Source organism: Abrus precatorius, unplaced genomic scaffold (genome assembly GCF_003935025.1).
Source record: "Abrus precatorius isolate BTA unplaced genomic scaffold, Abrus_2018 Scaffold4, whole genome shotgun sequence".
Classification (NCBI taxonomy): Eukaryota; Viridiplantae; Streptophyta; class Magnoliopsida; order Fabales; family Fabaceae; genus Abrus; species Abrus precatorius.
In genome coordinates, this window is record NW_020874384.1 from 2,606,865 (window position 1) to 2,751,043 (window position 144,179).

At 32.0% G+C, this 144,179-nt stretch overlaps 11 protein-coding genes and 2 non-coding genes across 26 annotated transcripts; 5 read left to right on the top strand and 8 right to left on the bottom strand.

Annotated features, from left to right (window-relative positions):
• Positions 1–4,015: 4,015 nt before the first annotated feature.
• Positions 4,016–10,791, top strand: LOC113865724 (coatomer subunit gamma). Of its 3 annotated transcripts, XM_027500450.1 has the most exons (19): positions 4,017–4,053; positions 4,151–4,257; positions 4,616–4,713; positions 4,798–4,848; positions 4,980–5,093; positions 5,207–5,407; positions 5,490–5,591; positions 6,956–7,063; positions 7,140–7,373; positions 7,637–7,887; positions 8,002–8,173; positions 8,259–8,414; positions 8,532–8,582; positions 8,723–8,863; positions 8,941–9,138; positions 9,236–9,367; positions 9,451–9,624; positions 9,822–10,061; positions 10,285–10,791. In XM_027500450.1, the coding sequence occupies exons 2-19, from the start codon at positions 4,212–4,214 to the stop codon at positions 10,477–10,479; spliced, it is 2,664 nt and encodes an 887-aa protein (XP_027356251.1). In that variant the 5' UTR covers positions 4,017–4,053; positions 4,151–4,211; the 3' UTR covers positions 10,480–10,791. The 3 variants fall into 3 exon arrangements, 2 of the variants coding, with proteins under 2 accessions (XP_027356250.1, XP_027356251.1); XM_027500449.1 differs by having other exon boundaries at positions 4,016–4,257; positions 10,285–10,790; XR_003505007.1 differs by having other exon boundaries at positions 4,017–4,257; positions 9,236–9,624; positions 9,747–10,061; positions 10,285–10,790.
• Positions 10,792–11,521: 730 nt separating this feature from the next.
• LOC113864875 (guanine nucleotide-binding protein subunit beta-2-like) lies at positions 11,522–15,181 on the bottom strand. Its single transcript, XM_027499069.1, has 6 exons — positions 14,848–15,181; positions 14,620–14,714; positions 14,028–14,452; positions 12,666–13,023; positions 12,439–12,552; positions 11,522–11,903 (listed from the first exon to the last, which is right to left on the bottom strand). The coding sequence occupies exons 1-6, from the start codon at positions 14,951–14,953 to the stop codon at positions 11,868–11,870; spliced, it is 1,134 nt and encodes a 377-aa protein (XP_027354870.1). The 5' UTR covers positions 14,954–15,181; the 3' UTR covers positions 11,522–11,867.
• Positions 15,182–16,598: 1,417 nt separating this feature from the next.
• On the bottom strand, positions 16,599–16,670 carry TRNAE-UUC. Its single transcript has one exon. It is a non-coding gene; the product is annotated as a tRNA-Glu (tRNA).
• A 1,444-nt stretch (positions 16,671–18,114) lies between these two features.
• On the bottom strand, positions 18,115–21,858 carry LOC113865291 (glucan endo-1,3-beta-glucosidase 7-like). The gene is made up of 5 exons (XM_027499747.1): positions 21,578–21,858; positions 20,504–21,168; positions 18,846–19,178; positions 18,453–18,738; positions 18,115–18,300 (listed from the first exon to the last, which is right to left on the bottom strand). Exons 1-5 carry the CDS (start codon positions 21,645–21,647, stop codon positions 18,263–18,265), a joined length of 1,392 nt encoding a protein of 463 aa, XP_027355548.1. The 5' UTR covers positions 21,648–21,858; the 3' UTR covers positions 18,115–18,262.
• A 5,065-nt stretch (positions 21,859–26,923) lies between these two features.
• On the bottom strand, positions 26,924–31,782 carry LOC113864615 (cyclase-associated protein 1-like). The gene is made up of 10 exons (XM_027498538.1): positions 31,393–31,782; positions 30,043–30,211; positions 29,896–29,960; positions 29,143–29,443; positions 28,919–29,069; positions 28,704–28,813; positions 28,553–28,608; positions 28,392–28,448; positions 28,016–28,159; positions 26,924–27,583 (listed from the first exon to the last, which is right to left on the bottom strand). Exons 1-10 carry the CDS (start codon positions 31,663–31,665, stop codon positions 27,497–27,499), a joined length of 1,413 nt encoding a protein of 470 aa, XP_027354339.1. The 5' UTR covers positions 31,666–31,782; the 3' UTR covers positions 26,924–27,496.
• A 1,400-nt stretch (positions 31,783–33,182) lies between these two features.
• LOC113864616 (probable receptor-like serine/threonine-protein kinase At4g34500) lies at positions 33,183–37,094 on the bottom strand. Its single transcript, XM_027498539.1, has 7 exons — positions 36,289–37,094; positions 34,841–34,945; positions 34,608–34,730; positions 34,200–34,370; positions 33,980–34,109; positions 33,686–33,895; positions 33,183–33,459 (listed from the first exon to the last, which is right to left on the bottom strand). The coding sequence occupies exons 1-7, from the start codon at positions 36,819–36,821 to the stop codon at positions 33,346–33,348; spliced, it is 1,386 nt and encodes a 461-aa protein (XP_027354340.1). The 5' UTR covers positions 36,822–37,094; the 3' UTR covers positions 33,183–33,345.
• Positions 37,095–48,149: 11,055 nt separating this feature from the next.
• Positions 48,150–51,569, top strand: LOC113864614 (BTB/POZ domain-containing protein At1g63850-like). Its single transcript, XM_027498537.1, has 2 exons — positions 48,150–49,600; positions 50,669–51,569. The coding sequence occupies exons 1-2, from the start codon at positions 48,404–48,406 to the stop codon at positions 50,951–50,953; spliced, it is 1,482 nt and encodes a 493-aa protein (XP_027354338.1). The 5' UTR covers positions 48,150–48,403; the 3' UTR covers positions 50,954–51,569.
• A 687-nt stretch (positions 51,570–52,256) lies between these two features.
• LOC113864640 (uncharacterized protein At1g01500-like) lies at positions 52,257–56,183 on the bottom strand. Of its 7 annotated transcripts, XM_027498597.1 has the most exons (4): positions 55,740–56,178; positions 54,149–54,738; positions 53,925–53,977; positions 52,841–53,303 (listed from the first exon to the last, which is right to left on the bottom strand). In XM_027498597.1, exons 2-4 carry the CDS (start codon positions 54,624–54,626, stop codon positions 53,076–53,078), a joined length of 759 nt encoding a protein of 252 aa, XP_027354398.1. In that variant the 5' UTR covers positions 54,627–54,738; positions 55,740–56,178; the 3' UTR covers positions 52,841–53,075. The 7 variants fall into 7 exon arrangements, with proteins under 7 accessions (XP_027354394.1, XP_027354393.1, XP_027354392.1 ...); XM_027498593.1 differs by having other exon boundaries at positions 52,257–53,303; positions 53,925–54,738; positions 55,740–56,183; XM_027498592.1 differs by having other exon boundaries at positions 52,257–53,303; positions 53,925–54,738; positions 55,623–56,178.
• A 2,099-nt stretch (positions 56,184–58,282) lies between these two features.
• On the bottom strand, positions 58,283–63,044 carry LOC113864547. The gene is made up of 3 exons (XM_027498391.1): positions 62,892–63,044; positions 62,693–62,811; positions 58,283–58,598 (listed from the first exon to the last, which is right to left on the bottom strand). The coding sequence occupies exons 1-3, from the start codon at positions 63,029–63,031 to the stop codon at positions 58,579–58,581; spliced, it is 279 nt and encodes a 92-aa protein (XP_027354192.1). The 5' UTR covers positions 63,032–63,044; the 3' UTR covers positions 58,283–58,578.
• On the top strand, positions 62,629–69,523 carry LOC113864546 (phenylalanine--tRNA ligase alpha subunit, cytoplasmic). Of its 3 annotated transcripts, none has more exons than XM_027498388.1 (17): positions 62,629–63,499; positions 63,582–63,674; positions 63,882–63,938; positions 64,525–64,580; positions 64,695–64,787; positions 64,922–65,012; positions 65,610–65,647; positions 65,745–65,783; positions 67,178–67,254; positions 67,346–67,430; positions 67,533–67,629; positions 68,052–68,151; positions 68,231–68,302; positions 68,464–68,530; positions 68,611–68,736; positions 68,918–68,972; positions 69,176–69,523. In XM_027498388.1, exons 1-17 carry the CDS (start codon positions 63,230–63,232, stop codon positions 69,227–69,229), a joined length of 1,470 nt encoding a protein of 489 aa, XP_027354189.1. In that variant the 5' UTR covers positions 62,629–63,229; the 3' UTR covers positions 69,230–69,523. The 3 variants fall into 3 exon arrangements, with proteins under 3 accessions (XP_027354189.1, XP_027354191.1, XP_027354190.1); XM_027498389.1 differs by having other exon boundaries at positions 63,196–63,499; positions 68,055–68,151; positions 69,176–69,259; XM_027498390.1 differs by lacking the exon at positions 65,745–65,783 and having other exon boundaries at positions 62,662–63,499; positions 69,176–69,499.
• Positions 69,524–69,868: 345 nt separating this feature from the next.
• On the bottom strand, positions 69,869–74,316 carry LOC113864768 (transcription termination factor MTERF2, chloroplastic). 4 transcript variants are annotated; one of them, XR_003504916.1, is made up of 7 exons: positions 73,476–74,309; positions 72,887–73,295; positions 72,432–72,647; positions 72,062–72,169; positions 71,349–71,623; positions 70,707–71,247; positions 69,869–70,366 (listed from the first exon to the last, which is right to left on the bottom strand). XR_003504916.1 is itself a non-coding variant. In XM_027498852.1 (6 exons), the coding sequence occupies exons 1-6, from the start codon at positions 74,123–74,125 to the stop codon at positions 71,004–71,006; spliced, it is 1,902 nt and encodes a 633-aa protein (XP_027354653.1). In that variant the 5' UTR covers positions 74,126–74,316; the 3' UTR covers positions 70,561–71,003. The 4 variants fall into 4 exon arrangements, 2 of the variants coding, with proteins under 2 accessions (XP_027354653.1, XP_027354654.1); XR_003504917.1 differs by having other exon boundaries at positions 70,140–70,369; XM_027498852.1 differs by lacking the exon at positions 69,869–70,366 and having other exon boundaries at positions 70,561–71,247; positions 73,476–74,316.
• Positions 74,317–75,737: 1,421 nt separating this feature from the next.
• Positions 75,738–75,809, top strand: TRNAQ-CUG. Its single transcript has one exon. It is a non-coding gene; the product is annotated as a tRNA-Gln (tRNA).
• Positions 75,810–106,665: 30,856 nt separating this feature from the next.
• LOC113864567 (glycine-rich RNA-binding protein 2-like) lies at positions 106,666–108,588 on the top strand. The gene is made up of 2 exons (XM_027498426.1): positions 106,666–106,836; positions 107,114–108,588. The coding sequence occupies exons 1-2, from the start codon at positions 106,723–106,725 to the stop codon at positions 107,486–107,488; spliced, it is 489 nt and encodes a 162-aa protein (XP_027354227.1). The 5' UTR covers positions 106,666–106,722; the 3' UTR covers positions 107,489–108,588.
• Positions 108,589–144,179: the final 35,591 nt, after the last annotated feature.

Here is a 144,179-nt window from a genome sequence, read left to right on the forward strand (position 1 = left end):
CTATCAAAATTGACATCACGTACTAGACGCCTATCATATGCATTCCAAGTCATATTCCTTTCATGTCTAAGATAATCACTTATTATATATGCGCAAATTGACATTAACATCACAATATAATCATTTATTATTTCTACATGAACAATTAAACTTGTGATAATTCGCATCTTCTTTGTATTTTGTAATTGATCCATGAATTGCAAAATTAACAAATAACTCTGACACATAAAAACATAACAAAAATTAGAATTATTCTTTGTCTAATATTTATAACAAACAAAAAATGCAGCAAAGAAGGGTACAAGATATACCATACAAGTTACAAGAAGTGCAATAAAAAACTCAAAGAAATAAAATATACAGAGAAAACAATATCTCTTAATTCATATAACCAAACACCTAAGAAATAAGATACTACTAAAACAAATTACAGAAATTAAGCCTGCAACTAATTCACACAATATCATATATGAACAACCATAGGAAACAAATAATTATAAAAAAATTAAAATAAGGAAAAACAACCCTAGGCAAAAGAAACACAAAAAAAAAAAAAACAAAAGAAAGATTATGGAAAATACACATAAAACTATAAGCAAAAGATAATGATGAGAAAAAAAAAATGACACGAACCACAAACAACAACGTAAACCAAAATGGAAAAAAGAAAGAAAGAAAAGCAATGAAGCAACTATTATGAATTTTGATTATGAACTCAACATTTGATACAAATGAAACAGAATCCAATGAGAGAAGTAAACCATGACTAGATGTATTTTAATTTGATTTCTCACAAGTCACAAATTTTACAGTTAACACGCTCAAGCTAGACGTTGGACATAGGAAGAGGCCTATCACTTGATTTTAACTACAACAGGTGAAACAACAACAAAAAAATAAAGAAGAAGCAGAGCAGGCAAATAATGGCAATTGAGAGAAAGAAATGAACAAAAATAAGAGCACATGTTTATTAAAAAGTAGGAGCAGAGCAACTATGGAGGAGAGAGCATGAGAGAGACCAGTAAAGTAGAGAAGAAAGAGTGTGTAAAAATGATTTGGAATTGGTAAATTGAAATATGATAAATTAGGGCATTTAGATTCTTGGGTAAGTTGAGGATACCCACCTATTGAGGTAGGAAAATAAAAATTTTAATTTTTTCACAATTTAAGTTTTTAGAAAATCTCACATTCCCGAGAATTTTTATTTTTATTTTTTTGTATTTTATACCAAACATGAGTAAGAAAACTTTTTAAGTAATATTCTTGAGAAAGTTAAAAGATTCTGAATACCAAACACCCCTTGAGATTTTCACCCAAGCTGCTATTTTCCTTAAGCCATCATTAGACTAACAAGTAGTGCTTAAGAATAATCCAAGTCCCTTGAAAAAGGCATGCTTATAATCATTTATATTTTCAAATTTAACTAAAAAGAACTTATTATTTAAGTCTTAGATTTTTGAGAAACCATTTCTCTTCCAAATATGACCTAATTTTTTGTTCAAGTAATTGAAGCTTACTAATTTACCTAATAGTTTTACTATTAATATGGACTTCCATGGTGAACACATGCCTCATAATCTTTTAGAGCGATTTTTAGGTAAGGACAAAAACTTTTAAGTTATATTTTTGTTGTAATATCAAACTCCCTAGAATCTGACAAAATATTAAAATCCTCTACAACAAATTTAATAATCTCGTCATTCAAAAAGACCAGATATAAGTCTTTTGAGGTCAAGACTTTATCTTTATAAGACTCAATACCATAATGAGTATGGTTAGAAAGTACTTGGATACCGTGGTTGCCTTGAAAACCTTCTTGACTAGCTCCTTGCATATCCACCTTAGGACTATCAAGATCCACCACCCCCTTCTTCTTGCTCCTAATCATCAGGTCTTCTTCTTTTGAAGAATGTTTCTTTGCCTCCAATCTTTCCATCCTAGGTCCAATAGATCCTTGTCTATTTCTTAGAAAGAAACTATTATTGAGGCGCTGAGTCATTGCGCATGCAAGGGAAACTCTAGTAGAGGCACAATAAACACTTTCTCCTCTCCTCACCAAGCAAAAGTTGAGTGATTTTTAGTTTTTAAAAAATTATACTTCAAAACAATTGTATAAAACTATTTTTAAGAAGAAAATAAAAATAAAACTTATTTGATAGTTCAATTTTTAAAATTATTTTTAAGATAAAAGAAAAAAGAAAACTTGTTTGATAAATTTATTTTTGGAAACAAGTTTTAAAAACTAAAATAGAAAATAAGTTTGGTTTTATTTACTTTTTTTAATTTAGTATTATATATATATATATATATATATATTATTTTTTTACATTTAGTTTTAGTATTTTTTTTAATTTACTTGAATATATTTTGATATTTAAGTAAGAAAAAAAATATAAGATGTGTTGGTAGTTGTTGTGAGTAAGAATCTAATTTCAAATCAAAATCAATAACGTTGAAAAAAAATTAAGATGAGAAAAGAAAAAAATTTGAGTACTTATTAAACTTATACTATAATGTGTGATTCTTTCACATTCTCTTGAGATGATTTATGTGAGGTGTCTTAAGAAACCTAAACCCAACATGTGAGGTGCCATAAGAATCTTAAATCCAACATTATCACCATTTGCTTTTTTTCCTTAATTTACAAAAATGCCATTAATGAAAATAAAATCCTTCTTATTTTTCAAGTTTTAGGGAGATAAATGAAAAAGTAAAAACAAAAACACCCTATGAAATATTCTGGTTTTTAGTTTTAAAATTTGAAAATAAAAAATTATTTTTAAAACTTAAATTAACAACAAGTTTTTATGTTTTTTATTTTTTAAGAACAGAAAACTATATTTAAAAGGAGTGAACAAACATGCCCTAATTATTTCGACACAATTTTATGAAAACTGATTGAAAAGGTAATGTATTTCAAAAGAAAGTTGAAATATTTCAAGTCAAAGAAATCAGATAGAGATATAAAAAATAGAAAAATATCTCAAAAAATAAGTCAAAAGTCTTTTAGGAGCGGTTATTAACAGTTATCAATGGTTGACACCGACAAAAGATCAAGACATGTGAAGAAGATCATAAACAATAAAAATGACAATTACATACATACAAAAAGAAGTTAGGAGGAGCTCATGTGAAAAAAAATAAGCAGTTAGAAAAATTTACTATAAATAACATTATTTTCATAAATTTAGGGTTTATGACTTTTACACAAAAACTATTATACTCAAAATCTTTAAAAGACAAAAGTTCTACACTCTGCTAGACCGGCAACCAGAAAATCAACTAGTTGTGATATTGATCGTGAAAGTTGTATGTTTATGTTCAATAATCTAATTCTAATTGAGTTTGTTTCTACAAATATTTTTCATTTTATCTTTATTATATCTTTATTCTTCTTGTATTTTGTGTATTTTAAATTTATGTTTTTCTACGACATTTGCATGTTAAAAATATACTTAAAAAACTTAAAAGAGATCTAAAATTAAAATTTTAAATTACTCATTTGAATTTATTTGTTTAGCTAATTGTAAAATTTAACAATAAACAAGTTTATAATTTTTTTTTCTATTATTACTCCATTGATATAAATACTAACTAAATGTTGAAGTGACTTTTAAAGGTACACCACTCAATAATTTTTTTAATTAAAATATTGTATAACAAACTTTATGAATATTTATTTAAAAAATAACAAGTTGGATTTATAAAGATAAAACAAATTTAAATACTTATTTATAAAAAGTGGAAAACATTTAATATTATTAATGCTTTGTAATAATTTTTTTGTAAAATATTTTAATTAATTAATTACTTAACTTGAATCTTAAAGATACTTGATATTCATATCCTTTAAAAAATAAAAAATATTTTGTTAAAGATAATAATTTTTTTAATCGTATGTACTTTTAAGACACTCATAAAAAAAAATTATATTACAATGTTTTTAAATGTTTAATCAATAAAAGTGTTAATTAGTTTTAAGGCATAATATGTATAGAGCTGACGGTAACACGGTAATAGACAGCGGTAGTGTCCACCCAACCCAATCTGAGAGTACAACTACAAAGCCCTCTTTTCTCCTCCGTTTCGCATTTTTCTTCTTCTTTTTCTTCGTTTTTAAACTAACTTGAGTGGTGCACTCGCATCGCAGAGGCACCTCAACTCTCGATATTGCATACCTTTCAGATCTCAGAGATTCACCTCCTCCTCCCATGGCTCAGCCACTCGTGAAGAAGGACGATGACCGCGACGACGAAGGTGATTCCTTCTTCACCACTTTTCTGCTCTTCTCTTTCGCAATTCGATCTTCTCTCTCGTTCACCCTTTCTTCCCACTGCTGGATCACTCTCTCTCGCTTCCAGATCCAATTTTAATTTCCATTTCCAATTGCGAATGCGCTAGGCTTCGCATACATCACAATACTTGGATTGGATTTGAACTCCGACTTGCCTCTCCTCTGATCTGATTCCGGTTCCTCTTCGTTTAAGAAACTTGAATTGATCTAGCCATTTAAGTTGGAATTTCAATGCAGATCACTAATTATGTGCAATTGTTGGCTTGTTTGAATAGTTCTCATATTCTTTGATTAATTCGGATTCTTTTGGTTGTTTAACAGCTGAGTATTCTCCCTTTTTGGGGATTGAAAAGGGAGCTGTTCTTCAGGAGGCCAGGGTTTTTAATGACCCGCAACTAGATGCTAGGAGATGTTCGCAGGTTTTTATTTATTTATCTTTTGTTTTCGTTTTGTTATTCCATGGTTGAATTTGACGTTGCACATGTTTGTTATCTTTTTTCCAGGTTATCACAAAACTTTTGTACCTACTGAATCAGGGAGAGACATTTACAAAGGTCAAGAGGTTTCACTTTTGTCATTTTATTTCTTAAGGATTCTTGCTTGTTTTTAAATTGGCTTTGTAGAATTATGTTAGAGTCGTTGTTAATCCTTTATCATTAAATTTGTTCTTGTTGCAATTTCATAGATCGAAGCCACGGAAGTTTTCTTTGCTGTGACTAAGCTTTTCCAGTCTCGAGATCTTGGGTTAAGGAGAATGGTCTACCTGATGATAAAAGAACTCTCCCCCTCTGCAGATGAGGTTACAATTACAAATTCTCATACAATTTATATTACTAATCAGATTCATGTATATGGTATGTATATTACAAACTGAAATTCTTACTGTTGTATCTCTTTTGTCTTTTTCAAAAGGTTATTATTGTCACAAGCTCTCTCATGAAGGACATGAATAGTAAGACTGATATGTATAGGGCAAATGCCATTCGTGTGCTTTGTCGTATCACGGACGGAACTCTCCTTACCCAGATCGAGCGGTATTTAAAACAGGCAATTGTTGATAAGAATCCAGTTGTTGCAAGTGCGGCCCTTGTTAGTGGCATTCATCTACTCCAGGTAATTTTAGAAAATATTTGTGATTCTTCCTATCTCTACATTCCATTTATGTTCCTTGCTTATTTTATGTTCCCCTTATCAGACAAATCCTGAGATTGTAAAAAGGTGGAGCAATGAGGTTCAGGAAGCTGTTCAATCAAGGGCAGCTCTTGTACAATTTCATGCGCTGGCTCTGCTGCATCAGGTATGCTTCATGAATGGTCTGATAATGTAAGGTTTCTATTAAATCAAATTCTGAAAAAGCAAAACTCTGTCATTCTTCTAGATCATTTCTAATTCAGTGCCTCAATATAATTCATCTTTCATTGTGATCTGTAGCAAGAGCACTTTAATGCTTGGTCAATTTTTTGGTTTATCACAATTGAAATTCATTAAATATTCAGTATGAGCTAGTCTTTCATTATTTCCTTTTAAACCTGTTAGATGTAAAAACTCTTCATATGCCTTGACTTAACTACTTAAGCTTTTGTGATAGTTGGCTAGGTTCTTATCATGGTATCAGAATCTTTCTAACCAAATGTTCTGGAGTTTGATCTTTATTACCACCACTTTTCTATAAGTTCAATTCTAGCATAGGATAGATGGAATTGTGCACTGTCCATAATTTGAGCCCAAAAAACTCTTGTGTAAAGGAGTGTGTTAGATATAAAAACCATTCATGTGCCGTCACCTAACATCTTAAGCTTTTGGAATGATTGGTTCATGACAAAACCTTTCCACTGATTCACCAATAAAATAAATTTTTATTTAAGGGATTTGACTTCTGTATAAACTTATTAAGTAGCTGATTTTACCTATACGAAAGAAAGCAGAACTTGAAATACAGCTACAGAAGTTGATATTTGATTTCTTGGTTTCTTGTCCATCTTATGGTATATGCCGTCTTTTGTGACTGAAACTTGTAGTGCACTCCTATTCATACTCTTAGCTTCAACTATAGCAGCAATTTACAAGTGCCTGCATTATATAGCACCATGAAAAGTTGTGAAGAATGAATATCAATTGTTTTGCTGAATTTTGCCAAGGTTGTTTTATGCTTTCAACCTCTTGTGGTAAGTAAGTAGAAATTTGTCTACATTGATTGTATATAATGGTCTTTTGGAGTTACTATTTAAGCATGACAATGATGGAAATTCTACATCACATAATTTTGATTTTGCCATATGAGGATCCTACTTTTATTAGGATAGGAACCTTGGGAGAATTACACCACAAAAGCTAGCTATTGTAGTGGGAGAGACCAAGGCCTTATAAACCCCACATTAAAATCCCATACTTCCAATGTAGGACTCAAGTCCCATACATTGCAATTGGATCTTAACATCCCACCACTGATACCAATTGATAAGAACATTGGGAGAACAACACCACAAAAGCTAGCTATTGTAGTGAGAGAGCCCAAGACCTTATGAACCCCATGTTAGAATCCCATACTTCCAATGTGGGACTCAAGTCATGGATCTTGCAATTGGATCTTAACATATTATCATAGAAAACAAACAGATTTTTAAATGGAGTATTGATGCACAGTGGCTTACAACATTGCAGATACGGCAGAATGATCGACTAGCTGTTAGCAAGCTGGTTACCAGCTTGACCAGGGGAAATGTGCGCTCTCCTTTGGCCCAATGCCTTTTGATTCGTTATACAAGTCAGGTGTGTTTTCCTTTTCTAAAATAGCTGTCCCTGGGATGATAATATTTGCAGTCTTTATATAGTACAATATCTGCAGGTTATTCGTGAGTCAGGAAATAATACACAACCAGGGGAACGCCCCTTCTATGATTATCTTGAGAGTTGCCTTCGTCACAAGTCAGAGATGGTAATTTTTGAAGCTGCCAAGGCAATTACAGAGCTCAATGGTGTAACTACCCGAGAATTAACCCCGGCAATTACTGTTCTTCAGCTCTTCTTAAGTTCTTCTAAGCCAGTCTTGAGATTTGCTGCTGTCCGCACCTTAAATAAGGTTAATGTTCTTTAATTACTTAGATTTCAGTAGAGATACTATTTATATTTTGATAGTATTTGGAAAAGGATGTATGATAATCCTCACTCTTCTGGAGTGCGCATTTTGCTTTTTTGCCTGCTATCATTTTGGGGGTGTTGATAGAAAATCATAAAAAATTTCATGCTCCTAAATATGGTATTGTAGCTTTTGTCATAAGTTATGTGTCAAACTTGATAGTTATTTCTATTAATATTTGTTGAGTGTGGCTTTGAATGTTGCAGGTGGCAATGACACATCCAATGGCAGTCACTAACTGCAACATTGATATGGAAAGTTTAATCTCTGACCAGAACAGAAGCATTGCTACACTTGCTATTACAACTCTTTTGAAGACAGGAAATGAATCAAGTGTGGACCGTCTTATGAAGCAGATTACAAATTTCATGTCTGATATTGCTGATGAGTTCAAAATTGTTGTTGTTGAAGCAATAAGATCATTGTGCTTGAAATTCCCTTTAAAATATAGATCTCTGTGAGTATATGTCATTCTATAGGTTTCATTCCCCCAGATACTACATCTTTCATTTGAATACTTTTCCTAGATAAATTATCTAAACACTGCTTTCTGCCCTGTTATTATTTTCAGGATGAATTTCCTGAGTAACATTCTTAGGGAAGAAGGTGGCTTTGAATACAAGAAAGCAATTGTAGATTCAATTGTGATTCTTATTAGAGATATCCCCGATGCCAAGGAAAGTGGGTTGCTTCATCTTTGTGAGTTCATTGAAGATTGTGAATTCACTTATTTGTCCACACAGGTAGTAATTTTGGTTGTGTTTGTGTCATTTACTGTGTGTGGTTTTGGATCTCTATCTTTGTTGTTAATTTTCCTGTGTACCTTAGATACTGCACTTCCTGGGAGTTGAAGGACCGAAAACATCAGACCCCAGCAAATATATTCGTTATATTTATAACAGAGTGCATCTTGAGAATGCTACCGTTAGGGCAAGTGCTGTGAGCACTCTGGCAAAGTTTGGTGCTGCAGTTGATGCATTAAAGGTGTTACTCGCCTTTGTGTATTAATTATTTTCTCTAGTATATATCTATTAGATTTTTTATTTCTTTGGGTGTGATATTTTCAGTTTATTTAAAACCTCATAATTACTCTTTTTTCAGCCCCGCATATTTGTTCTGCTAAGGCGGTGTGTTTTTGACAGTGATGATGAGGTGAATTTCTCTGTTGTATCTTACAACAGCATCTCTATAATTCCATGGTTTATGTGATAATACAATTTCCAGCTCTGCAGGTGTCTAGACCTGTTGTTGATTTGATTTACATTTGGATGATTTTTATTTCTTGTATGCAGGTTCGTGATAGAGCAACACTTTATCTGAACACACTTGGAGGTGATGGTTCAGTCATTGAGACTGATAAAGATGTGAAGGACTTCCTCTTTGGGTCACTTGATGTTCCACTTGTCAATCTGGAAACTAGTTTGAAAAACTATGTTAGTCCTCTCCATTTTCCTTTCATTTCATTAGTTAAGGTCTTGGGTAATATCTCATGATTTTAATGTGAATGCAGGAGCCTTCAGAAGAGGCTTTTGACATTAATTCAGTGCCCAAGGAGGTCAAGTCTCAGCCTCTTGCAGAGAAGAAAGCCCCTGGCAAAAAACCAACTGGTTTGGGTGCTCCTCCTAGTGGCCCCCCATCTACTGCCGATGCATATGAAAGGCTGCTTCTATCCATTCCTGAGTTTGCAAACTTTGGGAAGCTTTTTAAGGTTATTTTACTCAATCCTTCTTTCACCTTCTATAATTTTATATTTACTCTCTTTATGTCTAATGCAATATGTATTCTGATGTTATATTTCTTACCAGTCCTCTGCACCTGTGGAGCTTACTGAAGCGGAGACAGAATATGCAGTTAATGTTGTTAAACACGTTTTTGATAGGCATGTTGTATTTCAGTACAACTGCACAAACACAATACCAGAACAATTATTGGAAGATGTAATGACTAATATAGATACTTTACAATTTCATACAATAATGCTACTCCATGTCTTCTGTATAATTTTTTCCCTCAATTCCAGGTTATTGTAATTGTGGATGCTTCAGAAGCAGAAGAATTTTCTGAGGTGTTCTCAAAGCCTCTCAGATCTCTTCCTTACGACTCACCTGGGCAGACTTTTGTGGCATTTGAGAAGCCTGAGGGATTGCCAACTGCTGGAAAATTTTCTAACATTCTGAAATTTATTGTTAAAGAGGTACTTGCCCCTTTTTATCCTTGCAGCAAAGTCTTATGTTTTTTTTTGTTGTCCTAGACCCCCAATATATATATTGTGATGTGCATGTTACAAGCATGAAGCTTTTTTTTTTTCTCCAGCAGGGAGTGTATCGAAAATAAAACCTATGATATTTTCTGGAAATCTCATCCCTGCTTCATACATTGGATATTGAACAGGTTGACCCAACCACTGGTGAGGCAGAAGATGATGGTGTTGAAGATGAATACCAGCTGGAGGATTTGGAGGTTGTTGCGGCAGATTACATATTGAAAGTGGGGGTGTCTAATTTCAGGAGTGCGTGGGAAAGCATGGGTCCTGACTATGAACGAGTGGATGAGTATGGTCTAGGTCCAAGGGAGAGCTTGGCTGAAGCTGTAAATACCGTCATCAATCTACTTGGCATGCAGCCTTGTGAGGTAAGCCTCTGATGTCAGTTGCTGCTGTGGTAAATGTCTGCCATTATGAGACGTTTGGCTTGTAACCATGCCACTGAGCAAGATATCTCTAACTTCACACATCTAATATTTTTTCCGATGCAAAGAATGGAGCATCTTTTATCAGGGTTGTTCATTAGTTATTCACTATCTTCTGGGAGGTTGATATATTCTTTTTCATAATTTTATTGTTCACTATTTGCAGGGCACCGAGGTAGTCCCACCCAATTCACGGTCACACACGTGCTTATTGTCAGGTATATTCATAGGAAATGTGAAGGTGCTTGTGCGGTTGTCTTTTGGACTTGATGGCCCAAAGGATGTTGCGATGAAACTGGCCGTCAGATCTGAGGATGAAACTGTCAGCGATACCATTCATGAGATTGTGGCAAGCGGCTAGTTCACTTAAGTCAGGATCTCGGCCTCCCTTTTTGTTAGTGAGATTGGTGTAAGCAGCCACATAGGCGTGTGTAAAGAATTGCGAAACCTTAACGCTTGGGCTTAGTATATGCAATTTATCGGTCACTCATTGCATGCTTGATAGACTAGGAACGATACTGACAAGTATCTCGTTGGGTGTCATGATTATACTTCATTTCTTTGTAGCAACTGTAATGCGAATTTTGGGGATTTGCCATTTGTTATTCTCATTGATTTGGATATTTGTTAAAACATCAATTGTTTAGTGCAAAGGATCCTTCTTTTAGTGCTTGAAATCTACGTTTTTTAGTATCATGATTGAGATGCACTGTGGTTCAGTGATGTAGATGTGCTGCCCGTAAAAGCTGCTTTCACTACAATGACCTTAAAGTCCTTTCCTTTTTTTGACATACTTAAGCGGCGAAAAAAGGACTCAAAAAGTAGTCAGACTATTCAATGCATATTACAATGTATACACTTGAATATATCTCAAGTTGAACCTGAGTAATTATTACACTCAAATAAAATGAAAATAAGATGCATACAGAATACTGGGCACGGCAGAAGCGGGGTTTGAGAAAGCTCTAATGGCCGCATTCAACAATAGCACCCACATAGAATCACCAGACTAGGTAAGGCTCATAATTGAAGTGAGGTTACCCTCGTAGCTCTCTGAATTATGGTTTTACAGAACCAAGAAAGAAAAAACATCTATGGCGGTCACTGACTCAACTTCCATTAAAATGGGTGTTTTAGAGGAACACCATCAACAACTAATTTTATCTTCACTAAAGTCGGCTACCTTATTGTGTTTAAGAGAAAGTTGAGTGATTTTTTTATTCCCTTCTATGTAGCACAAATTATGGTAAAACCCACGGCAAGAAATTCTCATTGAAGTTTTAAGTAACAGCTTGTGTATGGATATTTCGTGTAAAATCCATCATGTTATACCTTTTGTTGAAATGTTAATAAAAATAATTTTATTTTATATAGTTTCGGACACTTTTGAGTCACTTCATTTTTTGCCGTAAAATTTAATAAATGCAAGGTAGTTCTTTTAAGCAGTACAAAATTGTGACAGTTAAAAAGGATTGGTATAGTGTGCTACGCTCAAGAGAGTGGAAAACAAGTCCTTCATTTTGGTTCAAGGTATAGTTACCGAAGCGGTTAGTACAATGGAAAGAGTACTAGATCACACACATGGACAAACAGACATTAGGATAAACATACTCGCTGCACTAGTTGCAAGGCTGAAGAGCTATATAACCTTTGCATTCCATGCTTTTAGTCTCCAATTTGATCATCACTGCTGGATTGTGATCAACCACAACGCCCTGCGAAGTATCGTTTTAGTAGCCCTTAAATGGCTTAAGTAGTCCTCCTATGCCCTCCAAATGCCCATATCTGCAAGAGGAAAGTAGTTAGCACATGAACAAGAGCTATCTCCATTCCACAACCACTTTTACAATTAATATGAAATTAAACGAAGCTCTTCTAAGTGATAGATGATATCCAGAAAATACCGCATCGGATGGTCACCCAAGTGAGGTTTATACCTGCGCCTCACAAAGTATTATATCTATGAACATATTAAAATCTATATAAACTCAGGTCCTTTACATTCATAAACGAATCATGTTTTGAAATACCAACTGCTCGTTAAATTCCGGCAAGCCCTTAAGCATCTGTCAACATGTTGCTTTTTCTTAGGGAAGAATAGGTGGGGGATAATTCCTATATATTTAAATTTTAAACAGTAGAAGAATGGAAGCATATAAATTCAGTTACTCTAATGTTTTTCATCCTCTAATCTAGTGGCTAATAAAACAAGAGTACAACACAAATATCAACCACAAATAGAAGCTAATTTCAAAAGTGGTAACCCAACTGTGTATCATTAACGTAAAAGCTGTTCAACAAGGCCAAAATGCATGCTCACCTTTAAGTTTGTGTCCCAGCTTCCTGTACACAAGGCACTTCCATCAGTTGACAAACCTAAACAGCTGATCCTGTCCTCATGGGAGTCTTGGAGAGATCCTAAATTCAAGACAACCTGCAAAGAAGCAAACACGTGTTCTGTTAAAAAACTAAACTGGTCTCAATTGTAGTGTGACCAGAAAGAAAGCCCCCTAAGGTTGCTGTATATTTCACCAGCGCACCAGGTACCTTTGCCAATAAGGTGTCCCAAACATAGCAATCTCCATTGGTGTATCCAGCAAAAAGAAGTCTTCCTGAAACAGAGAATGCAATGGAAGTCACAGGTGGGATGTCATTGTCACTGTGCTGCTGATAATACACTTGAAGTTGGTGTCCAGTCCTAATGTCAAACAATCTGCAAGTTCCATCATCTGAGCCGGTTCCAAATCTATTTCCATCTGGAAAGAATTTGACTGCATTAACATCTCCCTCATGCCCATGAAATGTCCGCACAGCTCGACTTGCCACACGAGTATCCCACAATCGAGCAGTTGCATCACAAGAACCAGATGCGAACAGTCTTGAGTTGGATCCATTAATGGAGATGCTGAGAAAAGATAAAGCAATATTATATTTCTCAAAAAGGATTTAACACTAACAAATACTCCTTTTAGTTTTTTTTATAAGAAATAAAAGACTAAATCACTGAGACAAAAAAAATATATATATATTTTTCATAAATATAAATTTTATTCTAAAAATATTCATGATATTAAATAGTGTGGTTAATGGCTTGTATATTTAATGACACTAATAAAAAAAGGTATAAAAAGAAATTCCCAATTAAGACATCTTAAATCTACCGTATATTTTTTATAATTAGAACCAAGAAAATACTTTATTTTGTTCCTTATAAAAAGGATCGGAGGGAGTAATATTGAAAAGAAATGTCGCATTTAACCAGTACATTGACACCAACAAGATTTCATAACTCATCAACATGTGTTAAAAAAGAAATTAAACTTATGCAGATGCTTTTCATTTTGAAGCTAAACTGGTCATTATTTTTGGGTCAATTTATTCAACAAATCCAAAGCAACAAGAGTAAGTTATTCTTGCCTCCCTTTTATTTTGCATCTCTTGCACAGCCTGTCAAGAGTTAGGGCAGAAGGGGAGGGAAATTAGTTCGGGATAGTTACAGTAGTTAGTTTGTTCGAGAGGATCAATTACACTACTATGCCTAACAGATTCTATAACTAAGACATTATCATGAGTGTAGGGAAGAAACAAATGACTGGATGCCAAGAACATTCAAATCTGCTGCACTGCCAAATGAATGTGCTCTTTTTCTCAACCGCAAGATTGAAAAGTGGTAGGAATCATATTTGACCATAAAACATTCATGATCTGACAAATCTGCTGGTCTTGCCAGTATTTTGGAGTTAGTTGTTAAGTTTTTTGTGAAGACACAGGAGTGCTCTTTTTGTAGATTTTCATAACAGATGGAAGGTAGACATCAGGCATAGTAAACTCAAAATACAAAGGAGGAGATAATAATTCACCTAAACGACAAATATTGGTTCAAATTGATTCAACAAACAATTGTCATACCTAAGTACATCTGCAGTATGTCCAGACTGAAATTCCCCTCCAAAGACAGATGTTTTAAGGCCAGTGGTAATATCCCATAATACACACGTCTGATCACCAGAACCAGTAATCAAATGAGTGTCTTCATCTGGAACATAATGACAAGAGGAAACATAACCCTTATGTCCACTAAGCATCCGAGAAACAGGTAGATTCCCATCCTTATCAGTAGTTGAATTTAGATTGAAGATAGAACAAACACTATCAAGACCACCGCATGCAACAGAGTGACCAGTTGGTGAGAAAGCACAAGTCATGACCCATGCACAAGGCAGCTTTATGGCATGAATTTTCTGCCTAGTTAGAGCATTCCACACTATTAATCTCCCATCTTGAGATGCACTAACAATCTGATTCCTTTCAGAAGTCCAGTCCAATGAATACACCTGCAAATTTGAAAGGAACATGAAATCAAAATAAAATCTGCAAACCTGATGGTTAGAAGAAATCCACAACAAACTCTGGACACATCACTAAATAGTATATGAAAACATGATGATTCTTGCTATGTCCACTATCAACATTCACAAATGAAAGAAAAGAAAAAGGGTACCTTTCCTGTATGACCCTGCAACGTTCTACAGCAAACCAGATCCGTAGGTCCAAAGCTGAGGGGTGTTCTACCCTGAGACCTTGCGTACCCAGCAACTGAAAAATTCCCATGAAACAACGAGTTCAGTTAGCAAGATCTAAAACCAATTATTAGCACGAGGCTACAAGTTCAACGTACAAATAAATGGTTTCCCAACAAATAAAAAAAATGAAAAGAAAAAAACTTTACTATCTGTATCAAGCAAAGAAAAACGCTTTTGCTTTAAGCGGTCCCTGAGGTCGTTGACAGTGAGGGTGGCAGCGGAGTGACGCTCCTTCAGCTCCGTAACAGACATTTCAGCTCCGTTACGGGGAATTCAATGAAGAAAGGGTGAAGCACATGTTGGGTTTTAGAATGCAAGAAGCGAAATTTAAATGGTAAAAATCATGGGAAAGGCGAATTGTGAGATGCGTTTGGATTCTCTCTTCTCAGAGGAGAAGAAGAGAAAGGGTTGGTTCTGACTTGTGACGCTGCTGTTGATGAATGCAGGGAAAGGAATCGTTTGCTGAATGAATAATAAACAGAACTGCCAAATGTTGTACTCTCGGCCCCACTTTTCTCATCTCTGTCTCTCTTCCCACGTAGGATCCTCAACTCCTCTCTTATGCGCCCACAATTTTTTTAGCATAAATTCTATCAATATTTTTAAAAAGAATGCATTTTTAAAGTAAAATTATTATAGATACAGTAATTTTTTAAAACATTTAAGCTACTTATTAATTATGTATTAAAATTCAAAATATTTAACTAAATGTTTACTTTTTTATGAAATTATACAATTTAAACTTAATTTTTATAAAAAAAATTAGTTAGAAAATAATCTTTATTTTCTAAAAAATTATTATTTTTAATTATTTAGCTGATGTGGTCCATAATATTGTTAAGTATCAAGAATTAGTTAAATCACGTCAGTTAAAGAAATTAAAAATAATAATTTACAAAAAATAAAATTATATCATAATAAAATATTTTATAAAAAGAAATCTAAATTATACAACTTTTGTAGGATTAGATATTTAATTAAATTAATTTAAAAATTATTAATTAAACTAAAACAGTTTTATGCTAAATAGTTCACGTGATGTATAATTACAACCATTAATATTAATGAATTTAGGTCTTCGACTTTAAACATATAATTTCATACATTACACTCTAATATTAAACATACCAATGTTAGTGAAAGATAACCTTTTTTGCACTTCAAAATCATTTTTAATTAAAAAATTATGTCCATGATTTAGTTATTAGGTAACAAGGGGTGCGATTAGTTAATAGTCAGTAACTTCTTATTAACTTATTAGTATTAAATAATGTTTCTATTGATTAATAGGGTAAATGAAAACAGCGCCAAGTTTTTCATTAGATGAAAAATAGAAGGAACAAAATAAGAATATTAAGTTCAACTTAGTTTCAACTTTAGGCCCCGTGTAAGAAAAAAAAGAACAAGAGGTTAGAATGCTACTTCTGTCGTTGACTTGTGTATCCTTTTACACTTTCCTCACCAACCTCCAATTCCATAACACAAATTAGGATAGACATGCAGCCTTGCCACTTCAACATGAGCTTTATAGTTCCAATTCTATAGAATAAACTAAAAAGTGAGAAGTGGATTATTTATAATTGCATTGTCTCATCCGAATGTCAAAAAATTCAACCTACCATTTTGGGGTTGACCTTGTGTGAAATTGCTTAAAAGTGTATATCTTATCATACTTTCCTAATAGGCCACGAAATTATCCCCATTTCTTTATAATTTTCAATATCTACCCACTAATCATCAGAAAAGACAAATCCCATGGTGGACAATGAGCATGCGTATTGAGCACTTTGTTGACAGTAAAACTTTGCATTTAACACGGAAGCTCTAATTTCTCTTCTCTTTATTGAAGCCAAGTAACTCAGACGAATTACAGAATGCAAAAATAAAAAAGCTGCATTTCCGTTGCCGGGAATCGAACCCGGGTCTCCTGGGTGAAAGCCAGACATCCTAACCGCTGGACGACAACAGAAGATAATATTAAGTGATTTTAATTTATATATAAATATTAATATTTTTTTAACTTTTTTTTCTGTTCAATCAAACAATAATGTCTCAAAGCCCAACCAACAAGGGAGGCAGGCCCAGCGGGTACAAAACATGGAACAAGCCCAAGACAAAAAAAACAATGGAGCAGTACAAAAGGAAGGAACGAGATAATCAGACTTTGAATCCTAAATCTTGAGAATTTTCACATCCTTTCAAAAAAAAGGTAGGAAGGGACAAACAAGTATGCTAACTTAGATACAACAAATCTAAATTGAGTATTGAGGTTGAATATACCTTTTTGAGGTGAAGAAGCATATTTATTAGCGAATCAAGCCCTTACGAGTCACCCCCTCGATAAAATGATTTTTTTACACTACATTATGCACAGTATCTGAAATATACAAATTTACGCCGTGCAAAAAACACAAAGATATTGTTAACTATACATTAAAAAAACTCCTATGCAATAATAACTCTTATAATATACTAATTTACCAATTGATAAAAGCTAGAGGCAGAAACACATCAAATCACAGAAACCCCACGTCAACCAAGGCAAATATTTGAGTCCTTGTCATGAGCATGAACATATCTGCATCTACTCATAGAATCAAGAAAAAAACAAAACAGAAATTTGGAACTTTTTAAGATTTTAAAAATTGAAACATGCCTGTTGTTCACAGAGATTGGATCTGAATCCTGAATTCAGCCATTGGATTTAGATAATAATAGCACCTACTACACCAAAAGATTCCCTTTCTGCGTTTCTTTTTTATTTCTGGTTATCATTTTTGTTTTTCTCGTTTGGATAGAGTCATGAGGGCCCAAATTAGCCCACCTTTTATCATAATTAGTGCAGTTATTTCAACCATTAAGAATTAATTGTATGTAATTATATATAATTGTTTTTATTTATTTTTTCTATATACTTGTATCCTAAAAGTATACACAGAGATGCATTTTAAGGTTCTTGTTGATATGTTAAAAATATTAAATTAAATAACCAACCTAGGTAAGAAACAATAGAAAATTATTGTGGTACAAACATTTAATACAGTATACGTAATTTTTTTAGGTCAAATTTTGAATCTTTCAAAAGTATTATTTCGAGGTTCATAGCATTATTTACTATTTAAGTATTTAGTGCTTTACACAAGAAGAAGAAAAAAGAAATGTAAGTGTATATGTATAATAATCATCAGCAAAAGAAAGAACCAAGGTACTACTGGCCTGAAGCTGAAGAGTGGAGAGGGGCTGAAGCAACTTTTTCACACACAACATTATTACAGTTCAACCACATGCTTATGAAACACTCCACCACAATCACATTTGGTAAGATGTTCCCACAGCATTTAATTAAATAAATAGGAGAGTGGGAACATATAAGAATAAAGGGCACAGAATTGTAGATACCATACACAAGTGAACGGGACAGGCATCCATTTACACAATTCATTGAAGCTATATATGATTGGAAGGCCGTAAATTAAATGGACAAAATATTAGAGCCTTATTCGTTAATTTAACTCTAATATAAATAATTTTGAAGTTGACACAAGCTGAAACCTTCCATTTTTAGGGACTCCCAGTGGGATAAACGCAAGCATTGTAACCTACAAAGAGGAGGAAAATCAAGTTAGATAGCCAACAGAATAATACCTTATGAAAGGAACCTACACCATATGTATATATCAATAGTTAGAACATTAAGACAGCTTTCAAAAAAGAAAAAGAAAACAACAAAAGGGGTGTTAATAAAACTTACTTGGATTTTGGGATGTAAGAATTGCTGATTGAGAGAAATCACAGTTCCATGGATTTCTACCAACCTTCTGGTAGTAGAGATTCATGGCAAAAGCGGCATGAGATGTTATTGTGTTAGGTTCATAACAAGCACCTCCTTGTTGAATTGCCCCACAATCTATGCCTTGGCTTCCACATACATAATCTATATTTGCCTGTAATTGAGAATCAGTCACTCCATCTTTAGGAATGCACCATTGCGTCACAGTTTTAGGTCCTGAACTAACTGGAGCTTTGGTTGGTGGAGTCTGTGGACACACAAAGGACACTTAAAATCATTTGAAATTCTCATGAATATTCTAAAATATCAGAAACATGCATATACATGCGCCTTAAAGAACAGCAATTTCTTCACCTTCTGGCTAGAGCTAGACTTGTCTAGGCCAATATCATATGCCAAAGTAAGATCAGTTTTAAACAAACCAAATGCTCTCTCAGATCCTGGTCCAGGTTTCAAATCCTCGTCATAGAGTGCAAATATGTATGTGTCCACAGATTTTCCAGGCATCAAAGGAGTCCCAACTAATGATCTAAGGTGTGCAATGAGGTTCCCATTATAGGCCTTGGCATTTTCAATACTGGGTCCTACTTCATTGCTATCTCCACGAGAGGGCCATCCTGTCTCAGCAACCACAATCTCGATGTCCTGAAAGCCCATAGTGCTCAAAGCAGAGTGCACAGCATCAACCTGCTCAACATTCAACCTCAATGTGGAAGAAAAATCAGGTGGGAAAACTGCACCAATCAACCAAATATAACATCAATGCAAGTGCAAGGGCTTAAAATTTCATCAAGAGTATTAGCATCATTTGCATTAGTTTAACAGCAAAAATTTTTGCACCTAATAAAGTTTTAACTATTAAAAGTTTGGTGTGTGCCCACAGACCCCTCAATATTATTATTTCGGGTCAAGTCTTTTTTTGTTTCATAACATTTCTATGTTGATTATGGATTCAAATTCATTGTCGCATACAAGACGTAAAGTTGCATGATTTTTACATGAGAATTTTAATTAAAGGTTTATCTAAAATTACGTAAAATGACCTATTAACTCGTACAAGTCTTAGAGCACATGCTACTTTTTAAAAGTTAAATAACCTATTGGTTCTCACATTTAGCCCAGTCCATGACATAAAAAGTAATCACTATAATAATGAGAGACAGAAAAATAAATGAGCGAAAACATACAAAATAAAAAAGATGCGCGAGTATGACTTTTCAACCTCTGTACTGTTGTACAGTAAAAAGCGAAGACAAGATTAGCAGCCCGTTAAAGGGCACATACTTTAAAAAGAAAGACTTGCAAGTCCAATCTTAATTTATCATCATAACTAAATAATTACCCTTTATCATCACGTAAAATAGAGTGAGAATTCAAATTATTCTCAAAAAGGAAAAATGTTAAGAACACTATGATCTCTAACAAAAAAAATATTTTAATTCCTAAACATTAAAAAATAACTTTAGTCTTTATTTAATAAGTAAAAGGTTAAAGTATTTCACATTTATAATTTTGAAAAAATATTTAGTGATTTCTTTTAATAAATAAATTGAGTTAGATAAAAAGTTTTTAAAGACTAAATTAAGAATTGAATAATTGTAAATCTTCTTACTCTTTATTTCTATAATTTTTTTAATTATTAAATAAAGAAAATATTTTATATGTTTTATATTTTAAATGTAATAATAATTAAATATCTTTATTCAATATTTATTTTATATAATAGTAAAAAACATTATTTAAAATATTGTTAGGAGGATATAGGTTAGCTGTTAAGTATTTACCCATTAATTTCAAATGTTGCTTAGGTACATATTTCAAAAATTGACAAACTATTTTATTTAGCAACTAGGCAGGGGAAAAGGAATAGAAAAATGAACAGGTGATTAAAGTCTCAGACAGAAGTGAAGATTATTAGACACGTGGCATGCACGTGGAGAACAGATAAAAAATTACGACATAAAAGAAAATTAATTAAAAAAGCGAAAAAGAATTTGGTAACTGTAACTGACCTGAGCATCGAACATGTTGTTGTAAAGCTTCCCGTTACCCTTGTCGACCCGACCCGAATTCGGTTGGAACAAGCAAAATGCTAGTGTTTCGGATCTCGGGTCGCTCTGGTAAGCGAAGAACGGATACGGGTTGATGGTGAAGGGAGATTTGTTATCCCTCTGAAACGCCAGCAACTGTTTAAGGGTGTTTTGGAGAGCTGGGTCGAATAACCCGGAAGATGGAGGATCCGACTGAGTCAACACGGCCATTGAATGCACCGTGGATACCTTGATCTTGCCACCGAGTGAGACCGAGTTGAGGGCATTTTGGACATTTTGAATCGCCGGGAGGAGCTGCGAGATGAGGCTCTGGTCGCCGGAGGTCATGACCTCGTTGCCGACGGTGATCAGAGTGATGTTGCTGGCAGGGTAGTAGGGCAACACGTTCGCGTTCACCCACTGAGTCGCCGAGTTGGGATCGGATGCTAGACTTGGAATGTCACCGTTGGCGGCGCCGATGACTATTCCGATGCCGGAATTCGCCAGGGCCTTGATGATCCCTGGATCAGCGCCGTAAAGTCGGACTTTTCCGATGGCCGTAGACTTGAGGAGCTTCGCCGTGGCCTCCGGCGGCGGAAGGTTGTCGGCAACCTGGCCGTAGTTGACGCCGATGAAGGATTGTGAATCTGCAAGAGTAAGAAGATTGAGAGACGCATGAACCTAAATCAACTATAATATTTTCAAACAATTTAAAAATACAATCAAAATTCAAAATTGAATAAAGGGTAATTCTGTTCTCAGAGAGCGAAAGGAACTCCACGGTTCGCTGTTAAAAAAAATACAACACAACGTTGTTTCTTCGTAGTTTCATATGTTGGGAACCATGAATTCCTTCATCGTTCGATTTGCCGAATGGGAAAGCTACAAAGTTCCACTTTCCCGAGAAGTTTCAGGGAGAAAGTTCCCAGAAAGTAACGTTGCTTTTTTTTTTTTTCTGAACTTTAAAAATCAAAAGAAAATTTTAGAAAAAGAAAGGCCATCCAAAAGGTAACACTAACGTCGTTACAAAAGATAAGGAATAAAAAGAACACACACCTACAAAGCATATTGCAGTGAAGATCAGGAAAAGGGAAAGGAGGAACGAAGAGTTGGGATGTTTGAGCATGGTGGTTTCAAGAGTTGAAGTTTCCACCAACTACTCTCTTGAGTTTAGCAGTTCGAACTATAAAAAAGATGTTCTTATAAAGGGGACTTGAAAGTGAAAGCCAAAGCCAATGGAAAAAGAAAAGAACAGATAAAGAAAGAAGAAGACCACAGCGATGGCGATGAGGATGGAGAAGATCTGGAAGGAGAATTCTAAGTCAAGAAAGAGAGTGTCCGAGAAAAAACGACTTCTACTAGCTGGATGGGTCCTATACTGTTTTTGATTCTTTGAATTGACGAGTGATTGTTGGGTATACGGTACCTACATTATTAAATATTCTTAACGTTAATATTATGTGCTATTCAGTAGTTTTTCTCTCTTTCATCTTTTAAGATGGAGCTAACCAATATTGCTATTAAAGAGGATGCTCCAGGTGGTTCTTCTTCTAACCAATATTGGCATTACGCCTTGAGGTCCATGCAGTGACGGACAGTTGCACCAAAATAGGACAACTTGTATTTCTAACCAATATTATGCTATTAAGTAGTTAAGATAAATTTTTACTACACCTAACATTCTAATTTCTAAAATTTTTAAAATATCTATAATTTTATATTAGTCTTTAAAATAGTTATTTATTAAATATTTTAGTCTCTTACATTATCACAACAAATATTTAAATTTTTATCATTAAAATATTTTATGTATTCTTTTTTTTATTGAAAATTACCATCATTGCTGAGTCATTTACATTCTGTATGGATAACAAAGTCACTTCCATCTTGTGCTTATTTACTCAATTGAATCGAAGCACATGTCAAACTAATGAACACTCACTCATCAATTATGAAGTTATTATATCACTAGCCTTCGCATTCTTATTCTTATCAACTATGGTAGTGAAAGAAATAACATTATTCTTAAGCATAATATTAAATATCCTTGATACAACTCAAATCTACAGCATTTACAAACTCTTACACAGGACCGTTCTTAACTTTTTTGGACCATATGTGAAATAGGAAATTAGGATTCTTTAAAAAAATTATAAAATATAATAAACAAAATAAAAATATATATTAATAATTTTATTAAAATAATACGTTTTTTAAAAGTGGCTATAATTTTTTTTAATAAAATTATAAAAAAAAATTCTTTCATTCAAACAACTCTTATGTTATAATCAACTACAAAAATACAAAAAAAAAATCATATAAAATGGATTTTATATGTATTCTAAGATGCAAAATCATTAATGATAACATTAACATCAATATTTTCTAAAAATTCTTTATCAATTGATAAAATTGCGAAACTATTCAACGGTGCTTATGACATTTATGACTTTAAGTAGGTTTTAATTAACTTTAACTTTAAAAAACATCTTTCAGTTGATTATATAGTCACCAGGACTGTAAAAAAATTTTATAAGTGATTAAAACATTTAAATAATAATCTACAGATTTGACAAACTCAATAATTGTTTAATTTTTTAGAGAAAACTAAAATTCTCCATTAGCTTTAATTCTAAGAATAGTAAAATTTTGGAATTAAACAAAGTTTTAAGTCTACAGAAGTCAAACAGTCAATTACGTTTACAGCAAGTGAGGTACGAGAAATTAAAAAGTCTTTTCTGTTTTTCTATTTTTTCCAATTGCAAATTGTAAGAGTTGAAATTTTTTTCAAGTGAAAGTATAACGCGATTTTTACTTTGGGTCTTCTTTTAAGTTTGAGCCTTAGGCGATCGCACCTCTAAACTACCCTCAGGCCTGACGGGCCTACTCTTACACCATCACATTCTAAAAAAGTTATGTTTTTCTGCAGCATATTATCAACTAGCTTCTCTATAACATTTCAATAGTGACATACCCAACAATCATAACAATCTAAAAAACAAAATTTATTTGCGACATTTAATTAAACACTTAGACTTTATTTAGGAGTTTGAAAAAAGAGGAAAGGAAATGATTCAAAGGGTTCAGGAGAGTGGGAGAAAGGAGAGAAATGAAAGGTAAATTCTTCTCTTGTTTTAATATTTAATATTGAGAGAAAAAAGTAACAAAATAGTTAACATGTAAATTATATTATTACCTTTTTATAATTTTTTATTCATATATTTTTTTCTCAAAAATATAAAAAAATATTTTTCTCTCTAAAAATTAATATTTTTATCTATTTTTAATAATTTTAAAAAAATTCTAACTCTAAAAACTAATATTTTTTAATTTTTTATTTTCTTTCTATTTTAACTTTAGACCATGTTAAATATTTAATTTAATAAATAAAAATATAAATGATAAACTCTACTACAAGAGTCACTAAAATCCTCTAAAATTAGGAAACTCAAAAAATATAAAAATAAAAAAGGTTTAAAAAATTCTTCTAACTAATTCATAAAGAGGGTTTAAAAAATTCTTCTAACTAACTCTTCCCTTTATACTTAATTAACTTTCAAATAAAGGTTAGTGATCACTAACTCCTTTCTTCCCTTTTCATCCTCTCCTCAACATGAAATTTAAACAAAGTCTTAGCAAACATCGTTAATCTCTTCATATTAATTGCACTTATCCGATCAAACTGATATTCACAAAGATATCATGTTTTACATCGTACCTAAACATAAATTTATAAACTGATTTTCTTTCTAATAATAATATTTAATGAAAAAAAAGTAAGTGTAGCAATTAGGAAAAACATAATATACTTTCATACAAATAAAAGTTAATAGGGTATTAGAATAAAAGTTAAGACTGTTTCCATCAAATAATGTAAATGTGATAGTAGTTTTTGATAAAAAAAAATAAAAAATTGATAAATAAAAAATTTTAAAATTAAAAATTAAAATGATTGTCGAAGACAATTTCACGAATTAAATTGTTTACGAGTGACAATCTTACAAATTAAATAAAATAAAAATATATTATATACGTTATTTTTGTCAATCACATATATAACTTAATGTCAATATTTTATCATTATCAAATAACAATGGCCGAGTCTATAAACTAAAATACTTAAAAAAATAAAAATAAAAATAAAAAATTAACATGAAAATTAACATTTACTATTTCAAAAATTTTGAAATGAAAATAAGTGTTTATCTTTTAAATGTGAAAAATGTTTGAGCAGAAATTGTCTGTAACGTGTCAGATGCAGTGGGAGAATAGTATAAATGCGGTGGTGGTCATGCCAAGTGCAAAATTTCACGCCATTTAGTCCAGTGAAAAATTTGATACTTTTTTTTTAAAAAAAAAGCTACATTTATGTTAATATATATATAATTAAATATTTTTAAAAAAATATTATCTAGTGAAAAAAATCATTGAAGAGAATTTGTATCCGAGAAACGAAAAGAAAAAAAAATCCTCGAAAAACTATATATTTGACAGATTTTTTGGTATAATTTGGTATTTTTCAAAATTTTTATTTATCATGTGTCTTTTTGTTTTTTTATCTCTTTCCAGGAAGTGTATATAAAGGTATGCCTAAAAGGAGTGTGATCCCCTTTTACTATCTGAATAAAGATTTTTTTTTCTTCCATACCCTTTAAAAGGTACAATAATAGATGATTTACAATTATGATAATTCTTTGTTGATTTATATTATTCAATTTATACAACATTTTTTATATTATTTTTTATTTTTTATCATATCAATTATTTTATCTCATTTTTTACCTTTTTTCTTTGTTATATAGTATTTATACAAAATATATGTACAATAAAATTTCTCTTTGTAGTTTCGTATACACAAAAATCTGTACAATGAAAATATAAAATATTATGTTTTGTGGTATTAAAAATAATATATACTGAAATATTATGTTTTTGAAAAAATTACGAAAATATAAAATTTTTAAAAATTGTCATTGACAATTTGTTGATGTAGGTACAAAAGTTTATAGATGGAAAAAATAAAAAGTGATAAAGTATAAAAAAAAAATCATCAATGATTTAATAAAAAAATCACAATTCGTAAGTGACGGTTTTTAAAATAATAATAACATATTTTAAAAAATGATAATTTTTTGTGGCGATTTTTTAAATTTTTCTATATTTTTGTAATTTTACTAAAATATACCATATTATATTTAAGTAATTTCTTCTTTTTTTCTCCATAAAAAAGAGGCTAGTTTTCAATCATATTTAAAAATTTAAAATTAATTCTATCCAAAATGCAAATATTGATTTTTTTGCATCAAGGCTTCGGTGTGCTAACTGTTTCAATGCTCCTGGTCCTGGGCATCGGATCCCCACGCTCCTTTGAACCAGATAAAAGGTTCTTACAAGACATCCATTTATTCAAAGCAGAAGATGTAACTGTTGGACCCCAAAAGAATAAAATTAAAACAGAAAATAGAGTCCTGAAATCGGGAAAAAAAATTATGGGCCCCAAGATTCGGAAACAAATAGGTTTTTTTATGTTACACCAACAATTAAAGGTTACCTGATACAAATAAATAACATGAACATGATCGTGGAGAGGAATATATACAATCTTTAAGAAAGTAAATTATTTGTCTATAATAGGATTTTTATGTTTTTTTTTTAAATGAAAACCACATATATTACCCATTGGAAGTAATAATGCTTGAGCTAGGTACGTTCTTATGCTATTTTAATAGAGAATTATTATGCTTGATGATAAACAAAACAATTATTATTATGCGAGATTTCGCTAAAATAAATACTGTGGTTGGACAACAAAAATAGATTCTCAATTATTTCAAAATAACAAGAAATTACTTATTACACTCGAAACAATAAAATTGGAAATTAAGGGAAAACGATAAAATGTGATAAAAATAAACAAAATTGACTCTCTTATTTGATGAATGTGAGCAAAAGATGACAAGAAAACTCTCCTCAGCGGGCAAGTTGCTCGAATCAAAGAGAACAAGGGACGCTGAAGCTACTTTAATCAGTTTGTGCAAATTAACTAAATAGTATGCGTTCACACCAACAGATTATTAGCACAGCGAATAATTGTGCGTCCCGGTTAATGCTACTTTAGATTAAGGGCAATATTAGTAAGACATCAATATGTGTGATGGAGGTATGCAAAAATCCATGTTGTAAATGTTAAAGAGTAATTATTATTAATAAAAAAAAAATGCTCAACTATTGGATATAGGATCAAACGTGTGCTTATTACAAATACATCAAACATAGAATGTTACCCACATGTTATGTTCAGTTCCAATGTTTCATTCTAACGTGTCTAACAAATGCCACTTACAAATAAAAGTTAACACTGTCAAGTACCAACCAATTTAAAGAGCAATGAAAAAGATTGCTAAAATTGAACTATAATTAGAATTGAAGTTTTGTCATCATATATCAAATTTAGATATTGACCAGTACACGGACAAACGCCGAGAGCGTCCATAGCTAGTTTCCTTTTCTCATTAGAAACTGAGGGAACTAATCGATTCAAACAGATGCACAAACATCTTTCATAACGAACAAAGTACACCATTGATCCATCCTCAAAATATGCAAAAACACTCAAACCAAGATATTCTTGATAAAAAAAAAAAAACCAAGATGAAAATTCAGACAAATGTTCGGGTCCTCTGAAAACCAAAAAAAAAAAAAAAGAAAAAAACCAATTGCATAATGCAAATTGGGAGAAAAACACGCTCAAGCAAAAGCAAACTACTAAAAAAGTCGTATGGATGGATGATTCCAATGGTTCAAAAAGCCAAAGGAAAAATCATAAGCATAGGCAGCCGAGCATGAATATGGTAAACCTATATATGATTGTATTTGTAAATGAATTGAAGAAACAACAAATTGAAGCCACTCCCACAGCATTCCAAGCAATAAGATGATGTAAATATAAATAGAAACTCCAAATTGCGAACCAATTTAACCTCCAGAATGAGAAGCTGAAGTTGTTTCAAAACGGCCATCCTTGAAAAAGTGAATGTACTGTTGTGGCAAAGAATGCTCCACCTGAAACAGAAGATGCGGTTAAAATTTGGAATTTATATTACTTGACTTCCCTCACCCACTAATAATATCCAACCAAGATTGATACATCCACTTAACAATTATAGGAAGAGTGAGCCAGTAAGCCACGTGTAATTTCACATGGCTGGCCACTATGCGCCACTATCCTAAGTTGTATTGAAAAACATCAAGAAAAATTACGAAACATACTATAATATTCAATTTTCAATGATTAAGGCAACAAAATAGTCAACAAGGAATTAGGGGTAAAAGATAAAAGGCTCTTCTAAATATGTTGATGAAGAAACAAACTTTGTAATAGCAAGCTATAGGATATAAACACCAGTAAGGCAAACTTTTCAAGTTATATCATATAAACATCAGTAAAACCAAATTTTTCTGCATCAAATATAGAACAAGAACACAAAAACATACCCAATCATCATCAGGCTCAGCACCAGGAACCAATACATTGATCTCACTTGACTTTGCTGTAGATATGGATGCTTCTAAAGAGTCTTTGCTCAGGTATAGCTGGCAGCCAGAAGTGTTGTCTACCGAAATTGTAGGAGCTGCACCCTATTATTATTATTAAAAGAAAGCAAAAGTAAAACCAAATTAGATTTGACGTATCAAAGAAATAATTTAGTATCAAACCCTTATCCTTTGCATCCCGTCAATTAAATTAGTAAGATCAGTACAGCTATCAAAATATTTATCGGGAAGAATAACATGGTATTCAGCCTAACATGCCATAGCATTGGAAGTTGTTATGAAGTGAAGGAAAAAAAGGAGGATGGAATCAAGGTACCTGGCATTGAACCTCAACCCCATTACTGTTTACAATCTCAAAAGCTGCAACAACATCCTACATTTCAAAACAAAAAAATTAATATGCATTTCCCTCAATATGAATTGGTTCCATTATTTAATCCGAGATTATTGAATCTGGAAGTTTTATGTCTCACAAACCTTAAATACAACTCCCATCTTTGTGCATTTATCAATAGTTATATTGTTGACCTTGCCTGCAAATTGTTTAAAAATGATTTATTCACTTGTAGCCTTTTCACCGAGTGATAAGTTGGATAGCAAATAGGAAAAGAAAAGAAATAAGCACTACCTTGAATCTGCAAAACAGAGTTTTTGCATCCATAAATATATACAGATTGCTTTGCATCACAATCTTCTATGACCAAGTCTTTCTTCTCAATTTGATTCTCAACAACCCATCTACAGTGGCAGAGATTGATTAGGTTAGGGAGATGGAATAGTGCCATTATTGACATTACTTTTTATGCATACAGTAATTAAACTCAAACATACATATAAACCTACTTGCGGCCCATTTGAAGTTCAAATTTTGGAGGTCCTGTTTTAGAAGACACATGAGAACTTGCAGCACGACTTTCTTTTTCGCTAGTGCCAACAATTCCAGTTCTATCTGTGCGATTCTTAGTCTTCATATCATCCGTAACCTTTTTCAAACCTATTAGATAAAGTTTATAATTCATAAATGCTGAACATTCAATCAAGAAAATGTAAGAGTGGGAATAGACTACCTGCAGTAACATTCCCTGTACTGATCTGTTGAAAAACAGCAGACATCCCCTCTTTAGGCTTAGAAGATGAAGCCTGAGATAATTCAGAACTAAAAAGAGAAGCAGGTGGAGGAGGAGGGGCAACAGGTGCAACAGGTGCAGGAGCCTTTGATGGAGCAAGTATTTTTCCTGTTGGATTCCAAACAGGGCCTAAAGGGTAAAAGCTCTTGACATAATCCCTCAAACCAGGTAAATACAACTCTTTCAGAGCTTTGGCCCACTCAACATGATTTGGGTCTTTGTTTCTGTACTCTACAAGTACCTGGTTATTACAATAAAAGAAAGGCAAGGTTAGCCATGAAACAGCAGACAATCTGAGAGATAAGAAAGTGCAAGGAAAAATCTAGGAGTCTAGTGCAAGATGTCAGTACACAACATTCCATATTAAAATGTTAGCAACAGTAAATTGTCAATCAAGCATTTAAAATCACAATTACTGAGCCTAAGCACATAAACATTAAGGTTGTTGATTGTCATTCATTTCCTTTCTCATCGAGTAAGATGATGTAACTATGAAGTGGATAGACCTATGCATTTTTAAGTGGAAAAAAAAATAAAAAATTTTCAATACAAGGATACAGTACAAATTGCTAAAATTATTGAGATCCCTTGCAGGGACTCCTTTATATGTTCCTCCTACATGTGAAGGAGAGTGGACCATCATGAAAATTATCCAAGATAAATTAACAAGATTGTGGTATGTATCAAGAATACCTTGTTGCTGTAAAACTCAGCCATTTGCCAACTTTCTTCCACATGAGCAATGGGCATGCTCATACCTTGAAAACACATAAGAAGCATTAAGACACTGAAAGATAAAGATTCATCCTATAAATTATAAAAGAATCATTCATCACCTACCGCAATCCTTCCCTGTATATGCAATCCAGGCTAGAGCTGAGAGACTGTCAGCAGCAGCCTTTAAGTGATTAAAAAAATCAGATCTCCTTCCTTCTGTCAACGAGGTAGCTTTCATGATTACTTCATTCAATGGTTTCAGAAAATCAGCCAACCCGGCACGGTCAGGCTTCTGCACAATGAATGATGATGTGACATATTAATACGGAATTTACAAACACCAGGACATTAGACATATAGTCCAAAAAAATAAAAACTTAAAAGCACGACCAATAATATATGCCATCTTTTCTAACTAATTACAGTCTTCTTATTCTTTTATAGCAATCCATCCTAGTCCTACACCGTAACATTATGTTTTTATGTTTTGAAAAGGGCTGGATGCAGCAGTCCACTTGGGGATATTTCAAAGCCAAACTACATATTTTGCCTAATTTTACACAATTTATTCAACTTCCAAAACTGCATAGCTGACGCTCCCACCTGAGAATGTTTTGTTGCTTTTCTAGTAGTATCAACTCCTGTAGCTGTGTCCAATTAGTTTTACAGAAAATATCCCTAATATCAATTTCATCATGTACGGCCTCAATATTTTACTACATACTCTTTTAACACCTCAACTTGATTTTCTTTTCAAAGTCCAGACAAACCCAAATTTAAAATCCAAATTTTCAAACATTATTTTTTTCACATCAGTTTTTTCATACAATCTAACCCAAATAGGTACACGGTTCATCCATTCATAGTGACACAAATTTAACAGCAAAATCACACAAGCATGAAAGAGGAGAAAAATCATTTCAAAAGAGATGGCAATCTCAATTGCATCAAAACCCATTACATTACTCTAATTTTAATTCCTTCTACTAGAAACTAACATGACCGTTTCTTTATCCCACTTTCATTCATCTGAGCAATTGGTTCTCAACTTGGCTTTTTACAAGTAATGGTACCTCGAATAAAACACGCATGAAACACAAGACCCCCATCCTTTAGTCTGGAAAAACGACAGGTAAAACATGCATCGAATCCACGCAATCCATAACAATAATAAGATATATTTTAAATAAGTATATAAATTTCCCATAAAAAAAAAAAATTAAGACCAAACATGCCACCACATTCTGTTCACTCGGTATCATACTCTATTTCAGCACAATTACGAAAGTATCTAGCATAGACTACACTATCATCATTTTTTTGTAGTGCATCAATATTACCACATACAATACAACAATTTCTTCACAACGTGGCACGTGAAATTCAAATCCGTTTAAATCAACACAAAAATGAAAAACACTAAGATCGAGATTTCCGCGCGACGCAGAAACCGATAACAGAGCAACGATGAACCTGAGTATTCTTGAGCTTAATCAAGAGCTCTTTCTGAACGGCGAAAGCTTCCCGCACAAACTTGGTGACATCCAAGACCTGTCCTCCAATAATCTCTGCAGTACTCGAAACCCTAGCGACATACTGGTCGATCAGATCGCCGAAGGCAACAACGGACGGATCGAGCACCGCATCGGAAGCGTCAGCACCGCTGCCGGCACTGGGGAATCTGGTGGATAGCGCCTCCAAGCGCGACACCGCCGATTCTAACCGCTGTAGAAGCTTCTCATCCATTCCTCAAGCCCAGTTCTCTCTGGTTCGAAGAAATGAAACAGATCTGGTGCCAGTTCAGGTGATGAAGCCGTTAAACCTTTTTTAAAAAAATAATAAAAAATAAAATAGAATAAAATTAAAGGGTGGAAAAAATGGAAAATTTTATTGAATCTCCTTATTGGGAATATATGCCCCCCACGTGTCATTTTCTCTAGCCCAATCTTGGCTCTACGGTAATAGATTGGTTGGGCAACTGGGCTGGTCATACGCAAAGCCACCGCACCTTCTACGAAAATTAAATTATTTTTTCATGGAAAAAATATGTATTACATCACAATAATAATAATAATAATAATAATAATATAATTACTTTTTCTCATTTGTGTATTTTATACACTTTCTCGTTTTGGAAGATGCTTGTACATGATAATAAGAGTCCATTATAAGTTATTATATTATCGCTTGGACTTGGGAGTCTATGTCCACTTCTTGTATATGAGATCTCTCCAGATTGCGCAATTGAGAAGTACGTGCTTACATTTAATTCAGCTTCCATCACAATCAAATTACATGTGTACATGGTCTTTTTGGTGACGTAATGTCTTTCAATCTTTCTCGTAACGTAGTTTTATCATTTACAAACTAGTGCATTTCACAATGGATAATAATTATTAAAGGATAACTCAAGTAGATTAATAACTGGGGTGTAATAATTAGTACGAACCAAGAATGCAATTTTTTCCCTTGCAAGAGCAACTTGCGATGAATCATGCTTGAAGTAGCAGGAACATCGTGCGAGTATAAGAATACCTCTGTTTCGAAGTTTAGGTTCAGTATCAAACGTAGTAGAGCTGTCATTGTTTTCTATTGGGAATAATTTAAAAGATTAATGTTTAAAATTTAAAACTAGTCCCTTGCTTGGTGAAGAATCCTGAAAAAGTATACTTTTTAAATTTTGCTCAAGACATTGTGAGAAGATTGACATCGTAACCAAAGGTTTAAAGGAGGGTAAACTTCAAATCAGTCATTAAGATTTTTATTCCTCTAATAAACTCTTCATCAACTCCTAATTTTGTAAAACTTCATTCACTTTAATCATTTTTCATGCAAAATGACAATAAAATGTTAAATAAAAAGAATTAAAATAAATATTTGTTTATAAATACAATTTTTTAAAAACTTCAAAGATCAACTCGAGGTTTAAATCTGGGAAGAAATAATTTTTCTAGCTGCCATCTAGGAAGAAATAGCTGGGAAGATTCACCTACAGGATCCCCTAAAGATACCAACCATGAAACATGTACCATTTTTTTTCGTGACATTATAGTAGTTGTGAAGACGTGCAATATATCACATTTTCATATTCTGTCAACGGGGTTGAGGGATTGAATGCATTACAAATCGATACTCCTAACCCTCCCAATCAAATAGGAAGTTCCCTGATTACGTATTAGTTATATTGTAGAAATATGTCAACAACAGACAAATAAAATTGATATATAATAAGATACATATTTACAAAGCTCGTCTCTTCTCAGTACCCAACATAATGCAAGACAACAATGGTGTTATAAACCTGAAGAAATAATAACTACACCGTATAAGATATGCACAATGACCCATAACTTGTTCATAACATCATGAAAAATGCAACAACAAATAATTCAATCACAAAAGTTGCATGACCAGTATTACAAACAATTATCTCCATCTTGATTTTTCTACGATTTCCGCATGCTTTGATGGATATGGTACTTTAATAGAAACATCTGCTTGAGAAGGCAAAGGATCTTTGTCTCTAATTGTACGTAGCTCCTATTCAACAAGGTAAAGTGACATTTTAGTGTGTCGAGAGAGAAATACATTAAAAAATATGCAAACATGGATCTAATGCAGAAAGTACAACTAATAACGTTAAAGTAAACATAAATCCATACTTTTCCAACATGAATCCAAGCATGGTATTAGTTTCAAAAGGATAAATTATTTGCGCAACTCTGCTTAACAGGAATGTGTGAGAAACTGGGAAAGAGTGGCTTACAGATCGAAAGGGGAAATCATCAGTCTCAAGCATATGAACAACTTGACCCATCTTTGGTCGCTTGATGACATCCAAGTCTATACAGCGCAGACAAATGAGTAAAACTCGCTTCAGAGATCTCGGAGAGGGTGGAATCTCAATTAAAGGATCAACTAGTTCATCACTGCGACGATTTGCTACCATTGCCTTAAACCAATCAACCAAATTCATCTGAAGCAATCAACAAAAACAAAGGTAAGACTCCATTGCTTTTCATGGAATGCTCTAATGAAAACATGAACAAAACTTAATCACCTCTCCAGGTGGTCTTGAATAATCAATGGGGCTTCTTCCTGTTATTATCTCCATTAGTAGAACTCCAAAGCTATACACATCACTACGCTCATTAAGCATACCCGTGCTTGCATACTCAGGTGCAACATATCTGCATAAAATTATTGGTAAGAAATAAAAAGATAATCACCATTTACAGAAGTTGAAAAATAACTCAGATGCTTGAGAAAAAACAAATTACCCAAATGTTCCCATTACACGTGTGGTCACATGGGTTTTCTCAGACCCCAAGAGCTTAGCAAGTCCAAAATCTGATACTTTGGCATTCCAGTTTTTATCCAAAAGAATGTTACTGGATTTTATATCTCGGTGCACAACTTTGGGTTCTAATCCTTCATGCAAATAGGCTATCCTGTTTCGTAAAATAGAAATATTAGAACACAAACTATAACTAACAACGTTTAAATAAAAACTAAACACACTATTATTGCACATAAACATCTCACTTGACGAGTATTATATACATGTACAAACACAATACATTTAAAGGAAATTGATGTGATCCATTACAGGGCCAGGAAACTCAGTAAGTAAAAGCAAATAACCGACAATTAAAGGAGATAGGAAATTTAATGAACATTAAACGCACCCTTTTGCTGTCCCAATAGCAATTCTCATTCGAATATCCCATGTCAAGGGGCTCGTTGGTCCTACATCACCGTGCAGCCACTGCTCCAAATTTCCATTATTAACATACTCATAAACAAGCATCCTGAATGATCAGTACAAATGCCATTAAAAGAAATCACAGGAATAAAAAAATTTCATCATTTGAAAGACATTAAATCAAAAGAATAAAGGCCGTGTAAACAGAATAATTACCTTCGAGCACCTTCTGCACAATATCCTACCAAACCAACCAAATTCTTATGCCTTACTTTCCCAATGGCTTCAACCTCCACTTTAAACTCCTTCTCAGCTTGACCCCTAGTAATAATGCGCATGAATTTTCAATAAGACGGAAACGTGACAGAAAGGTTTTAAAATAAATAAATAAAACGTATTAAAGATGCTGCAGTGCATTATTTTTGGAAACTTGACATAAATTTGTAAATTAAAGTTGCAACCGCTAAACAAGCCTTTCGCTGTCGCACATTGTTGTTCCAATACTTAATTTATTATGGATATTTCAATTTTCAAATATTTGGGTAGAGACAAATTTAATTTGTAAGAACAATGGTAAAGAAGAAATTGATCAATGAATGGAGTAGTATGAAGTGAACCTTATTTACTTGTAGTTCTCTTCTCTGAATATGCATACAAGGTGGTTAATGTAACTTATATGAACAAAGGATAATTATTTTTCCCTGTTTCTTAAATTAAAGTTTTCTTGGGGGATTAAACTAGTATCTTAATCTTAATTAATTTCCCAAGCACCAAAAACAAACTAGTATCTTATGTAAAGAAAAAAGTTATAACACAGTAATTATGAAAAATATAATCAATAAAGCAAAAAGTAAAAGTAAAGAGAAAAGTAACATACAAACATTACCGAGCCTAAAATAAAGTAAAAAAAAATTATTAAAAAAAACAAAGTAGAAAAGAAGCAAACGATCATTTAGCATAAGTACTTTAGAACGCTAAAGGCTATTTGATTTTAGGAGATGTTTTCTTTTTTCTCTTTTTAAAAATTTATATAAAAAATGTTTTTGTCATGTTTTCGTTATTTCTTGTACAAATTTTAAAAAATAGGAAATAGAATGAAAATAAGTCTCAAATGAAAACAAAAAGGGTTTTGAGAAACCAAACAGGCCCTAAATTACCGGGATCATCATTGTAAAAAACACTCTTAAATAACATTAAAAAATAAACAATTATTTCTCAAAAGTAAAATAATCTGCCACCAAACACACTTTTACTTTTCTTAAGACAGTTCAAAACAAACGCCATGCACATTTCCCCGATTGATTCATTCCATTACTGTCGACAAGAATTAAGAAGTTTCACGAAACAAGGGTGGGGTTGCGAAAACTGCAACCCATTTCATAGACAAGAGAATAAAGAACCAAACAGTCTCTTCAAACCCTGACGCCGTACATACACATAAAGATAAAGAATATATATTTTTTAATAAAAATCTCATCACTATTAATTATTTAAATTAAGCTTAAAATTAAGATTAATAGTAATTTTTTTTCTAAAAATGAACGAATATATCAGCAAAAACAGGAGGGTAACATGCATCAGAGTAAACATTAAGAAGATCTTAACGAGTGAAATTCAGATGTGATAAATTAAAAAGTTTGAAAAAATCATAACATGTGACATACTTGTTGTTGTGAAGATTCTTCACAGCGACGACGGAGCCATCTTGCAGAAGACCTCTGTATACAACCCCATACCCACCTTCTCCAATGACATTCCCTTCTGCAAATCCACGCGTTGCGAGTTCCACTTCCCTAAGGGTATACCAACGACCCCACCCTATGTTGGGATCTTCCACCGACACCTCGCTGCGGTGGCCCCCACCAGACACGTCGCTCTTCCTAGTCCCTTCGATTTCAACCATGATGTCCGCCTCCTTCTTCGGATCAACGTCCACATCATCAATCTCACTCTGCGATGGTTCAGAGGAAGGGGTGAGATCGGAGGCCTTAACCACCATGATCTCCTTGGACACCAGAGGGATGGTGCCGGAGCTGTGTTTGGCCACTAACTTGCGCTTCTTGCAGCTTCGGGTACCGCGGAAGCAGAGGAAGAAGATGAGAAGAAGGATGACCACTACGGTGACAAGTAAAATGGCTACTAAGAGGAGGAGCTTGAAGCTGAGAGATGAGGTTGTGGCGGTGGTGGAGTCTGTCATTGTTGTTGGGGGAGAAGAAAGGTTGTTGAGAGGTAGCGTTTGGTGGGTGAGAAAGATTCTACAATGACATGTTTGAAAAAGGAGAAGGTTTGAAGCATTGAAAAGAAAGGAAAAGAGAGAAAGGAACAGTAACAGAGCGTGGAGAAGAGTGGAAGTGGGGTTTCAACGGATACAAACGAAAGTAAGAGGAGTTCGAGTTCGGTTGTTGTTTTCTGGGTTGGGGGGTGGGGTCGTATTTACGGAAATGCCACTCTCGCTCACTGAGTCTGACTCGGTGCTCCTTGCAGGGAACTGGGAACGATCCGATCCAATTAAAATGATGAAACGAAATTGAAAATATATCGACTGTGCGACGGTGGGGTATGTTGTTGGGTAATTAGGAGGCTTCATTATTACGTGAATTTAAGTATCGTTCATTTCAAATTAATTAATTGCTGTTTCGTGTTAGGAGAGACGCGCTTTATTATCATTCAATTTGACGATAGCAGAAACATGGTCAGCCATATATATATCAATAAACTTCGAATTATCCGACTTTAGTAGTAGTAATAATAGAACTGCACACAGAATATTGTCTTCAGCTTAATGTAAATGAAAATCTTGATGTGTCTTCTTTTAAGGATATTAATTAAAACATTTAAAATTTTGTTCATGTATATTTTTTATAACTTTTAATATATCTTAACATTGTTTATAATAAAAATATCATTTTTAATTCTTTAGTTAATAATTTTTAATTAAATTTATTGTATCTATTTATATAATTCTAGTTTTTTTTTCATTCCAATAAAAGTTCTAATAAGCTTTAGTTGACATATAGAAATTATGTAATAAGATATAATTAATATTTAATATGTTAAAATATCTTTTTTATTTAATATTGAACAAGTTACACGTGTGTTTGTCAGAGATTTGTGTAAATATGAGCAAAATAGCATGCATATAAAATATTATTACTTTAAAAGTTTTATAAACAGTAATTACAACTAAATATGGTATTTTTAATATGTATTTAAATTTAAAGTAACTCATAATAGTACATTTAAAATAATAATTAAACTTAAAATATTAATCAACAAATTATTTAATTTACATCAATTTATATAATATATAAGTTTTTATTTGAAATTTATTATTTTAAAATATACTAATATATTAAAATTATTCTAATTAGTAATAACAACAATAATACACTTCTTTAGTATTTTTTTTAGATATCAAAACCATATAATAATAATTTATTTATTCAGTAATAACTTGGCTCATAAATGTTAGAAATATAACACTTCATATACCTAAAAAATTTGTTATAGTTAATGGATAAAATATTTGATAATTTTATTTAAGTTTATTATTATTATTTTTAATAAATAAATTTATTTATATATAAATATATTTTATAATATTATTTATATTTATATTTATATTTATGTATTTTTTATTGTTAAATATTTAACAAATTGTTTAGGAATTTTTGTCAGCACTCCATTTATTTAACCCACTTAAAAATGAGAATGTGTCTCTTCTACTCTGGTTTCTATTACCTAGCGGTAGTGTTTTATATAATTAAATATAATTGATTATATTCACCATTTTAATCATATATTATCACATTATCAAGCTAATTTAGTTTTCATAATAATAATTATTATAGACAAATTTGTCTTAAATATACAATAGTACAGTAGTTTGTGGTATATAAAATTATTTTAAAATTGCATTTCCTTTTATATGCAGTGAAATACGATAATTAATATTATTTTTTTCAAACCAGCTGATCGCTTAAAAATATGGGTTATTTTCTTACAATCAATGCCATAAAAAATGGTATTTTTTTAATGTTTACTTATTGTTTCATATTTATTAAAAATAAAATATGGATCTTTTAATTTGTGCATCCACTTTTTATTAAAATTTTGAACAAGTGACTTACGAACATTAATTAAGATAAATTTATCAAATTCTATTATATTATTTAAAAATTAAATTAAAATGTTAATTTTTTTTATACAAATGTAATAAACAATAGTTTTGTTATTTAATACTATTTTACTTATTTGTTTTCGTTACGAGTTTCTCAATGGACTTGGGAGCTTCTTGGAAAATTATTTACATGGCATACTGAATTTTGTATACATATACCTACAACTTGTTAAGAATTTTAAAAAAAGAACAAATTAGGTTGAAACGGAGACAACCGTATGGTTGAACTTGAAAAGTCTTAACCAACTACATATTCATATTTTTATTCCGTGTTATTAAAAAATAAAAGTTAAAAATAGACAACTAATAATAATAAAATTTTATAATTTTAATATAATAAATATATAATATTATCATATGCTTAAACTCAAAAAGCCTTTAATATTTTGGAGTATGAATTATAGCTAATGAAGCACTTTCTGGAAGCATAAATGCATAATGATACTATTATGAACCACGTGAACGTGATTATCAAACGAAACCTAACCCACCACCAAACGTTTTTGTTTATGAATGCAATATTCTCTTGCATGACAATTAATTACACCTACCAACATAAATAGCTTCACTTATTCCAGCACGGAAATAAACTCGACTTTTGGATTTGGTGGCCATTTGTTAAGTAATAATTAATATAATATTTTAGTATGGGATTATGGCATTTATACCAATTAGTGGAGCCTGTGGCAATTTTATCCGTTTTAACTGCGGTGGGGGATGCAATTTTAGATTATTTTTTTCATTTTCTCAATATAAGTGTTAAAAAGGGTAATTAATGAATAAATAATTAAATATATTAAATATAGTAATATTATTAAATATTATAATTTTTAATAAAAATATTATATATAAGCAATGTTTTACAAATTTAAAAAATCATATAAATATAAGTTTTTTCATTGTAATACAACAAAGCATCCTTTGTCGATCAGCTAGTTGAAGAATGAATCGAATTTCATTAAAAGCAATTATCAACGATATAAATAACATTTACTTATCCTTTTTTAATCAACATATACTTTTAATAAAAATTAAAATATTAATATAAATATTGTAAGTTTATATTAACGATATGATATATTATACTAATAAATAACTGTGTTAATACACAATGTTAATAAATATTAATTTAAATATAAAAAAATTATAATATCAATCATTTAAAATATATTATAGTTATTATTAATAAATTAATTATTATAAAATTTAAAATTTCTCACTAATATAAATTGTTATCGGATGTATCAATGCATGCTCTCACTGGTTATTTAGTTCTCAATCTTAAGTTTTTTCTTATTTACACTTTCATTAACTATAGATCGATTATCAAATAAATTGATATTTTATTATATTTAAATTTATATTCATATATATGATACTAATTAATATAAAATTTAATGTTTATATTAATAATTTTTTTATTAAACAAATATTCTAATAACAAAAATTATCTCAATATTTTATTTTTATATGTTAAGAACGATAATTTTTTTGTAGTATTTCTTATTTTTCTATGTCTATTTTCTATTAAATAATAATTGATATTCCAGTTATTTTTTTATGTTGATGAACATGAAAGTTGCACAAATGAATTTTTTCGTGTCAAAGTTTACGTGAATTTTAATTTGAGCACTCCTTTTAAAATATTATTCTATACTAAATAATTTAAAATGCATACTAATTCGTTTAAGTTTAACTTTAATTAACTTTGTGTTAACTTACATTTGTTTCAAAACGAAAATGTGATGCATAAGAATTAAAATAAAAAATATTTAAATACCAAGCAATTTCGTTGTACAAATATTAACATTAGATATTATTTTAAAAATATTTTTTGGTTTAAAAAATTGTTTATAAAAATCAAGTAAGAAAATGAGTTTTGTTTATCAAAATAGTATTTAAACTAAAAAATAATTAGAGAAACAGGTGTAAAAGGAATATGAGAGCATCTCTGTACATTACTTACTAAAGTTGCTTAACTATTTATTTTTGAGTGAGTCTATATAACTTTAATACATTACCTATTTTACATATTTTATATAATGTAAGCTCTTTTTTTTCTCTACTGCTGCAATTCTAAAAAATATTCAAATAAATTTAACAAATTATCTTGTATCTTGATATTTTATAGTTATTTTTAAAAAATTAAAATAGTCAAGAATAGTACTGGATGAACCCCTTTTTTTACCCACGGGAACCAGTGGCTTATATAAGTACGGCTTCGTTACTTTGGTTGCCAAATTTGTAGTGCTCACACGGTGATCTATATTTTTAGGAGAATTTTAAACTTTTTTAACTTTTATGTCAATATATCTCTTAATTATTATAATAAACATATTTTTATATTTTAAAATTAGTAAAATATATTTTTATTTAGTATTTATTTTATAAATAATAAACAGTATTATAACAAGTTCATATTTTTATGGTATTAATTAGCATCTCCAATTCAAGGTTCTCTAAGAGAAAAATATATAAGAGAATTAAAATTATTAAATTATAATGCAGTACTTAAAAAAATCAACTCCTCATTGGGTTTTCCGTTCTTTTTTCGTTTATAATGGTGATACACAATCCACTTTGAATTTATAAGCATATTTGGATGAGCGTTCAAAGCATCTAAAATTATGTTTGAATATATAAATGAAAACATGTTCGATAATTTTATATTAAAATTAGTTTTATTTTTAAACTAAAAAAATTAAATAAATGTGATATGTGTTTTAAGTTAAATTAAAAATTCTATATTAACTTTTATTACAAATTTACTTTTAAAAGAAAATTTTCTACACATAAATCACTTAACTTCAAACTTACATTTAATTAAAATTAATTCTAGAAAACTAAGTTATTCAAAATCAATTTCGCACTTGGGCAATCAAACATACACTATGACTTTATGCATTATTAAAGACCCTTATCATTACTCTAATTTTAATGTCCTTTCATAACCGTGGTTGTTATTAATTATGTTCCTCATGCATTAGTTACCCGTGATTCTTACTTATATTTTACTCTTAAAAATGTAGTTAGTTCCAACAAACGTTATGTAAACGTTGGCCTTTTTCAATTTTCATGAACATTAAACTGGGAACAATTGCAATTATATTATCGTTAATCAACTTTGAAGCTTTTTAGACACCTTATAGGAACATGATTTAACTTTTGACTTCGAATATTTTTCAAACTTGGCTCTTGAGTGTGTAATTGGAACGGGGACCGAAATGAGAACAAGATCAGAGATACATATGGAATCATGTGTTGCTTTTATATTTGCAATTGTATATATATGGTTTTCTTTTTCTTGGGCAATTTTTTATTCTCTGTAAAACAGGCAAAAGAAATTCACGAAACAGAGAATTTACAACACATGAACTTAGAGACAATAACTCGATATGCGTTTTAGTGTTTTACGGTTGTTATTACGTTATTACATATGACTGTTTTGATGCCAAATGTTATGGTTTCCAGCTTCATTGCTTCTGTGCATGTTTCTCCGTGTTAGCATTAATTGTTTTCCGATAATGGCGCATGTCGCTTACCATCTGCCAAATTGCCCATAATGTGCTGAAAATGATTATCATTTTGACTATTGAAACTATAATAGTAATTTGAAGAGGAACAAAGCAAAAATAACGGGTCAACAAGTAGAGTGGGTTTCTCATTTTTCTTGTGTACATAATCAATTTTCTTAACAATTAAGTATTAGTTTGGGGAGAGGACAAAAAACAAAACAAAAAACAGTTTTAATGGTTCTTAGATGAGAAGAAACAAGAACAGTTGCAATCCAAACGAGAAAAATTATTAGGTGGTCCAAGCTTCACATTATATCATATGTTAAAATTTTACATTATATATATATAACATACATGTCATAAGGTGAGTGAAGACCACGTGAACGAATAAATTTAATTATTACAGTGCATGCTGTAATAAAAAAATTAATGTTATATCTTTCGATAAAATTTTATTAGTATTTCTAATATTTTATAAAGTAAGTTTAATATCTTAAAAATGTTTAAAATATTATATTTGCTTAAAAAGAAAATAAATAGGAAGATGTTGCAAGAAGATTCAGAAGCATTTGAAAGTAGTATAGAGAAGTTATTAAATAGTTAGGCTTGCCTAATGTAGAACTCATTTGTTAGTGAGTTGTCGGTTGTGTTAGAAATAGTGAAATACAACTATTTTAAGTTATTGAGATTGACGCTGTGGTAAGCAAAATGTATTTGTGAGAGGATACAAGTTCAGAACGTAGATACATAACTTATTTCATCTATGAAACGAGTAGTTTTACATCCAAATAATGTAGGGATATACAAAAAATAAAAATATTAAATGTACTTATTTCTAAAGAAAAGCCTCTTATCAATGTATTGATTACATGAATGAATGGTATCTAAGTTGTCCTTTCACCTTTCATTTTTAGGATAGTTTGCTCTTTTTATTCATCTGTCAATATCACCCTGTTAGGAAAACAATAAATAAGACCCTAAAATTGTTGCTAGCATGATCGTGTTCCTCATTTTTTTAACCCTGAAAGAATCTGTCAACTTAGACTTAGCCATAACATGGAAGGGGCTCGAGAAAATAGGTGAAAATAGGTGTAGGTTTGATTTCTATATTATAATAATATCCATTGAAAGAATGATACCAAATGGAGTAAAAATTAGTTTCGATAAGATTTTACCGCATAAACGTTGTGTTGTTTGTAATCAACTTGTTCCCACTCTTTATATTTTCTGTTTATTATAGTAACAATTTCCATAAACATGGCATCGATTTTTGCCATAGCAAAACTAATGCTTTCTCTAACACGAGAAAATTAAAAAGAAAAAATATTTAAGAAATAAAGACCAAATCTCAATACTTTTTTGGTCGCAATTGGAGCTACGACGGAACGGCGATGACAAGAGTCGTCATCAAAATTTATTAAAAAAATATTGGAAAAAATTTTTAATTAAAAAAAAATCTTCGAAATTAGATTTGGGCTCAAGAGTCGTTTACGTGGAAAGAAGGTATTAGTACCTTATGAAGTCTGTTAAAACGGTTACCTTTTAATTAATTGTGCAAAATTTTACTTTAACTTTAAAAAATATTTATTTCACTTTAAAAGAAACTAATTAATATTTTTTTACTATTTTTAAATTTGTTATTATTATTATTTTTAGATTTATTTCTAATTTTTACAAATTTTTTAAGAGATTTTAATTTCATTTTTTTAAAATAAAGAAACACAATAAAAATTATTTGAATTAAAGGAATGAGTTATTTGTAAAAATATTATTCATTTTTTGTATTAAAGAAATATTATAGTAAAACAAAAACTTATCTTAACACTTTATTTTTTTATTTTCTATTTTCTATTTTCTATTTTTTAAAATAAAATAAAAATTTTATTTTTTAATCTTTATAAAAAAATGTGCTAGAAATTAATCTTCGTTTAAAACAATTTTAAAAATATTTTGAACCTGAAAAAACATTTAAAAAAAAATTGGACTTGACAGGTCAAGTTCCCGCTCTTACGTGTCTTTCATGTGTAACATAGGAATCAAAACTACACATTGTTCTTTTTCAAAAATTGTATTTTGGATAAGTTTTAAAGATTTTCTGTCTTTTTTATTTTTTTAAAAAACTTGATTTTTCTTTATTATTATTTTTAAGTAAATACACTCCTGCACAGGGTTCAAGTTAGCATACGGTTACTCAATAAACTCTTACGATCCAAACAATGTTGAAGGTGGATCCTCTACTTTATCAAAATTACTTGGCCGTTGCGTGGATTTAAAAGACTCTATTTTTTTAATAATAAAAAATTGATGTACCTTTTAATATGAGATTTTTGCACGTAAAAAAGAAACAAACAAGAGACATACAAAACAAATAAACAAATACAAGAGCAAACAAAAATGATAAAGAAATAACTCTTATTCGATTTAGGAATTAAGTTTTTTTTTAAGGTTAGGATATATAAAGAAACTAGGTTTTTAGAATTTATGAAAAGAAAGAATTTTTAAGATTTAGAAAAATTAAATTTTTATAATTTGCAAAATTGTTATGGTTGAAAAAAAATGGTTTGTTTTAGACCTTGCAAAAAATTGAATGATTTTGGGTTAGAAAACAAATATTCTTTTTAGGGTTTGCCAAAAAAAACAAAAAATTAGTTACAAAAAAAATAGTTTATTTTTAGAGTTTGCAAAAAGGTAATACTTAGATTTAGTGAAAAAAAATTAATTTTTATGGATTTAGATTTTTTATTTTTTATTTTTTTGGGTTTGACTGAGTGAGAAGTAATTTACGATTAGAAAAATTATTAGAATTTATAAAAAAAATAAAAAGAATGAAATTTTATTAAATTTTCTCCTTTTATTTATTTATTACACTTGCAAAAATGGTTAAATCATGAAGAAGAAGAGAAGAATGTATATAAAAAAATAAACAAAGAAGGAGAATCTTTAATAAATATAGGAAGGATGAGAAATAAATAAAGAAAGAGGATTTTTATTAGATAAAAAGCGAAAAAAAATTTATTAGACAAAGAGACAATGAGAAACAAACCAAAGAATAAAATGAAGAACACTTATTTGATGAAAGTTTTTCTTTTTCCTCTCATAGTTAAATCTCTCCCTCTTCGATTTGTTCTCTGTAAACGATCTCGAGACATGTTTTAGGATTTTTAGCGCTGCTAGATAGTTTTCTCTGATCTCTTGTCCTTCTTTTACTCTTTGTTTCCTAGGTTCTCTCTAGAATTCTCTCTCAAAGAGGTCTCATAAAAATAAAAAAAATGTCCACCTCCAAAAGTCTCTTCATCTGAAGACCTAAGCTTCCTATTTATAGGCATTTTTTAAAACTCTAAATCTTAATAAAGGCTCTCTTATTTTTCGATGACCAATAATTAATTTTTTTTTTATCTATTTTTCTAAAAATCTACTAACTACTTTAACCATTTCTAAATCTGATTTTACATTTAAAAATTAAAAATTTGAATTTAAATTTTAAATTAATTTTCTTAACCTCTTAAAAAAGAAATTATTATATTTAATTTTTTATTTTAAAATTTATTTTTGACAAGGATCCGGATAAAATTGAGTATTCACATTTTTTAATAATGTGAAACAACATAAAACTTGGAAGAGAGAAAAACATATTACTATGGAACTCACATAAAATGTTTTACTAAAGTATATCACAATTTATTATTTTTATATGTCAAATCTTTTTTTTTCTTTAGTTTTTTTATGTCAATAAGTTAAAAAGGTCATCTAGTTTTCATCAAAATTTTCTGTTTATATTTTTTCTTACCAAACTTATATATTCTTTCTTTTCTTTATATTCTATTTATTTTTATTCTCTTTTTTTAGCAACATTGGTTTGTCAAGTCCATTGGGTTGGGGCAGAGCAATCCATGTTAGAAAGCAAGGGACAAATAGACCCAATATATAAATCTATGAACAAGGTAGGCCCAAAAAAAGGGTACTGGGAAGACAGAAGAAGGAAAATTCATATGAATAGCAGGCCCAAGGAAACTTATCTATATTGCCATTCGCATTTATCATGTCGTTGTGGTGTGATCGGTGGTTACATAAGCTAACAATATTCTTAATAGAAATTACTTTTAAATTTTTAATAAATATCTTCAAAACATTTGATAGGATTTATTTTTGTTAAAAAGTAAAGAGTAGTTGAATCACGGATTAACTTGACCCAAAACTAGAGAGAGAGATAGAAAGCGGATAAGGTTGCTCAACTTGTTTTTATTTCTCTCTCTCTCTCTCTCTCTCTATATATATATATATATATATAACACCACCGTCCAGTTCTGGGTTTTGGATAAGGTTTGGATTAAATAATTGAGCTTCTAGAGACAGAGACAGGTCCATTTCATCTTTGATTAATTGATCTTCATTAATGAATTAATTTCAACCTTATCCGCCATGCTTAAAATTACACTTTTAAAAGATGCATTTCATTGCTGGGGAGAATAATTATTGTGTCTACGTGCATTATCATCCCACACATCAACAAATTAATTATATTTTTTAAATCTGATTTTTATCCATATATATATATTTACAAATTTTTAAATTTTATGTCAACCTTTTATTTAATTTACATAAGTAAAACAATAAATTATAATTTATTAAATATACATTAAATAAAAAACTCTAATTAAATTTTAAATTTATATTAATACAAGAAGATCTTTTATATATATATATATTATATTTGAAAAATGTTTTATTTTTTAATCTAAGAAAAAAATATTATAACAAATAATTAAGATAATAAAGTACATAGTTATTTATATATTTTTTGTAAGTGTATTTCATATCGTTGTAAAATGTAGAGTGATAAATTCTATAATTTAATTTAATCGAGTTTAATATTTTAAATAAAATATTTAAAAGATTTGAGGTGTTTCATTTATTTTTCACTAAGTCGAGTTAATCAAATTAATAAGATATGTTTAACTTAAAAACACTCTTAATGAGTTATTTTAAATTTATTTTTTCAACACAGTTACATAAAACTAAACAATTGGAATTAGAAATATATATATATATATATATATATATATAGTTGTAAATTAGAGAACACTAAACGATTACAGATAAGACAGAAAATTAGAGGGCAATGGAAGTGCCTCCCTCAATTTGGCAACAACCATGGTTGGGAATTGGGAAACTGAGATTTTGAGTTGGATTTTTTTTGCTTTTATGCCTGTACTTTTTCAATTATTCAGTAAAAAGTATTAAATATTTCTTATATTTTAAAATAATAATATATGTACTTTTTATTTAATATTTATTTTATAAAACACTAAGAAGATGATTAAAATATTGTTTAACACGTGGCTAAAACTCCAATGAAAAGTTAATCAATAATAATTTTATCAAACATTATGAATATATTAAATTATGTAATTTTAACAAAGATAACTATATATTATTTTCTATTGTATGTCTTCGAAAATATACTCTAAAAATATCATTAAAAATAATGGAAGAAAAATTGATAAATTTTTATATCTTTTAAGTAGATTTTTAGTGCCAATAAATTATCTTAAATTTTAATTATTTTTATTTAAATGGGATATATTAATTTAATAAAAAAATCTCATAATATCAAATTTTTACCGACAAAACTTAAACTCAGCATGTCATTAACATAAGCCGATTTTTTTCCAATTAATTGAACCAACGGATATTAATACTTATTAAATGTTTGTATATGTGTGTACAATTTTATCATTTAACTATAATTATTTCCATTTCAATTCTAACAGAGCTGTCTGAAAATGCAAAATAATCAATATTTAACGCATTAGAATATTATAATAGAATGAAACTCACAAAAAAGACAAAACCCAAAATCATACACTGAAAACAAAATCAAATTTCAAGAGAAGAAAACAAAAGAGAAGCAAAATTAAACAGGGTCCATGTTAAGAGAGAAGGAAGAAAAACAGTAGTCCAATCCATATTTGACGAAAGAAACCGTTTTTCTCTCCCCCTTCTTCCCCGCGTCATTCTGATCCATTCCATTTCTCCAAAAAAAAAAAATATCTCTCTTTTCCTTTTCCTTTCATTTCAATCCCAATGAATCCCAACGCCGGCGTTCCCAAGAAGCGGCAACGCACCGCTGCTACCCGCCATTATTCCTCCTCCACCATCTCCTCCGTCTCCGACATAACCCTAACCGAACTCTCTCAGAGTCTACACCACCGTCCCTCCACCTCCACCACCACCTTCCCCACCAACGATGCTTTCCATTTCAACGACGCTTCCACCGCCGATGTCGTCCTCCGTCTCTTCATCGACGCCGCTTCTCCGCTCGAAACTTCTACCTCCGTCGACTCCGTTTCCAACTCCGACCTCCACGTCTACCTTCACTCCGACATTCTCCTACGCTCCAAATACTTCTCGGCCTTATTATCCGACCGATGGATCGGCCACGTCCCCACTCATCCGCCTCCACCGGAGCACTCCCCCGACGACCCCGACCTCTTCCGCCTCAACCTCGGCGTTTCCCCCGCTTCCGGTTCGATCCAGTCGCATCTCACCGTTCTGGAGCTTCTCTACACGAACGACTTCGCCACCGCCATCGACAGCGCCTCCACCGCGCTGGATCTGCTGCCAGTGGCGCTGGAATTGCTCTTCGAGGAGTGCGTCCGTTGGTGCGTGGATTTTCTAGAAGCGGTGCCGTGGACGGAGGAGGAAGAGAAGAGAGTGGTGAGTTTGATTCCATTCCTGAGCGAGGAAGAGTCGAAAGAACTCGTGGCTAGGGTTTCGCCGGTAGGAGAAGACTCGTCTGAAGCGATGCTGCAAGGGCTGATTTCGTCGGCGATGAACAATTACCAGAACACGGCGTTCGTTAAGGCTTTTGTAGGGAAGATATTGAGGGATTTATCGTCGAGGGAAACGGCGAAGAGAGTGTTGGAGAAAGCGTTTAAGAGAAGCTTGAAGACGGTGAAGGAATCGTTGGAGGATTATTCGAGTCCTGTGTTCAGAGGGGATCACAATGAAACAGAGGCTATTCAGAGGTTGAATCTGCACAAGGCTTCGACTAATGGGAAGCATCTATTGTGGTTGGTGGAGAGGATGATTGAGTTGAAGGTTGCTGATGTAGCTGTTAAGGAATGGAGTGAGCAAGCTCCTTTCACTGCCGATTTGCAGAGGGCGTTTCGTGATGATGCGTGGAGGAACATTGTGCCTGGTCTTCCTGCTGTTATTCTTCGATGTACTTGTAAGCTCGCTAATGCTGTTAGTACTGGCTCCATTTTGGCTTCTAGACAGGTACCACCCCTTATAGCACTTCACATTGTATCTTCAATTTTCATTTTGTTTTTAGGTGCATTTCTTTTTTTGTTCTCATTGTTTTAGGTGTGTGTGTTTGTCGAACCTTTGGAAGAGTTTGTTGGAGAATTTTATTTGAATTAACTTGTCACAGAAGCTTAAGTAGGTGTTTAGTTGGAAAATGTTGTGTACAGCAAAAATGGGACAACAGAAGTTGTCTGCTTTTATTTTGGAGAGTATTTTTGAGACGTGTCTATATAAAATAGATATAAAGTAAATGAGAAATAGAGATTGTTATATGTGGTGTCAATTATAGTTATAGTTATTTGATGTTTAATGATGAATCTTGAGTTTAGTGATAGCTTACGAGTTGGATTAGAAAGTGGGAATTGGGTTCCTGAGTTGAGGAGAATCTGGGGATTGGGATGTTTTGCAATTTTGGTCTGTCCCAGGTATCAGGAATCGACTCCTGCCATCTTTCTTTTCATTTGGGTAGAAAATGCTGGCTGTATAAAGATTTTCGTGATCGGTAAAAGCCATGTTGTGAAAGCAAGGCACTAAAAGGTGTGCCTGAGGTGCTAAAGGGGTTCAGCAGCTGGTTATGGTTAAGATTTGAGTCATCTGACTTTGCTAATTGCAATTACATTGGGATAAAGATTGTTTGAATTTTAGAAATAACTAGTTGTCGAGTGCTTGGCCTTTTGGATTGGATATTGTAAATTGAGCATTTTAATCTTCATTTTTTTGTTATGAACATTATGCTTGAGCAGATAGCTTATAATGCAAAATAGTAAAATATTAACTGCTTTCTTCTTTTTCCTTTTTATTTGTTATTTTTTAAAAGGTTTTACTTGCAATAAATTTTGATGTTCCCTTTCCATTTGAGATTGATTTTAATGACGAGATTGCATACCTTTTTCCGCTGTATTCTCGATGAATTTTTGAATGATATTTTCTAATTTGATATGCTTTATTATTTAATACCTTTTTCTATTCTATTTGAACTCCTGCACATTCACCAGCCCTTATAATAGTGCATATTCATGCCTAATTTTTTGCTCTGTTCAGGTGAGAAGGAAGCTCGTAGAAGATTGGCTGCCCGTTTTGGTTGTATGCAAAGATAATGTTTCACCAATATCACCCAGCAACAAATCGTTGTACCTGGAGCTGGAAGAAACATTTTTGCGAATCATTTCAACATTGCCCATGTTGGATGCTCAAGAATTGTTGCAGCGGTGCCTCAGCTTTTCAACTCGAAATGTTGAAGATTGTCCTCACCTGGTGAGGGCATTCAACACCTGGTTTCGGCGTGCAGCTCGACCTCTGAAACCAGATTGTCTCCTTGATCAATGAGTTCTGTTCTGTTGCGCCTCGTTGGTTGGCTTATTGTCAAATATTGTGCATATGTTAATACTGTGTTCAGAAAGTTGAAGTTTAACGTTGTACATATAAAATCAAAAGTCGAAACTAACCGTCTTCTAGGACAAACCACAACCCAAATACATATAGACCTTGTCCTGAAGCCGGTGGCTGTGGGCATGGCTAATGGGTTCCTTGTAATGCAAGATTTTAGTTGCTAAGAGATATTTGGCCGTTGCATGTATTTCTTGGGTGAAATGGTGCTCATGAAATTTTATGTCATAATAAAGATAACCAGCCTTGATTTGACCCTTTGCCAACGGAGATTTTTTCCCCCTACACTTCAGTTTTAAAATTTAAAGATGGGGCAACCCATCCAAAAAAATTTCAAAACGAACATTTTTTTTTTATCATCATCACCATCATCCGTACCAGTTGTCAAAATCAGAAGTTATTGTTAATTTGTGCAGTCATTAAGCTTAACCAGAATGTTTTCATCTTTTAAGTTATTGATTCAAATAGAGCATATCTTGTTATACAAAAATATTAAAATAGCGTTTCCATTAGTAATATTCAACCTTCTTTAACTTTATTGCAAAGCAAATAAAAGAAATAATAAAAAAAAGAAATACTTGAATCAATTATTGTATTTTTACTTGGTCCTTGCATTTTCTTTTGGCAGATAGTCCTGCACCTATTTTATAGCTAAGCAAGACAATATACATTATAATGAAAGCCTAAAATTGTTTCATTAAACTATTACATATTGCAGAATTAACGCACTTCAACTAAAATTGTGCATTGGGTGAATTCAGATATGTGAACTCCCCAGTAGAATTGAGAGTTTAGCAACTCTGTTGAAGGTTTTACTTGAAGTCATTCAAGTTTGGCACAATCGGAGTTTATGTCTGGGCTAATTTTTTGGCCTTTGATTATAAACTTGATAGTTAATTTGAGAGTGTAACCAGCATGATTTTAAGCAGCTTATCACGTATAAAGAATTTAAAGGACTTAATTATGAACAATTAAATTATAAAAATGATTTACTAAAAATGAGTTTGATATGGATGGATTGTATATTATTTATAGAAAGATACAAGGTAGGCAAGGAGTTCAGTTGAGTGCAATGGAGGTTACTACTACTGATGCTATATCCAATTTTAAAAGGTGATTGAGATCAAATTCATTTCTTTGTGGCTCTACCGAAACAGTCTTTAAGATCCTTTATGGATTAACACCCTACTGGTCTTCGACCGCTAACTCATTCATGTGTTTCAGCTTCCACTAAAAATTAGTTGACAACAATAGTATTCAATTAGGAGACAAGTCTGAATGTTTGATACGCGTATAACATGCCTTTTTCATGAAGATTGGTCACTGTTTTGCGTCAACATGAAGCAGTGGGCAGAGATTCACTATATGTAAATTGGAAGGAACCCGACCAATTTGGACTAGGACGACGGAAGGTCAATGCCATGAAGCATACCTTGCACAACCAGCCAACTAGGGAGAGGAGGATAGTCAACACCACTTCTACTTACACCATTTAACCAATAAATGAAAACAAAAGACAACTGACTCCAGTAGCTAATTTCTTCCCATAAATTGTCATAAAGGAAAATGTAGAAGTTAACTTTTTTCACCATTTTTTAAGACTAGATAGTCATGCCAACTCTGGCCCAGCTGCTGTCGTGGATCCTGACTTGCTGCTCAGGGCAAGGGAGGTGAGTTGTGAAAAGCCACAGAAACTGGGACAAGTAATTTTGGGACCAGTTTCTCCTTACTTACATTATAGAACGAGTATTATTGGAAAATCCAAACAAAACTAATTCGCCCTTAAGACAAATCATGTTAATACCACCTAAACAAGTGGATCAAATAATTGAAACCTGCCAGCTTTACTTGAGATCATAACTAGTATAGAATGGCACTTAAAATAAACTATATTACATACAGCATGCAAGCCAAAAAATAAACTGCACTCTATTGGAAAAGATATTAAACCTGTTGTCTTTGGATCGAGAGGGAGATGGACAAAATCAAGGTTAGTTGGCTTTATATTAAGAGAGAGATGGACAAAAAGGGGAGAACTTGGAAGTTTCAGTAGAAGCTCCAACTAGAACAGCCGTCTTCTAAAGTGGCGAGTGGTGCCTTGGTAGGTTTTAACAAGCAAGCCAACTCCAATGCCAATTCCAAGACAAACACTAAGTCCAATACCAACACCCACCCTAACACCAGCATTAAACCATGAAAGCTCTCCATCTTCGCCCTCAGCATATGCTGTTCCTGAATATAGGCTGTTGTAATCCTCATCTTCATGTTTGTCACAGAGGTAATCCGAGGCCTGCAGATTTGGCATAGAAATATTAAGGATAGTTTATACTTTGTAGGGAAAAAAGGGGAGCTTCTACAAATCTCAATTGACTTGGTTATCAATTTCCCACATCTTGTCAAAAGAAGTAATTTCAGCACTCAATGGGTACGTGATGATAATTAGCTAAGTGCATGTGCTCAAGTGGGGGACCAAACTTCTTAAATGAAGGACCGGACATGAATGATATCCTTTTCTTGACAGCTATAGTCAAACACAACACAGAAGTGAAGAAGAAATTTATAGACCGAAGTAAAATAAAACCTTAGACACAGACCAAAGGTTATTTTCAGTTGTATCATAGTTATATTTCATTTCCTAGTCTTAGAAGTTTTGACATCCATCCCTAAAGGCACTGGTTAAGAAATTAAACTCTTTGACAAAATTTTCACTTTTGATTCTTTAAGAACATTGGTTAGCATTTTCCATCTGTTAAACCATTTCATGTTTCAAATGACAAAATGCAAGAGCATTGATGCAGTAAAAACAAAGACAACGCAGAAACATGCATAAAGTTCGCTGATGAACTCAACAAATGAAGACAATAGCAGAAGTACACCAAAAACACAATACAACTGAACATGCACTAATTACCTGCAAAACAAGTGCTGAAGAACGGTGTTTCCCATTTTCACTTGCTTCATGCTCTGGAATTGCATCCAATACCCCCTTCCTTGTATGCTTTTTCTGAGAACTAAGCTGCAAGGTCTTTGTTAAGATAATTGGAGTACCTGAGAAGGAGCCTGCAATGTAGACCTCAATTGTTGGGTGAGTTGAGTCTGGTAACAGCAATTGCTTCCCTTTGAAGAAGCTGGTGCCTGGAATTAAGTCTGACTCGCAGTTCATGCACCACTTTTGTCCATTATAACTTGATTCCCGAACAACCCCATTGCTATTACATAATTCTAAGACCCCAGAGAGCATCAGAACATCTTTATCAAACACCTCAAACTTTGCACTACCACTTATCCTTATGCTATCAGTGCTTACAAATGTTACTTCTTCTGATTTTCTATCTACCCTGTCTCTTTTGAGAAGGGTTGACACCCCATCAGAATATATACTAGTACGGACACCATTAACTTCAATAAGAGTATCAGGATCTAAAGGAACATGGTTCAGTGTAAGAAACTCAGGAGTGGAATCATCAAACTCACACTTGCACACTCTTACATAAAATACCCTTATGTCCAGCCAAGGTAATGATCCCTTTAAGGAGGGATGATAAGAGTGCCTTGCAACAGAGTATCCATTATCAGTTGATCCATTTCCATTAGCCTTATGAGAATTCTCCATTGCCAGAGTTTTTAATTCTCCTTTTCACTCAAATTCTTTCATTTCAATTGGACCAAATAACTTGTCCCAACACTAATCCACTGAAAAAACGTTAAACAGGAAGCACAGAAGCCTGCGGCAACGAAGCAAATTCAGTTCAATTAACAGAAGAAAATTTAGACATTTAGAGGACAAGGGCAACCATTTATACCATCACAAGGGGAATGGGATTCAATCTAACATAAAGAAATAATTCCAAGCCAACTAAGAGCTCATCTAGATCCGCGAATGAAAAAAAGTAAAAGAAATAATAAAAGAATAAAAAATTAAAAATTAGCAATTAAATAAAGCTCACTGCAACAATGAAACAAACCTAGTTCTATTCAAACAAGATACAGAACCCAGTAGAGGAAGACAGAGAAGACGACACCAACCCGCATTCAATCAGATAAGATAACCCTATAAGTAAGTGGATTCAGGAAGATAATAGATGGATAGGAAAAAAAGAAGAAGTATAAAGTGAATACTAAAAGAAACAGTTACCGAACCTGAAGAAATAACAGGCAGAAAGAGGATAGGAGGGCTTGTAATTGTAGGATACTAATCTAGAAACTCCTCGAATATATCAAATTTCGGTGGCTAAATCTGCAGAAAGCAGTGTCTCTCTCTATAATCTAATTCATATCCATTTTCTATTGAACAGTCAATTACACTATACCGAAGACAATCCACCAATTTGCCAAAGAAAAAAAAGAAATTTAAGTGTTTAATCATACGCACGCATTGAAACAAACAAGCAGAAATGGATCAAGCAACAGAACTAATCACCACACAATAATCGAAACGCAAATCAATCTCCTGTTGATAGATTTTGACAAAATAGGTGGCAAAACACGACACACAACCAACGTCACAGGAAACGGACAAAAGCATCACTAGCATGAACGACGCATTGATGCAAATACAACACCAAAAACGGAGACGCATTATTTAACGCCCACCCACCACCGCACTCACCACAAATATCTTATGTCTTTTACTTAGCCCCCCTCCGCCCGCCCAAGAAAAAGAAAACCCCGAATTTGATTGTTATGTGGTAATAGAGCAAACAAAAGAAAGCTTTTTGGCTCACACCCAGAATCGCTGCCACGCAGAGAGGAATCTATCTATCCGAGTTGAGAGACCAAACCAAACCAGGATTCCACATCCCACTCTTTTGTTTCATCGTCACAGGATCAATGAAAAATTATAGCAAAGTAACGTAAAAAAGCAGATTCTATAGAGAATAATCCATAAGAATAAATCATGGGTTATTCTCAGTATTGGTATTGAGAAGTTGTGGATATTGTTATTTTAATGGAAGAAGTGGGGTCTCTCTGTCTCTGATATTCTCAAGATCTTATCCACGGGAAACAGAGAGAGAGAGAGCATGCACTATGTAGTTTTAAGGTCCTCCGTCTATGAGAAATGTTGAATTGAAAAGGACGTGAAACGTGATGCGTCTCGAAGGTGCACAAGCTCTGTCCTCGCTGTAGGAAGATGGATTTCTTGCAAAGTTGGAATTACAGACACTGATTTCTTTTTTTCTTTTTTTAATTTGTTAAAGAGGAAGCCCTTCCGAATACGCTAAATTTTACAGATGTCGGATGGAGCTTTTACTGGCCATTCATAATTTAGATTTTTAAAAGAAATATGAAATAAATTTTGAGCAACCTGTCCCTCGTGAAAGAAAAATTACAATATCTCCAAAGTTCAGTAAGATCCAAATAATCTTTTAACGTCACTTCAAAATAAAGTAGTAAAGCTAGAAGGTAGCCTTTCATGAAAATAAAGTTGACAAGGTAACTTTGAATTACGTTAGCTGAATCAGTTTTCATCAGCAGATAGAAAACATGACTCAAGGAAAATATAGACTCAGATTGGTGTGTTTTTTGTGAGTATGAATTTTATTATATTTTCAAATTTTGATTTTAATGATTGTAAAATTTCATTTTTAAATCATTTTTAGTCTAAAAGAAACAAATTCATTGAAGATACAGACTCAACAGGTGTTAATAAAATTTAATTGCTGTTTAGGTTGATAGATAATTTAATTTTGAAATCATTTACCCCGCCCCAATACTTGATACAATAATTTTTAAAAAAATTATTCGATTAAATTAATTTTAAAGACTGATGTCTAATAAAATCATAAATTTAAAACTCAAGCAAATCAATAGTAAAAAATAAAAACAAGTTAAATCATTTGTGAAACAAAATACAAAAAAGTTATTCATATTTATAATAACACCTTAAGGAATAAGAGTTTAATTGATATGTTGTAAGTATATAGTTTTTTTTATTGTTTTGCCATTTTTTAATTAATTTTTCTCTCATTAATTAAAATAATATCAGTAAATATTATTTCAATGTGTTTAAATATATAATAAAAAATAATAAATACATTAAATTTTATAGCGCAATATAATTTTTTGATAAAATTTTATTATTTAGATTTTTAATATATATCATTAAATAAATATTAAAAAAATTCAATAAATAATTGCGTCAATAAAAGTGCTTTAGAGTTTCGCACGAAATCATTTCCATCGTAAACTAGTCTGACTCGTGCATTGTGGCCAATACCAAAAGCTACTAATTAGATTTTATTTTATTTTTCAAAAACAACTATTTAATTGGTTAAACGATAACCAATAGATGAAGAGGAGCCGTGCTGGACTTCCATTTATGTACGTTGGTAGTGGAGGTTACTTCAATAAGACACTAGCCCGGAAGAAACGGATGTGATATTGGTGGACTATTCGTGAAGGGTATATTTAGGAGCTAAATTTTGAAATGGAAAGAAAAGGAGAATTAAATTTTCATTTTTACTAAATACTTTTAATCTTTAAAAATATATTAATCTCTTTTTTAGAAATCTCAACTCTCAAATTGTTTACTTTGTTTTCAAACTAACAACAATCAATTCTTATTCTATTATATGAAATCAATTACATACATCATATCATATTATTGAGCTAAGATAAAAACTAGTTTAAGATATTTACCATAATATCCACTTTGCACATCTCTATTTTTTTGTCATCGTTTTTTATCTAGGTACTACTTCAATATTCACCAACATTTTTTCCAAACTAATTATTTAAATTAGTTTTTACATCAGTTCTACTAAAGTTTAATCCACCCAACCTACCAAACAAAAGTAACTTAAGATTCCTTAGGCATTTAGATTTGGGTTTAATCATAGATTCATGTATGTCACCTGTTGGGGTCATCGCTAGAACTACTTATTATTGACGATAATCAGGAGTAAATGATCTCTCACCTAGCATATATATATATATATATAGTTAGGCCCCCACCACCCTCTTCATAGCTCTTGGGATAAGAACTAGGGAGACATGTGCATATGGGCAAAGTTCGACCCTTGCAATCTTAAAAATACCATTTCCCCAACCCCATTATTCCCTTCCCCCAAACCAAAAAGAAAAACTGATTAAAACATAGCACACGTACGCCTAGCGGGAGGCTTCATACTATATTACTAAAGAATTAAATTCCCCTGGAAGTGCCCCAAAATCTTGGCCAACTAGCTGATAGATATTACAAAAATGGGGAGTCTCCAAAACAAATATCAGATTTATAAAAGTTAAAGATAATTATTTCTCGACATATGGGATTGATAGAGTTTCTAGGCACTTTTCGGAAGCATAATTCAAAAAGAAAGGATGTGAAAGATGATCTCATCAAATTTTGGAATCTTTACCTTATAACACAATCTTGTGGAAATAGGAGATTTCCATTACTAAAAGAATAATATTATTTTTCAAAATAGATTGTGATGCTCCAAGTTATGATGGGAATCCAAATCACGTGACAGCCATAGGAAATAGACCAGAAGTAAGATGTGAACCAACATTAACTCTAATGCAACCCAATTAGGATTTGATATGATTGGATCCTTTAGTCTTTGTCACCGAGGAACTGCAAAGTCTAGGACAAAACGAAAAATATGGATTACAATCGGCAGGAGGAAGTAAAATTGTAGGGAATTAAGTTTCAAGGAATTTTCATTTTTCTCCCAGTAGACGTGAAGCAGAAGTAGTTTCAGCAAGAGAAAAAGTCAGGAGGGCAATATCTAACATTCTAACTCAAGGGGAAAATGACCACAATCCATTATGTCCTCGCTCCTCAGTGAAAAACTCAAAAGCACAATCCATGGCACATGTTGACATCTTTGACTTTAAAATTTAAATTTATTTTAATATTACAGCTATAATGAGATCACAACAGATTTTATCACATTATCAGCCCTGGATCAATCACATGACAATTTTATTCTCAAATTAGTTTCACTTCTCATTGTGGGCAAAATCTATGGTTAAATACAGTGCCATTATTGATTATACCATTGGAGTACCATGTATAAAAAGCAGAAAAGGTGAACAGAAAATGACAATTTAAATAGGAACAAACATAATATATAAGTAAATACACTCTTGATCCCTAAAAGACACACCTGAAGTATCATTTTAATATCCTTAAAGAAGCTTGCTTGCATCTTATTGTTATTCGATACAAATCCATTCAAGATTTTGGGGGTAGTGTAATTTGTCAGCACATTGGACATGTATTGTCAGGCAATCAGGAAATTCAATTATACAAGTCTGCACTTGGTGGGAATCACAAAACAATGGACCAAATTTAAATGTTTGAATGCAATTCCGATCCTAGGATATGACAGAAAAAAGAACCTACGATTCTCTCTTTTTCATTTTTTCTTTCATCTTGAATGGATCCAGCAGGCTTGTCACAATGTTTTTTCAAGTCCTATATAACAAAGTAAAAGAAGTTGTTAGGATGTGCTGATGTGCATAAAGAAAACAAAGGTAACTACCACACTGGGCACCCATCTGATAGTGATACTACCACTAAGGAGGTATTTGGTATGTGATTCAAATGCTACCCCTCCCTTCCATCAAAGTTAAATCGAGTTCATATCTATGGACCTGGAACTAGTTTCGTGGAGAGAGACTAATTCTAATCGAACCTGTATAATGGATTCTAACTATCCATTATATTTTCTCTTATATCATTTTATTGTAGGAGCAAGGAATATTGGAGTGGAACATGTTTATAAATGCTAAAGAAGCAATTACTGGGAAAGAGGGAAAACATGAATAAATAATCAGAAGAGCAGAACGGTGACAAACTTTAGTTTTGGCCTCTTTATTTTAATGCTACCATATCCTTCACATTGTTATGTCTACTTCATGGAGCCCACACTCATCTAAATTATTTAATGCCAATGCCTATCGCACTAAGTCCAACACTTAAGTCTCACAAACAGTTCAGCCATCTGAAAACAAGAGGTTAATTACGATCACACACTTTAAGGACACAAGAAAACATAGCTTGGGTAACTAAACAATAGGGATAAACACAACAACCATCATAGAAAGAGTTTTTAACAGATTTTAACCTGATCATGACAATAACAGAAGAAAATTTCATTGAGGTCAGAAAATTTGTACTAAATGATTGTAATAGTTATCTTCTCTCAGGCAAACATTTAAAAGCCCATAAGCCTCATGTATCAAACAATAAATATGACACCAATATTGATCTTGTACTCCGTACGTTGAGAATTACTTTTTACATACTAAATAAGGAGGATAAAAATTTATTGACATATTCATTCCACGGAACTAGAAATCGCCATTTCTGACAAGAGAGGTGAGAATGGGGATTCCAAGTCCATGCAATGCAATTTAATTTCTTTGTTAGTGACATATTCATTTATTCATCAGAATTACAATCACTACTTTCAACAAATTTCCCTTCCGTAAATTCTGATTACATTTTGAGCCTCCCCTTGGCGCATAAAATTAACTTTAAATATCTATGTAACATTTAAAGAACAACACTTACGTAAACATGCGAAAAATTAAAATATATAACAGCCGTAGAACATAATTATCATCCAAAGAACCACCGTTAGTTACGAGCATTACGCAAAAACAGGCAAATCCACACACATCATATCATAATTGATGCAGTTTAAGAAGCAAGCACGTAAATTGAGTTTCAAGAACGCGTGAAGCGTAGTTGACGAACAGAAGCAGGATAGTAGTATATATTAAGATTTTGGAAAGCAACAAGTTCAAGTTGTTTGAATGCAATGTTGGCCTCATTATACACCATGTGTTGGAGATAACAGGTATGCCCAACATTCTGTTTCTATAAATAAAATAGTGTTTATTATTTTATTATCATATTCATTATTTAATTAATATGGTAAGGTTGTTAAGTAAAATTAGAGACTTATTACTACAACATAGATTATAATAATAAGTATTCATAATTTTAAATTAAATTATTTTTTATTAAAAGATTGTTGAAGATAGAACATCATTAATAATACATCTTTTATTGGAAAAAGATGAACTTTTCTCATTTATCAAATTACATATATAATATATAAGGATATGATCACTTAACTAACTTAGAGAAAAATTCATAATGATTAATATTATATTTAAATTATCAATATAGAGTTTTGATGAAGAAATAAAATAATTTTTTCTTTGACATGAGATTATCCCAATAATTAATAAATTATTTATTATACTTTAATTTTAGACACTTAACTTTATAAGGTATTAGGTAGGCGACCTGTGCGATGCACGGATAAATTATTATTATGTTATAGTATAATATTATAATTAATAATTATAAAATAAAAATAATTATATAAAATATTTATAATAATATTTAATTAATTTTAAAATTTAAAATAAATGAGTATATATTAATATTATTATTAATAAAATGATTTAATATATTATATAAAGATTTATAATATACTTTTAAATATTTTAAAATAATTTTAAAAGAAAAAGGATTAAATTCAAATAAAATTTAAATTTATAACATCATAGATTTAATTCTATAAAGTTTCAAAATACTGTTATAATTAATTTGTAATAATTTAAGATATATACATACATACCACAACATAAGAATTTATAATAAAAAAATAAAATATAATATATTTAAAATATTTTAAGACAAAAATTATTGAAGGAATAAAATTATATATGTTATTTTATCTTACAAAATTATATAACACATAATTTAAGGATAAATAAGCCTATTTTATGTTTATGAAAAAATTAAATTATTTTTTAGAATAAATTATGTATAAAAAATAAATATAACAGTTAAAAATAATTTATATGTGACTTTAAATATTATAAATGTTATTAATAATAATTTAATTATAAATTATTAAATATATTTATATGTTACAAAAATTTGTTTATATTGTATTTTAGTATATATTAATATTATATATTATTATTTAAATATAAATATATATAATAATAAAAATATATTATATTGAATAATATCACATAAAATTAGATTAAAAAAAAAGATAAATAAATTTTCATATGCAAATTTCTATATACTTTATATAGTTTAAAATTTTAATTAAGATTTAAATAGAAAGTAAAAGAGAAATTTTTTTTTATTGAAAACAGAAATGAATCCTTATATCAATTAAAATTATACATATTTATATAATATAAAATTTATATATCATATACAAAATATAAACAAATATTATGATAAGAATAATTTTATAATAATCCTAATTTAAACTGTGAAAGATTTCTTGTAACAGTTTTTGTACTTTTTTTTATCTTGTATAAGGATCTTTAATCCCTTTTGATTGGTAAATGTAATTTAATTTCTTTGTTAGTAACATATTCATTTATTCATCAGAATTACAATCACTACTTTCAACAAATTTCCCTTTCGTAAATTCTGATTACATTTTGAGCCTCCCCTTGGCGCATAAAATTAACTTTAAATATCTATGTAACATTTAAAGAACAACACTTATGTGAACATGCGAAAAATTAAAATATATAACAGCCGTAGAACATAATTATCATCCAAATAACCACCGTTAGTTACGAGCATTACGCAAAAAAGGCAAATCCACACACATCATATCATAATTGATGCAGTTTAAGAAGCAAGCACGTTGACGAACAGAAGCAGGATAGTAGTAGTAGTACCTCGAGAAAGCGAGCTCCAGCAGGTGGAATCGACTGCAATATTTGACGTGAGCCGAGCATTAGCGATCGCGCTGTGAAGCGGCATCAACGACTCAACGCTTCTCACAACCGCCAATACCCTTTCGAACACAAAACGCACGAGTTTAACACCAAAACGCAATGCAAATCGATAAGAACCATTGAAGTGCATGCGGTGTACCTTGAAGCACGAGGGATGCGTGTTGAGGAAGACAAAGAGAAGTGAAACGAAGTCGACGAGATCTGAACGAAGCTTCTAGAGCGATTAGCAAGAGAGCTCGAGGCCACTCTCACCGCTGATTTACAAAGCAAAGAAGCCATTGTGACAGTGCAAGTTAGCTTGAACCCTAAACAGAAAGTAAAACCCCGAAAGGCTGAAACTCATTATTGGGTTATTATTGGGCCGGCCCAAATTGGGTAAGCCCAAATTAAACGGCCTTCTAAACCTACTCTACTCTATTCTGAAATTCTAATCACGGTGTGTTTGTGACTCTTGTGTGGCGGCGCGAGAGTGTGACAATGGCGGAAGAAGCGGTTTTAGGTTACCTAGAAAACAACGAGGAGATTGGTGACTCGGGTGAATTCGCTGCTGAACTTGGCATTGACCACAACGAGATCGTGAACGTGATAAAGAGTTTGCATGGGTTCAGATACGTGGATGCGCAAGACATTAAGCGAGAGACGTGGGTTTTGACAGATGAAGGGAAGACGTATGCTAGTGTAGGATCCCCTGAAGTTCAACTCTTTTTGGCAATACCGCAAGAGGGTATCACGAAAGATGAACTTCAGGTTATTTATAGTAATATATTCTTCTATATAGTGATTTAATTTTTTGTTGTAAATTATAATTGTTGTCGTTTTGTGGTTTTAGAAAAAGCTGGATCCATCTGCCTTCAAGATAGGCTGTGCCCAGGCTGCAAAGAACAAGTGGGTGGACATGGGAAAACAATTAATTTCTAGAAAGGTGCGTTTGCTCTAGGTTGTAAAGTGTGTGTGCCTGCATTTGTTTTCGAACTTTCTTTTCCCCAATTCTGATTTTGGATTTTCAGTACATTGTTTGAGTTACATTAACGTGTAGTTGAAATAATCCTTGTTTAGTGCTTGGTCATTTGAGATAGGAATAGCTTTATGATTTACTGCATTCTTTTAACAAGCCGGTTTGTTGCTGCAGGTTCAACATGTGGATGACAAGGTCAAAGAACGGCTTCTTCAAATTCAACAGGGACAGGTGTGTGTACTAGTATGAATATTTTTGTCTAATTTTTTTTTTCATTATTTTGAGAGGAGACAATTAGAGATAGTTCTGAATTTCTCTCTTTTTCTTCCTTGGATGGGGTGGGGGTGTCATTGATGTTCTATTATTTTAGGGATAATAGGAACTTCAATGAAAATTGAGGAGGTGAAATGTTGAGATATACCTAACTATGTAAAACTGTTAATTGGGTAGACAACAAGGTAATCTCATTACATGATATCAACCTTTTTGTAAATGGTGTGTATTGGCTGTATGAACATAGGCTAGGTCGTGGGTTTGAAATATTACTTTTGGGGGAAATGACAACATTTTATATGGAAAATCAGATTTGACACAATGTGTGACAGTTTATAGGAAGTGGGAAGGGGGGATTAGAGATTTTCCATTTCTGTTTAGCTGTGAGGTGTAGCTGCACGCATTTTGTGGATGATGGGAAAATAGTTCTTTATTTGTTTGGTAGTTGGATTTTCTTTTTGGGTTGCTTTACAATTTCTTTATCAGTATTCCTTGTGAAATTTGCATATCTAATTAGAAATTTTACCATATGTTGCAAATGCAGAGCATTGGTTCAGACGAAATCAAAGCACTCAAAGCAAGAAAGCTTATTGTTCCACAGTAATAATAATTTCACTTAGTTGTGTTAGGAGTTTTTCAGATGTATTGAATGTGCTGTAAAAGACTTAACTATTCTTTCAATATTGAACTTCTTCTTGGTATCTTATGATCTAGGACATGGAAGGGTTACTCAGTGAAGAAAGGTCCTAATTATGCTCCAAAAAGAAAGAAAGTTGTCACTGATTTAACTCGAGATAATTTTCAGAGGTATTTTTTTGCTTAAACACAATGTGAACGGGGTTAAAACCTCTGTATTCAAGTTTCTTCTTTGCATATGACCTTTTTTTGTTGATTTGCATCCTATATTATGAACTAACTTTATTGTCTTTTTTTAATGACAGTGGTGAGTGGAAGGAATTAGAGTTCAAAGAGTACAATTATAGTGCTAAAGGTCAGCCTCTTGAGGGTGGTCATCTTCATCCATTGCTGAAGGCAAGTAGATATCCCTTCTTCATCCTTTCCCTAACCCCATTGCAACAGTAAATACCCTTTGATATTTAGATTAATTGTGTACTGTGCGACTACATTCAGGAAAACATTATCAATAATGGAGTGTATTTTTTCATATTTAATTATAAGACCCCCAATTTATGTTAATTAAGGAATACACTAATCTATGTACCTTTTAATGTTTAATAGTTTCTATATGTGCACTATACTACATATACAGTCATACAGTGTATTAGAGTTTTAACTTAATTAAGGTGATGCTTTTATTCAATAGAAAAAGTTTCTATGTATGTTGTGCTTTGTTGCCAAATATTACATTACTGGTCCCTAGCGCTGATAGAAGGGGAAGATTGTATTAAGCTGTTATCTACAAACATAAACTTTTGCCAATTCTATATGATGTGGATAGACAATTTATATATGTTATTCTACAAATTTGTTTTTCTGATAGAGCACAATTACATCTTGTGATCAATGTAGATGACTTCACCTGATGTTGATGATTATGCTTTTATCCAAATAAAAAAGTTTGACAATATTTCATATGTTTAATACTTCTGGAAATTGCTCTACTTTCAGGTACGGGCTCAGCTGAAACAGATATTCCTTTGCATGGGGTGAGTCCTCTCTTTGTTATTTCAAATGCCAATGTCTTTTGTGTTAAATATTTGTTTCAGATTTAATGTTTTGCAATATTAATCTCTCATGCTGCAGGTTTGAGGAGATGCCAACAAATAATTTTGTTGAGAGCAGGTAATTGCTGTTTGCATATCAATGCCTTCCCAGTGCCTCTGACTGAGATGCTGATACTCTATCTAAAGTTGTTGTATTTTTGTTATCCTATCACACAGTAAATGACGTGAAATATATTTTCCTCAAAGAAATACAAGTGGAATGCATAAATTACAATAAACTTTAACAATGCATACAATAATAATTGAAAGAATACTGTCAATCATAAAATCTCTTACAACCCTCCCCCCCCGCCGCGGCGCCCCATATATTCAAGCAAGAGAGAAAAATAGCCTGTTTTGAAACTTGTTTCAATAGGCCTTTGAATGGAAGAGTGAATGATAGAGCTATTTTTTCTTTTATTATGATGGAGAGAAGTTCTTGGAAAGGTGCTTTCAGCAGTGATCTGAGACCTTGAAAATTTTCTTTTGTTCTAAACTTGCTAATCTCCATGATCCCTTGATTCTTGCTTATATGTGCTATTTAGATGCTATAGAGTATCTTTAAAATTATTATAATTCAACAGATTATACTCATCATGTGTGTTGCTGATGGGAATTGATAGTTACTGTTAGGAGATGTCATGTGTTATTAAATATAAGTGCAATATTAATTGTCATGTTGGCTGTTCTTTAGGTTCATTTATGTAATTTTAGGAGCCGTTATTTATGTATAGTCTGATTGTAGACGGTTATTAGGTTTTGTAGGAGCAGTTATGTAATTTTCATATATGTTATGCACTGTATGAGAAGACTGTTTAGTTGTGTATTTGGAAGTTCTTCGGGCTGAGTACTTCTCTGTAGGAATTGTTAAAACTCTGGGACAGCTTCTGCCATAATTATCTATTCAATTAGTATGTTGGCTGATCTATAGGTTCATTTATGTAATTTTAGGAGCTGTTATTCTATGTATAATCTAATTGTAGACGGTTATTAGGTTTTGTAGGAGCAGTTATGTAATTTTCATATATGTTATGCACTATGTGAAAATAGACTGTTTAGGTATGTATTTGGAAGTTCTTTGGGCTGAGTATTTCTCTGTAGGAATTGTTAAAACTCTGGGACAGCTCCTGCCATAATTATCTATTCAATTAGTATGTTGGCTGATCTATAGGTTCATTTATGTAATTTTAGGAGGTGTTATTTTATGTATAATCTGATTGTAGATGGTTATTAGGTTTTGTAGGAGCAGTTATGTAATTTTCGTATATGTTATGCACTATTTGAAAATAGACTGTTTAGCTATGTATTTGGAAGTTCTTTGGGCTGAGTATTTCTCTGTAGGAATTGTTAAAACTCTGGGACAGCTTCTGCTATAATTATCTATTTAATTAGTATGTTTATTCCCAACTAGCAGTGTTCTATTAGTGGTACTCTATCACCTCAAGTCTTACATTTATGTGTCCTAATTGGCAGCTTCTGGAATTTTGATGCCTTGTTCCAGCCCCAACAACACCCAGCTAGGGATTCGCATGATACATTCTTTTTGGAAAGTATGTAAAAACCTTGATTCAGCTGATTGTTTTTTGTGCTAATCAAAACTTCTATATTTCTATTCTGAGAACAAGTGACACATATATGCAGCTCCTTCGACAACAAAGAAATTGCCAGAAGATTATGTTCAGAGGGTGAAGCAAATTCATGAATATGGTGGTTATGGGTCTAGAGGGTATGACCTTGAGCAAACTCAACACTTTTAGCACAGGCTATTTATGATTGATGGATGGACAAGTTCCAAAACATAAAACCCTTACAATTTATTCCTTGGTAGATATGTATATGACTGGAAAAGAGAAGAAGCAAATAAAAACCTCCTGCGAACCCACACAACTGCTGTTTCCTCCAGGATGCTTTACCAATTGGCACAGGTATCTCTGTCTGAATTTGCTGGTATCATGTTTTTGTGGGTGCATATGATTAAATGGTGTTTGGACTTTGGCATCATTTAAACCTGGGTAGATATATATATGACTGGTAATTCTTATTTTTCCTGACGATTTTAGATTGAAATTTCTAAGTAATGTTTATTGATTTGCTTAAGCTGTATTTGTGGGTGCATATGATTAAATGGTGTTTGGACTTTGGCACCATTTAAACCTGGGTAGATATGTATATGACTGGTAGTTCTTAGTTTTCCTGACGATTTTAGATTGAAATTTCTAAGTAATGTATATTGATTTGCTTAAGCTGTATCACACAGATAAGAAAATATATTTTCCAAGTTCTAGTTCTGAATTATTGCTTGCACCATTTTTAATTGTCCCCACACCTCATTTTAATGTGTTTGCAGAAGAAACCATTTTCTCCAAAAAAATATTTCTCTATAGATCGTGTTTTCAGAAATGAAGCTGTTGATCGAACACATCTTGCCGAATTCCACCAGATAGAAGGTCCTATACTTTGATGTCCCTATTTCACATGATTTTAAATAGGTGGGGGGAATACTCACATTTTTACTTTTCCATTCAGGCCTTGTATGTGATCGAGGACTCACTCTGTGTGACTTAATAGGAGTCCTACATGATTTCTTCTCACGTTTAGGTAATACTTTTGTTTACTTAAACTGTTAGTATGATATAAATGTAAGTTGCAGACTTCAAGGAATATTACCCTCAGCCAAGTTTATTAAGGACACACTTAAGAAGTATATTCAACCGGCTATTGATCTTAGCTAAAACGTGTAATTTTGTTATTGAGTTCAGGCATGACCAAGTTGAAGTTCAAACCAGCTTACAATCCATACACTGAACCTAGCATGGAGATTTTTAGGTGAGTCTTTCAATGATTATTCAACATGTCCTTATTTTGATATGCTGAGACATGCCATACTAACCAAACACACTTAACAGTTATCATGAAGGCTTTAAAAAATGGGTAGAGGTAGGAAACTCTGGCATGTTCAGACCTGAAATGTTGCAGCCGATGGGACTTCCCGAAGATGTACAAGTTATTGCATGGGGCCTTTCCCTTGAAAGGTAAGAAAAAATTCAGAACATTAAAATCATTACTGAGAATAAAATGAATAAATTTGTAAAATTTAAATTCATGTTATGAATTTTCTGTATAAATCTAATGAAACCATAGGGCATTGTAATGCAAGATATTGATGGACTTCTCTGGAAATTGATATTAACTTGTTATTTTACCTGGAAACAGGCCAACGATGATATTATACGGGATAGATAACATCCGGGATCTCTTTGGACCCAAGGTATTGTTAAGAGATAACTGTGAAGAGGAATCAATGCAGCAAATCTTTTACACGTGTTATCTCGATTTTGAACTGAATAACTACCTTCTGGTTATTTGGTCCTTGTAAAAAACTTGATCAATGGGTTATTGTTTTTATATTAAATGTTTTTTAAATTTACGAAGTGATATCACCCTAAGGTATTTTTCTTGTTTTTTTTTCAGGTGGATCTTGGGCTTATAAAGAAAAACCCGATATGTCGTCTTGGAATTGACTAAAATGATTCATCCTTGTCTCTTGGAATTCTTTATCATTTATAGATTTATACATTTTTTTTTATCTCAAAGATCAAACACGACCTGTAGATTAGTTCAATTTCTGTATGGGGTGTCGGGGTCGAATAGAAAGTTACGCCCTTATTTGAAGGAACATTGTAATAGTCTTTTTCTTGTGCTCTGAAAAAAATTATTGTTGGGAAAGTCAACCCCATTCCAATTTCATGTGGTTTGGAACAAAATTATTTATGATGTAGGAAAGTATCGCATTGCAATTACATAGCGTATCATTAGCTTCAGCGATGGTCTACATGCTATTTACATATCACCTACAAGGAGGAAATGCTGGCCAGTACGACTTGTAAGTGAATTGTTTTTGAACTTACCTATTGAACAAATCGGTAACAGTGGTGATTGCATCTGTTTCATTACAAGATTTTCCATAAGCAATACACTCAATCATCTCCTACGAACCTCAAAAGTTGACCAAATTATAAGCATTACTACAATAACGCAACTATTTAGCATACCTCAATCCATTTTAGTTTTCTAATAATTTGTAGGCAATCTTTATATCTCAGTGGCACTGCCTATTCGGGTATTGCATACTAATTACTCATCTATTTTGCATAGGAAAATGAGGAACTTCACTCATTCATATTATATTAAACACTAGTCTTTTTCTTACACAACTTGAAATAATCCATAATTAATAAAATAACTTAAATATAGATTAAAATTATTAAGATTTAAAGGATATTTTTACAAACTATCTTTAGGTCAGCATAACTTAGTGAAGTGCCTTCAGATTGAGGAGTGTCCCTAAAATCGGTGGTGGGACCATGGTCATCCGCAAATAATTTTACTATAGATCATGGGTTTCCATATAAAAAAAAGTGATGAAAATTGTGTCATGTAAGAGCTTTTTTGCTGGTTACGACAGAAATGTAGAGCAAGATAGATTTAAACGGCTTTCACAAATTGTTTGAGTGTTGACCTTCTGAAGAAGGGTCAAGTTTTGCGTTCTGCCAGTAGAGACAACTCGCAGCCAAGAATTTTGTTACACAATCATGTCAGATAACTCTGCTTACAAGTTTAGACACAGATTATTCAGTTGAACAGTCAAATTTTCTCCTGCTCCTGCTGGTGGAAATAATACTTTAGTCCCAACAATCAGGTAAAAAAATAAGATAAAAGCGTGTTTAGATACACAGTTTAATTAATCACTTATCTAATAATTTTTTTAATATGATGGCTGATTTCATAACTTTAACCATAGAATTTATTAAGATAAACGGAAACTTATTTTAATAAACTATACTAAAAAAATTGTTGAAATAAGTTTAAAAAATTTATAAAAATTGTAAGTTAATTCTATAAGTTGTCCAAAAACTCTTCTAAACAAAATAAAGAAAGAACATGTAACAAAAGTTATCACAATAAGTAGAACGTGTACATATTGTAGTGTATGAACATATACCTCAAAGTCAAACCATCCTAGAAAATAATTGCAAGGAGTACACAAATCACGTCTCCACAACGCAAACATGATCCGCACTCCAAAGTGTTAAGTTTAGTTGTCTCACTCTGCAGCAATTCTGCTTTTACCAGTGAGGCAGCACTTGACATTTTTGCAGGCTTTTTTGTTTACTATGACACAGGAGCTTCGCTTCCTCCACCAATTCATTAAGATGTTTCAGCACTGTGCTGGCTGTTTGTTATAAAGTCATTTCGCACTGCAACCTTTCTCGCCGGACTTGATCTAGTGAGAAAAGTCTTAGTTGCTGTTGTTTGCGTCTCGCGTAGTAATATCCCTAGTAACAACAGAATGATGCTGAGTAGTATCCTCATTCATGACAGCAGATTCAAATCTTTGGCGCTTTTTAATTATGGACTTGACCATTTTGTTGAATTCTTCATTAGAGCTAGCCAACATGTATCTCAGCTTAACATTAATCTGGTTCTCCACTAGAACCTTGTGTCTTGGGATAATTCGACCATCAAGAGAATAGCTGAAAAACCTGATAACAGTGAGGCCATGAATAATTGAGGACAACCAAGCAATGGGATAAGAAAACAGCAAGAATCAAACAACTATGATCAAATTATCATTCCATGATACCTTGGAAACTCAATGATATCTTCCAAAGGCCGGACCATGGTTTTTCGCAAATAACTATATTTGGGACGAAGAACATCTATATTATATCTGAGAAGCATCGGAAAATCAGCAATCATCTCCCCCAATTGCTTAAGACGTATGCCAAGAGACAAAAAATATTTTACATTTACTTCAAGCTTATGTACTATGTGGCACCCCAAGAGCTCAGGTCCAAGAGCTATGACCTTGCCAATGTCTTTCTCACTGACTCCAGCTTTGGTCATTAAGAATATAACCTATACAATATTCAAATTTCAGTGGATGAGTCAATTGATGCCTTTAGATGAGCCAGTTTATTGACATATAATTATTGTGAATAACTTATTATGTCTATGCACCAATTACTCCAACATGAAGGACTAGTTGAACTTGATGCACAAATTACAATTCCTAATTCATGATTTCTGGATCTGGTTTTATGCACATGAAGGCATGAGATTGGTTACAGATAATTATAATTTTATAACTGCATAAGAATACATTCAAATTGATAGAGCGGCCCCAATCATCTTATCTGGTGTTCCTGAACAAAATATGGTTCAAATATTAAAAACAACTTCTTTTTTTCTTTTTCTTTTTCAAATATTGAAAAAAAGGACTATTGTAGAAGTGAGGCATTGGAAAAAATAACTTCATGGTGGCAACTTCCATAGTTGCAGAAGATAAGGACAAACCACAGGTCTAATCTTCTTGTGCAGGCTGTAAGTAAGTAGAGTAGGAAACTTCACAAGCATGTTGCCAATTGCATCATTTCGAACCCCAATGTCCTGTAAAAACTTTACCTTCATAATAAAATGGGTAACTATTGTCAGTACTAACATCAGGAAACAAGAGAGAAATCATTGGAAATTTTATTTCTGAATCTACTACACTTTTATAAAAAGAATAATTAACATCCAGATCTCATGAGCTGGAGGAATGAAAATATTAACAACATAATGGAACTCCTGTATGAAGTACCACTACTAAATTGTACCATCCGCCACCTTAATCTCAAGTCTTACTCAACTGATAAAAGAAAAGTTAAAATCAGAGTTCACATACCTTTGGCACAATAGTCATCTGCAAGTCAATACAAAAGACCATTGGTTTAATGGTAAGCATTCTCCTCATACCATCTCGAGTAATCCCATAATAGTACAGATACTTAACAAGAGGTTTCCATTGTTCATCAATGCTGCACGCCATCAATTGTGGCCTAAATGCGAGCAATTTGCCAACATCCTTACGTTGAAGCCCAAATTCTTTTAAGTAATTAACCTGAAAATTGCAACTGCATTATCATACCTTATGTATATATATATGGGTTTAGGTTTTAACATCAAACAATGATCAGCATGCAAATCAAAGTAAACTTTGTATCTTTAAACCTTTAGCTCCTTTTTGTTTGATTTGAATAATATTAAAACTGAATAAACCAGTAAAGTATGAGAGAAAGAGAATAAGGATATATTGCAAGATGGCTTTAGTACTTTACAGTATGTTAAAATTTAATGTACCTTTAGGTTCATTTCCTCCAAAGAATAGTAACCAAGTACTTTCGGAAAATCAAAAACCATAGTGCCAAAATCCTTCTCATTTAAACCCATATCTAGGTAGAACTGCACACGAATCTTCACTTCTTCTAAGGTGTAAGACAATAATTGAGGACATCGACTTATAACATAACCCATCCAATCCCTCCTGACTCCATTGGACTCTAAATACCGAACAATTTCATCCAGCTCTTCATGACTGCACTGCAAAATATTATCTCCAGCATTCAACATTACAACCCCGAGAAACTCGCCTTTCACATGAACCGACTTCAACCACTCAACAAAACTCCTTATGGACTCGAGTTTTCCTCTTGACATCACAATGAGCTTTGCTATCCGAGGATATGATATTGCATGATGTTTCAACCATCTGGAGAATTGAATAAAGACAATCAAATACAAGAAGTAGAAATTTAATTCCACACAGAACAACACATTACAAAAAACCAAGAAGAATGATCATCCCACCAAGCACACAAGTTAGTTTCCACAGGAGCAACAGAACAAACAGCTAATAAACAACTGCAAAGGGTAACAACTGGTAGCATACCTGATAAGTGGCACAACTTGAGAATCATCAATAACCGTTTTGGCACGTAAATTAAAGGTGGAGCTGGAATATTGAGGCAATCTTTTCAGGTTAGCAGCTTCAATCATGATGTGATCAATAAAAGCAGGTATCCTGTTAACCACATTGGTAGTGTAGGTGATTCCAAACTTTCCCTTTCGCAGGGCTTCCTTGAAAACCTCCTCAGTGACCTTCCTACGAATCTCAAGAGCGCGCATTAACATCTCTTCATCCTCTTTATCGTGATTGTTAGCACTTGATTGAAACAGAGTGCGAAGAGGGGGCAGAGAAGAACCCACATCGGTGTCACTTGGGGACTGAGCATAGATGGAGCCAGGGAACTGAGGGGTCCTTTTCCTGACAAGGGAAAGTTCCAAAACCTTAACTTTTTCTTCATGGGGCATTGGGTCTTGAAGCTCACTGGGTTTGGGATTTTCAACCCCATCTTTATGGGAAATATGGTGAAGGAGAAAGGATGTGGATTTGGAATTGTGTTTGCGGAGAATGGCGTGTTGTTGTTCGTTTGGGACATTTGGGTTCTGACACTTGACAACGGTGGATGTTGTTGGGTTTTGGAGGATGACAGAAGAGCAGGGAAGGTGAAGGTTGTATTTTTGACATGAAAAGAGCATTTATTTCTTCTTCTTCTTCTTCTTCTTCTTCTCTATAATTTCTCTATTTGTTGGATCAAGGTGGAGGCTGAAGATGAAGATGGTGGTAGGAATTGGCAAATGGCAATGGATAAGAGTTAATTGTTGCCACTCTTCACTTCCGATATTTCGTTTGTAGTTACAGGTTAAGGTTACGGAAGAACACCCACTCTCGCTTGGATACATATCCAATGCCGCGTAAAATTAAGTCTCAGATATTTTTAGCCAACAAAAAATAAAAGATGGATGAACTTTCATCTCATTTTTTCCTGTAATCACCACTTTTGTACGTAATTTTGTAACTCTTTTAAATTTCATCATTAATTTTATAAAACTTTTACTTTAATTTCATTGTATTTAAATATATTTTAAATTTTTCATTAAAGTTATTTTAATATTAATACAAATTAACAAACTTATTTATATAATATTCTAAATTTCAATTTCACTTATCACACTTTAAAAAATATTGAGTGTGATTATTAAGATTTATATTTTATTTTATTTTCTTATAAATATTGTTGTATTTTCCTTTATTTCTCTTGGATATGAACTTATATTCATTGTTTAATTTTATTATGACTCAATTTGGTTAAATGCTATTAATGTATTTTTTAATATAATATTTTTGAGGCATTTATAAGTATTATTAGTTAAAAATTATTAACAATTATAAAAGTATGAGAAAGATAAATTAATTTATAAATGAGAAATAGTGAAATTTATATAATTTTTGTAATTTTCAAAAATTTTAATCAAAAGTTAAAAGTGTTTTAAAGAATGTGTTGTTAATATTTTTTTAAATTATAAATAAATTTTATAAAATTTATTAAAATTTATCTCATAACTGACACAATTAAACAAACTTTTAAAAAATTTAAATGAAAGAATTTTAAAAAAAATTATAGATGAATAAATTGTTTCTAACTTTTAACATAATTGTCATTCATATTTTTATAATAATTTTTTAAAATTTACTCGAGCTTAAATTAATTAAAACTTAATGATGTAGAAAGAAGTTTATCATATCATAGAAACTATTTTGTTAATTGTGTATTGTTATATGGATTAATGTAATAAATTTTTCAACAATTCTATAAACTAAAACAATGTATTTACTAAGTTAAGAATGAAACTTAAAAAGGATTACAAAATTAGACTAAAATAGTGATTTGTTTTAAATTTATAGCTTACTTTATTTGTAGGTTTTAATATAGTCTTAACACATTTGTGATAAACATTACCTATTTAATACCTTTAAGTAAAATATTGATTAAATACTTGGCAACTTAACTTTACAAAAGAAATTTACTTTAATTTTTAAAATTTTAAAATAACTCATTTTAATTACTTTTTATATCTTTTTAAATACTTATAACTTAAGAAATTAAAATATGCATTTACTTATGAAAAACAGTATTTTGATTTTGGAAATATTTGATTTAAATTTAAGTAAAACACATTTTAATATTAAACCTGTTGAAAACTGTTAAGAAATACAACATGATAAACAAAGAATCGTATTTACAATATATATATTTATTATCTGCAATAAATAAAAAAAGTACATAGTAATATTGCCTTTTAACATCAAGGTCCCATGGTCTAGTGGTCAGGACATTGGACTCTGAATCCAGTAACCCGAGTTCAAATCTCGGTGGGACCTTATCTTGTTTTTGCTGTTTCTTTTAATGACATGTAGAGTCGTCCACCTTTCTCACTACCCTATTTGAATTTGAATTGGATTTTTTTATAAATTCTTTTTTTGCTTATGTTTTGATGAAATGTAGATTATTTAACCTGTTTAACTGGAAAATGTTTTGTGAACATTTCAACACGTAAGAGGATATTTAAATCTTTTTTACATTTTTAAGTGTGCATACAAGACGAGTAAAGAGAAAAAAATACAAATAAATGCAAAAAAAAATAAAAATAAAATAAATAAAATGGTACAGGCATTTAAAATCATTGTTTAAATGGTAAAACCCATTTAAATTTGATGAGAGCTTTGTATAAAAACTGTAAAAATATATTCAAGTTGGTCGTTTTAAGTATATTTTATGTTTATTATCAGTTTTGAAAAAGAAAAATGGTTGTTTTGATTATGGAAAACTTTTAATTTCACACGATTATTCAAATATTGTAATTACAATACAGTATAAATAGTATAACATATTTTAGGCTGACCCTTTTTTTTTTATGATAACAACAAAAATGATATGAATCTATAAATTTGATCATTAAAATGTATATCACAATCTAGACAATGATGAAAAAAATAATTAATTATAAGTGAAAATTTTGTGTATTGTTTCTATACAAAATATTCAGTTAAAATGTTCATAATTTACTATCTCGTCCTTATTGCTCTCGGTGTTAAGGGTGACAATGAGTAGGGTATGGGTAGGGTACTACAGTACCCATTCCCATATCTGCGTTTTTTAAAAATACTCGTACCTAGCCCCATACTCGCGTGGGTATGAACATTAATCCCTGTACCCATGCTTTCTGGGTATCTGCATACCCGTCTTGTACCCATTACCCGCGCTTGTTTGAGAAAAAATATTTATAAAGAAAAATATGTTTATATAATTTTACATAAGTAGCATAATAATACAAAAATTCAATATGTAGTTGCTGAACAAGGTACAAACATAGATAAAAAATAAATATTCAAAGATCATAAATGTTAAATGTATCTTAATATAATAATTTTTTAAACTAAAATTCTTAGAAACAATAAGCAAAACTAAACACACAAGTTATTTGTCAGTGATAATCCTATATTGTGTGAGATTTGATTGATTAGTAATGTCAGAGCGATAACGAAATAGATCTGTACAATAGTTGTCCATTCATGTGTGATTACTTGGTAACCTTTTGTGACGACATTGACAACTAACTCTAATGAATAACGTTTCATAGTTGTTAAGTTTTAGTGAGACAGATATTGAGAATGAGAATAAAGTTAAAGTAGAGAAGTTCAATACTAACAACAAAAAGTTGATATATAAAATATTTTTTTTAACTTTTGAATTTGAAATTGTAAGAAAAATAATAGATTTAATTAAAATAATATAATATAATTAGTATATATATATATATATATATATATATTAATACTAGTATTTTTAACTCATATATTATACGAAAGTATTTTATAAAAAATATAAATTTTTAAAAAATTATACTTTTTTATCTGAAAAAATTTAACAAATAAAAATTAACAATACTTTTTTATATTTATATCTTTTCAAAAACTTCTTTGAATGTGAATAAATAATAAAAATAATATTATTTAGATTCAATAAATTATAGTTGTGCTTGTAATACATATGTTACATAGAAAAATATTATTTTAAATTAAAATATAAAAAATAAAATTAAAATATTATTAATAAATAATAAGTTTACGATAATAGTAGGTGATTGTAAAATTTATAATATATTTATTATTTATTATTCATTTTATGATTTAAACATCAATATGATTTTATTAACAAAAATATTTGTGTAAAAAATATTTTATGTGTGTCATATATAAATAATATTTTAAAAAAAGTCAATCTCATATTAACTATGTATTAAATTGTATTAGCTTAATTAAATGATATAAAATAGTAAATAAATTTTTCTATTAAAAATATAAACTAAAATAAATTTTTTAGTTTACTTTATTATTAAATATATTTTTATATTAATCTTATATAACTTCACATAAGTAATATAATAATATAAAAATTCAATGTATAATTGTAGAATAAAGTTCAAGCATATATATATATATATATATATATATATATATATATATGTATGCGGGTATGGGGCCGGGTAGGTACTTAGATACCCATACCTACACCCATACCCATACCCGTATAGCGGGTAAATACTTTACCCATTATAGATAAATTTTGCGGGTGTCTATCGAGTACTTTATCCGTTGCTATCCCTACTTGGTGTCTATCTACTAAATTTGTGTCCAAGACCACTAAAAAGGAAAATACAATAAGCTTTTGGAAAGCAACAAGTTCAAGTTGTTTGAATGCAATGTTGGCCCCATTATACACCATGTGTTGGAGATAACAGGTATGCCCAACATTCAGTTTCTATAAATAAAATGGTGTTTATTATTTTATTATCATATTCATTATTTAATTAATATGGTAAAGTTGTTACGTAAAATTATAGACTTATTACTATAACATAGATTATAATAATAATAAATAAGTATTCATAATTTTAATTTAAATTACTTTTTATTAAAAGATTGTTGAAGATAGAACATCATTAATGATACATCTTTTATTGGACAAAGATGAACTTTTCTCATTTTTCAAATTACATATATAATATATAAGGATATGATCACTTAACTAACTTAGAGAAAAATTCATAATGATTAATATTATATTTAAATTATCAATATAGAGTTTTGATGAAGAAATAAAATAATTTTTTCTTTGACATTAGATTATCACAATAATTAATAAATTATTTATTATACTTTAATTTTAGACACTTAACTTTATAAGGTATTAGTTGAATAGTTATTAGATATAATTAAATTATAGTATAATTAATGATTAATTGAGAATGAATCTATCAACTTTTGGTATTGAGTTTAAGCTCTACAATAAGATGAAGAAATTGGCTAAAACAATTGGATCAATGGGAAAATGAGTTTTTTAGGCTATTTACTACACATTAATTTATTGGAGTTTGACAATAATACCGCATTGTACAGTTAACTTAGAGTTATATAGATGGAGAAAATATTACGTTAATTGTTTTAGTAGTATTTAAAATTAAAAAAAATATTATTTCATGTTATCTAGGTCTTTAAGAGTATTTCTAGACGCTAACATTGATTAATAAATTAATATTATTATTTTATTATTAACTTAGTATTTAACTTGGTCACACACTAACTATTGTTTTAATATTTATAAAAGAATTATTTTTTATTTGATAACTAAATTAAAAAAATTTAATTTTATCAAATAAATATTACTTATTTTCAGTAAAAATATATAATATTTTTTACTAGCATAAACAATATAAATATAATTATTTTAAATTATTTTACCTTTTATTCTTACAAATCCTCCTATTTAATAAACAAAGTATTCAATATGTTTTACGTTTTCAATATAATAATAAATAAATAATTTTATTTAATATTTACTTTATAAAATAGTAGGAAGGTTATCAGAAAATTCTCATGAGATGTAGCAAATCTCATATAAATAATATGTGAAATATTATACTTAGAACAAAGTAACAAGATAAATTGATTTATGATAAATAACTAAATTTATTCTAAATGTCGAAAATGCAACCACGTTGATAAAAATAATTGAATTGGAATAGAACAAAGTAAAAATTGAATTGGTCAATAGCCTATGACAAGAAGGAGAGAAAAAAACATGTTACAACTAGATATAGCATAAGGTAAGCCAACTGAAATTTTTTTGAGCGTGCGCGTGTTTTTTATTTTAACGTGAAAAGTTATAATATTTTGCTCTATATATTTAGCAAGCTACAGAACAAAATAATTTTCTCCTTTTTTAATCTTATATTTTATTAGTAAAATTTTTATAGTCGGTTAACAATAAAGATTAATCTCAACATGAATACACGTACTTCTTTCATGTTTTGAAGAAAAAAAAATTTAAATTTTTAAGACTACTGGATAAGTTTTTTATTCTTCCTCCACTATTTTTGTCATTTATTATGTATAATTTAAACATAAATAGATAATTTTTTCTGTGTTTCGAACACCATTTATCATTCATCATGCACCCTTCAATTCCAATACTAATGCCGAGAAGCAACAAGAACACGTGGTATAAGTGACCAACAATTTGAAAACGGAAAGCATACCGTAATATTACCATCTTCTGGTCAAACTTATGAGTAATATTCATACTGGGGTTCAAGAAGGAAAAAGGAAAGTAAAAGAATTTTATAAAAAGTGAGAATATCACTTGTACCATTAGTGAATAAATTTATTTAAATTGAATATAAATAGTAACACAAAATTTAATTTATGATTCTAATTAAATTCATTTTAAATGCTGAAATTGCAGCCACATTGATATTAACAATTCACTTGTTCAATGACTTGTTATAAGAGGAAAAAAAAACGATATTACAATTATATACAGTAACATCAGATAAAAGATACGAATTATTCCAAGTTTGTGTGAGAACTAGATATTTAATTTTTAGTTAAATAAATTTTAAAAAATATTTAAAAATTACATAAATTCTTTTACGTGTTTCATTCTTCTTCCACTGTTGCTTCTCATCATAGCTTCTAGGGTAGTCTTGTTGTTGGCTATGTGTGTGCCCCCAACGCGCTGGTTGTAGCCATACTCATGAAATACCGACATCAAAGTTGTGTTTATTGGTTGGAGAACATTTAGGGGTCTACAAATTCTTGAACCTAAAGGTGATGGGTGGTGTTGTAGGTGCAACAGAATCCACGATCTTGGCAAAAGCACAAGACTTCATGGAAAACACACCACCTCGTGAGAGTGATGAAATATGGGTTCTTTGAGTGGTTGGACAAGAAGAACATTGGAGGGAAACCGTGAGATAAGGACGTCATAGTTGTGTTTATGTTGTTGTATTCTTAACTCTCAGATTGAGACATGTTGGAAATTTTGGAGTAGCAACGCATGATTGAACGCCGAAGTGCGAGGGAGAGGATGATTTGCTTAAGCGAATTAAAATTGTATAAGCGAATCTTTCATGATTTCTCATTTTTTTCTACGATTTGTTTAAATGAATTTTATGTATTTTTTTTATTTTTTAAAAATTTAATTTGTTTAAACGAAAAATACCATACGTTGAGTTCTCACATAAATGAAAAGAATGCAGATCTTAAAGTAACAGATTTTTTTTGAATGATTGCATGTGTTTTGCATTTGTTGCGAATGGTTATAATATTTATATATATTAAACAAGTTATTTGCGTGAGATACTGATTACTAAACATAAAAAAATAATTTTGTTCCTTTTTCACCTACATTGGGTTAGTAAAATTTTTACGGTCAAGGAGTTAACCACAAAAATTAATTTCAACATGAATATCCATGGTTCTTTTATATTTTTGTTGGAAATTGTACGTGTAATAGTTCCGTACCTAGCAACTCCAACAAACGTAACAAGGGCTCTAATGATGCAATCAATCACACCAAAGAAACCTCACACATGTATAAACATACTCAAGAAATTTTCAAAGAACGGGAGAAGTTCTCTTTAACTATTCAACATAGTCTATGTTTCATTAATAAATAATGAGAGAATATATACAGCATGTGTAGTTCAGTGCTAACTAATAGTTTTAACTGAACTGAAATTAACAAATCTCCACCTTGGTTCTGAGAAAGAACAAGAGGTACTGGACAAGTGCTTCCATTAGCTACTGGACAACTGCACTACTCTATCTGAACGAGAACCGACACCAACTCTAGACGAAACTTGATGCTCTCCTTAGATGAAAAAACTGATCAACAAGTCTATTTCAGACTTAATCTCCAACCACTTGAATCAGGTCCAAACAATGATAGAACTTATTGTTGGACTTTCTATCAAACAATAATTGTGCCTAACCACATGTTATTATTCATATAAAATAAAAATTACAGCACAATCATAGATTTTCTTATGAATCTATACCCCAATTCACGATGAAAATAGAATGCGGAAGCGTACCTGAATTTGTCATTAAGAATGATGAAGGTTATAAGATTGACAACAGATATTTGATCTTCCAAATGTAGAGCACCTTAGATTTCCTTTTGGATCGGGGATGAAGAGGAAAATAACTGTAATTGTATGTGTTGTTACTTACTCTACAAATGGGGACTATAGCCCTTGTATTGGTAACTACTATCAATTATCCCAAAATTGATAATTATAATTTAGCCCCTCATCCAATTATAATATTACCAATGGAATCTATACAATTAACCTTTCATGACATATATGTCTTTAGCCATAAACTTTCTATTAATTAGACCACTTTAATATTTTGACTAATAAAATAATAGCTCTAACACATTTAATTATGTAATATATATATATATATATATATATATATATATATATATGTATGTATGTATGACCCAAAATTGCTAACAATCTCCCACTAGTCATACATAAATATCCTTACAATCCTTATAAATGTGTTAGACTTTATGAGCTCAAAAATTGCCATTACATGCCTTGAGCATATTCCAAAAATCTCGTCAATTGATTATATCAACACATAGAAACAAAACAATTTACATTGTATCAATCACAGCTAAACCCATCAATGATCACTAATGCTAACAGAATCAAATGACATAGACTCATCATGAAATGTGTAGCATGAAAATTACGTGAAAGTGACCTGTACACGTCTATTTTCAAATGGTCCTACTTTACCTCAATGAGATCATTTAATAACCTTAATTTACAAAGTGTAATAACTGAATAACAAACCATATATATATATATATATATATATATATATATCTATAACCAAATATATCCAAAAGTCAATGTATGCATACATAAAATCAAACATAGAACATAAAATACATAAAAGTGACTAACTCCCACTAAACCAAAGATTTCTCAAACTGTAAAACACCCATATGAGCAACATGCTCATGAAAGACCTTGGGTGGAAGTCCCTTAGTAAGAGGATTTGCTATCATGGAGTTTGTCCCTAAGTGTTCTATGGAAATCTGTCCACTCTGTACCCTTTCCTTAACAATTAGGAATTTGATGTCAATGTGCTTTGACTTGGTCGATCTCCTATTGTTGTTAAAATACAATACAGCTGATTTGTTGTCACAATATAACTTAAGTGGTCTTTCAATTCCTTCCATAATTTGCAACCCTGTGACAAAATTTCTTAGCCATATTCCATGATTTGATGCCTCATAGCATGCTACAAATTCTGTTGCCATAGTGGATGAAGCAGTAAGGGTTTGCTTGGCACTGCGCCAAGAAACCACACCACCAACTAACATGAAAATGTAATCTGAAGTGGATCTCAAACTATCTTGGCATCCTGCAAAATTTGAGTCAAAATACCCAGTGATCTCCAACTAGTTTGACTTTTTGTATGTGAGCATATAATCCTTTATTCTCTTCAAATACCTCATAACCCTTTTGACTGCTTTCCAATGATCCATTCCTGGATTGCTTAAATATCTGCCTAATACCCCAACTATATATGCTATATCCGGATGTGTACATACTTGGGCATACATCAAACTCCCTACAACTGATACATAAGGAATCTTCTGCATTTCCTGAATTTCTAAATTTCCTTTTGGGCACTGTTTGAGACTAAACTTGTCTCCCTTAGGGGTATCCCCTGCTTTACATTCTTGCATGCCAAATCTTTGAAGTTCTTTTTCGATATAGTTCCTTTGTGATAATCCAAGAGTACCCCGAGATCGATCTCAGTGTATCTGAATTCCTAATACAAAGGAGGCGTCACCAAGATCTTTCATTTCAAAATTTCTAGACAGAAATCTCTTGGTTTCGTGCAACATGCCTATATCATTAGTGGTAAGCAATATGTCATCAACATATAAGACTAAGAAAATATATTTGCTCCCACTAAACTTTTGATACACACAATCATCAACAAGGTTCATCTTGAAACCAAATAAGAGAATAACTTGATGAAATTTGTGGTGCCATTGACGAGATGCCTGTTTTAGTCCATAAATGGATTTTTCCAGTTTGCAAACCATATTTTTTGGGTCTCCCGACACAATTTTTTGGTTGCACCATATAGATTGTCTCATCAATATTGCCATTGAGAAACGCCGTCTTGACATCCATTTGATGGAGCTCCAAATCATAATGTGCGACAAGAGCCATGATTGTCCTAAAAGAGTCTTTTGATGAAATTGGAGAGAAAGTCTCTTTAAAGTCAATCCCTTCTTTTTGGGTATAGCCATTCGCCACAAGACGAGCCTTATACCTCTCCACATTACCTTTGCAATCTCGTTTGGTCTTAAATATCCATTTGCAACTAATGGGTTTCACACCTTCTGGTAATGGGACAAGTTTCCAAACTTTATTATCTTGCATGGACTTATACTCTTCATTCATTGCTTTAATCCATTTTTCTGAATTGGAATCCTGCATGGCTTGAAGAAAGTTGACTGGATCATCTTCCATCATACCATTATTTTCCTCATGTTTATGAAGAAATACTATGTAATCATCCAGAATAACACTTCTTCTTTCTCTAGTGGATCTCCGCAAAGGTATTGGCTCATGATGCATAAGTTCTTGAGGATTTTGAGTTTGTTCTTCATGAACAACCAAATCATCTTGAGTATGGGGTTTAATAACAATGTCTTGTGGAGGTTCCGAACTTGCTTTATCAAAAGCAACTGTTTAAATCAGTTTTAGAATTGTTACCGATTCTTCCTCTAAGACAAAGTCTCTAACCTTATTCTTCCCCCAAACTCAATATCCTCAAAGAACGTGGCAGTTCCCATCTCAAAAATTGTCTTTAGTGTGGAATCATAAAATTTATAGCCCTTGGATCTTTCAGAATAACCAATAAAGTAGTTGCTCACTAGTTGGAAGTCCAATTTCTTTTCATTTGGTCTATAAGGCCTTGCCTCAGCTGGACATCTCCACACATGAAAATGTTTCAGGCTAGGCTTTTTTCCACTCCAAAGCTCATAAGGCGTTTTGGCAGCTACCTTTGTTGGCACTCTATTTAGAATGTAAGCTGCAGTCTTTAGTGCCTCTCCCCAGAGTAACTCTGGTAAGGTAGAATGATAGATCATGCTCCTTACCATATCCTTAATAGTCCTGTTTCATCTTTCAGCCACACCATTCATGCTAGGTGACCCCGACATGGTGTACTGTGGAACGATTCCACATTCCTCTAGGTACTTGGGAAAAGGCCCTGGACGTTGTTTACCTGAACCGTTATATCTGCCATAGTATTCATCACCACGATCAGATCTGACACTTTTGATTCTTTTGTTAAGTTGATTCTCAACTTCAACTTTGAATGTTTTGAACACATCCAGATATTGTGACTTTTCATGTATAAGAAATAGGTATGCATATCTAGAGTAATCGTCTATGAATGATATAAAATATTGCTGACCATTCCAAGAAGGTGTAGGAAATGGCCCATAAATGTCTGTATGTATCAACTCTAAGACGTCCGTAGCTCTATACGCACCTAATTTCTTTGTTTTGGTCTGTTTACCTTTAACGCATTCAACACAAACATCAAAGTCTGTGAAGTCAATGAAATCCAAGATCCCATTTGACACAAGTCGTTCAACTCTATTTTTAGAGATGTGACTTAGGCACCTGTGCCATAATGCTCCTGAGTTAATATTGTCAATTTTACGCTTAGTACCACGTGATTCCGCATTTCAGGATTCATTGTAGGTAGCTACAGTGTCAAGCAAATATAGATTATCATAAGCCAAAAGTGAACCAGTTCCAACAATAAGAAATTGAAACCAAATGAACACAAATAACCTAACTTGTCCAAATAAGAAACTGAAACCAAATTCCGTCTAAATGACGGTACAACAAAAGTGTCTTTTAAATCCAAATAAAATCCAGTACATAATAATAATAATCTAAAATGCCTTATAACTTCCACTTCCACCGATTTTCCATCTCCAACATATATCCATCTTTCATAATCAATTGGCTTCTGGTAGCTTAGGCAACCCTACATTGAAACACTGATGTTAGTAGTGGAACCTGAATCTAACCACCAAGTGTTTCTAGGTACTGAAGCTAAATTGACCTCAGAACAGATCAAAGTAAAAAAATACCTTTCCTTGCACGCCAAGCATGATATTTGATACATTTCTTCTTTACATGTCCAGACTTACTGCAAAAGCAATAGTTGTTACCCTGATTTTGTTTCTTTTGTGTTGGACCCTTAACAACTTCATTCTTAAATTCTTGAGTCATCTTTCTTTTGCCCTTATCTTTAGAGGCACTCGCAAAGTAGGCACTTTCAGTCCTTTCTTGCTTCATTCTTTCTTCTTCTTGCACACAGTATGAAATGAGCTCATTAAGAGACCATTTCTTCTTTTGACAGTTATAAGAGATCTTAAACTGACTAAACTATAAAGGTAGAGAAATCAGCACTAAATGAATAAGCAAGTCTTCTGACAGCTCAAGCTTTAGTGCCCTTAATTTTGAAGCAATATTTGACATTCCCATAATGTATTCCCTTACATTTCCTTTGCCTTGATATTTCATGGAAATCAAGTTCTGAAGAAGAGTACTTGTTTCCGTCTTATTGGATTTTGCAAAGCACTTTTCAATTTCAGCAAGGAATTCTTTGGCACTTGTTATATCATCTGAAACGATACTCCTAAAGATCTCAGGATTGTTGTGCTTAATGATCATAAGACTCATGCGATTTGAGTGATCCTACTTCTCATGAAGTTTCCTCTGTTCAGAGGTACTATAATCCATAAGAAAAGAGGGTTTCTCAATCCTTAATGCAAGGTCTAGATCCATGCAGCCAAGAACAATTTTCATGTTCTCTTTCTAGTCCTTAAAATTTGTACCATTAAGAACTGGAACCGAATTCAGATTAGCAAATATAGAAGCAACAACTGAAAGGAACAAAGTAAACAATATAATTATGCTCACATTATAATAAAATCCAATCATCAATATGTTTAAATAATGGCATAACCCATCTCAAGATACCTAGTGCATTATCAATATCAAGTCTTTGGACAGTAATATTAATTGCTAATGGTACCCTTGTTGTAATGATCTACTCGCATGGATAAACATACATACTAACATTTAACATTTCTTATGAATAATCTACACAGGAAATGTCACTTTGGTGATTTCTTGATTCAATTAGCTCATTTAAAATGTTAAACTTTTGTATAAAATATACAAACAATAACCAAAATTTGAATATTGATATACCAAAATAAAAAAAATTTCGTACAATTTCAATGTATCTTAATTCTAGTATTATAATAAACATTATAAAAAAAATTTGTATGATTTCAATGCACAAGAACATATTCAATACATCGTACAAAATCCAATACACAATTTTAATTTTGAAATTCATTATGCAATTTTAATTTCAAATTCAATACTAAATTTCAATTTCAAATCCAAACAAAAGAAGTCGATTTGACCAGCGTACGCAATTTCAATTTCAACAAAATTAAATCGCCATAATTCAATTTCAATTTGAACAAAATTTGACTAGCGTACGCAATTTCAATTTCAAATAGCCTGAATTCTAACTAAATTGACGTAATGATCCAAATGTATAGATCAAAGTTTTAAACCATTCGGAAGGCAAATCTACGATGCAAAATAATAATAGAGTTTCAGATTTAACTAATAAAATATTAGCAATGTTGAAGACCATTAATTATTGGAACTATTTGAGAACCCTCTACCACAAAAAAGGAGATAAAGAGAGAGAAATAGAAATTGAAACAGAAATCAATACGTAATGTCATGCATCGCAATTCATAATGTCGTACAAAAATATGGTCAGCAAAATTGCAATGCGAATTCAATAGCGCAAGCCAAATTACATCTCAATTTTGAAACCCTAAATTAAAAATTTCCAAAAATCATACATGAATTAAGCATGGAGGTCTCTGATACCAATTGTTGGGCTTTCTATGAAATAATAATTGTACCTAACCACATGTTATTATCCATATAGAATAAAAATTACAGCACAATCATAGATTTTCTTATGAACTCATACCCCAATTCATGATGAAAATAGAATGCAGAAACGTACCTGAATTTGTTATGAGGAATATGAAGGTTATGAGATTGATAACAGGTATTTGATCTTCCAAATGTAGAGCACCTTAGATTTCCTTTTAGGTTTCTCTTCTGATGAGAATAAAGAGGGAAAGAAGTGTAATTGTACGTGTTGTTACTTGCTCTACAAATGGGGACCATAACCCTTGTATTGGTAACTGCCGTTAGTTATCCCAAAATTGATAATTATAATTTGGCCCCTCATCAAATTATAATATCACTAATGGTATCTACACAATTAACCTTTCATGACATATATGCCTTTAACCATAAACTTTATATTAATTAGTCCACTTTAATATTTTGGCTAATAAAATAATGGCCCCAACACATTTAATTATGTAATATATATATATATATATATATATATATATATATATATATTATATATATGTATGACCCAAAATTGCTAACACTTACTACTTGGTAATGCCTTTGTAATCATATCAGAGGAATTATTATCAGTCAAAACCTTTTTTTATCTTCATTGATTCATGAGTAATCTCCTCTCTCACAAAATGTAACTTGGTGCTTTGACGACCGTATTGCACTATTATTAGGATAATGGACGATAGAGCTTCCTTCATAGTTTCAGCCATGGCACCATATTCCACTTCAATGGTGGACAATGCAACTGACTTCTACAAACTTGCCTTCCAACTAATAGTAGTACTATACATTGTGAATAAATAACCTGTGAGTGATTTTCTTGTATCCAAACATCCAACATAGTCTGAATCCACAAACCCTTCAATAGGAGCAGTCCTAACCTTGTTTCTGGCTCCACCATAAACCAAAACTCTCCCAAGTGATCCTTTCAAGTGTTTGAGAATCCACTGGAGAGCTTGCCAATGTGCTCGTCCAGGGCATGTCATGAACTTGCTTACAATACTCACTCTATAGGCTATGTTTGGAGACGTGCAAACCAATGCATACATAACAGAACCAACAATGTTTGCATATGAAATTAAATCCATATACATTTGTTCCTCAACCGTTTGGAGAGACTAACTCAGACTCAACTTGTAGTGCTGAGCCAGAGGTGTGGAAACAGGCTTCAAGTTTGTCATTCCAAACTTCTCAAGGATTTTCTGAAGTACATTTCCTGTGACAGATACATACATCTTTGATATCTTGTTCTTATTATCTCAATCCTCAAAATCTTCTTAGATGCTCCTAGATCCTTCATCTCAAACTCTTCATTCAGTTTGAACTTCACCTTCTTTACTTTAGGCATACTTTTGCTTTCTATCAGGATGTCATCCATGTAGAGCAGTAATATCACGAAGACATTTTTAGCTAAAAACTTGAAGTAAACATAGGTATCATATTTACTTCTCATGAAACCAATTTGAGTCATAAACTCATCAAATTGACTGTTCCATTGCCTTGGCGATTGTTTCACACCATACAGGGATTGTTTATCTTACAAACATAATCCTCTTTACCTTCTACCTCAAATCCTTCTGGTTACTTCATGTAAATGGTCTTATTTAACTCTCCATATAAGAAGGTAGTCTTGACGTCCATCTGTTTCAGCTCAAGGTCAAGCTTAACAACCATAGCTAGGAGGATTTGAATGGATCTATGCTTCACAAAGGGAGAGAACATCTCGTTGAAGTCAATCCCTTCCCTTTGTGTAAAACCCCTAGCGACCAACCTTACTTTGTAACATCCTTGGTCAATTCCTAGAATTCCTTCCTTACACTTGAATATCCATTTACAATTGACCAAACTAGAACCAGCAGGCCTTCTAATCAAACTCCAAGTATTGTTATGATGAAGTGATGTCATTTCTTCATCCACGACACTCTGCCGTTTATCCTTCTCCTTACTTGCTAAAGCCGATGACACGCTCTTGGGCTCCTTATCCTGAACCTCACTAGTAGCTACTAAGAAGAATACAATTAGGTAACGTCTAAAATTTTAAGTGTCTATTTTATGCTATTATTTAATTTTCTCGATTAATTTACATGAATAAGGTTAATAAGAGATTAATTGAATATTTATCAAAATTCAAATCTATGTTGATTAGCTAGACTAGAATTAAAAACTTATAGTAGAATTTTATTTTAGGAGAGAAACCGGTATAATTTCAGTAATTTAAATTATCAGAATAAAATAATATTATTTGTCCTAGATCCAACGGTGGGAAAGCCATCTACCACACCTTGATCCAATGGCTCATAATCAACCTTGTGGCTCATTTGAGACCACAAGATTTATGAACCTATCAAAATTAACCAAGTAACTTCATTCATCATTTCCACTTAGATATTTTGCTTCCCCTAATCTCTTTATAAATTTATCATTTTTCTCCCTGATTCTCTTCTCCATCTTTCTCCTTTTCTTACCTTCATAAACTTTTCTCTCAAGCTCACCCACATTTGCAAATTAGAAACATCTTTGGAATCAAATTGGTACTCAAAGGAGGTAGGGTTCTATCTTTGTTGTTATGCTTATGTGGATATGTGTGGCTGCCTAGCTTATGTTTTAAATATCAAAATCCATAATTTAAGTGGTGTTTTTTTTATGTATAGCTGGATTAATGGTGGGTTGGGTGAGTTTGAAGGTAGAACAAGTAGAAAAACAAAGAAAAGAAAGAAAACAACAAGTCTAAAAACAGAATTCTCTAGAGTTTCCATACAAATACACTATGTTGACCAATTATTTAACTGTTTAAATATTATGAAAATATTTTTAACTTAAACTAGACATCCAGAGATTTTTATATGTATAAATTATTAAGCAATTGGATTAGTATAGAATTAGTTATGAAATTTTGAGATTTGATTTAAGTTTCAGATTTTGATTTTGGGCAGGTAAGCTTGCTTAAGAAATAACTCGTTCCACATAACTTGGATTGAGGTGAAAAAAAATTTGTTAAAAAGCTAAGATATATTAGTTTATACAATAAAAATTTTAGAGTCCAATTCAATTTGAGCAGTTCCCAGAATTTTTTTGAAATTATCCCTAGTGCTGTTGAGTCAGAAACAGAGCAACCTATAACAACCAATTTTAGAATCTTATAACTTGAGTTCTATTTAAAAAAATGAAATAAAACTTTTTGGATATTAAAATTTGATTCCTTAACTTTAAAATAACATGAATTTTGAATTCATACACTTAGAATTCGAAATTTGGTAGATTTTAACATTTTTTAGTGCTATTTTGGCTAATCATAGGATAAGTCATAGTAGAAAGCAAAAATCTTAAGTTGTAGTTGTCAAAATTGAATGGGACCAATTAGGTTAGAAAATAGACAAATAGGGCTTCAACATATAAAAAATTCAGGTCTATTGAAGTCATATAGCAATAAATGTAGTAAAAATAAAATAGGGCAGAATTTATCCCTTTAAGGAAGGGATCATGAATTTTAAGATTTTATTTATTTATTTATTTGCTATGATATATGTGAATGTCTATTTGTTAGTTGGCACTATTTATGGGAAAGCAAACATGATCTGTTATGCTGCACAAATTTTGTAAGAATTATAGATAAATTGTAAAATTTCAAAGAGATATATGAGATACAATATAAAAGTTATGAAAGTCTAAGATGATTGAAAGTTATAAGAAAGTCCTATATAACTTGGGCCAGCTCCGAATAAAATGTTCAGGCGAATAAGTCGGTGGGGAGCATTGGGAAAAGTAAGCCTGACAAATCCTATATAGAAACGAGCTTGATCCTGATAAGCAGACTATTACTCAAGAGTCTTATGGCCAAGAATTCCCTGCGGACCAAGGATAGAAACATATATGAGAATTAAGTACATTATTATGTGATTGAAAGTATTTTAATTAATATTAATTCATTTCAATGTTGGTTTCAATTACAACTTTAAGTATTGTTATGTCACATATATGATTCATGTTGAGTCTTTTAATTATTTATTTAATTTCTTGTATATGTGTATCATAATCATTATGATCTTGTGTATTACAAATGTTAGACATAAAATTTACTTTGGTTCGGGCCATGTTTTCAATAATCATAATTGAAAGATTTCCTTATTGGTTTAACAACCCTTTATTTAAATAAAAACTGAATAAACTGAGAATAAAAGCAATGTCATATAGAAATACACAACCCTACTAAGAATTTTCAAAATTCTCACCCTACTTAGTTTCTGTTTCATTCTCAGATCTACATGATGGATACAATAGTAGTGATCTACATTGAGTTTTCGGATATGTGGCCAGACTATGATCCTACCCTTAACTCTCTTTGTATAGTTGGATTGTGTTGTTTTAGGGTTTATTTCTTTAGTAATAGGGACTTTTCTGTACCTCTTTTTTCATCCTGCATTCATCCCTACTACTCCATATTTCGCATTTTCACTATTCGTAACACATCTTACAACTGCAAATTATACAAAATCTGTATCTGTTTTGCCTTTGCGAGTAATCTCTGAAGATCCGCTTGAATATGAGAGTGACCCATTAGAAGCTACAAACTCATCATCATCCTCCCCTAGACCTGACCACTATACTCCTGCTGGGCCTGCTATGGCCAATGACTTTCTGTCTGAGTAGTTGGTGAAGTAGCTAACTTTGTACAATATGTCTCTTTTTTGGTAGGATAGTTTACTGGGCCATGATAGTAGTTGTAGGACACAAATCTTAGTTCTAAATTGTCCTATGAAGTCTCGTTAGGACTGCACTTTGATGACATGAGTCACTGATCTTTTTGTATGTAGTGGTCCTTATATGTATTCCTGACTGTATGTAAATAACATGGTGTCCTATATACATATATGTATCTAGTTACCTTTTTGTAAAATGTATGAGTTAAATTAATTACTATGTTTATCCAGGTTATTCTATATTCGATTTTCTTTTATTTTTATTTTTATAACGTCTCGCTCCTTTATACATCCGATAATTTACTACTAAATCAATATAAAATGAATGAGTGGAATAAAAAAAAACTTTCATTAATGTAATGCAACTACTGTGTTTAGTAATTATGACTTAAGCATAAACTAAATAAAGTAGGGTGTTACAAATTAAGTGTGCATAACCATACCTTTCTGAAGGTTTGATTGTCCTTTTGGTTCTACCACTTGCTACACTGTATCTATCAATGACTTCATCTTCTTTAATTTCATCATCTAGTCTATTAGGGCTATCATCCAAGTCACTTGATTAGACGCCAACTGACGAGTGTCTAGGCTCTACCTTAACTGTTGCCTTATGAGTTTCTGAACTTTGTTTACCAGACACAACCTCAGTGTCATTAGGTGTATATGCCATCTCTATCTCATTGACCATAACATCTCTGCAGATAATACATTTCTTGAATCTTGGCTCAAGATACCACAACCTATATGCCTTCATCTCTTTTAGGCATCCTAGAAACATGCATTTAACAGCCCTTGCTTCTAATTTATCTTGCCTAATATGAGTATAGACAACACAGCCAAAGATTCGTAAATTTTCAAGGTTTGAGGAGTGACCTGAATGGATTTTCTTAGGTGACTTCATGTCAAGAGCACTAGACAGACATCTGTTTATCAAGTAAGTAGTGGTGGTAATGCCTTCAACACAAAAAACCTTTGGAATTCCTACGTTAAGCATCATACACCTCACTATTTCCAAAATAGTCCTATTAAACTTTTTTGTAAGCCATTTTGTTGAAGGGTTCCAACCACGATTCTATGCCTCGCTATCCTATTTTGCTTATAAAAAATATTGAATAACTCTAAGCAAAATTCAAGACCATTATTAGTTCTGAGTCTCTTCATTGATCTCCCAGTTTGATTCTCAACAAGTATTTCCAACTTCTGAAATTTTCAAAAGCTTCATATTTGGTTTTCTGAAAGTAAACTCATAGCTTTCTCGATAGTCATCCACTATAGAGAGGAAATACAACACCAGAGTTTGAGGAGGTACTGGACAAACCCCACATATCAACATGGACATAATTAGGGGTGGCTTTTGTCCTTTGATGACCTGGGCTGAATTTGACCCTACAAGCTTTTCCGCAAATGCAATGCTTACAAAATTCTAGTTTACCAATCTTGTAACTAGTAAATAATCCTTGCTTTTGCAGATCCATCTGCTAGATTGATGATTATCAATTTACGATTCCTCACTGACTCTCAAAATATAGAATAGGAATCCTCACACGCAGAATGTAGAACACAGAGATAAAAGAAACTCACTCGTGGAACTCACATGAGGAAGAACAATTCAAGGGACTGAATGTTATTACTTTTTCTGCATGAATCGTATTATAATAAGATACTACTATTTATACAAGTGAAAGTAATGGAATTAATTACCATTCCCACTTAATTTCTAACAACCTTTATTACCTTTTTACCCTCAGTTATTTTTTATAAACCGTGTATTACAATTTCTCCTCCATCTGAAGGTCTTAGGGATGACAATGGGTAGGGTATGGGTAGGGTACTATAGTACCCATCCCTATACCCGCATTTAAAAAAAAAATACTCGTACCTGGCCCATACCCGCGTGGGTATGAACATTAATCCTCGTACCCGTACCCTCTGGGTACCCGTATACCCATCTTGTACCCATTACCTGCGCTTATTTGAGAAAAAAAATATTTATAAAGAAAAATATGTTTATATAACTTCACATAAGTAGCATAATAATACAAAAATTCAATATGTAGTTGCCGACCAAGATACAAACATAGATAAAAAAACATATATTCAAATATCATAAATACTAAATGTATCTTAATATAATAATTTTCTAAACTAAAATTTTTAGAAACAATAAGCAAAACTAAACACACAAATTATTTGTTAGTGATAAGCCTATCTTGTGTGAGATTGGATCGATTGACAATGTTAGAGCGACAACAAAATAGATATGCACAGTAGTTGTCCCTTCGTGTGGATCACTTGCTGACCTCTTGTAACTAACTCTAATGAATAACGTTTCATAGTTGTTAGGTATTAATGAGATAGACATTGAGAATGAGAATAGAGTTAGAGTAGATAAGTTCAATACTAACAATAGAAAATGAATACATAAAATATTTTTTTTACTTTTGAATTTGAAATTGTAAGAAAAATAATAGATTTAATTAAAATAATATATATATATATATATATATATATATTAATACTAGTATTTTTAACTCATATACTATACGAAAGTATTTTATCAAAAATATAAATTTTTGAAAAATTATTTTAATGAATTAAATATTTATAATATATATAAATTTTAAAAGAATTTGAATAAAAGATAAATAGTCACAATAAAATTTTATAATAAAGAAATATACGTGTATATTAAAAAATATTATACTTTTTTATCTGAAAAAAATTAACAATAATTTTTTATATTTATATCTTTTCAAAAACTTCTTTGAACGTGAATAAATAGTAAGAATAATATTATTTAGATTCAATAGATTATAGTTGTGCTTGTAATATATATGTTGCATAGAAAAATATTATTTTAAATTAAAATATAAAAAATAAAATTTAAATATTATTAATAAATAAAAATTTACGGTAATAGTAGGTGATTATAAAATTTATAAAATATTTATAATATATTTTATTAACAAAAATATTTGTGTGAAAAATATTTTATGTGTAGCATATATAAATAATATTTTAAAAAAAGTCAATCTCATATTAATTATATAATAATTAAATTATATTAGCCTAATTAAATGATATAAAATAGTAAATAAATTTTTCTATTAAAAATTATAAACCAAAATAAATTTTTTAGTTTACTTTATTATTAAATATATTTTTATATTAATCTTATATAACTTCACATAAGTAATATAATAATACAAAAATTCAATGCATAATTGTAGAATAAAGTTTAAGCATATATATATATGCGGGTATGGGGCAGGGTGGGTACTTAGATACCCATACCCGCACCCATCCTCATTAAAATTTGCGGGTTTTTACCCATACTTATACTCGTACTCATATAGCGGGTAAATACCCTACCTATTGTGGGTAAATTTTACAGGTGCCCATCAAGTACTTTACCCATTGCCATCCTTAGAAGGCCTTACCCCCAAGGCCCTTTCATCCGCTGGCCGCATCAATAAAGACCCCTAATCTACATGAGGAAACTGTTTCTTCAGCCTGTACACCTCATGTCATGTAGCTTCTTTGGGCGTGGTATGTTGCCAATGTACCAAAACTATTGTAACCGACTTGTTGTCTCTTTTCTTTATTCTTTTAGCTAAGATGTCAATTGGCTTCAATTCTAATTGATCATTGGAATCAAAACTTGGAAGTGCTGTAGAAACTGAATGATTGCCATGATGTCATTTTAGCAAAGAGATATGGAATACATTATGGATGTGAGCTTGAAACGGTAAATGTAGCTTGTATGCCACCTTCCCTACTCTAGTGGCAACTCTGTAAGGACCATAAAATCGTGCAGCTAATTTGTGAAACGCTGCATTAGGTATTATTTGTTGTTTGAATGGCTGCAACTTTAAATATACCTAATCACCCATTGCAAATTCCTTGTCGGTGCTATTTTTGTTAGCATACAACCGCATCCTCTCCTGTGCTTTCCTTAGATTCTTTTGTAAAATAGTTGCAATTTCTTCTCGAGTCCTGATGGTACAATCTACTGCTTCAACTGCTGTGTCACCTGCCATCAAGGGATTGTTGCTGATTGGTTTGTAACCGTATAAAGCTTCAAATGGGGTCATTTCTGTTGCGGAATGAAACTTAGTATTGTACCAATTTTCTGTCAAAGTTGTTTCTTGATGTGAATTCTCTTGTTGAGGCTCCAGAATTGAAATAGATAACAGCATTGCGTCTGGTAAAATGCAATGCATAGCTGTAGATGCTCTTTAGTGCTGTCTACATTATTGTTCTCCCACTAACTTCATTGTCTTCCCAGTATGTTCAAATTTCATAGTAAGAGAGTTGCAGTTCCATCTTATTTCTCCAAGTGTCTTTAGCCAATGCATCCCAAGGATTACCCCAAAGTTAGATCCAGGTAAGACCAAAAATCTCCCACAAATTCATGATCTCGAAATTTCCAACTCAAATGCTCACACTTCTTGTTTATAATGACTGGTCTATCACTTGCTACCACCACAGGAAACTCTTTGATGGACTGAGTTGTTAATCCCAATGTCTACACCCATCTATCACTCACAAAATTGTGAGTGCTTCTAGTGTTCATTAAAAATGGTAACTCTTTATTGTTAATAATTCCTTTCAATTGCAAGGTCTGGCCGCCTACGATCCCTTTAAGTGCATTTAGTGAGATTTGAATTGCATTAGTGGCTAACAGCTCTTTTCCCAGGGCTATAATATTCTCCTAATCTGCCTCCTCTTCAGATTCTTTTGATGCCTCACCTTAAGCAGCGAATAGGACACTTAATTTTCCCTTACAACACACTTTTCTCTGTGATTCTTATCCCATGACTCACCACAAAACTTGTAGAGACCTTTTGCTATCCTGGCACTCATCTTTCTTCTGTTGGTAGAAGAAGGTTTTGTTGTAGAGATTTCCTTTGTAGCTGGATTTGTAGAAGAATGAGCTGATGGACTCTGTATTGGTGATGGTCATGAGTGTACTGTTGTTGAATTCCAACTTCTGTAATAGCTTTTTGCACCATCAAATTACTTCTGTTTATTACCTGTCAATTTTTGTTCTAATTCTTGTGGAACCTCATCTTGCAATCTAGCTAGATGCATAGTATTTTGTAGGGACCTGGGGTTATGAATACGGACTGATTTTTCTAATGAAGCGTGTAATCCTCCCAAGAAAAAACTGATAGTCATATCTTCGGTAACATCTACCCTTACTAATAATTGATCAAACTTTTCAAAATAATCAAGCAAGGTACCATCTTGGCGTAGTTTAGATAGTTCTGATATGGGATCATCATAATTGCCCATGTTAAATCTTGAAGCCACATCCTGAAGAATATGCTGCCAAGATTTCAGCCTATTACTGTTATGAGTCGTGTAATGCCTTTGCCACATAAATGCTTTCCCTTCCATTGATAATAACAAAAGCTTTTCCTGTTGATCTTGAGGAGTATTTTCCAATTCAAAGAACTGTTCAGATTTGGGTCTCCATTCACGATAACTTGTGCCATCAAAAGTAGGAAACAAAATCTGTACTCTATCCAAAATCTTGCAGAATGTGCATCGCTGACTACCTCTTATTCGTCTTTAGAATTTGCATTGTCACCCAATAATTAAACTTGTTTCAAGAGTTTCTCCATCATGGAATGCATAGCATCCATCGGCAACTTATGATTCTTTTTTTCTAATTCCGTAATGGCCGTTTGAGTTTCTTGATGAATCTTGTGGTTTTTTCTCTGGTTTTAAATATATGCGAAGAGGTATTAGGTAGCTGACCGACAACCACTGATATTGAACGTTCAAAAATTAGATTGAAGTGGCTAACACAACACCTTAGTTGGCTATCGGTATATTATGACATTACAATAACACAACATGCACGAGAATATATACTTTATTTACTAGGACATGTTCTGATGACGAATAAAAGTAATTATGTGGTACACATAAAATTCTCGCACTTGTTGGCATATGTGAGTGAAATTGGAAATTATAGGTTGGGATCGACATATCTTTTTGTTTTGTATAAAGGCTTAGATCATGCATAATGACATAATAGAGAAATTTGTGGGTGTGTAATATTGTATCAAGTATGGGTATGACACTGACTCCCATGGTTGACTCAAATCCTTAGTGAACCAATACTATTTCCACTTGTTCTTAGGTGGAGACAAATTCAATATCCAGTGAACAATCCTCTTAAGACTCTTGGGGCTATCATACTAGCATTAGATCAAATAGGTGTTAATGAGGTAAATTATTAGTTTATTTTTAAATATGTTAGATAGAAGAGTGTAGAAATCATTATTTTTCAAATCAAAAAGTAGTATTTTGTTTTTTAATGCAGTTTCTGTGGTGACCATACGAGGATGATGATATTGATGGTGTAATTGCAGATGCCGTGAAAAAAGAACAACTTGTATGGTCAACTATTGGTCCTTTGATATGTTTTGAAGTTATAAAGTGGCACGCAGTTGATCGTCTTGTGCGTCAATTTGGATATATGCAGCCTATTCCTCGACCACCTGAAAGTCTTGAGGCAGTTTCTTCAAAGTCATCAACACTTTCATTATTGTTTTGTTCTCATTCTACCTTTTTATTTGGCATGGTGCTTGCATATACTTCCTCATCATCTTCTTTAGAAATAATGTACAACTCAATGGGAGAAGTTAGGGGATGATACTATTGATGTATCTAAAACATTTGTTGGACATTATCATCACTTGTTATTTAAATTGTATGATATTGCATGAATCCGCAAAAGATGGATATTGGACAATAATACATAATACTTTCTACTATTTTTGAAAATTCACCTTGATAAATATATTGACTAACCCAATACTTCAACTCTCCAAATGATATTTATTTGCCATATACATAGATATGTTGTCGAAATGACTCGAAGTAGCTGATCAATAATATAGTTTGAGGCATGTAGAACACTGTTCTTAAGGATTATTTCAGTGTAGTCGAAAATCCTTCAGGATACAACAGACTCTTATTGTTTGAATGTACAAGGCTCTTAAGAACTGACAAGTTCTAAAACTCATAACCCATAAAAAGGTAAAATACTTTAATTAGTGTAATTGCTCACTAAACATTACATATAACTGAAAATATAAGTAATAATAACAATTAAATTAGAATAATAAAATAACAATAATAATTAATAAATTCTTTTGAAATATAATTATATTATTTCCAACAATTCTCCGCTTATTTTAAAAGAATGTAATGTAATAAAATAAATTATTTTAAAACTGGGTTACACCATAAATGTAAATGCTTTGAGTCTGATGTCTTTTAAACTATGAAGCAGACCTAGATAAATAAGACCTTAATTAACAATGTAATTGGTGAAGTAAAATTTCTATGAACCAATACATTTTTTTATGTAAATTACAGTCTCATTTGATTACATTTACACCATATATTTCTCTTGCTGTTAACGCTGTGTTGTGCTTTTCGGCCATGTGCTTAGATGTTCATGAGTGCTCTAGAGACTAAGCTATAATCTCATAGGAGCGGCCTAATTCCACACTTATATAGGTGATTCTATCATGTATGTACTACACTTTATACACAACCCATAAGGGATATAGAATTCATTAAAAACTCTAGCTTATCTTGACGTTAATGTAGTATATTACTTCTCATATTTCTCACACCATAGGAAAGGATAAATAATGTACTAGCAAGACCAACAATTGACTTGTTATTACCCATATGAACTTTTTTATGGGATCTCCACTCATAAGGTTGGGTTACTATTAATGTTAGATATCAAATTAGCTTAAGTCCCATTCCCCTCGATGTGGTATTTATTAAATTCTTTCCCAAAAGCTTGGTCAAATGATCTGCCAAGTTCAATTCTGACTTCACATAGTCAATGGATATAATTCCATCCTTTAGCAGCTGCTTTATTATTCTATGTTTTTTTTTCTCTTGAACTCTGAGTTACTGCATCACCACTAAAGGTGAAGACAAAAGTCACCAGTGGATTTAATCTCATCTGAATCTGAAATCCAGTTAGCATCACTGTATTATTCTTCTAATACAGTTGGAAATTCGTTATAAGTAAGACCATAATTCATGTCAACTCTCAAATATTTTAATAACCTAGCCAAAGCGACCCAATGATCATTACTAAGATTATGAGTATATCTACTTAATTTGCATACAGTATATGCAATATCAGGTATAGTGAAATTTATTAAATGCATCATACTCCCAATAATTTATGCATATTGAGACTAAGCAATTAGATCACCTCTATTTTTCTTCAACTGGGTGTTAGCATCATAAGAGTTACTCATTGGTTTGACATCAAAATATTTAAATTTATTTAGAATTTTCTCAAAATAATGTTCTTGTGATAATATTATACTATTACACTTTTTTATGATTTTAACTCTCAGAATTACACTAGCTTCACTTATGTCTTTCATGTCAAATTTAGATGCAAGAAAGCATTTTGTTTGATGCACTATGTCAATGGCTAATACGAAAAATAAGCATGTCATCCACATATAGACAAATAATCACATATTCATCATTTTCTAATTTTGTGTATACACATTTATCAACTTTAATAGTGGAAAAACTATTACTAACAAAAGTTTGGTCAAACTTATCATGCCATTGCTTATGAGCTTATTTTAGACCATATAAAGATTTGAGGAGCTTACAAACTTTATTTCTAAGAAAATATATTTTGGTATATCTAGAGAAATCATCAATAAAAGTCACATAATATTTTTTCCCACCTTTAGTCATAGTTTGCTTTAAATTTCCTAAATCATAATGAATTAATTTTAGCATTTTGGTGTTTCATCCTATAGGTAAACATGATTTTTTAGTTATTCCACTCATATTTCACATTTGCTTAATCATCCATTACTAAAACCAGAAATCAAACCTTGATATTGCATTTCTTTTATATAAAAAGCACTAAAATTAGAAATCAAACCTTGATATTGCATTTCCTTTATATAAAAAGCACTAACATGTCCTAAACTAGCATACCAAATATCTATAGAGTTAATTAAATAAGTAGAAGATGAAATATTTTCATTGATAACATGAGCAACATTGAGTACAAACAGTCCTTGTTTACAATAATCTTTTCCCACAAACACATTATTTTTTGTCATCATAATTTTATCAGATTTAAAAGACACATTGACTCAAACTTTTCCCAGTAAACTAACAGAAATTAAGTTTGCCCTAATAATAGGAACATGTAGTACTTCGTTAAGAGCCAAGGTCTTGCCAGATATGAGCTTCAAAAGAACTTTTCCTTTTCTAAGAACTTCAGTAGTCCTTGAGTCACCAAGATACACTTGTTTTTCTTCATCTCCCACTAAAGTGTAGGAGGTAAACATATTTTTGTTTGCCAGATGTGCTTGATAGCCTCAGAGTCTACCACCCAATCACTCACATTAGCTATTAGCAAGGCTTGAGAAATGACCGCAAATATAACGTCATCTTCTTCAATCAAATTTGCATTTGGTTTTGGAGGATTGTCACTTCTCTTCCTATGTCTACATCGAGTAGCATAATGTGGGTGATAAGTTCAGCGAGAGACAATGATTTATTCTTATGCTTTAGTTACTGCTTATAATCCTCCTAAGATTCTGATAATTTTTCAATTAGTAGTCCAACGACAAAATTCTCAGACAGTGTGATCTTCTCAGCTTTCATGTCTTCCATTAGCTTGTGGTATCTAAGTCTTGATATCTTCTTCATCATTCATCTCTCACTTATAATAGTGTCCGATGCCATGACTCCTTTTTATAAAGAATCAATGATATTCTGCATTACCATTCTTAATTAATTTATCCATTTATTGGATATTATATACATGAATTTAAAAACATAAACTTATAGCAAATTAAACTTCGGCATTCACATTAACAAAATAACAAAATTTCTTTAACCATTTCTCATATTACACCGAACCTACATAAAATTTATAATATACACACACACACACACAACATATTGATTCAGTGAGGGTTTTCAAAATACAAGGGTTCAAAATGTAATTACATTTCCTGGGCAAATAAAAAAATCTAACAGTTTATACTTAATGCCTAAAATTTAGTCCACAGAAGGATTAACATCCTGCTCTTCCACAAAGCTAACTCCAATGTCTTTCAGCCAGACTTTCCAATTTGAAAAGTAGATTCATTTTCTGCACCTTCTGCTCATGTACCATCGTACGATCATTGCAGCACACACACACATACCAACACAACAAAATGCAAGAGTGAGCTTATATAATTGACAACCTCATTACTCAAATATAAATGAATATAGATAAAATTATTTGAACAACTCATAACAGTCAGCCCACAGCTTCAATAAAACAATGCAGCATGTTCAGCTCATCTAATGCAAATGCAGTGATTTAGTTTCCATCTAGTTTTACAACCTAAGTAATCCAGAGGAATTGTTCTGGTCTGGGAGCAACCCATCCTAGTATCTGGATCCAGATACAACACAACTCAATGTCCTAGACAGCTCTAGGATGATAATGATGAATATGATGCAACACAACTAAATCAACATTTTACAATACAATAAATATTCATTTTCAGCCTCAACAATACAGCAATAAATGCATTTTCATCTAGCCTTAATAGTACAGCCACACATATATTCACAACAAAATTTAGCATTTTGGCATACAACACATAGTAAAACTAAGCAGCTAAAAATATTAATTAAATATTTTAGCAAATATTAACATCCTTAGCTCATTTATTACAACAAATCAGCATATAACCTTTCACCACAACGCTACAAACATTTATCATACAGCAAGAAATACACTCATCTGATAATATTGAAATTTGTTCGACTATATAGGTTCTGAGTTCTAGTTCATGATTTAACTTATACAGCTCATTATTCTCAGCTATAATGAAATCATTTATATGAATATCTCAGCCTCTACTAAATGAACTAGATCGAATTAGGTAAGCTCCCCTTACTTAGAATAAGTTCCAAGATCGTACTCCTAATGAGTTCTGCAGAGATAGATCAACTGTTTGGGTTTAAAATACAGTTTGAAAGGCTCAGATCTACTTAGAACAACATGATTTAAGTCCCTTGAGAAAGAGAGAATAAACAAAGTAAAAACTGAAAACTGAGCTCTGAGAACTCACCTAGATCTTAATGAGATAGAAAATCTCGCTTTGATCTTAGAGAAATTCGACTTCGGGAAGGTTTTCTCTAAGAGTAATAGGAGAGAGAATAGAGAGAGAAAGAGAGAGAAAAGTTGTTTGGTGAGAAAATGAAGTTTCTAGGCGTTGAGGCCCCTTTAAATACCCCCTCTAGTGCACGCGCTCTTACTTAAGCAAGCTAATTCTCGCTTGAGCAAGATCTGCTTTTGCCTGGGCGAGTCAACCCTTGCCTAGGTGAGAAAATCAGATAGTGGATCCTCTTAATTTTATGATATTCTTGCTTGAGCGAGATACATCTTACCCAGGCGAGTAGCAATCTCGTTTAGGCGAGATTGGGTCCAGAGAGCTACTAAATTTTCCTGTGATTCCTCACTTGAGCGAGAACCTCTCGCTTGAGCGAGGTCACCTCTTGCATGATCAAGATTTCTTTTCGTCTGAGCGAGGTTACAACTGAGGCAATCCTATTTGTCCTCACTTAAGCGAGACTAATCTCGCTTGAGTGAGAGACCCTGTACCCAAACTCCAAAATTTCTCTTTCTCGAGGAAAATAATACCAATTCTTAATCATGCTTTCTAAATAGTCTGCATTCAGCACATTTAACAATCATTATTCAACTCACACTGCACTTTATATATAATAACATCATTATACGGCACAACGACTGCCCTGCTCCTTATCCGGCAATCACATAACTTTTATATTCCATATTCCAATATATAAACAATTCACATAGTTCGAGCTTACACAATCGTAATCAATAGGCATAATAATAAATACGTATGATTACACCAATCTTACATCCGATGATGAACTTTTCTCTTCTAGTATCCTCAGTAGTATATTTGAGAATCAAAAACTCCCAAATTTTGTTGGTTTCCTTATAGGAACAATAGACATCAAATAATTCATTAGACAATGTATTGAGAATAGTATGTCTACAAACCTTGTTACCAGAAGTCCAGTCTTCCAATTTTGGGGTAGCATTTGAATCTGGTTTCAGTTGTGTGAGAGCATGAGCTACGCCGTGCAGATCAAGAACAGAATAGACACATTCTTGCCATAGTTTAAAGTTTTCCCTTGGAACATTTCTATTTTTGACATGTTTGGAAAAGGTTTTGCATAGTTGACTACGAAACAATTGGATTAGGTGGATTCACGTTGATACCGTTTTCATGGTTATTTGCAGCGTTGTTGATGGGATTTTCATTATTTATTGATTCGAAGTAGCTGATCAATAATATAGTTTAAGGCGTGTAGAATATTATTCTTAAGAATTATTTCGGTGTAGTCGAAAATCCTTTAGGACACAACAAACTCTTCTTGTTTGAATGTACAAGGCTCTCAAGAACTAGCAAGCTCTAAAAGTCATAACCCATAGATAAATATAGTCAGAAAAGTTTGTGCCTCTTACGTGCAATTTTTTCAAAACATTTAAAATATTTTAATCAGTGTAATTGCTTACTAAACGTTACATATAACTGAAAATATTAGTAATAATAACAATTAAATTAGAATAATAAAATAACAATAATAATTAATAATTTTTTAAAAAATATAATTATATTATTTTCAACAAGATATTAAATTTTTACACTTAAATAACACACCTTCCGGAATGTTTGTAAGAATCTCACCATAAAAATTATTATTATTATAATATTCATATTTTTTTGAAGAACTCAAACTATATTAAAACATCTGTCCTACCTTCACTTACAATTAATTTATAGACACAACAATTTAAAATTGTCAATAATTTTTTTTAAAAGTTAAAGATTATTAATGAAAAAGTTTAAATTTTAATTTTTTAAAAATAAAATATCAGAAATGACAACTTTATCTTCTCAAAATAATATTTTTTTAATTCATAAAAAGCTAATGGCAACTTTTAAATTAAGCCATATTTTCGGAATTTCACGTAAAATCTTATTTTTTTTATAATTATAAAATATAATTACCATATAAAAAAAAAGGAGACACAAAGTTTGATTTACTTAAAATAATAAAAATATAAAAAATTGTAACAACAAAAAGAGATTTAGTTGAAAGGCTGAGGGACAAATATGTAGTTACAGGGATGAGATATTTTGCTCTAGTTACGTCAGATATTTTGGAGTATCCTTAGTGATCTGATCTGTCTGCTCTTCATCTCAACGGTAGCATCATCGTTCATCACGTGACGGGGTCCACAATGACAAATTTTCACAGCACACACGTGCCGCTTGCTTCCCAAATGCGCAATTTGCACTTGTTTGGCTGGAGTCGTAGCTTCGCGCTTCCATCTCTTTCTACCGTCACTTTCCACTTCAGTTTTAACATATAATTATATTTTATTTTATTTATATATTTTTAAATCTAACATTAAATTTGATTCATAAAATAAATTATCAATTTAATTATTAAAATTGCCTTTTATTTTAAACAGTTTAAAGTTTTTAACTATAAATTTTAATTGACTAACATCACCAGATTCTCGCAGAATAAATTTTGACGAATTATTAAACTCAATGGCTAAGACAGAAATAGCTAATTATAAGGAGAAGATTTGTATGCAGATTATAAGTATTGTTCTTGTTGTATTAGAATTAAAATTCTAATTTTATTTTAATAATGTATTAATTTACTAGTCAATATATTTTTAATATTAATTTTTATTATATAATATAAAAAAATTATTTTAATTAAAAATAACCCTGTAAATACTCACACTTAAATTTTATCTTAATTATAACGAGAGAAAATATTTTATCTGACGAAGGGTAAAAGTGTACATAGATAGGTAGAGCGAGAACCGGTAACCAAACACGGTTACTAGTTTAACCCTGGTTCGATCCCCCGCCGTAACCGTGGTTAACAAATCAACTCCTATTTAACCATCCCTTGGGCTTGGCAATAATCTTCGTGCTGCTCTTCTCTCTTATTTCCCACTGTGTCCCAAAATATTTAGGGTTTTATTCTGTGTCCATGGCTTCTGCAGAAGTTGAGTACCGTTGCTTTGTGGGTGGGCTTGCTTGGGCCACCGACAACGATGCTCTGGAGAAAGCCTTCTCTCCTTACGGCCACGTCGTTGAATCGAAGGTCCGTTTGTTGCAGGCTTTGCATCTGATCTGACACGATTCGGATTCGGATTTTCTCGATCCCATTCTGATCTGTGATCTCTGATCTGTTTGCGTTACTTGATCTATGATACTCTACTTGTGTTACTATATGATTCTTTTATTACTCACGCCAATAGGTACGTTCATCTTCATCTTTGAACCAAAGGCGAAGATCGATCGGTTTCTATCGGTTCTGTTTTTGTTTTTCGTGCTGTTTTACTTTGGATCTGACGCGGTATTTGGTTTTTATTGTGCAGGTTATCAACGATCGTGAGACTGGGAGGTCCAGAGGTTTCGGATTTGTGACCTTCACCTCGGAGCAGTCTATGAAAGATGCGATCGAAGGGATGAACGGCCAGAATCTTGATGGTCGAAACATTACTGTGAATGAAGCTCAGTCCCGCGGTAGGAGCGGCGGCGGAGGCGGAGGCGGAGGTTATGGAGATGGTGGTGGATACAGCCGTGGTGGTGGTGGTGGATACGGTGGTCGTCGTGAAGGTGGATATAGCCGTAACGGAGGATATGGAGGAGGTGGTTTTGGCGGTGGCCGAGACCGTGGTTATGGTGACGGGGGTTCGCGCTACTCTCGCGGTGGAGATGGAGGTGCTTCTGACGGAAGCTGGAGGAATTAGGGCTTGAGGATGTGTGTTAGGGTTTATGTGGTCTGTTATTTTAGGCGTTGGAATGTTAGGGGTTTGAGTTTGGGTTTCTGTTTCGGTTTCGTGCTCATGTGACTTGTTTTTGACCTCTTAATTTGGTCTTGTTCTTGGCCTCTTAATTTCTTTGTTTATAAGCGCTCTAGTGAAATGAAATGGTAGTCAGAAATTAGAGTATTAAATTTCGACAGAGTTTATGCTCATACGCAATGTGTGAAGATGGAATGGGACTAACGGTGGCCATATTTACCCATTCCGTTAGTGTTGGTATTTTCTTGGCAAGAATGGGCTGAATATTTGTATCTCCGTCGAAATGACGAATATTCCTTTGTTCCCAATATTTTTAGCGTTTTAACCGATTTAATTTCACGGAAATTGCAAGATCTTTTCTCATTTAAAAAGAATTTTTTATTTTTTTAATTTATACTATATTTTAAAAAAATTCTTTTAAAAATAGAAAATAAACATACCCTTAATAATTGTAACTTGATTAAATTTTTCACTAGGTCGGCAACGATGACAAAAGTTAAAACATCAGAAATATTATAAAATATTTTCGTGGTAACTTGCGCTCTAATCTGTTTAGGTTCTCCAAAATTTTTTCTACACCGAATAAAATAAGATAATTTTAACTGTGTCATGTAAATAATAAGTTGGTCTAACGTCTGTTGAAGAACTGTAAATAAGTAGCTTTGTAATTGTCCTAAAATGTATCTTTCCCGGTAAATTATAAATTAGCTAATAAAGATAAATTACAAATTTCAATAATAAATTTTAATTGCTTTGAATTTTAACGATAGCATAGAAACATTTTTCTCACGAATCTATAATAATGTCACTTTCAAAGGATAAAGATAAATTACAGTAATATTAAATTAAGATCAAGGAAGTGAGATTTATATTTTTTTTTATAATTTTTAATAAATTACTAACAATTTGTTACAAAAGTATAGTGTTAGGAGGCAGTAAGATAAGATTTCAATTATTTATAACTACTGTTACGATGTTACAATGATATAGTAATTGCTGTAATTATTATTCAATTATTTTAATTCTCACCATAATTCTTAACACTTAATCATTTAAGATAGAAAAAAAAAGATATTAGAATGGTAAAAGATGTGATTGAAAGAGAAAAAAGGTAAAAAAAATAATAAAATAAAAATATAAACAATAAATGTGAAAATATGAAGTTATTATATTTATTGTTTGTATCAAAGAAGTGCATATAATTAGACGTCAAACAAATTATAGTGTAATACGTGGATTATCTTTAAAGTAAACTTATATATAAAATAAACAAATAAAGGGTTATTCTTTTTTTTTTAATTTTATGAATTAAAATCATTATATACTCTAAATTAAATTAATAATCGGTATTTTTTTTTATTTTTTGTACTTTATAAATAAACCAACTTTAGTAAATTTTTATAAAAAAAAAATAAACAAAGACAATTAAAATTTGAAATTGAAACTCATAAAAGTTATAAGGAGAACACCCTTACTTTTGTAATTATAAATTTTTGTAACGTATAAAAAGTTTTAGTTTTAAGTGTGTCAGTTGCAAGATTTTTTGCTGTAGTAATATGTGTCTCACTATAGCGAGGAAAGTCATTTATAATTGAGCTATCTAAAGCCTTTTCGTTATAACGAGAAAGTCGAAAAAGTCTTGTTGTTGGAAGAAGTGGATAAGGATTACTCAATAACATTCTCGCTGTAGCAAGAAACTCTTGTTGTAGCTAAAATGATAGACAGTAAGAGAAAATTTTATCTGATTTTTTTTGCTGTAGCGAGAGAAGTGCTCTAAGAAACTTGAATTATACTCTAAGTTATAAACCTCTCTAAAGTTTCCTCTAACTTTTCTCCTCTTTTTCTTTTAGAAAACCCTTGATAAACCTCAATCTTCCTCCGATCAAAGCTTCAAAGTTCATTCCTCTCTACTAGGTAAGTTCTTGAAGTTTGGTTCTCCATTTTCTTGGTTGTTTTTCTAATTTTTCACTTCTAAAAAGAGATCTCTTGCAATATTTAGGAAGAACTCATCGTTTAAGCAAGATCTTTCACGAACTCCTTTTCTAAACTTCCACACCAAGGTAAAAAGAGTTTTATTTTGTCATTTTAGTAAAGTTTTTATTTTGCTCATTGGAGCACTATTACATAGGAATTTTGTGACAATATGTGTTTAAAGTTTAATATTTATGAGTATTAGCTAAGAATATATATGTTTGATTGTTTGGATCAAATGGTTATGTAATATTCACATGGAATTTATGATGAGTACTAAATGTGAAGTGTTATGGAAACATGTCGAATGATATTATATTTGTGATTTGAAGTGTATAGACTATGGGTCAAGATATGTATATGAACATTTTGTGATTGTTATAAAATATGATGTTGGTTTGAATGATTTAATGAGTGAAACTATACTCTAATGGAAGGAGTGATTTGGAATCAGTTCGGAAGTGCTTTATTAAACACGATTTTATAAGTGAAAAATGAAGGGATTTTAGAGATAAGTATAGGTGTTAGATATAAAATGGATCTAATATGAATAGTTATAGAGATACAATGGGGGTATATAGTCCAGAGACGATGGGAAATCTAAGAGAAACGTAGGGTGGTGAGAGACATTCAAGTATGTGTACACACTCTTTCTGAGAGCGAATGCGTCACATGGCCTCATACTCGTTTCTGACTAGACTCATAACTATACCTTTGTTAAGGGCTCGTTATTGTATATGTTGTATCCGTGTACATGGATTAACTAGCTACTATTTACCTAGTTGAGTAAGACCTCAAGAAATGTTGAAGACATCGTTGCATGTGATCACAGTGAACTGGGAGTGCAAATTTGAAGGAGAGAATTGAATAATTTACGACAAGATATTATGCTGTGAATATGTGGTTATGGTTGTTCTGTGATTTGGTTGTTAAAATGTTCATGTTTTCTTTATTTCATACTATGATTTCTTGTAATATGTTGATTTGTAAAAAGACAGAATAGACGCTCATTCTTACTAAAATATTTAGAAAACCAAGATGATGGTGCCCAAGAAAGAATTAGGCTGATAGATAGCTCTGTATAGTGTAGACTTAATTATGTATTTAATGAGTACTAGAGAACATGTCATTTTAAGTTAGCGGTACATGTTGATGACATACCTATGAATATTATTATGTTGGAGATGGAACTATATTATAATGTCCTTTTTGACTTTTCAGTAAATGATAGAATTTACCATACCTTATGTATATATATCTATAATGGAATGGTTAGGACCCCAACTGCCATAACATATTTGTGTATATATCATGATCACGACCATCTCAGAAGGCCAACTTAATTTACGTTTGAGCGAGTTTCGGGGGTTGAGGTTGCGGCCGATTTGGTATGGAGTTAGCATATACAGAGAGATGGCATGAAGATGATTAGCACCGGGTCCTCAGTGTTTGGATATTTTGGGACTGTTTTGGGACTTTATCCCTTTTTGGTTATGTAACCATTACCTTGGATTTCATGTATTTTGATAAACAGTTTGTAAATTATTTCTGGTTCATTATGATTTTTTTTTATTTTGCTGTTATTTAATTGATATTGCATTGTTGGAGATTTTCACAAATAATTTTATTCACCAAAAGAATTTAATCTATTTTTATTCAAAAGGCCTGCCATATACGAATAATTCTCACTTTACTTTGATTTTATATAAATAAATGTGTAGTTTAAGATTAAAAAGTTAGGATTTTACAAGACCTAAACAAAAATGTGTAAAACAAACATTACTTACGAAATTATGTTCTTCGATGAATTATATTTTATTGTGTGACTTTTGACATGGAGGTGAAAGTAATGCAATTGTTAATAACATCAGAGAACTTTTGACTAAAGCCAATTAGCTGCAAAGTTTCAGAAATAAAACTCCATCTAACTTTATCATAGGCTTTTACTGATCTAGTTTGATGATCATATACCCAGACCTACCTTTAAGCTTATCTACAGTATGAATGAGTTCTTGTAAAATGAGCACATTATCTATCCTCTGCCTACCAGGGATAAAGCTGGTTTGATTTTCAGAGATTATATGGGACAGAGTTCCCCTAATCCTATTAGCAAGGATTTTGATAATTATATTTTAACTCACATTATATATGGATATAGGTTTAATTTGTTTATTATGTTCAGGACTATCAATCTTAGGAATAAGGATTATAATAATGTCATTTATAGCAGCAACATTATTGGAATTGTTAAAGACTTCTAAGACCAGATTGAAAATACAGAGACCTAATGTGTCCCAATAATTATTGAAAAAAAGGGAGTGCAGGCCATCAGAGCTAGGAGACTTATGGTTCCCAATACTAAAAAAGATTGTTTTCACTTCCTCCAGGGTAAGCTCAGAGTCAATAGTAATCTTGTCGATGTCCCTCAGGGGAGGAAAACTAGTGTCAGAAATCAAAGAATGACCATCAGGCTGAGGATCAGAATAGAGATTTTTAAAGTAGTTCACAACAAGGTTTTGAAGTTTGATGGGATTATATTTCCACATATTATTATCATCCTTTAGGGCCTTAACACTTCTAGATTGTCTTCTATTGATGACTGCCTTATGAAAAAATGTAGTATTTCTATCCCCCTGGTTAATCTAGCTAGATTTATATTGATGAGACCATTAATTTTTCTCCTGGTCTAGGATTTTCTGATAATCCATCCATAAGGATTTCATAAGCTTACTTAGAAAATGGTTATCCTCATACTCAATATTGCCACAAATGCCCCTAATTCTATTAAAATTCTCTATTTCTTTTTAAAGATATTACCAAAGACAGTCACATTCCATTCAGAGATATTATTTTAAAAATTAGAAATATTTTCAACCCATGATTTAGTTTTGACCCAAGATCTATTAACATGATTATTGAAATCCTCATGAGATAACCAGGAAGAAAGAAATTTGAAATTCTTTTGTTTGGCCCTAATATAGTCTTCATTCCTAATTTTGAGCCACAACTCCACATGGTTAGACTTTAGAATAAGAATATGAATCATTGAGCTATTCTAGAAATCCATTCTCTAAAGGTCATTAACCACAACTCTATCTATCATTTCTCTAATGTTTCCCCTATGCTAGGTTAAGGGGTTCCTTTTAAACCCCAAATCTTGTAGACCATAAGCAATCAAACGATCTGCAAATTGGTTCATCAAGGAAATGTTGGTAGGTCTGCCACCAAATTTTTCTTTTTCAAATAAAATAGAATTAAAATTCCCAGCAACACACCAAAGATCATTAATAGTTAAACTAACTCAATCAATAATTTCCAAACTTCAACTCTACAGTTTTCTTGAGGGCTGGCATAGATAGATGAGAGGATCTAAGCTCTTTGTCCATTACTAATCCTAAGATGGCTTAGGTATTTATTCTCATCTATAATAGAGACCTGAACTTTCTTGGAATCCAACACCACTAGATTCCTCCAACAAATCCTATAGCATCGACTCTAACAGCTTCATCAAAATTAAATCTTTTAGTAACCATAACAGATTTATCATCACTAATCCTTGGTTCAAAGATCAAAATGAAATCTAGGTGATACATTTTGGTGAGGTTTTTCCCCCAGCACTTCTACAATTCCAAAACAATAAGTTCATAAAAAAACAAAAGTTAAGGATGAAGAGGATCAGAAAGATGCTCAACAAATCCTTTTTAGAACAGGTTTATCCACCTTCATTAATAAAGGTGGGTCTGGAGGTTTCTCTAAAGGGGATCAGAGAGATACTTATTGAGTTTGCCATAGAATATTAGGATTAAGATTTATAAGGTCAAAGATATTATGGCTCCCTTTACATTTCTCTTGTATACTTTTCTGGAAAATAGACATAAGTCTCAAGGTCTCCATAGTATCCTGATTTAAACTATTTACATTTTCATCTTGAGAATTATTTGTACTGTTAGGGTTATCTACCTTTATACAAAGGTCTTTTTCCTTCCCTGGTTTTGTCATTTTATTGACAATCTTGGATTTAGGCAAATTTTTACCATTTTCACTTAATTTAGTACTATTTTTAATTTTCCTATCTAGGTTATTCTTAAAGCCCTTATGGCTAACCTTATTACCCACGTTTGGTTCTAGGATCTTCAAATCATCAGATTCTACATCTTGGTCAACTTCCTTACTTAAATCACTAGGATATCAAACCTCGACCCAATTGGGTAATCTTTAATTTTTTCTAGCTTTGGAAAGGACCTAGGGGTATTAGGATAATTGGATTTTTTCCTAACAAGTTTCTTGACTAGCATCCAAGGTCTAAAAGGGTCACTTGTTTTCTCTGCCACATGACTATTATCAATCCCATTACTATCCTTCCTATCACTCGTACTATCCCTTTTACGTTCTTCATTTTCCCTTTGACCTGTTGGGTGGATGATAGACGATGCCGAGTTGCTATCAAAATAACTAAGTTTTCTAAAGATTTTGTAGTATAGAGTCAAACTTTGGTCGATTAACGGATACACATTCTCAGTCAAATTCAATTTTAAGTTTTCTTTTAAAAAATACAAATAAGGTTTTTGAGGTTTTGAAAATTACAAATTAATCGAATTGAATTATGAACAGAATAAAATTAAGTAAAAATGAATGAAGAAACATCAATCCACAGAATACCAAATGCGTGTAACTTCACTATCACAGTATCTAAAGATTTAAATCTGTGTTTAAACAATCACCAAATTCAATTGTTAATTCAATCGAATAACCTAATTGAACAGAGTTACGAATTAAATCAAATAATCATTTAACCTAATCCACTTTAATTATCAAATTAGAGCACTAATCGAGTCTTAATTTGAATTCTAACAACAGAAAAGTTATTCACAATCGCAATACATAATTATGAGATTACAGGAAAAAAGAGAATAAACTTAAAGCAATTTAGCGTAGGACGCAAGTCAGAATTACAACGTTTGAATTCTGAGGATTGAATGACAGGTTTAGCCTTCCATCGAAGCACTTAACCCACGTAAGAATTAGAAAAGAACAAAAGAGTTCGAGGGAAAGTAAAAATAATGATTCTTATTTTGGCCAAGTCTCAAAATCTCAAAGTGTTTTATCACCTCTCCTCAATCAGAATCTTATTAGTTTATTTATAAGCTCTGATTAGGGTAAACTAAATGGCCAAAATTCAGGCCTTAATTATAACTACAAGCCCAAATACAATTATCCAATAATAAGGGGTCCAAATGTAATTTTGCAATAATATTTAGTAAATCTGCCTCAACTTTAAAAAATCATAAAAAATCAAAATCAAATCTAAATCCATTGATCCATATATGCATCTTGAAGCCTTGGACGTGTAGAATCCAATGCAATTAGAGTCAGCTAAAAATGATATCTATAGAAAAAGTTATGGCCAAAAGAATAGTTAGAGGCCAGAATTACCAAAAAATACAAAAAAAACATTTATTTGTAATAGGCCTAATATATTCTAATAAGTAGAAAATGGTAAAAACTCTAAAAACAAAGCATATCAAAAGTGTTTATAAACCAAAATAAAACTATAAATATAAACTTAAAATATATCACATCAGTGGAATCTCACCATTTCTATCTCCATATAGCGATGATTCCCCGCCCTTTCCTAGCGCCTAGATCTCACATGCCCACCAGCTTCGCGTCCATTTGGTTTGTCCTCGAACCACACCTTATTGGGAGATGTCTGCTCTGATACTGACAACTTATTCAGGACTGACGACTGTCCTCACAAACCAACACAAGACTTTTTAGTGTGCCGATCACTCCCTACCCTTGCCTAGCGCCTGGATCTCACATGCCCACCAGCTTCGCTTGGTTCGTCCTCGAACCACACCGTACTAGGAGAGGCCTGCTTTGATACCATTATTGTAACAGCCCAACAACTGATTTGAGACTGACAATTGTCCCCATAAACCCACACAAGATTTTTTAATGTGCTTTCTCCTCACTCACACACTTCCCGGGAGGTCACCCATCTCATAATTTTTCTAAGTTAAGCATACATAACTTTGGAGTTCTTAAGTGATAGGCTACTGAAAAGTAAATACATTTTATTAGTATAGGTAGTCCTAATCGATTCCTTTTAGCTATCCTTAACTATATACTCAATCTCTGGATCCCTCTCATTTCGATGTAAGTTCGATTCATTCATGTGCCCTTTACCGCTGGAAGCCTGCCAGGAGCCGCTCGTTGTCCGTGCCCACATTGCATCGACGATCACTCCCCGCCCTCGCCTAGCGCCTAGATCTCACATGCAATTGTAACATCCTTATTTTATTCAAAATAATAAGAAAATAATTTCAAAATTAAGAAGGAAAAATTTAGTTAAATCCATTTACCAGCCGAATATAACAAGTCGAATTATAAAATATTCCGTTTATTTTGCTCAAACTTATAAAAACTTAAATAAAAAATAAGAATTAAACCAATTTTAAGAGGAAACATTAAAATAAAATTAATATACACTGTTCTTATAATATATAAGATGTTGACATTTGCAAAATATACATCAAAATATATTAGGACTCATTTTACAATATTTACAAAATACAAAATATAACAAGTCCTAATGAGCAGTCTATCCACCAAAAGACTGATAAAGATACCAGTCGTCTCCATCCTCTCCCTCTATCTCTGCAATGTTGTTGGAATCGAGATTCTCATCTGATCCGAGATATTGATTGCCTGAATCTGCAGTGGCTTGCCTGCTAGAAACGCGCTCAAAAGTCCATTGAGACGGTCTTTCGAGGTGATTGTGATCATGGCAGGTGAACAGGTAGGTTACAACTACTGGGGTTCTAACTGTGTCATTATAAAGGTACATACACAGGGTATGGTGAACTCTATTGTTTGCAAGAAAATCAAAAGGTACAATATAGAATAGTTCCATTTATATCATAATAATGTTGAGGTACATTATCAACATATAAGGCCAACTTAAAATAACAAAATCTATGGTACTCATTAAATACATAATTTAACCTACACTATACAAAATTAATTTTAAGCCTAACGCTCTCTCTTGGCACTGTCATCCTGATTCCCTAAAATATTTATGTAAGGATGAGTCTCTAATCCCATTACTAAGCACACATTCACATTTAATTCACACAATTCAGCAAAGTAATACAACAATCAATTATGTCACAAACTCATGTTAATATACATGTAACAATCCTTAATTATTCAGCTTATTACTCTTCCTTTCTCTTAATACTCAGAGTTCTCATTTTGCATTTTCACTGCCATTGAGATCCCTCGAGGTCTTCCTTAGCATAGATAGTTGTTGGATAGCTGCAGTTACACATATACAACATGTGCCGACTTGGCCCCTTTTAGCAAAAACATGGTCAGGAGTTTAAGTTAAGAAACAAGTGTGAGGCCTGTGGTGCTCTTACTTTCATTTGTTATGTGCAATTCAAGAAGAGCATCCACCACCCTCATTTTCCCAAAATTTCTCAATCGCCTCCATCTTCCACACTCCAGTGTATCTCTGAACTATCCATACTTGTCCATATCATTTTTCTTTCCATATTTCCATTATAAACTCTACTTTTCTCATTAGTCATTATCGCCTAAACTCATTATTTGCTATAACCTGAGCTCATTATTTATACTTTATCATGTTATTCATCCCTCTATTTCTCTATTTCACTCAAGTTCATTACTACGTCATATATTAATTAATCATTGTCGAAAGTTGGTCGCCCTCAGACTCAGTTCACCATGTACATGGATATACACTCGAAACAAGGATCATACACATCATCCAACACTAGTAAACATGCTTCAAACATACCAAAAATATGTTCTCATCCAACACGTACTCAAAATCATTAAGAATTAGATCTAAATCATTGGATCCTAAAACTTTATCTTTATAGGAAGCAGAGTTAGCAAGAACAGGGTTTGAGTACACATGGGATGACATCTAGTCTACTATATGTTGACCTTCCTGCGTGCCTCCCTGTTGCTCCTTTTCTGACTCCTCATGGTTTATTTTCCCCTTTTCCATGCTCTAATCTACCAGACTGGTTTAGCTTTATCTCATTATCCCCCTCTTCTTGCTCCAACCGTTTACTCCTCCGCTGAGTCAGATCTGCAAAGTGTTGTTCTCCTTGCATGTTCTAAGAGAGTCATCCTATATTGATCCCTAGACCCATCTTCACTTTCTCTATGCTCCAATTCATTTGGTCAAGCTCCTCTATGGCGCGATTCTCTGCCAAGTGATGATCCATGTCAAGAGAAATACTAGATATGGACTAAGAGCAAGAGATTCTCAGTCTTGGTGAGCGTTGGCTTTCTGCAGGATGAAGGAGCCTTGAACGATTTCTCAGATGGCTAGGGTAAGGAACCTTAGTAGCGCTGCCCTTCCTTTCTTTCTTGAAAAAGAGAAATGAGTCTTGGAGCACCGAGGAAAATCCTAACTTTCTACTACGAGAATCAACTTGTGGTGCTTCTTCTTTATTAAATACTATAATTTTATTTAAAAGTTCATGGTATATAACTTTTATCCATGGTTGAGATTTCAAACCTACTCATGTAGAATCCAAACAAAATTATTGTGCTTGTATTTTGATAGTAATTGAAAATGAAGATATGTACAAGTTTGAGAAGTAAAAGCTATTTTCAGCGACTTTAAGAATATCAATATCGATTTAAGTGGTACGTCAATAGAAATATTGCACATTGAAAATTGTTTCATTAAAAAAGAGAGGATAACTTGTGTAAATCAAACGGGGTATGATAATTACCCTTTTTCAATCTTCTTTGCGTTGCACATACCCCGCCTCTTTTCTTTCAATTCTTTCTTCTTTATTCATAATACCACGCACGACCCAATTCTTGTTGTCCTTGGTTTATTTCTTGCCTTTCACGCATGGCTCAATTTTTGTCCATCTCAATTTAGTTTTTTTTAGATTCTCTCATTTTTTTTAACGTGAATATTGATTGCTTTGCTTTAACTCATCATTTTAAGATTTTAGAAATTTAAATAGCTTTGAATGATATTTTAGAGTTAAGGATAAGTGCTTTAAAGAGAAAAAATTTATTCATTAGAGAGAATTTTTTTATTAAAGTCCTTAAAGTATGCTTATAACTCAAATACATAAGATTTTTAAATTTTGATAAGTTCTTAAGAGAGTGTGTATTTTAAAGTTTTGAGTATAGACTTAAAGTTTGTATTACTTAAGTTAATTATAAATCCCTTTTAAATATTATTATTATTTAGATTTATAAGCTTGCACTTTTCTTAAAGTTTCAGAGTAGTCATATGAAGTGAGCTAATTAGTTTGTGAGTAGATAATGCTCATAGTGGTCTATTTTTAATTATTATGTTATTATTGTCATCAAATTATTTATTTGAGGGGAAAAAATTTAAATTTATTTCTTGATCATGTGAAAGTTTATTAGAAGTGTATTTTGTTTAATTATATGAATTTATTTTAAAAAGTGTGAAAGAAGTGATTCATTTAATTTTATTTGATGATATTACATTGTGAGACATATCACTGAGATTTTTATTAATGAAAACAAATTTAATTTGTACATGAAAATAACTTTTTGTTATATAAATATTTTTGGAAAGAGTAATGTTAGAACTCCATAACAATTAGCAAAAAACAACAGCCTAGCTGTACCTAGTTATACTTTGCGTGGAGAGGGATACCCATTGGATGAAACTACCAATGCATGAAGAGGGCTATCATCAAGGTGTAACTATCCTTGTCAAGATTAATTACAACATAATGTATGTCAAGAAAGGGCTATCCCTTAATGGAACTACCTCTAAGGGAGAGTCCGCCACTGGGAGAATAGAGCTATCAACAAGGTGGATTTGCCCTTATAGTATTACATTGGTATTTACTTTTATGATGCTTTAAGAAACTCTTATCATTTAACTTGTTTATGTATAATTTATTATAATAATCGTGATTGAAATTATATTGAGAGTGTGACTCAAAATTGGTTAAAGGTTGTTTTAACCAATGGATAATCACATACTCTGTATTTTTACTACTTTATCCTCGCATATTCTATTTTATTTTTCTTTTGCTTTTTTTACACATACCACAACTGGGCATATATATGATAGCTAGTTAGATATTTTGCATGGTGAAAAAAGGTGGAGCTGTCAAAAAGGACAGCCTAACCTGATACGGGTGGCATATAATCACATGAGCTTGCATTTTTACTGCCCAAGCCTAGCCCTATGTGGGCTACAGGCTTGCCCGACAACCAAAATAATTTTTTTTTGCTGTTTTCTATTTTCTATTTTTGTAATAGCCTAATAGGCCAATAACTTTTTTTGTCCAGTTTTTGTATTAATTTTTTTAAATTTTTTTAAAGTTGTAATAGGCCATTGGTTTTTTTTTTTTTTTGTAATAACCATTTTTTTTTATTTCTATACACACAATAAATGTACAAAATATAAATAAGTTCACAATTAAACAAAGTTTCAAAGGCAAAAAGTCCATGCACATAATATAAGTCTATATATATATATATATATATATATATATATATATATATATATATATATAACTGTTCGCAGAATGACCCTAATTCTTTCTTGCTCAAAGCTTTTTCTTTAGCAAGTTGATTTTGGAGTTTATCTTTCTGGCAAACTTTAATACCGCTATGGATAATGATAGCAGTAAGTTGACCATAATCATAATTATCATAATTGATTTCTCCAGTAGGAGAACGACTTCGGAGTTTACTTCTAATAAGATCTCCGAATGCTTTAGGAAGACCACCTGAACACATCCTATGTGAAGATACTTGTACTTTCTTTTATGGTCATTGAGGGAGGATTTAGACAGGAGATGAAATTCTTCCCCTATACCTTTCCCTAAAGGGATATTATTTTCAACAGTCTTGATAATATAATCAGAACTGTTTTTCTTAGGTTGGTCTTCAGGAACATATAAAGTATCCTGAGGAATGACTGGGATGGTCCAGTCATCCATACTTTGGTTGATCTCTTCAAAACGAACTTCTTCGTCGAAGAGGTTGTGTTTGGGTGTAATTTCAGGAGAATGATTCTCCTGGTCATTAAAGAGATTGATTTTAGTTGGAGAGGAGGAGGAGGAACTGGAGCCAGAACGAAAGGAAATGCGAGAGAAAGAGCGTAAGAGTCTAGACATGATATAAAAACATCTGGCTCATCACCCTCATTTGGTTCCGTAACAATACATCTGTTAATTATTTATAACTTATTCAACTGGATCTGGTTATTTGTGGACTTTTTTTTTTTTTTTTTTTTTTTAAATTTGTTTACAAAATTCTGAAAATTCTTTTACTATAGCCACCAGCTTCTTATGTTCTTTTGTTTCTTTTGAATACAGCATCGTCAAATTAGCCTTACTGCCCTTTCGACCATACGGGACTTACTGCTACAGCCCTATTCAAAAGAACGAAGAACTGCTGTACTTCCAGTAAAGGATTTTCAGATATGCAGAACTGTACAAAAGCAATATTTCAGTACCATTAGTTCGTGGCGTTGTTACAGATAGGGACGATCATTACTGATCTCACCCGAAGGGCCTGTCAGCTGTCCAGCCTATAAACCATGGTTACAGAAATTTCATAAAGGAATTTAAAGTCCAGATCCAGAAGAACATAGTTACAGACAATTAACAGTTATATTCCTACTTCCCCATCAGGCTCTGATACCAGATTATAGAAGTGGATCAAGGAAACAAAAATATGTAGATTAAAAGACTGAAAGGAAAGTAGGCAGTAGCAGGACTACTAAATGATATGCAGAAATTAAAAGTGCAGTATGTAAAACAGTTAGCTCATAAAGAAACTAGAACGGTGGTATAACCAACACAGATCTAGTGAAGGGAGAAGAGAAGAAAGCCGGAGCGACGGTAGTCCGAACAGGACCGGCTAAGAGGGAGAAGAGAGGAAGATAATTTGAAACAGCAAATTTTATTGAAAGATCTCAAAGAAGAAGAAGGCTTACAAGAAGGTTTTCTCTTAGGGCTTCTCTTTCTTAAATCTCTCTTATCTTGCTAAATGAAAGGGTACCTCACAATATAGTCGAGGCCTCCTTATATAGAAAATCTTAAAGTACTATTTCTACAGTTCCGGTTGGTGACTGGAACTATTAACTATAGTACCGGTTTCTAAAGATCCTGAATGTCAATACCGAAACAATCATCTTCATTTTGATTTTCTTCAATATTGGCATTTTGGTTAGAAGATTCTCCTTCTTCTTGGTTTTGCAATAACAGGAGAACATCTTGAAGATTTTTCTTCATTTTCTCTTTGGTATCGCATCCTGATAAGAATGCTGCAATTTTGGATTTCTGATTAAGGAATTGGAATGTTGCTGGGTCAGCAAGATTTAATAATTTGGGATTTTTCCCAAAATATTCAGCAACTCCTTCTGGTCCGGCATGTTCCGCATTGAATTGATTCCACCATTTTACAAAGGAATACCTGTGTAACAATGGGAGAGTGTCTTCATTTTCTGTCTTACCATATCTGTATTGCCATGAGAATACCCATGCCAGGGCAAAATCAGAGAAGTATTTAAGATCTGCTGGAATTCTTGATTCTCGCAGATATCTGCCTTTGTAAATTTTGTATCCTTCTTTGACAGGAGTGGGAAGGATTTCTTCTATTGGTCCAAAATAATCCCACCATTGGAGGAACCAATTTGGAAAGTTATAATTCTGATTCTTTTTAAAATATATTAACCAAGAATGTCGGTTAAGTTTATTTTGGAACCAGAAAGTTCTTGTCCACGCGTCAATGTAGTCCCAATAATTATATCCTACTGGATCAAATGGTTGGGAAAACTTTTTATAAGAATTTAAATTTTTTCCAAAAGCCTTTGGAGTTAAGACTTTCAGGATTTGTATTGTTGAATGAGTTGTAACTGACGGATCCTTGTGGTCCTTGTAATGCTTAATGGAAACAGAATCTGAATCCACTAAGATAAACTCATAAAACTGTCTGGTTTTATTAACCTGATATGGTCTGAAATGAAATCCTGGTGGGAAGACTTTAGTAATTGCCTTGTATGGGTTTTTGTCCCAAAATTCAGGTTCCATTTGTATGACTGAGGAGAAATTTCCTTTGGCTACATAATGGCTTGGGTTTGAAGTTTTTTGTTTTCCCTTTTGAAGGTCAAGGGTCCCTTCTGTTTTATTGGTTATTGTTTTTTGGGTTTGGTTGAAGGTCTGGAGTATAGTGTTTAGGCTTGCTAAATCTAATTCCATATCTTCTTCAGAGGCAATGTCTGCCCAAGATTTATTTGGTAGGCTACTTAAGCTTCCTTGTTGGATAGCTAAAAGCGTACTAATTGGGAGAGCATAGTCTGTTTTGGTTTGTTTGGTGGTTTTGACAACAGAATCAGTCTTTTTGAAGGATTCTTTTGGAGTTCCAGATTGCTGAGTTGATGACTCAACAACTTGGATTGCCTTTTGAGTCGATGACTCAATGGGGGTCGATGACCCAGAAGAAGAGGTTTTTGAATCTGCTGAAGCAGATTGTGGTCTTGGTTTATTTAGAGTCAGAGCTAATCTGACTTTGCCGCCTCTGGTGGTTCCTCCCCTAGAAGGGATAACTGCCTTTCTAGGCGTCTTACTTATCCTGTAAATATTCACGGGTAAGATAATCAGGAAGGGAGTTTGAAGTGCCTTTGAGATATTCTATGTCGAAATCAAAAACACTTAAAATTGCTTGCCATCTCGCAAAAATTTGTTTTGAGGCAAGATTTTTAACATCCTTTTGTAAAATTTCTTTGGCAGACTTGCAGTCTACCCTAATTAAAAAATTTTGGTTTAATAAATCAGATTGGAATTTTGAAACGCATAAAACAATTGCCAAAACTTCCTTTTTAACAGTAGAATAATTCTATTGTGCAGAATTCCAATGTTTTGAAGTGTATGCAATGATATGCTCATGAGACTTGATTTTTTGTTTAAGAATACCTCCATAACCTATGTCTGAGGCATCAGTTTCAACGATTTTGAAGGCTTGGGGGATGGGAAGATATAGGCAATTTATCTTCCTGACTTTGTTTTTGATTTCTTTAACGACATTAGTATGGACATCAGTCCAAGGGGGAGGATTTTTCCTAAGCCTATCATGTAAAGGCTTGATGATGTTATTTAGGTGGGGGATGAAATCCCCAACGTAATTGAGACATCCCAAAAATCTCTGTAATTGGGTTTTATCAAGGATCCTGTCAGGAAATTTATCAGCAAATTCAATGGACCTACTGATAGGGATAATGGTACCTTGGTGGATATTATGTCCAAGGAATCTGATATTGGTTTGAAAGAGACTAATTTTTGATTTTGAAACGGCAAGACCATTTTGTTTAATAACATTGATAAAAACATTTATATGTTTAAAATGTTGATCAATGGATTGAGAAAAAATTAAAACATCGTCAATGTAGACAATGACAAATTTTGAATAAGGATTGAAAATGTCATTCATGATTTTTTGAAATTCAGAAGGAGCATTTTTTAGACCGAAGGGCATAACATTCCATTCGTAATGCCCAAAGGGAACAGTAAAGGCAGTCTTGTACCTATCATTTTCGCAAATTTGGATTTGCCAAAATCCCGATTTCATATCAAATTTTGAAAAGATCTTAGCAGAATTGAGTCTGTTAAGAAGATCTTTTTTATTGGGGATAGGATGCCTAATCCATTGAAGGGCTTGATTGAGGGGTTTGTAATTGATAACAAGTCTGGGAGTACCTCTTTCAATCTCAGCAGGTTTATTAACATAAAAAGCAGAGCAAGACCAAGGACTCTTGCTTTTCCTGATAAGATTTTTGTCTAAGAGATCTGTAATCTCTTTCTGACAATAATGGAGGAGTTCTTCATTCATCTGAATTGGTCTGGCTTTAGTGGGAATTTGGGTATCTTTGAATCCTGATTCATAAGGGAGACTGACAATATGTTTTTTCCTATTCCAGAAAGCGCTGGGTAGGTCAGAACATATAGAAGTTTGGATTTTGTTTAAAAGAGATTGGATTTTCTTTTGAAGTGAGAAATTACCTAATTGTTTTTCAATATTAGCAAAAGAAACTTCTTCTTTTAAAAAGTTAATCTGATTAACTTTGTTTTGAATAAAATTAATATTTTTTGTAAAGGGCTTATTAGAAAATTTGAAGGTTATTTGTTTCCCTAAATGTCGAGTGGATATACCATCTTTCGAAATTTGCAAAGGGAAAAGAGCTTTTATGAAAGGTGTTCCCAAAATCACTTCATTTTTTAAATTTTTAACAAGAAGAAAGTTTGTTTCAATCTTAAGTTCTTGATTTTCAATTACAGCTTTAGAAAGCTTATAATTAATTTTCAGTTTTGAACCACTAGCAGTGCTGAGTTTTTCAGAGGTTTTTTCAAAATATTTTGTAGGAATTAAACCTTCTAAAATACAATTTGAATCAGCACCTGTATCAAAAAGGGCCAAAGTGTCAAGAACAAAATCATCAATAACGATTCTGATATTAATGTAAAATTTTTGTATTTTGACCTTGTTGATCAAACACATAAAAGTTTCTTCTGGATTACCAGAGTCAACCTTTACAGAATCATTATCCTCAGGAAGTTCTACTTTCTCAATGTCAGAATCATCATCTAACTGAGAAAGAATAACTTGGTGAATTTGTTGTTGATCTTTAATTTCTCTGATTTCTTTCTTGAGATTATTTATCTCAATCTGGAGATCTTGAATAGTGGTTGGTTTAATATTAGAATTCTTTTCTAATCTTTTGAAAATATCTGTAATATCGAATTTGTTTGAAGTAAAATATTCTTTAGGTTTAGGTTTATTTTCTAAAACCTCTTTGAATTTGTTTAAAAATTCTTTTCTTTCTTGAAAATCCGAAATAGAGCTTATAGCTTCAAAAAGAAGATCTTGTTCTTTTGTCAAAACATTGATTTCTGGAGTTTCATCACTGTCAGAAGAAGAAGCTTGGTCATCATTTTGAATTTGGTTGACCTCTTCTTCAGATTCTTTATTAGAATCTTCCTCTTCATCAGAGGTATTAGCCAGGAGATTATTGATTTGGTCTTCTAAAGAAGGCTCTAGATTGAGGCTACTAATCTTTTTCTTTAGCCTGCAATACTTACTAATATGGCCAGGTTTACCACAATTGTAACAGGTTACGCCTGTTCTGGGTTTTTTGGGAATATTGGTGGGGATGACATTATCCCCTTGTTTCTTAGGACTGGGTTTTCTATTGTACCTGCGCTTATAGGGCTTTTTGTAAGGTTCTACAGCCTCTTTCTTAGGGGCATGTTTCTTCCTTTTGGGAGAGCAGGATGGAAGACCAAACTGTTCGCAGAATGACCCTAATTCTTTCTTGCTCAAAGCTTTTTCTTTAGCAAGTTGATTTTGGAGTTTATCTTTCTGGCAAACTTTAATACCGCTATGGATAATGATAGCAGTAAGTTGACCATAATCATAATTATCATAATTGATTTCTCCAGTAGGAGAACGACTTCGGAGTTTACTTCTAATAAGATCTCCGAATGCTTTAGGAAGACCATCAAGATATTTTTCTTTCCAATAGGCTTGGTTGCAATCTTCCCTAGTAAGGACCCTAGACATAAAGGTATCTTTATACCACTTGAAATGTTCTAAGGAATCACATTTAAGTTTTGAAAGTAACTCACCAGATCTTTCCCTCCAAAGAGAAGGATCACCCAGGAAATGTTGGGATATTGTGTATAATAACGTATACACAGCATCAGGGAGATGCTCATTGTCACTGACAATGGTTTTCCCTTTATCATTAATTTTAACTGCAGAGAGAATGTTATCTCTGTCAGCTTCAGTGAGATAATTATCCCACCAACCTTTGAGTTGGCCAGTAAAACCAGCAACAAGAATATAGACAATGGTGTCTTCAGGCATATTTTGGTTAGTAAAATAGCCCATAGCGACAACCGACATATTTTGAAGTTTGGCAATGATATTATATTCAGATAATCCATCGATATTCCAAATATAAATATCATTAGAATTAAAACTTTGAATAAAATCTTGTTTTTCTTCTAAAATAAGATCAGGAGCAGTAACTCTATTATAATAAAGCTTGGAAGAATTTTTCCAATTATTGATAGGATTAATAGCTAAGACAGAGTCTGTTTCAGAACAATGTTCTGAATCAGCCTTAGAGATGGCATTGATAGTTTTGGCAAGAGACCTAGTTCTGGGTTTAGCACTAGATTCTTCAGAAGGTTGAGGAGTGTCTGGAATGGTAGTGAGGAGACTAGTAATTTTACTAAGCAACTCATTTTGGTTTTCTTCATTTATTTTGGTTTTCTCTTTTTGCCTAAGTTCTAAGATTTTCTGCTTAGCTTTGGCGCTGATCTTAAAAGGTTTAAAAAGAGGTTTTTCTAGTTGTGGTTGGGAGGATGAAGAAGCAGTTTCTTCAATTTTCGTTTTGACAGGATTAACAGAGATTTTTTCTCCTAAAACCTGAAGGTATTTATTGGTATAATTGGCCTGTTCCATAAGGCCTTGGATGTCATGAGGAGTGATAGACTCATCAGCACTTTTAGACTTGAAAGGAGTGGCAGTAACAGGGTTACCGCCTTTGTCTTTCAAATTAGGCAATTGGTATTGAGTTGTGGGCGGTAAATCACTTTGGACTATTTGTCCATCTTTGATTTGCCAGGTTATAACATTAGCAGAGGAGGTACTAATAACATCTTCTTGCCAGGGATAATAAATATTATTTCGAATGGTATAAGCATGATACCAATCAAAGAATAGAATATTTTGTTTGACTTTTTCGAGAAATTGATAGAATTTCTCTTGGATAGCAGACCTGTCTTTTCCCCTATAATTTTGAAAGAACCACTCTCTTTGAGGTTTCCATTCCTCAGAGTAAAAATCTTTCCTAAGGGTTTCCTTATCTATAATGAATTTATGAGATAACATCATAAGACTCATTAAGGGAAGAGTAAGTTGGAGATTGGATACTCTGATTTTCGTCTTCTTTTTCAGAAGTCTGATAAACATTTCTAGGAATCCTAGAAGAAGTGTCTAAACCTTGAAGATTTAGAGAGGGGTTATGATTAACAGACCTAGGAATATCAGGTCTAACATAAGATCTAGAAGAAAAAGATCTCTTAGCAGAGACAAAATCAGATCGATTACTATAAGCATCGATCCTAGAGGAGAAAGAGTTTCTCCTATCAAAGGTTATTTCAACCTTTCCAGAATTGTCCTGTGAGATGTCCTGTATTTGAGGAGCAGGACGAGGAACACTAGGTGAGGCTTTATCCATCACCCATTTTTCTGGGAGAGTAACCTCATCCCATTTAATAATTCTAGGTAGAGAAACATTAGCCTTTGTCATATCAGTGATAAACAAAGTAGTTTCTCCCTTTTGAGGCTTGAGAAGGACTCTAGAGGCACAAGAATTCATGACCTTATATTGAATCCTATAGATTAATGCGGCGGGAATAGATCCCTCTTTCATGTCTAACCCATGAAAGCAAATATTAAGAAATAAGGAGTCTAGGATGTGTTCATCCATAAGACTCACAGTTTTGTTGGGAAAACAGTTAAAATAAATCGGACCTTGACCGAGACTGGTTTCAACTGTTCCTATGAGAGAATCATCAAATTTATTATGACGAATGTCTCTGAGACAAATTAAGACAGCAGCATCTATGCCTATGTCTATCAAAGGTTTAATTGCTACCTGAACACCTCCTATGTGAAGATACTTGTACTTTCTTTTATGGTCATTGAGGGAGGATTTAGACAGGAGATGAAATTCTTCCCCTATACCTTTCCCTAAAGGGATATTATTTTCAACAGTCTTGATAATATAATCAGAACTGTTTTTCTTAGGTTGGTCTTCAGGAACATATAAAGTATCCTGAGGAATGACTGGGATGGTCCAGTCATCCATACTTTGGTTGATCTCTTCAAAACGAACTTCTTCGTCGAAGAGGTTGTGTTTGGGTGTAATTTCAGGAGAATGATTCTCCTGGTCATTAAAGAGATTGATTTTAGTTGGAGAGGAGGAGGAGGAACTGGAGCCAGAACGAAAGGAAATGCGAGAGAAAGAGCGTAAGAGTCTAGACATGATATAAAAACATCTGGCTCATCACCCTCATTTGGTTCCGTAACAATACATCTGTTAATTATTTATAACTTATTCAACTGGATCTGGTTATTTGTGGACTTTTTTTTTTTTTTTTTAAATTTGTTTACAAAATTCTGAAAATTCTTTTACTATAGCCACCAGCTTCTTATGTTCTTTTGTTTCTTTTGAATACAGCATCGTCAAATTAGCCTTACTGCCCTTTCGACCATACGGGACTTACTGCTACAGCCCTATTCAAAAGAACGAAGAACTGCTGTACTTCCAGTAAAGGATTTTCAGATATGCAGAACTGTACAAAAGCAATATTTCAGTACCATTAGTTCGTGGCGTTGTTACAGATAGGGACGATCATTACTGATCTCACCCGAAGGGCCTGTCAGCTGTCCAGCCTATAAATCATGGTTACAGAAATTTCATAAAGGAATTTAAAGTCCAGATCCAGAAGAACATAGTTACAGACAATTAACAGTTATATTCCTACTTCCCCATCAGGCTCTGATACCAGATTATAGAAGTGGATCAAGGAAACAAAAATATGTAGATTAAAAGACTGAAAGGAAAGTAGGCAGTAGCAGGACTACTAAATGATATGCAGAAATTAAAAGTGCAGTATGTAAAACAGTTAGCTCATAAAGAAACTAGAACGGTGGTATAACCAACACAGATCTAGTGAAGGGAGAAGAGAAGAAAGCCGGAGCGACGGTAGTCCGAACAGAGCTTCTTCTTCTGACAGTGATGAAACTCCAAAAATCAATGTTTTGACAAAAGAACAAGATCTTCTTTTTGAAGCTATAAGCTCTATTTCGGATTTTCAAGAAAGAAAAGAATTTTTAAACAAATTCAAAGAGGTTTTAGAAAATAAACCTAAACCTAAAGAATATTTTACTTCAAACAAATTCGATATTACAGATATTTTCAAAAGATTAGAAAAGAATTCTAATATTAAACCAACCACTATTCAAGATCTCCAGATTGAGATAAATAATCTCAAGAAAGAAATCAGAGAAATTAAAGATCAACAACAAATTCACCAAGTTATTCTTTCTCAGTTAGATGATGATTCTGACATTGAGAAAGTAGAACTTCCTGAGGATAATGATTCTGTAAAGGTTGACTCTGGTAATCCAGAAGAAACTTTTATGTGTTTGATCAACAAGGTCAAAATACAAAAATTTTACATTAATATCAGAATCGTTATTGATGATTTTGTTCTTGACACTTTGGCCCTTTTTGATACAGGTGCTGATTCAAATTGTATTTTAGAAGGTTTAATTCCTACAAAATATTTTGAAAAAACCTCTGAAAAACTCAGCACTGCTAGTGGTTCAAAACTGAAAATTAATTATAAGCTTTCTAAAGCTGTAATTGAAAATCAAGAACTTAAGATTGAAACAAACTTTCTTCTTGTTAAAAATTTAAAAAATGAAGTGATTTTGGGAACACCTTTCATAAAAGCTCTTTTCCCTTTGCAAATTTCGAAAGATGGTATATCCACTCGACATTTAGGGAAACAAATAACCTTCAAATTTTCTAATAAGCCCTTTACAAAAAATATTAATTTTATTCAAAACAAAGTTAATCAGATTAACTTTTTAAAAGAAGAAGTTTCTTTTGCTAATATTGAAAAACAATTAGGTAATTTCTCACTTCAAAAGAAAATCCAATCTCTTTTAAACAAAATCCAAACTTCTATATGTTCTGACCTACCCAGCGCTTTCTGGAATAGGAAAAAACATATTGTCAGTCTCCCTTATGAATCAGGATTCAAAGATACCCAAATTCCCACTAAAGCCAGACCAATTCAGATGAATGAAGAACTCCTCCATTATTGTCAGAAAGAGATTACAGATCTCTTAGACAAAAATCTTATCAGGAAAAGCAAGAGTCCTTGGTCTTGCTCTGCTTTTTATGTTAATAAACCTGCTGAGATTGAAAGAGGTACTCCCAGACTTGTTATCAATTACAAACCCCTCAATCAAGCCCTTCAATGGATTAGGCATCCTATCCCCAATAAAAAAGATCTTCTTAACAGACTCAATTCTGCTAAGATCTTTTCAAAATTTGATATGAAATCGGGATTTTGGCAAATCCAAATTTGCGAAAATGATAGGTACAAGACTGCCTTTACTGTTTCCTTTGGGCATTACGAATGGAATGTTATGCCCTTCGGTCTAAAAAATGCTCCTTCTGAATTTCAAAAAATCATGAATGACATTTTCAATCCTTATTCAAAATTTGTCATTGTCTACATTGACGATGTTTTAATTTTTTCTCAATCCATTGATCAACATTTTAAACATATAAATGTTTTTATCAATGTTATTAAACAAAATGGTCTTGCCGTTTCAAAATCAAAAATTAGTCTCTTTCAAACCAATATCAGATTCCTTGGACATAATATCCACCAAGGTACCATTATCCCTATCAGTAGGTCCATTGAATTTGCTGATAAATTTCCTGACAGGATCCTTGATAAAACCCAATTACAGAGATTTTTGGGATGTCTCAATTACGTTGGGGATTTCATCCCCCACCTAAATAACATCATCAAGCCTTTACATGATAGGCTTAGGAAAAATCCTCCCCCTTGGACTGATGTCCATACTAATGTCGTTAAAGAAATCAAAAACAAAGTCAGGAAGATAAATTGCCTATATCTTCCCATCCCCCAAGCCTTCAAAATCGTTGAAACTGATGCCTCAGACATAGGTTATGGAGGTATTCTTAAACAAAAAATCAAGTCTCATGAGCATATCATTGCATACACTTCAAAACATTGGAATTCTGCACAATAGAATTATTCTACTGTTAAAAAGGAAGTTTTGGCAATTGTTTTATGCGTTTCAAAATTCCAATCTGATTTATTAAACCAAAATTTTTTAATTAGGGTAGACTGCAAGTCTGCCAAAGAAATTTTACAAAAGGATGTTAAAAATCTTGCCTCAAAACAAATTTTTGCGAGATGGCAAGCAATTTTAAGTGTTTTTGATTTCGACATAGAATATCTCAAAGGCACTTCAAACTCCCTTCCTGATTATCTTACCCGTGAATATTTACAGGATAAGTAAGACGCCTAGAAAGGCAGTTATCCCTTCTAGGGGAGGAACCACCAGAGGCGGCAAAGTCAGATTAGCTCTGACTCTAAATAAACCAAGACCACAATCTGCTTCAGCAGATTCAAAAACCTCTTCTTCTGGGTCATCGACCCCCATTGAGTCATCGACTCAAAAGGCAATCCAAGTTGTTGAGTCATCAACTCAGCAATCTGGAACTTCAAAAGAATCCTTCAAAAAGACTGATTCTGTTGTCAAAACCACCAAACAAACCAAAACAGACTATGCTCTCCCAATTAGTACGCTTTTAGCTATCCAACAAGGAAGCTTGAGTAGCCTACCAAATAAATCTTGGGCAGACATTGCCTCTGAAGAAGATATGGAATTAGATTTAGCAAGCCTAAACACTATACTCCAGACCTTCAACCAAACCCAAAAAACAATAACCAATAAAACAGAAGGGACCCTTGACCTTCAAAAGGGAAAACAAAAAACTTCAAACCCAAGCCATTATGTAGCCAAAGGAAATTTCTCCTCAGTCATACAAATGGAACCTGAATTTTGGGACAAAAACCCATACAAGGCAATTACTAAAGTCTTCCCACCAGGATTTCATTTCAGACCATATCAGGCTAATAAAACCAGACAGTTTTATGAGTTTATCTTAGTGGATTCAGATTCTGTTTCCATTAAGCATTACAAGGACCACAAGGATCCGTCAGTTACAACTCATTCAACAATACAAATCCTGAAAGTCTTAACTCCAAAGGCTTTTGGAAAAAATTTAAATTCTTATAAAAAGTTTTCCCAACCATTTGATCCAGTAGGATATAATTATTGGGACTACATTGACGCGTGGACAAGAACTTTCTGGTTCCAAAATAAACTTAACCGACATTCTTGGTTAATATATTTTAAAAAGAATCAGAATTATAACTTTCCAAATTGGTTCCTCCAATGGTGGGATTATTTTGGACCAATAGAAGAAATCCTTCCCACTCCTGTCAAAGAAGGATACAAAATTTACAAAGGCAGATATCTGCGAGAATCAAGAATTCCAGCAGATCTTAAATACTTCTCTGATTTTGCCCTGGCATGGGTATTCTCATGGCAATACAGATATGGTAAGACAGAAAATGAAGACACTCTCCCATTGTTACACAGGTATTCCTTTGTAAAATGGTGGAATCAATTCAATGCGGAACATGCCGGACCAGAAGGAGTTGCTGAATATTTTGGGAAAAATCCCAAATTATTAAATCTTGCTGACCCAGCAACATTCCAATTCCTTAATCAGAAATCCAAAATTGCAGCATTCTTATCAGGATGCGATACCAAAGAGAAAATGAAGAAAAATCTTCAAGATGTTCTCCTGTTATTGCAAAACCAAGAAGAAGGAGAATCTTCTAACCAAAATGCCAATATTGAAGAAAATCAAAATGAAGATGATTGTTTCGGTATTGACATTCAGGATCTTTAGAAACCGGTACTATAGTTAATAGTTCCAGTCACCAACCGGAACTGTAGAAATAGTACTTTAAGATTTTCTATATAAGGAGGCCTCGACTATATTGTGAGGTACCCTTTCATTTAGCAAGATAAGAGAGATTTAAGAAAGAGAAGCCCTGAGAGAAAACCTTCTTGTAAGCCTTCTTCTTCTTTGAGATCTTTCAATAAAATTTGCTGTTTCAAATTATCTTCCTCTCTTCTCCCTCTTAGCCGGTCCTGTTCGGACTACCGTCGCTCCGGCTTTCTTCTCTTCTCCCTTCACTAGATCTGTGTTGGTTATACCACCGTTCTAGATTCTTTATGAGCTAACTATTTTACATACTGCACTTTTAATTTCTGCATATCATTTAGTAGTCCTGCTACTGCCTACTTTCCTTTCAGTCTTTTAATCTACATATTTTTGTTTCCTTGATCCACTTCTATAATCTTTTCGAGAAATTGATAGAATTTCTCTTGGATAGCAGACCTGTCTTTTCCCCTATAATTTTGAAAGAACCACTCTCTTTGAGGTTTCCATTCCTCAGAGTAAAAATCTTTCCTAAGGGTTTCCTTATCTATAATGAATTTATGAGATAACATCATAAGACTCATTAAGGGAAGAGTAAGTTGGAGATTGGATACTCTGATTTTCGTCTTCTTTTTCAGAAGTCTGATAAACATTTCTAGGAATCCTAGAAGAAGTGTCTAAACCTTGAAGATTTAGAGAGGGGTTATGATTAACAGACCTAGGAATATCAGGTCTAACATAAGATCTAGAAGAAAAAGATCTCCTAGCAGAGACAAAATCAGATCGATTACTATAAGCATCGATCCTAGAGGAGAAAGAGTTTCTCCTATCAAAGGTTATTTCAACCTTTCCAGAATTGTCCTGTGAGATGTCCTATATTTGAGGAGCAGGACGAGGAACACTAGGTGAGGCTTTATCCATCACCCATTTTTCTGGGAGAGTAACCTCATCCCATTTAATAATTCTAGGTAGAGAAACATTAGCCTTTGTCATATCAGTGATAAACAAAGTAGTTTCTCCCTTTTGAGGCTTGAGAAGGACTCTAGAGGCACAAGAATTCATGACCTTATATTGAATCCTATAGATTAATGCGGTGGGAATAGATCCCTCTTTCATGTCTAACCCATGAAAGCAAATATTAAGAAATAAGGAGTCTAGGATGTATTCATCCATAAGACTCACAGTTTTGTTGGGAAAACAGTTAAAATAAATCGGACCAGAACTAGGTCTCTTGCCAAAACTATCAATGCCATCTCTAAGGCTGATTCAGAACATTGTTCTGAAACAGACTCTGTCTTAGCTATTAATCCTATCAATAATTGGAAAAATTCTTCCAAGCTTTATTATAATAGAGCTACTGCTCCTGATCTTATTTTAGAAGAAAAACAAGATTTTATTCAAAGTTTTAATTCTAATGATATTTATATTTGGAATATCGATGGATTATCTGAATATAATATCATTGCCAAACTTCAAAATATGTCGGTTGTCGCTATGGGCTATTTTACTAACCAAAATATGCCTGAAGACACCATTGTCTATATTCTTGTTGCTGGTTTTACTGGCCAACTCAAAGGTTGGTGGGATAATTATCTCACTGAAGCTGACAGAGATAACATTCTCTCTGCAGTTAAAATTAATGATAAAGGGAAAACCATTGTCAGTGACAATGAGCATCTCCCTGATGCTGTGTATACGTTATTATACACAATATCCCAACATTTCCTGGGTGATCCTTCTCTTTATATATATATATATATATATATATATATATATATATATATATAGGTATCAGGGCTTATCTAGACTAAGCCAAAATAGCTTGAAGTAATTGCATGCACATAACAGGTTTTTTCGATCCATTCTATTGAGCTAACCTATTTTGGTGGCTTTAAAGAAAGGTGTGTGGGGTAAGCAAAAGAAAAATAAAAAGGAAAGTGAGATAAGAGTTCATCGTATAGAGAGAGAGTGTGTGTGAACTTAGGTTTTCTCTTATAGAGAGAGGTTGGTGAGGTTTTCGGCTGAAACCTAGAGAGATTAACAAGTTTGTAGCAACCTTGATGCACTTATAATCACTACGACGAATAAGAAATTAATTGGCTACTCTTTCCCGTGGATGTAGGCCAAATTGATTGAACCATGTAAATCTTGTAATTTTTCTTCTCCTTCTCTTTATTCTGTTCTTGATATAATTTTTTTGATATACTATGGATTTCTGCAATTTGTGATTTTCTAGTTTATAAATTTTTATAGCAGTGGTTGGTTATCTGTTTCTAGTTTTAGATTGGTTGCATGTTTGGTTAGTTTGTTGTTCTTTTTCTTTGTTTTAGACTCACAAAGATAAATTTCTTCAAAGATCACTTCTAACATTGTCCGTGGGGAAGATTTAAGAACACGATGCAAGATTTAGAAAAAGAAGGATGGGAACCACCAAGTATAATATTGAGAAGTTCTCAGGCGAGAATGACTTTGGGTTGTGGAGGATCAAGATGGAAGCAATCTTGATCCAATAAGGCTGTGCTAAATCCATTAAGGGAGAGGCAAAAATGTCAAGTTCTTAAAGCCAGCAAGAAAAATCAGAGATGATATATAAAGTTAAGAGTGCCATAATCTTGTGCCTTGGAGATAAAACTCTGAGAGAGGTTGCAAAGAAGAAGACAACAACTTCAATGTGGTTGAAGCTTAAATCCTTGTACATGACAAAGTCTCTGGCTAATCGGTTATGCCTGAAGTAGCAGCTCTACACCTTCAAGATTATAAAATCAAGAATGGTCACTGAGCAACTAGCTAAGTTCAACAAGATTCTTGATGATTTGGAGAACATTGAAGTAAAACATAAGGATGAGGACAAAGCTTTTTTGCTCCTAAACTCGTTGTCAAAGTCCTTTAAGCATTTGAAAGATGCTATCTTGTATGGGAAAGATCAAGACATTACATTGGAGGAAGTTCAAACTGCCATAAGCACTAAGGAACTGCATAAATTGTAGGACTCAAAGTCTAAAGACAATGGAGAAACCTTGAACATCTCAAGAGGAAGAAGTGAAAAGAAGGGCCAGATGGGAAAGAAGTTCAAATAAAAGTCCAAGGATGGTTAGAAAACAAAGTTCAAGTGCTTTCACTGCCACAAGACTGGGCATTTTAAGAAGAATTATCTAGATAAGGCAAAGAAGAAACCAGAAGGATCTATGGATTCTACAGACATTGTTGTTACCTCATATGGCTATGAGAGTGCAGAAGTTTTAGTGGTCTCTACCTCTAAAATTCAGGACGATTAGGTCATGGATTCTGGTTGCTCCTATCACATGTGCCCGAGGAAGGAATTCTTTGAAGAATTGGAGCTAAAGGAAGCTGGAAAAGTGCTTCTAGGAGACAACCATCCATGTTAGGTACAAGGCATTGGAACTGTGAGATTAAAGATGTTTCATGATAGAGAGTACCTTCTAAAAGGTGTAAGGTATATCCCTAAACTCAAAAGGAATCTGATTTCTATTAACATGTTTGATGATTTAAGATATTCAACTAAAACTCAACATGGTGTTCTTAAGATTTCTAAAGGGCCTTTAGTCATTGCTAAAGGTAACAAAGATAGAAACAATGGCCTGTTTATCTAAGATGGTTCCATTGTAATTGCACATGTCTTTGTTGCTAGTAACACACTACTTGATAAAACTAAACTGTGGCACTTAAGATTAGGTCATGTTAGTGAGAAAGGCTTAATTAAACTTGAGACACAAAATCTTTTAAATGGTGATAAACTTGATAAGCTTGATTTTTGAGATCATTGGTACTTAGAAAATCCCATAAGGTAAGGTTTGGGACTGGCACATATGTCTTAACTAGACCATTTGAGCATGTTCACTCAGATTTATGGGGGCCTTCTAGAGTGAAAACTCATGGTGAAGACTCATGCTTTCTCACCATAGTAGATGATTTCTCAAGAAGAGTGTGGTTGTATGTTTTGAAAGATAAAATTGAAGTATTTTCAAAATTTAAAGTTGGCACACTTTTGTTCAAAATTAGTTGGGAACTAAATTGAAAACCTTAAGGATTGACAATGGCCTAGAATTTGTTTCAAAGCAATTTAATGAGTTTTACAAGAAGCTAAGTATCAGAAGGCACAAAATAGTCTTTCACATTACACAACAAAATGGTCTAGCAGAAAGACTGAATAGAACTATTCTAGAGAAGGTCAGATGCATGCTTTTAGGTGTAGGTCTACCAAAGCCTTTTTGGGATGAAGTTGCAAATACAACAACCTATGTGATTAATATGTGTCACTCATCAGCTATAAGACTCCTATGGAGGCTTGGAGTGGTAAACCAGCAGATTATTCAAATTTGAAAGTGTTTGGATCATTGGCATTTCACATATTCAACAAGGTAAACTTGAAGCAAGAGCTGTAAGGAGTATTTTTCTTGGATACCCTGAAGGGGTGAAAGGGTATAAGTTGTGGAAGCTAGAACTTGGGAAATCAAGGTGCTTCATAAACATAGATATCAGCTCTGATGAAACTAGGATAGCAATGCTATCTAAGGACCAGAAAGGAATGATGCCTAGCAACGAGAATACTTAGTTTAAGGTGGAGTCTTTAAAAGGTTCAGATTAGGCTAGAAGGGAAAATCTTGCAGAGTTGACAAATCAAACAGAAGTAGGAAATTTAGAGCAAGCTTCAAAATCTGATGACCTTTCTAACTATCAATTAGTTGGAGACAGAGCAAGGAGACAATCTAAACCAACTAGTAGATATGGATTTGCTGACCTAATATGTTACGGTTTGAATGCAGCTAAGGATATTCAAGGTTCAATGCCAAGAACCTTGAAGGACGCAAGGGAGTGTGAAGATAATCAACTATAGTTTCATGTAACGAATGAAGAAATAGAGTCGCTGAAGAAAAAATAGACCTAGATACTAGTGAAGTAACCTGAGAAGCATAAGGTTGTTGGATGTAAGTGGCTATTCAAGAAGAAGGAATCCCAAGTGTAGAAAAGCCTAGGTATAAAGCTAGACTGGTAATTAGAGGTTTTACACAGGTTGAAGGGATTGACTATAGTTAAATCTTTTCACATGTGGTAAAACATTGCTCTATAAGGTTCCTACTTGGATTGGTAAATCAGTCTAACTTTGAACTTGAACAACTTGATGTAAAAATAACATTTCTTCATGGAAACTTGGAGGAAATTATCTACATAAACCAACATGAAGGTTTTGAAGAAAGAGAATACCAAGTGTGCTTGTTGAAAAAATCCCTCCATAGTTTGAAGCAAACTCCAAGGATGTGGTATAAAAGGTTTCATGAGTTTCTGACAAGTTGTGGATTTAGGAGAGACACCTGTGATAATTGTGTCTACATTTTGAAGAAAACAGGAAGTTGTACTCTATATCTTATGCAAGTGGAGTTGAAAGTATAATGTATGGAGTGATTTGTAGTATACCTGATTTGGCACATGTTGTGAGCGTGGTGAGTCGGTTCATGGGAGATCCAGGCAGCTGCCATTAAGATGCTTTAAAATGGATTTTAAGATATTTCAATGGGTCAAAAAAATGTAGGATTAATGTATAAGAAAACAACTAGGGAGGAGGCTATCATTGGCTATGTAGATGTTGATTATGTAGCAAATGTTAATACCAGAAAATCATTAACAAGGTATGTGTGTACTCTGTTTGAAACGACAATTAGCTAGAAGACAACTCATCAATCAACGGTGGCACTTTCAACTACGGAAGCTGAGTACATTGCTATGATAGAAGGAGTGAAAGAAGAAAACTGGCTTAGATGGATGATAGATGAATTAGGAATAAAACAAGCTTAAGTCATGCTCTATTGCGACAGCCAAAGTGTAATTCATCTGGAAAATCATCAAGTTTGTCATGAAAGGACAAAGCATATAGATGTGAAGCTTCATTTCATTTGGGATGTCATTGAATCTGGGAAAGTGAAGATTGCAAAGGTAGCAACTAAAGACAATCTTACTGACATGTTCACAAAGTCATTGTCAAGGGTCAAGTTCAAGCATTGCTTGGACTTGATGAAATTTGTTGGTGATTAGGCCATATAAGTGTAAGAGTAGCCAAGTGCAGTGCAAGAATATTTGAAAATTTAGAGTCAAGGTGGAGAATGGTGAGAGTGTAACTCAAAATTGGTTAGAGGTTGTTTCAACCAATGGATAACCACCTACTCTATCCCTTATTTTATATTTTATTTTTCTTTTGTCTTTTACACTTACCATAGGGCATATATTCGACAACTAGTTAGATATTTTGCAAAGTGAAAAAAGGTGTGTGGCTGTGAGAAAAAGAAAAACAAAAAGAAAAGTGAGATTAGAGTTCATCATAGAAAGAGAGAGTGAACTTGAATTTTCTCTTGCAGAGAGAGGTTGGGTCTAAAGAGAGAGGTTGGTGAGGTTTTGAGCTAAAACCTAGAGAGATCAATAAGTCTTTAACAACCTTAATGCACTTGTAATCATTATGGTGAATAAGAAATTAATTGGTAGTTATTTCTTATGAATATAGGCCAAATTAGTTGAACTATGTAAATCTTGTGATTTTCTTCTCCTTATCTTTATTCTGTTCTTGATATAATTTTGTTGATATACTATGGATTTTTGCAATTTGTGATTTTCTGGTTTATAAATTGTTATAACAGTGGCTACTTATTTGTTTCTAGTTTTAGATTGGTTATGTGTTGGGTTGTTTTCTTGTTCTGTTTTAGGTTCATAAAGATAAACTCCAAAGATCAATTCTAACATATATTTTTACTTAACTACGTAAACTTGTAAACTTTTGATCAAGATCAATCTTTTGAAAGAATAGTTGCAATAAATTTATTTTAAAATAGTATGTTTTAAGTAAGTTTTATACATCAAGCCATCTCAGTAGAATTACTATTGGTAGGTCTCTATTGTTTTGGTGAATTGATACTCTTTTTTTTGTTTTTATTATGCTTTGGACATTTTGTAACTTTTTAGGAGTTATACTTTTTATTTTAGATATATATTAGATGTTCTAGTTTTGATATTATCATATATTGAAGTTTGATTAGTTTTGGTTCAACTATAAATCAATCATGACAAGTTATCATATTTTGGGATAATGAAAATATAGAAAAAAATTCTACCAAAAATTTGACAAATTTGTCATACTACTTGATTGAAAAAATTTATTGTTTCATGTGTTGGTTTCTAAATAGATTTTGCAGTTTAAATAGGGTTTCCATTTAACATAGCCTATTCTCAGTCACCAGGCCTATTTTTGAGTCATGATACATATTTAAGTTTGATTAGTAAAACTAGCTAAAAGCTTGTTTAACTAAAAGTGTAAGCTTCTGATAGGAAGCTGTAAACTTGTATTTGAAAACTTATATAAATAACTTACATATTTAAAACTATTTGGAAAACTAATTATACAAATATCTTATTTATCTTAAATGACTTAAGAGAATATATAATTTTACATTAATGTAATATTAAAATTAAATATTTCATTTATTTACTATTAATTAATTAAATAATTATATAAAAATAAAATTCTCTTTATATATATTTTGAACATGAAATATTATAATATATATATATATATATATATATATAAAATATAATTAGACAGAAAAGACAAACAAAATATAAAAAAGTAAAAAATAAAAGAAAAAAAGAAAGATAAGAAATAAAAATATTGTAGGATGAATGAAAACAAAAAGACTATAACATTGATATATATATATATATATATATATATATATATATATATATATATATATAGTTTGATTGAGTTAAATAATCTTTTATACTAAAATCTATCCAACCCAACTTACAAATAACTCAAATTAGTATAATGACATATTTTAAACAAGGGGTCAAATAAAAAGGGAGAGAGAAAAAATAAAAGAATAAAAAATAAAGTAAAAAAGATATGTTTCTTCTATAAATTAAAATAAATGAACTAGAATAAAAAAAATTACTTTATGCATAAAAAATTTAATAAAAATAGTTAAATTACACTACAAGTAATCATAAAATTTTAAATTAATTTTAAAAAATTATATCTTTTATTACAATAATTTTTAATAAAAGATTAATAATCTTTGTATTTTATAAACATTATTTGATTATTTCAAATAAAAAATTAAGAAAAAAAGACTATGCCCCTTTCCCTTATATTTTTCTTTAGAATTGAGAATTTTGTCTTCATAATTCACGACCCTTTTTATTTTATTAATTTCTTTTTTATTTCTTTTCATCTAACCTTCATCCTTTTTCTTTTTTCTATTTATCTTTTTTTATTCCTTTTCTCCTAAATATTTGGCTTCAAAAAATAAAAAAGTAGTTATTGGGGGGGGGGGGGGGGGGGGTGTTGCTTAGGAACAAGAATTCCATGTAAATGTTTCGTTGTTTTTTTACATCAGTGGTTCATGTTGTGAACTGTAGCATGAGTGGTCATGAAAAACGAGGGGGACACATACATAGAAATATTCGAACACCACATCATATCTAGGTAGATGCAAGAAAGGCAAGTCTTATTGTAAATTTTAGCATATATTTGCTGATTCATGTACAATTGAGCCCAAAACTCAACACAAATGTGTGGTTCAGCCCTCTAATTTTATTCACCTTGACATGTTTAAAAATAACTTAAAGAGATTGCAATGCTTTAAGAGTTGTAACTCATGGTGGAAAAAAATTATTTAATAAGTAGGTGTTTTGACAAAATGCATGTTTGGTTTTAAAAGCTAAAAAAGGATTATTTATATTATTATTATTATTGACAAACACATATTAAATTGATAATTTTATTAACAAAAAATATTTAAAAAATAACTATAATATTAGAAAGTGTATAATATAAAACTAGATAAGTTGTATATGACAAAAACAAAAATAAGGACAATGGTGTGGTACTCTTATAATTTGAAGGATTTAGTCCTCTCTCTATATAACAAAATAGATTAATAAATTAATAATATTAAATATTATAATTTTAATAAAAATTATTAATTAGTAAAATTTTGTAATGGCACTCAATCATAAATTGATATATCAATAAAATTTATTATAAAAATTATATTTACACAATATTTTCATTTATTAATAGTGTAAGGATTTTTATATTGATTGTATGTTAAAATTAAACTCTTTTATTATATATATATATATATATATATATATATATATTATGAATTAAAAAAGGCATCATTATAAAAGATGAGATATATATGTAAATGCAAGAGTTAACAATACCGATGGCCATATGTCACAAGGATGAAAATGGAAGAAAAAAAAATACAAAAGTAAATCAATGCAATGAAAATATGTGTTAGATTTTGAAAAAAAACTTGTACTTTTTATGTGATAATAGATCTGGAGGAATAATTATTTCTAGAATGAGCTATAAATAATTATCAATGCATTCATATGAGATAGAGGTACCAAAATTCTCTAAATTTAGGAGGTACAAGGAAAATATTCTTAAATATAATATTCAATTTGATATTTTTAAGAATTCTAAATTTTATCATTAATTCAAAAGAAATAATAAATATAGTACTATAATAAAAATAAAAGATCCACAGAGTAAATGAAAACAAAAAAGTCTTATTTTCAATTTTAATCATTGAATCTAAATAATTTATTTTGATCCAAAAACTATTATTTAATCTTCTTATTTTTCAAAATAACATAATTATTTCACCTAATATGTTATTTTTAGAAAGTAAATATATTCAAATTTTGAATAATAAATATTTTATTATATTAAATAAAATTAAAAATAAAATATAAAAATTAATTAATATTAAACTAAAAATAAATACCTATATATAAAAAATTCATTTAACATAATGAAAAAAAATAAGTTAATAATATTATTATTAAACGTGGGTTAGATTAGCTAGTTCACATAGAAATTGGTCAACTAACTCAGTTTAATACTAACTAGTAATGAAGTGTACGTTTATGAAAATTAAGTGTGTTAAAATTATGGCTTTTTACTAACTTTTGTTTTATTTGTTTATTATCTTTTTTTCATTTACAAAATTGCACAAATATTAAAAATATTGGTATTTTAATTTTTATTAAAAAGTATTACTTAAATATGTTAATATATCACTTAATTACTAATTATCTTTTGTAAAAAAAATATTAATTATTAAAAAATTATAAAAAACAAGAATTTAAAAAAAAGAAAAAAAATAAATTCTAATATTTTTATAATAAGTTTTTCGACAAATTCTTTGATCCTTTTTTTTATCATATCACTGCTTTATCATAATTTTTTTTAATTTTCTAAGTTGTAACAAAAATTATACAAACTATTACATCATCGATGTTTCTCAAACAAATTTATTAAAAAAGTATAAGATTGGTGTAGAGAAAACTAATGCATAAAGCACAAGTTCAAGCTGCTTAAATGTGCTTTGGAAATCGCAAAGTCCATACTTTAACATCCTGCAAATTAACTTGATTAGTAAGAACATTTTTTAAATCTCCATAAAACAAGAAGTTCATGATTAATCAATCCTCTTTGTTTTGTGTTTAACTTTATAAACTACATCATAAGTAGTCAGGGATAAAGGAAAGGACATACCATACAAATAAAACACATGATAATAAACACTATGACAACATCAAAGGTATGTTTTATTCTGAAATTTGGGGCCTTTTGTCTGAATCACTTGCTCAATCATGTGCATGCAATGATCAAAATTCTAAAACTTAGCACCAAACTCAAGACACAAATGCAGTTCAATTATGTTCTTGTAGGAGTCACAGTCAAAGGCGCAGTTACCACCTTTTCGTTTCTCACTCTCTTCCCAATCCTATCAGCAAAGACATCAATCATAATTCAGAGTTCATAATTCATACACATGCATACACACAACATGCCTTCCAACGCCATGAACTTCAGTGACAATCAAGGCCAACACGTCAGCCACCCTCGCTCTGGCTTTCTACATAACCTGAACATGACAT

Bases quoted from the DNA above. Each gene is read 5' to 3' on its own strand.
- LOC113864768 (XM_027498852.1), bottom strand. From the start codon at position 74,125: ATGCTCTTTTCATGTCAAAAATACAACCTTCACCTTCCCTGCTCTTCT. The intron at 73,296-73,475 runs GTATGCTACCAG...TCAATTCTCCAG, and splicing joins CAAGTTGTGCCACTTATCAG to ATGGTTGAAACATCATGCAA. The intron at 71,248-71,348 runs GTATCATGGAAT...CACTGTTATCAG, and splicing joins GATATCATTGAGTTTCCAAG to GTTTTTCAGCTATTCTCTTG.
- LOC113864640 (XM_027498595.1), bottom strand. From the start codon at position 54,626: ATGGAGAATTCTCATAAGGCTAATGGAAATGGATCAACTGATAATGGA. The intron at 53,304-53,915 runs GCATGTTCAGTT...CCAAATCTGCAG, and splicing joins TTGTTTTGCAGGTAATTAGT to GCCTCGGATTACCTCTGTGA.
- LOC113864546 (XM_027498388.1), top strand. From the start codon at position 63,230: ATGGCGGAAGAAGCGGTTTTAGGTTACCTAGAAAACAACGAGGAGATT. The intron at 65,784-67,177 runs GTAATTGCTGTT...CCTAATTGGCAG, and splicing joins AATAATTTTGTTGAGAGCAG to CTTCTGGAATTTTGATGCCT. The intron at 67,630-68,051 runs GTATCTCTGTCT...ATGTGTTTGCAG, and splicing joins TGCTTTACCAATTGGCACAG to AAGAAACCATTTTCTCCAAA.
- LOC113864547 (XM_027498391.1), bottom strand. From the start codon at position 63,031: ATGGCTTCTTTGCTTTGTAAATCAGCGGTGAGAGTGGCCTCGAGCTCT. The intron at 62,812-62,891 runs GTACACCGCATG...TGTGTTCGAAAG, and splicing joins CGCATCCCTCGTGCTTCAAG to GGTATTGGCGGTTGTGAGAA. The intron at 58,599-62,692 runs GTACTACTACTA...GTTTTGTCCTAG, and splicing joins CTGGAGCTCGCTTTCTCGAG to ACTTTGCAGTTCCTCGGTGA.
- LOC113864616 (XM_027498539.1), bottom strand. From the start codon at position 36,821: ATGACAGACTCCACCACCGCCACAACCTCATCTCTCAGCTTCAAGCTC. The intron at 34,110-34,199 runs GTAATTTGTTTT...AATTTTATGCAG, and splicing joins CGTGTAATGGGAACATTTGG to ATATGTTGCACCTGAGTATG. The intron at 33,460-33,685 runs GTAAGCCACTCT...CTTGTTGAATAG, and splicing joins ATGATTTCCCCTTTCGATCT to GAGCTACGTACAATTAGAGA.
- LOC113865724 (XM_027500449.1), top strand. From the start codon at position 4,212: ATGGCTCAGCCACTCGTGAAGAAGGACGATGACCGCGACGACGAAG. The intron at 5,592-6,955 runs GTATGCTTCATG...ACAACATTGCAG, and splicing joins CGCTGGCTCTGCTGCATCAG to ATACGGCAGAATGATCGACT. The intron at 8,174-8,258 runs GTAGTAATTTTG...TGTGTACCTTAG, and splicing joins TCACTTATTTGTCCACACAG to ATACTGCACTTCCTGGGAGT.
- LOC113864875 (XM_027499069.1), bottom strand. From the start codon at position 14,953: ATGTCTGTTACGGAGCTGAAGGAGCGTCACTCCGCTGCCACCCTCACT. The intron at 14,715-14,847 runs GTAAAGTTTTTT...GGAATTTTTCAG, and splicing joins TTCTTTGCTTGATACAGATA to TTGCTGGGTACGCAAGGTCT. The intron at 13,024-14,027 runs GTATGACAATTG...ATCTTTTCTCAG, and splicing joins CATACTGCAGATGTACTTAG to CATCTCCATTAATGGATCCA.
- LOC113864615 (XM_027498538.1), bottom strand. From the start codon at position 31,665: ATGGATGAGAAGCTTCTACAGCGGTTAGAATCGGCGGTGTCGCGCTTG. The intron at 30,212-31,392 runs GTTCATCGTTGC...TTCATTGTGCAG, and splicing joins TTAAGCTCAAGAATACTCAG to AAGCCTGACCGTGCCGGGTT. The intron at 29,444-29,895 runs GTATTCTTGATA...TGTAATAACCAG, and splicing joins CTGAGTTTTACAGCAACAAG to GTACTTGTAGAGTACAGAAA.
- LOC113865291 (XM_027499747.1), bottom strand. From the start codon at position 21,647: ATGCTCAAACATCCCAACTCTTCGTTCCTCCTTTCCCTTTTCCTGATC. The intron at 18,739-18,845 runs GTGAAGAAATTG...GTGTGTCCACAG, and splicing joins AGTCTAGCTCTAGCCAGAAG to ACTCCACCAACCAAAGCTCC. The intron at 18,301-18,452 runs GTAAGTTTTATT...TCCTCTTTGTAG, and splicing joins TCTTACATCCCAAAATCCAA to GTTACAATGCTTGCGTTTAT.
- LOC113864567 (XM_027498426.1), top strand. From the start codon at position 106,723: ATGGCTTCTGCAGAAGTTGAGTACCGTTGCTTTGTGGGTGGGCTTGCT. The intron at 106,837-107,113 runs GTCCGTTTGTTG...TTTATTGTGCAG, and splicing joins GCCACGTCGTTGAATCGAAG to GTTATCAACGATCGTGAGAC.
- LOC113864614 (XM_027498537.1), top strand. From the start codon at position 48,404: ATGAATCCCAACGCCGGCGTTCCCAAGAAGCGGCAACGCACCGCTGCT. The intron at 49,601-50,668 runs GTACCACCCCTT...TGCTCTGTTCAG, and splicing joins CCATTTTGGCTTCTAGACAG to GTGAGAAGGAAGCTCGTAGA.